We start from the raw sequence: 134,965 nt of genomic DNA on the forward strand, positions 1-134,965 counted from the left end.
CTGCTTTTTAGTGTGCTGTCTAGATTTGCCATGGCTTTCCTCCCCAGGAGCAAGCGTCTTTTAATTTCTTGGCTACAGTCCCCGTCTGCAGTGATCTTGGAGCCCAGGAAAATAAAATCTGTCACTACCTCCATTTCTTCCCCATCTATTTGCCAGGAATTGAGAGGGCCAGATGCCATGATCTTGGTTTTCTTAATGTTAAGTTTCAACCCAAGTTTTGCACTCTCCTTCTTCACCTGCAACAAGAGGCTCTTTAGTTCTTCTTCACTTTCTGCCATTAGAGTGGTATCATCTGCGTATCTTAGGTTGTTGATATTTCTTCCGGCAATCTTAATTCCAACTTTTGATTCATCTAGCCCTGCCTTTCTCATGATGTGCTCTGCATTTAAGTTAAATAGGCAGGGCGACAGTATACAGCCTTGCCGGACTCCTTTCCCAATTTTGAACCAATCAGTGGTTCCGTGTCCAGTTCTCACTGTTGCTTCTTGACCCGCATATAGGTTTCTCAAGAGACAAATAAGATGGTCTGGTACTCCCATCTCTTTAAGAACTTGCCACAGTTTGTTGTGATCCACACAATCAAAGGCTTTAGCATAGTCAATGAAGCAGAAGTAGATGTTTTTCTGGAACTCCCTAGCTTTCTCCATGATCCAGCGTATGTTGGCAATTTGATCTCTAGTTCCTCTGCCTCTTCGAAATCCTGCCTGTACTTCTGGTAGTTCTCGATCCACATACTGCTGAAGTCTAGCTTGTAGGATTTTAAGCATGACTTTACTAGCATGAGAAATGAGTGCAACGGTGCGATAGTTTGAACATTCTTTGGCACTGCCTTTCTTTGGAATTGGAATGTAAACTGATCTTTTCCAATCCTGTGGCCACTGTTGAGTTTTCCAAATTTGCTGGCAAATTGAGTGTAGCACTTTTACTGCATTGTCTTTTAAGATTTTGAATAGCTCAGCTGGAATACTGTCACTTCCACTAGCTTTGTTGTTGCTCAGTTTTTCTAAGGCCCACTTCACTTCACATTCTAGGATGTCTGGCTCGAGGTCAGTGACCACCTCATTGTGATTATCAGGGACGTTAAGCTCATTCTTGTATAGTTCTTCTGTGTAATTTTGCCACCTCTTCTTAATCTCTTCTGCCTCTGTTAGGTCCCTGCCATTTTGGTCCTTTATCATGCCCATTTTTGCATTAAACGTTCCCTTCATTTCTCCAATTTTCTTGAAAAGATCTCTGGTCCTCCCTATTCTATTGTTTTCTTCTATTTCTTTGCACTGTTCATTTAAGAAGGCATTCTTATCTCTTCTAGCTATTCTCTGGAATTCTGCATTCAATTGGGCGTATCTTTCTTTTTCTCCCTTGCCTTTCGCTTCCCTCCTTTCCTCAGCTATTTGCAAAGCTTCCTCAGACAGCCATTTTGCTTTCTTGCATTTCTTTTTCTTTGGGATGGTTTTGGTTGCTACCTCTTGTACAATGTCGCGAACCTCTGTCCATAGTTCTTCAGGCACTCTGTCTATCAGATCTAATTCCTTAAATCTATTTGTCACCTCTACTGTATATTCAACAGGGATATGATTTAATTCATACCTGAGTGGCCTAGTGCTTTTCCCTACTTTCTTCAGTTTAAGCCTAAACTTTGCAAGGAGAAGCTCATGGTCTGAGCCACAGTCAGCTCCTGGTCTTGTTTTTACTGACTGTATAGAGCTTCTCCATCTTTGGCTGCAGAGCATATAGTCAATCTGATTTCTGTGTTGACCATCTGGTGATGTCCATGTGTAGAGCCGTCTCTTGGGTTGTTGGAAAAGAGTGTTTGCTATGACCATCGCATTCTCTTGACAGAATTCTATCAGCCTGTGCCCTGCTTCATTTTGCACTCCAAGGCCAAACTTGCCTGTTATTCCAGTTATCTTTTGGCTTCCTACTTTAGCATTCCAATCCCCCATGATGATAAGAACATCATTTTTTGGTGTTAGTTCTATAAGGTGCTGTAGTGCTTCATAGAACTGGTCAATTTCATCCTCTTCAGCACTGGTGGTTGGGGCATAGACTTGGACTACTGTGATATTGAATGGTTTGCCTTGGATTCGAACTGAGATCATTCTGTCATTTTGAGGATTGTATCCCAGTATTGCTTTTCCTACTCTTTTATTGACTATGAAGGCTACTCCATTTCTTCCGAAGGATTCTTGCCCACAGTAGTATACCTGATGGTCATCTGAATTAAATTCACCCATTCCTGTTCATTTTAGTTCGCTGATACCTAAGATGTCAATGTTCAGTCTTGTCATCTCTTGTTTGACCACGTCCAGCTTTCCTTGATTCATGGATCTTACATTCCAGGTTCCTATGGAGAAAAAATCTTTACAGCATTGGACTTTCCTTTCACCACCAGACACATCCACAGCTGAGCGTCCTTTCGGCTTTGGCCCAGTCGCTTCATTCTTTCTGGCGCTACTAGTACTAGCCCTCTGCTCTTCCCCAGTAGCATATTGGACGCCTTCCGACCTGAGGGGCTCATCTTCCAGCGTCATATCGTTTTGCCTTTTGGTACTGTCCATAGGGTTTTCATGGCAAAGATACTGGAGTGGGTTGCCATTTCCTTCTCCAGTGGATCACGTTTTGTCAGAACTCTCTGCTATGACCTGTCCGTCTTGGGTGGCCCTGCACGGCATAGCTCATAGCTTCATTGAATTATGCAAGCCCCTTCGCCACGACAAGGCAGTAATCCATGAAGGGGAGTAATCCATGATCTTCATAGAGAAGATTAATGTTGGCCTCATGAGGTAAACTAGGTAAGAATCACAATTACATGAACTAATTATACTTTATTATAAAGCTACATTGACAGAAGATTGATATTGGCCTTGATAGGAATCATATAAACTAATTCTACGTTACTGTAAAGCTACATTAACAGAATCTTGCAAGTATGAAAGTACAGTGCCCCCCCCCCCGCCAACTCCTTTAAAGCCTGAGAAAGTAGGGAGGGATTCTTCTGAGTCTCTTGCTTTTCCCATTATGCAGCCAAGGACTATATTGTCTCTTATCTGCCCGTTCCTTGGCAGCATCCCTTCACACAGTCTCCCAACTATTTTCCACATACTATTACATCCTATGAATAATTCTGCAGTTCTGTGTTAATGGCACTTTCACAAAATGGCTATCATGGTTCTTCTGGCAAAACATTCTCTTACTAGAAGGCAATCCGATGAGATTACTCAATGTTACTCCCTCTAATGCAGGGGTCTCCAACCCCTGGTCTGTGGATTGGTACCAGGCCACATGCCAACAACCGGTCCACACAAACAGCAAAGTCCTACCTGTGGGATGCAGGCAGCACACAAAATCATGCACTCTCTGATCTGTGGAAAAAACTTTCTCCACGAAACTGGTCCCTGGTGCCCAAAAGATTGGGGACCTCTGCTCTAATCTACTAGGCCACTCCATAAAAACTCAGACTTTAGCTGTGATATTAGATTATTGTGGGCTACTGTATTAATTTGGTGTGTTGTATTTTGTAGTGTGTCTGGCTACAGGCTTCAGTGACTACTATTACCTTATTACTTATATTACTTATATTCAGTGACTACTATTACCTTGTTTTTAACTAGAATAAGTGGGCATACTTCCAGACAAGATATGAATTGAAATTACTATTTTATTTTGTAAGAATGCTTCTGGATATTTTTGGAATACATATTATGACAGAGAGTGGTGCTGTTCTCAGAAGCAGGTAAATACACAAGCATGGAAATAAACCTGTTAAGTTACAATTGTTTTAATTTATGAATTGTATATATGAAAATAGAGTATGCCTATAAAATAGAAAATAGGTATCTACACATGCATATTGTAAGCAACCTTACTGATTATAACTGAGGCTGAAATCCTCTGCTTACTAGAGTATATGGCTCTGATCCCAGTAGTACTATCATATGTATAGAGAAAATGAATGTATAGAACATTTGGAGAACCAGGAAGCTATTGTAGCCCCTCTGTTCCTACCAAACTTCCATAATAAATAGGGACAGAATACAGTAAAGATTTTAGTGGTTATAAATACTATTGAATAGACTGATATTGTTTCATATCAATAAAATTACTTTTAGAACTTTATGACCCCAAATTACATAAAAATAGGATCTGTACCACTTTACTAGAATTTATATTTTATTAAACTTAATTAAAATTTGCATTCAAATAAGGAAAAAACCTCTACCTTTAAACATAAGACTTTCATTATTGCAGTGCAAGAAATTCCTATCACTGGTTGCTGAAAAATTCTAGAAAATGCAAGCACCTCTTTCTTTGAATCAGAATGGAAAATTGTTCTTCCCAAAACGTTTTGGCAAAAGATTAATGTAATAGTAAAGGACCTATTTTTAAAAGTTTTTTTAAAAATATGGGACATAAATAATTACCTATACAAATGTGGATATAAACATGGAATATATAAAATGCTTATACTCTTAAGATCACACTTGTATGAATACAAGCATAAATATGCATATTCCCAAGTTTTTCTTGATTTGCTTTTTTTATTTTGATATTTTGTATACTGTATCTTACACAAACACACACAGACTAAATCTACATTCTAGTTTTGACAAATTGTTTTTTATCTGAATAAAAAATATGAGGAATACATCTGAGTAATTCCATGCAGATGAGTGTATAATTAACTAGTAACTTTAGCACCTGCTGTTTGTATTTCCGTTGCAGGAGTATTAAATTTTCCAGAAGCTACACTGTTGCTTTTCAACTGATTGAAAGAAAAAACATACATTCTCAGTGGGCCAAATCTCCTTTTTTGGTCAAACATTTTATTCATAGTTGCCACATTTTATTATGCTGCTTTGTTAATCGTATGGCTGTTTTCTTTACCAGAACGAAATCAAATGCAACGCCACCCTTCCAAAATGTCCGTGACCTTTTCCATCTCCATCACTAAGGCTTTCGTTGTCGCCTGCACCATCCTGTCACCAATCACACAGTATTGTTCTCTGGAACAGTTGCAGCTATTGCTAAAGAACACTGAAGCAGCACATCGAGATGGGGGGAAAAAGCCTTCCCGATTTAAATATAAACAAATATATTTTACGCCGGCAGGTTGATCGCGTCATTTTTCCCTTTTAAATTTGCATTTATAATCAATCGTCTAGCCCAGGGGTCGGCAACCTTGGCTCTTTTATGACTCGCGGACTTCAACTCCCAGAATTCCCGAGCCAGCTGGCTCGGGAATTCTGGGAGTTGAAGTCCGCGAGTCATAAAAGAGCCAAGGTTGCCGACCCCTGGGCTAGCCGTATTGTCTTGGCAGCCTCCAAAAAGCTCTCTTGATTGGGGCCATCAGATCTGGTGATCTGTGCCCGTAATTTTCCTTTGTTGTAGCGGCGGCTCCTGACCGGCTGAGAGATGCGGCGAAGAGGGAAGCGGCAGGCGAAGCCGAAGTGGGCACCTCTGAAGGCTCCAGGCGTTGCAGAAGGAGTGCGTCAGACACGGAGGTTCAGAGAACGGAGAGGGAGGACAGGAGGGGAGGGACGGCGGTGATCAGATCAGGCGCCCGCCTGGCAGAAGCCGCGAGGGGCAAGCCGGAGGAGGCCAGCCTAGGTGGACGTTAAACCGGGGCAGCCCCTTTCCAGTCAAGGGCTCCAATTTCTTTGCAGCTCGAGAGGGAAGCGGCTTGGCCAAAGTGAGTGGTTAGCGCACCAGGGGCGTTGGAGAAGCCATCTCGCTTTGGGCCGATGATGATAACCTGCCGGTGCGCTTAGCTGAGGCGTAGCAGTCTCCTCCTCCTCCTCCTCCTCCCCCCTCCCATTCTGGGCTGACTTCGAGGCTGGCGGGCATTGGCGCACGGGGAGGAGGAACAGCCCGTGGTAGAAATCCCCGACTCGGGATTGTGGAGTAATGAGAGTTTCGGTCTCCTCTCTTGCAGGGAGGCGGCTGCGCCAGTCCTCAGACAAGCCAGGTGGCGGGCGGGAGAGCGGGTGCTGAGGCGACGGCTCGTTTGCTTGTGTGCTTCGCCCCCCTTTTTTTACGCGCGCTTACGCCCGCCTCTCCGCAGCCTCTAGGCCAGTCCGCTTCGGGCAGGTAGGCTACGAGCACTGGAGGTGCGCGCCTACGTTGGAGTGCTGGTCTCCCGTATCGCCCCCCCCCCTCCAATAAGACTCCACAGGGCGCACCTCCGACCTTTCCAGGAAAGGGCCAAAGTGCCCTTTCACGCGCCTATTTCCCTGACCTTTTTTTTTTTTTTGCACGTCCACCTCTCCGATCCGCGGGGGGGGGGACGTGGGGGCGGAGGGCAGCGGTAGGACGCGGCGCGCACTGGGGAGGTTTTGACGTCGGCCTCAGCTGTGGAGAATGAATTAAAGCGGCTTTCCAGGAGCGGCGGCGGCGGGGCGCGTCTCAGGTTACGGTGCGCCTTACTGACTGAATGAAAGGTAACGGCTCTTCCACCCAATTCGAGGCGAGGCATCGTCGGTGCAGTCCCGGGAAATTCCGTTTCCCCCCCCCCTTTTCCCCAGGTTGCTGTTGGATGAGCCCTCCCCCTCTGTTTCCTTTCTAGCGCGATCCTATCCGGTAGGCCGGTGGATGTAGTAAAGGGCGGGCGGCGCTTGTAGTCCGATAGTACGCCTTTTAAGGCTCTGGGTGGGAGAGGGGAAATATGTACGCTACTCCATTTGCAGACATCTGTTCAGGATGTGCAATGCTTCATGTTGGAGGATGGTAGAAGGGTTTGCCAGTAATTTCCTAGCAACCTTTTTCAGGCTGCTGATGCCTTCCACTCCTCTAATTGACAATGCCATATTGGCTGGGAATTCTGGGATTTGAAATCCAACACATGGGGAAGGGGATCCAGTCTGAGAAGGCTTATTTGATATGAGAATGCTGTTTAATTCTTACCATATTAATTACATTTGCTTAATGAATTAAAGGGGGGGTTGATCCACACAACTGTATTGTTGTCCAAATCTAAGCATGTTATGTAATAGATTAGATGTATGTATGTATTAGATTCTTGCACATATCAGGAATGAAGGACAAGCTTTTTTGCATAACGCCTGTTATGTTGCAAACCAAAAAATTAGGCCTAATAATAAGGATTGTAACTTCTATTACCTTTTTGGATATTCATATTTGGCTCATGAGACTTTAACATACTGAGTCTGATTTCTACATGGGGCTTGATGGTTTTGTGAATTATTGCAATAGAAAGAGGTCCTGTACTTTACCAAGATTAATAATTTTTAGTTTTATTGTACAATGGCAGCTGCTAACACTTATCTTTCAAGAATGTAACTAGTGTTAGACCATCTCCTTAAAACTACTGTGCTGTTCACTTTCCTTATTTATTTTGCTTTTAAAAATCAAAATATCTGAAGGTTCTACTGTGCAGTGTTGAGAGCTACTGAAAATCCGAATTTTCATTTAACTGAGTACCTCCAACTTATTTGAGTTCTTTCAGTCTGCTTTCTTAAATCCTTTCTGCTGAAAATGTAGAACAATGCTTTCTGGAAATGTATGTTGATGGAAGAACCAATGTTACTGTTTAGCATCTATTGCTTGAAAAACTCTAACCATAGTGATTTGTTTGTTTTGAAATACTTGTAATTTGTGAATAATGTTGAGCATGTCCTAAGCTGCATTCCGTATTTATGTGGGCAACTGGAGAAGTGTATTATAACTATGTAAATGTTCTGTGAGGCATGAAGTTCTGGATAAAGCCTGAAAAAAATCAAGTGTATAGTGATTCTGTTCTTGTCTTCTAGAAATATGACTGAGACTCAAATTACTGAAAATGCTCTGGAATAAGCAACAGTGCATTATTCCAGTGGAGATTAGATAGAAACAAGGAACTCGTGACCTTGATTACTTAGAACAAGGTTTGGATGTTGGAAGGAACTTCTCTTGATGTTGTAAGTCTATTTTGAGAGCCACAAATAGAGATAAATAAAAGGGAATTTGCATAGAATTTGCATAGATATGAAGAGACTATTGTCTGATATTCAGTGGGAAACCATTGTAAAAACACTTACAATTCATTATACATAATATATTGAATTTCTCCAAATTATACGTAAAAACAAAGGTACACCTCAAATTAAAAAAAAATCTGGAAATTTTATATCTTTATTTAGATAACACCTTGAAACCCAGTTTTCATGGTTTTTATACCTGAGGCTAAATATGTTCTTGGACCAGATTCTTACCTTTTTGATCATGACTTTATAGTACTATATAGTACTGTCATTGCTTCCATTCATATTTGAAGCTGTAAGTCAAAACTATAACCTTTGGCCAACTATCCTTCATATGAACTACAGTTGAAATAATTTTCAGTCCTTGTGAGCACTGATTTTTTTGAAATTCTGGAAAAATCTTACGCCTTGAGGTGAGATTGGCTCCTACCCTCCTGATGTTTCAACTGAGCCTTAAGACCTGGCTCTGCCTGATGACTGGAGACTCAGTGGGGAAGGTTCGTACTGGATGACGTTGACTAATTAAAATTCACTCCCCCCCCATGTATCTGGCTCTCTGCCATTTTTCTCCTTAATTTTATTTGTTAATGTTGTATTTGCTGTGTTTTTGGCAATTGATGATTTTAATGTTTTTCATTGTTTTTAATGTTGTTAGCTGCCCAGAGTCATTGGATACGAGATTGGTGACAAATAAATTTTTAGAGATAGATACTTAGATAAGTGTTTTCATATCTCTGAAGGACTGATACTTGTGTTTCCCCAAAAATAAGACTGGGTCTTATATTAATTTTTGCTCCAAAAGTCACTTTAGGGCTTATTTACTGGTTAGATCTTATTTTCAGGGAAATATGGTACGAAATGTGCCATCTGGCTGATGATCTTAATTGGGGCTTATTTTGGGGGTAGGGCTTATATTACGATCATCCTGGAAAAATCATACTACGGCTTATTTTCCGGTTAGGTCTTATTTTGGGGGAAACAGTGTATGTAGGAGAACTTGTTCATTGTTGTTCAGAAGACAGAACAAGAAGTAGTGGGATTAAATTACAAGATATCAAATATCAGAAACAACAGTAAGAACTGTTCAACAATGGAACAGTCTGCCTTGGAAGAGGGAAGATGGTGGATGGCCCTCTAATAGTGGATTCCTATTGGATAGGAATAATGCACAAAATCTCATGAAAGCTACCTAAGTAAACTATTTAGTTGTCAAGTTATCTAATTTTAAGATCCTCTAGAGCAGGCATGTCAAACTCCCGGCCCATGGGCCGGATGTGTCATGACAAAACCGCACCTACCCCATTGGTGGCAATGGGGAAAAAGTTGCAATACGTCGTGTGACATGACATGATGTCACGAGTTTGACATGCCTGCTCTAGAGATAATCTTAAGAGTTACAGATGAGGAGAGGTTACTTCTTCTATATATTTCTGTATATAGGTTTAGGTTTCTGGGTGTTACCATAAAGGAGGACCTGACCAGGAGTGCTCATGTTATAGCATTGGTTAAGAAGGCCCAGCAGAGATTATATTTCATGAGACTTCTCAGGAAACAACAACTGAATGAAAGTCACTGCTGGTGACCTTCTACTGTTGCTCCATAGAGAGCATTCTGAACTATTGCATTTGTGTGTGGTTTGCCAGCTGTATAGTAGCAGATAGGAAAGTGCTCCAGAGGGTCATTACGCTTGCCCAGAGGATTATTGGCTGCCCTCAACTCCACCCCCACCCCAGACGAACTGTACAGTTCCTGTTGTCTTAGGAAAGCTCAAAACATTCTTAAAGACTCATCTCATCCCAGACATTCTTTTTTTGAACTATTGCCATCTGGCAGACGGAACAGGATAATAAAAACAAAGACAAATAGGCTGAAAAATAGTTTTATCCCAGAGCTGTAACCATATTAAATACCAGAGTATAGTGCAACATTGAAGTGCAATATTAGGGGCAGTGCAATGGTAAATAGAATGTGAAGGATGTTTGTATATAATGTATGTTTTTATTTGTGGTTTTTACCTGTATGCAGTGTGCACTGTGGGCAGGAGTTAATTTCATTATGAGTTACACAATGACAATAAAGATTTATTCTGTTCTGTTCTGTTCTGTTCTATTCTTGATGGATATATGCAAGATATGTTGGCAGGGCAATGGGAGATAACTTATTTCAAGCCCACAATAGACAGATAATATTTAGAAGTGACACCTTCCTAATTTACTGAGCAATAAGCAGAGGGTATAGCACAATCAGACTTGCAAAATTCTGTTATGGACAATTTCAATGAAAGTAGCTTTAGCCTTTCCATTTTCTGGTTTCATCCACGTAGTGGGCTGACAAATTGTTAACTTACACCCAGACAGTGGGTTTTGCGGTAGAAATGCATATGACATTTATAAATGAGTATAAAAATCAAATGAGATACACACTAGAAATATGGAGAAAAGATTGGTAGCGCTCAGGCAATTGGTATGTCTTATGTGTTTGGGGAAAAAACATGTTTACTCTGCAGTTTTTGGAACGTGCTTCAAAGTCTTCCAGTATTTTTTTTTGGTCCTTATTAAAATAATGCATGTGTAAATTCATTGAAAGAAAACACTTGTCAAGTTTTCCTGTATATGATTTGAATAGAATGGGACTACTTGCTGATAGTTGTAATCAGGGCTTTTTTTTCTCATAGAACGCTCAGAACGGCGTTCCAGAACCTTTTTTTTGCAAAAAAAAAAAACCCTAAAAAACCCAGCTCCCTTATTGGTTTTCCTAAGCCTATTGCAGGGCTAGCAATCTTGGCTCGTTTTTATGACTCATGGACTTCAACTCCCAGAAATCCTGAGCCAGCCATGCTGAGGGGAAAGGGAGAGGTTTCCAAGCTGAGCCATGCTGGCTCAGGAATTCTGGGAGTTGAAGTCCACGAGTCATAAAAGAGCCTGCACTAGAGGAGGACATTAAAATTATTTACAGGATTACTTCTTTAGGAACTAAACTTTTAAAATCTAAAACATTTAATTCAGAAAAGCCAACAGGAAAGAACCTCACATTTTTCATCTGCTTCTGTCTTTTGGAAGGTAAAATTAGATAACAAAATAATCTATTTCTTATGTTAACATCTCTGCAATGAAATCAAAGGTAACAGGAAAGAAATGAGAAACATTTTTCTCAATGTAATATGTCTAATTTAGCTGATTCTAGAAAAAAAATAGTATCTTTTGTACACTCTTGAAAACTATTTTGAATCTAAACAATTCTTAAGAATGAAATATTCTTAATTTGGCCTTTACTTTTACTGTTTGGACTGTTGTGTGTTTTGAAAAATAGATTATTTAGAATCTAGTTATGTTGCATTTCAGTCTTTAAATAATTAACCTAGTATATACATAACAATATATGATGTTTTCCCTGGTGAGCTTAACATCAATAACAACATTTATTAAAAAGGCTAAAATAATTTCTGGGGGTATTATCTGTATAGTAAAATTTTGGACAAGCAGTGATCATGTTACATATGTGCATAAGTGTAGTCAGTAGCATATGCCTTTTTAAAAATATCAAACATGCAAAGAAACAAAAATAAGTCCAAAATATCTGTATTACATCCAGAAATGCCAACTTTGCAACCAATATTTCTCATCCATAACTATGGCACCCTAAGGATACCTGCATACATGCAAATGTTTCTCTGGGATCAGTAACGCAACAGGGATTGCTTTTTCTTTCCAGTAACATATACCTAAAATCAGTTTATTGCATTTGGCAATTGTACTAAAAAAATCTCATTTAATTTGAAATCAAGTGAAAAATTGATTTAAATTATTTTATTAAAACAAATTAATGGCAATTCTTTTATAAAAAGTTGACTCAAACAAAATGAGTTTGACATGCCTGCTCTAGATAGTTGAATGCTCCAAAATAAATTCTAGACCAGGCCTGTACATGCAGCCTACCAAGCACCCTTGGACAGAGCACAGACTTTTTTTTTAAGTAATAAAATCACCACCACTGCCCTGAAAGTCATGTTGCCTAGTGCCTCCATAGCTTACCATGACCACAAGCTCCAACACAGTAGATGCTCACCAAATCACTGATTAGCCCACCAGCATTCCTTTGCAGACCACAAAGATTTTTAATTTATCAGTGTGGGCCTTTCCTTTCTACAAGTTGTTTAATAATAATAATAATAATAATAATAATAATAATAATAATAATAATAATAATAATAATAATAATAATAATAATAATATAATATAATAATAATAATAGTAATAATAATAGTAATAATAAGTAGTAGTAGTAGTTGGAAGGGACCTTGGAGGTCATCTAGTCCAACGCCCTGCTCAGGCAGGAAACCCTATACCATTTCAGACAAATAGCTGGCCAGTCTCTTCTTAAAAACTTCCAGTGTTGGAGCATTCACCACTTCTGGAGGCAGGTTGTTCCACTGGTTAGTTGTTCTGTCAGGAAATTTCTCCTTAGTACTAGGTTGCTTCTCTCCTTGACTAGTTTCCATCCGTTGCTTCTTGTCCTGCTTTCAGGTGCTTTGGAGAATAGCTTGACTCCCTCTTCTTTGTGGCAGCTCCTGAGATATTGGAACACTGCTATCATGTCACCCCTCACCCTTCTCTTCATTAAACTACACATACCCAATTCCAGCAACCGTTCCCTATGTTTTAGCCTCCAGTCCCCCAATCATCTTTGTTGCTCTTCTCTGTACTCTTTCTAGAGTCTCGACATCTTTTTTACATCGTGGTGACCAAAACTGGATGCAATATTCCAGGTGTGGCCTTACCAAGGCATTGTAAAGTGGTATTAGTACTTCATGTGATCTTGATTCTATCCTTCTGTTAATGAAGCCTAGCACTGTGTTGGCTTTTTTGGCAGCTGCAGCACACTGCTGGCTCATATTAAAGTGATTGTCCACTAGGACTACGAGATCTCTCTTCACAGTTACTACTATTGAGCAAGGTACCACCTATACTATACCTGTGCATTTGATTTTTCCTGCCTAAATGTAGAACCTTACTTTTTTCACAATTGAATTTCATTTTGTTAGATAGTGCCCAGTGTTTGAGTCTGTCCGGATCCACCTGTATCTTAAGCCTATCTTCTGGAGTATTGCCTATTCCTGCCAGCTTGGTGTTGTTTGCAAATTTGATGAGTTCCCCATCTATCCTCTCATCCAAATCGTTGATGAAGATGTTGAAGAGCTACACAGACCTCTTCTAGATTTTCCTCTTGCCTTTCCGAGTTAACTCCCTGGTCTGTCATTGAGCAAGAATTGACTTTGTAGAGAAGCATACTATCATTTGATGTATATTTAACATATGTTCTACCTTTATTTACCAATTATATAATATTTGTATGCAATCCACATGGCGAGGTTTGGGGAAATTTACAATAGAAAAAATATATTTTTAAAATCATAAGATTAAAACATCGCCTGGCCCGCACCGCCTCCGCTGCCCGCATTGTGCAGCCCCGCCATATAGAGTGGGCTCTGCTGCTCCCACAGCACCAGCCATGCTGGCTCCGGCCTCAGGGAGGGGAGCCCGCCGCCAACACCCTTCGCACCTGTGACTGCAGCAGCACCCCCCAACCCCTCCCCCCCCCGCCTCCTGCGCCTGCCAAGATGAGAGTTCCGGCACCTTTTTTTTTTTTAGAAAAAAAGCATTGGTTGTAATTGATGATGCAGTGAAAAACACAAATGATCCAATATGGGGTATGAGAGAATGGCCATAAGGACAGTTTTTTTTTAAGATAACTGGTATTAGCAATATGTATCAGCTGGAGTAAATAATAGTTTTGAACAAATGTTCTTCAGAGATTATCTAGCAATTTTAGGTTTAGCTGTCTCTGACATTTCTTGAAGATTTAGTAATTTCTTGTAACAAATGGTTTTCAAAGGGAGTTATATAACTGGACACTTTTTAAAAAGTTTATAAAATGCATATGCCTAAATTTGGCACCAGCTGAAGAATCATAGGCAAGAACCACTAAATGATTTAAAGCTCTTAAGGTAAAAGTCACTTTAATCAGGAATGTGTGGCAGGAATACAGTACAGAAAGAAGTCATACTAAAACATCCATGCAAATGCTTGGAGGGGAAGGGATCAAATCCCATCCCCTCTCTTTCTTTTTTTTCTGTTTTCTTTGTGGGAGGGCAAGTTGTAAATACCTATGATAATAATCATCAGTAACTGCAGTGGACATTAACTAGAACTGTCATTTACCTGGGAGAGTTTTGGGACATTGCATGAATAAGGTAGAGAGTTTAGATTGGAACAGAACAAAATGATTCATCTGTGAAAGAGCCTTATTGTTATTCCCCATACTTTTTCCTATGGATTTTAATTGGGAGTTTGACCTTGGTTCTTTAAAAAAAAATCAATTTAGCTGGCTTGAAAGCTCTATTTGGTATTTAGTTCTGAAGTAACCAATTTATATAGTTAATTAATATGGCTTGATTGAACTGCTATAGTTGAAAAAAATATTTTTACTGAATTCTTTATTTTCAAATGCTAAAGAAAACATAATTATTCAGTTGCTTTTGACTCTTCATGACCTGATAGACATTTTCCCAGGATTATCTCTCAGTAGCTACTGTTTGAGTTCCTGTAAGCTCAAATCTTGTCCATTAACTTTTGCAACTTTGCATTATGTGTCCACAGTATCTTAGTTTTATTTACAGAATTACTGCATTGGGTGAGCAGCCTGGTTTTATTTCAGTTATTGAATTATTTGTTATTTATGAGGGCTACAGTACATTAAAGGTTTTCTCTAGCACCACTGTTCAAAGACCTTGATTTTTCTCTATTCATTGTTTCTGATCATCCAGCTGTCATGATCATATACTACAGCTGAAAAAACTTGGCAGTGACAGTATATTTTGTTTATTTATTTGTCCAGTTTAAATAGCTGTGCATTTCACCAAATAAGCGGCTTTGGGTAGCATACAATAAAGCTAAAGCAATCAATAAATACCTAAATCCATTAACATTAATGATTATTTAAAAAAACATTAAAAACTAGAAAAATAAAAAAAAATCTGTAATCTAATAGATACCTTTGTTATTGCTAAAATGTCTGTTTCTACTCTAATCTCTTCTGGAATAAAAGTGATACCAGCATATTTAATATCCTAGTGTTTCTTTGAGCAATTGTAATTCTAATATCCATTTCCAGCAGTACTTATTATATATTTTGCGTAGAAGTTAAATAATGGGACATTATTCCTAATGTACTCTTTTCCTAATGCTTAACCGTTTAGTTTCTCTATATCACACAAATTATTCAATGACCTCATGAGATGACCTCATGCACTCACATTTTTAAGGAGTATCCGTGAAACCCACACATACATCTCACTGTTTTTATTCCATGTGTTGCTGAAGAATGGCAAAATCTTAAGTGCTATCTTGTTAGCATTTGAAATAAGTGCAACTGCTTAGTAGTTTGAGTATTCCTTAGCATTGCCATTTTACTTGGAATTGTCTACTGCTATGTTTTCTATACCTGTTTACGAGCCACTAACTGTACTGTATGTATTTAACCTTAATTGTAAAAACCTTTCTGAGTACTATGAATGTGCCAGGATTGTATAATTTCCCAGTAAGCACACATGGTCATGGAAGTAAATTTTTTTAAAATGTCATTTTGGCAATAATTTAAAATGTTAGAACTACTGACCACAGAGAGAAAAAAACAATGACGGCTGCCTGGCAACTATTCTTCGCATTCAGATTGAAAGCTATGAATTGTGTCTCTTGCTAATCTATAAAAGCATAAGCTTCTTCTGGAAGATTACAAAAAATATAGCAAGTATGTTAATCTGAGCTGCTTGGTAGATGCTTACAACCTATTTTTATACCAAATGAACAAAATTTTGCTCTCATTGTAACATTTACCTGACTACATTAAGGACCAGAAAATACCTTAAATAACTTCTGTTCTTCTGAACATCTACAGAAAATTGCTGGGTAAAAAATCTTTTTCTAACAATTTAAGAATTAATAGCACTCTCTCAATTTGGTACTTTCCAAATACAGTATGTTAGATTATAATTCTTAGCCTAAACAGTGGTTGACCATGCTAAGTGGCAAGTTTGAAAATTATAGGAAAATATGCATGGAAGACATTCAGTTGTATAATGATAGGTAATAGTCTGTTTTTGTTTTCAATCTAAAAAGCTGTTTTAGGAAAAGATGTGCTCCCCCGGGAAATGTGTAGTTCTACAGCTACTGTTGAATCCACATTCCCGTTAGGCCGACTTAGCTAAGTTGGTGATAGGATTTGATGAAAATTGTCTTCAGCTTTATTATTCTTTTGTAAATATTCTGAGTTGTTCCTAGGAATGCCTGATATTCATATTCAGTCTTTGATGCCCAAGTTAAGTTAAATTCCTATACTAATTCTGGAGTTAGAGAATCATATAAGCAGCACTGCCCAAACTTTACAATTTGGCAGGCCAGCCAGGGTGGTTGGTTCTGTCCGAGTGATGGACATGCACGTGCAAGCTCCATTTGTGCAAATGGTGGGTGCACGTACCCATCACTTGCACAAATGCAGCCTCACACACGAGTGTGAGTGCTTGCTGCTCATGCAAGTGGAACTGAGCACGTGTTCTCACCCACTACTTGGCACAGCCCAGTTCTGCTGGACTGCTGATATAAGAATCTCCCTTTCATGATAAATACTTATATTATCATAACTATTCCACCTTTGGAAGACCAGGTTATGGAAATATTGTTATGGGATAAATAGAGTAAGAATCTTTTTTGGCACATAATAGGCCAGCCTGTTTGTACTGAACTACTCCTTCCTTTTTGCCAAGATCCCCATGGATTTCAAGGCAAAATATAAAGTGTTGGCTATCATCTAAAACCTTAAATGGGCTAGGCCTAGGTGATGCATTGGATTCCACTATGTCATTTGGTGGCAATAGGACCAATTGTCAGTCCTAGGTTGTGGATGGTGTCACTGACAAGTATTACATCTACAGGAGAAGAGAATATGTAATATGGAAGGCTAGCTCAGGGTCGAACCAGTTCTTCCCTGTGAGGTAACTCAGTTCTGGGGTAAATCATGCCTGGGGATGAACAGTGGTTGGAAAACTAGGTCTCTATGATGCTGCCATCATCCCTTAACTATAAACTAGTTTTTCTCTTCAAACCAGCCCTCTGGGTAACCAGAGTGGATTAAAGGAGCAATCCTCACCCCTTGGGATCTGGCAGTTACAGAAAGGAAAACCAGTCAAAACTCCAAGGAGTCAATAGCTCAGTCAAGCTGAGGCATGTGCCAGAAGGCGGCCAGTCAACTTCAAGTTTTAAACAAAAATCAAAATTATTAAAGTTGCCAGAAGATAAGTTTCCACACAAAACGCGTAGTTAAAAAAGAGCTAAAACACCAAAAAACATTCACTGCATTGGATGGCTTATAAATTCAAATAAGTAGATAAATAATAAAAATAATAAACAATTAAACTCATTTAATTGTTATAAAAGGTTTTAAAATGACTTTTATGTTGATTTTATTCAGTTATTTTGTTTTAATGGAAAGTACCCTGAGGGAAGTATAGAAATGAAATTCATAACACTGTGGAATCCTTGATCTTGGTTGTTGCTGACAGACATTTTATTATTCAAATAGCTAACATCAGTGGTAGCAAATTTGGGGTTTGCTCCCTGTTTATGTACTGTAACTTTTTCTCGTTTTCTCCTTGGTAGTTCCCTGATTAGGGTATTGTTTTTTGATTATTTGTCTGTTGGCTGCTGGAGAAGATGTGTTCTTGTCTTTTTGTTTCCTTCTTAGTTTTTTATTGTCTTTTTTGAATGGCCTGTAAATGTACTTTATCTCTGTTTACCTATGGATGGATGATTTTGGTGAATGCTAAACTCCCAGGAATTCCCTAGGAATTTTGGATTTAGCTTGGTCTAGGATGCTCACAGTCTGCCAGTTAAAATTGTGGTTAAATCTTTCTTATGTGTTGTGAGATCAAGGATTTTTTTTTCTTGTGTCTTCTGACTGCTAGTTGGTGTTCACGGAAGCACTTTGCTAATCGTCTGCATGTGCCACATTGTGGTTGTTACAGTCCTTACATTTCATGTTGTAAATGACTTTGTTTTTCTTCTTCTTGGGCTATTTGGTCTTTTGGTTTATGTAACATACTTTGAAGGAATTAAGTTGATTTGTGTGCTACAGTGAGGCCATGTATTTGTAATAGTCTGTTGGTTGTTTCTGTGATGCTTTGATGTATGGCCATGTTGTCCCTTTCATAGCTTGTGTTGAGTGATCAGGGATTTTTTGATAAAAGTTGTGTTGCTATCCATTTTGTTAGATTATGTTATGTTAGACAGTTTGTTTCCTGCATAATAACACTATAATGCATGAAAACATCTTGGAAACAACCAACAGGCTATTACAATCACATGGCATCGCTGTAGCACGTGTACATAACTAGAAGATATAGTTTTTATTATCAATTGTACTGACATCTAAACTAATCAAAGCGCATTTCAGTTCTGTATTGGAACAGACAACAATAGCATATTCAGTGACTATTGGATGTGCTTTTGGCAGCATAGGCAATTTGGATAGTTGTAGAGAGGATGGAAAATTCAGTTGCTGTTACAGAGGGAAGCAGCCATGTCCTCTGAATCTTAGTACAAAGGAACTATTATATAACCTTCTGTTTTGTACTCTCCCCCCCCCACCCGCCATTATGATTAACTGAGAATGCAGTCTTGCTTCAGTGACAATTATAATGTGTTTACTAATTTAAATGGATTTTTAAAAAATCTTTCCCCATTTTCCTACTTGCCTTCTTTTGTTTTCTGTTTTGTGTAAGTAGCCACAATAACAGTGGTAGGATGCTTAACGCTACATTGCATTATTCAGTCAGCCAGAATAGTAACTGAATAGTCAGATCTTATAAACAGTGCACAAGCCAGAGTGTGATATGATGAAGATTTGACTTGACAGTTTATCAGGCAATATGCGGAAGCTTAAAAGGAAAATAAGAAAGATGCTTGTGTCTTCTGCTTTGGAAGAGGAACCAAGGAAGAAACCTTGTTGCTGGATTCTTCCATTGCAAAGCTTCCATTGCAAAGCTTTGAATACACAAGGAGTATACCACATAAATAGCTGTTCGGGTCTTGAGAGTTGCACAGTTTTTAAAGAGAAGTGAAAGAATAGTTGATTTACCGGTAGGTCTATCTAGGCTGATATGGGTTAAATGCTAGATATCTTTGAATTCAGGGGAACCACCCAAATTCTTACCACCACTCTAAAATATTTCTTCTAGTTGAGGTGGCCTGCATCGATCTATTATATCATGCTTTAATAACTTACTGGAAATAGCATCCTAACCATTTAGTTCATTATCTTGAGAATTTGTCCCCACAAACCCAGGATGAACATACCAAAAATATTACCATAAAGAAGATACAGGGATCTGAACCAAACGAAGCATCCATTGAAACTTGTTTGGTTTAGGGAATACATTTTAACACCTCCTCTAGCCTCCTGTTCAGGCTTTATTAGTGTCCAGCCAAAGATGTTTCTATCAGCTCCTTACTGATTGTCTTACTTCCTCTGTCAGCTTCTAAACAGCCTAGGCAAAGTCTTCCAGTTTATATTTATTATATCAGATACCTTGTGCAGAAAATAAAATGTAATAACCCAGGAAAATTTAATTTCCTCTTTATTTAAGCAAGTAAGCAGGCAAGTTATACTCAAGATGAATTGCTTATTAGTTCAATAAAATTGACTATAAAAATTTCCCAAGTATTACAAATTTAAACTGAATATCCCAATCAACTAAAGATTCAAATGAATATAGTAGAGGGGCAGACAGTCACAAGAAGTGGTTCATCTCTTTGGAAACCAATGATGTAGACCTGCTGAACTTAGCCCCAAATTCTAGGCTGCCATACTCAAAAGACTCCAGATTGCCAAAATGGTGTTTTCTGATTGGCTCCTTTATAAAATCTTACAGACATTCCTGGGTCCCAGTCAGTCCTTCTCAGGTGACGTGGAAAGTCTTAGAACATTTTACCATTTCCAACATATGTTTCTTAATTGCTGTTCCTCTTGATGTGTTTTTGACTGCTTTTTCAAGGTGGTTCCAGTCATCTCCATCCTCTTCTACACCCTGTTTGTCAAAGCTTGTGCTTCTATTTAAAGCCTGAACTAACGTATCTGCTTTATATTAGGCAAGAAAAGCCTTTTTTGCTTTTCAAAATGACTTCTCATAAGTATGTAGTACCATTCTTTAAGCAGATTACAAAAGTAATTTAGCCTGAATATGTAACAGACACTTTAAACCAGAGTGATGATATTATCTGGAGCAAAGTGCAATCCATTACTGATCTGTTTTGTGTGTGTGTGTGTGTGTGTGTGTGTGTGTGTGTGTGTTCCATTGGCTTGGCTCGAATTACTGTCAGCAGTTCTTTGCCACTTTCATTTTTCCTTTCTTTTCTTCCCCTTTTCTTTCTTTTTTATTCTTCCTAGCAGGATCATCCCTGCCATGGCTACCAAGTGAATTTTCCTGGAATATGTCAGATTGCATCTGGATAATCTTCTGGATAATCCAGAAGACTGATTTTGAGTGGCATGCTAACACACCTTTCTGCCTTCCGATCATTTTTCCCCTTCTGTTCAATTGTGTCCGATTCTTGGAAACTGCCTGATTAAGACGGGGAAGTTTTCTTGGCAAGGTTTTTAAAACTGGTTTGCCATTGTCTCCTTCCTAGGGCTGAGAGAATGCAACTAGCTCAAGGTCATCCAGCTGGCATTCTACCTAAGATGGGACTAATACTCACAGTCTCCTGGTGCTCAACCTGATACTTTAACCACTGCACCAAACTGGTTCTCTTTTCCATCCTACCCAACCAATAAGTCTGTGAATGCTTCTGCATTACTGCAGTGGCCAGACAAAGGAGTAGCAGTCTCCCAATTTCTTCACTTGGCTCCTCTTGAGTAATCTTCTTTTCTGAACCCGCTCCCCCTCAAGTCTTCTATTCCCCGGGGAAGACTATTTTAAACTAAATTGGATTCTGACTTCCTCAGATCAAGCCTGCATAGTCACCACCCACCCCATGGTGAGTTTCAAGTCCAAGTTTTTTTTAAAATAAAGGCTTACCTAGTGAAAAAATATGAAGGAGAAAAGAGTGAGAACGCCATATTGAGGGTATGTGTGTGTGTAAATGCGGTTGCTTCCTGTTTTCCCTGTTCTCATTATTATCTAAGGCAGGGGTGTCAAACTCAATTTCATTGAGGGCCGCATCAGCATTGCGGTTGCCCTCAGGGGGCTGGGTGGGTATGGCCAGGGTGGGCATGGCCTACTGGGTGGGTGTGGCTAGAGTGCGTATGACCTACTGGGTGGGCGTGGCCAGCTCTACATCGTTCGCATCAAGGGTGCCTATGGGGGCCTGGGCAGGAGTGGGACAGATCTGAGGGTCTCTGGCAGAAGGAGGGTCTATGGGCCAGGGCCAGGGCCAAGGCAGAGGGGGCCATTCCCTCACTGTTTCCAGGATGGCTTCGCGGGCCACATGAAACCACTTCGCGGGCCAGATCTGGCCCCTGGGCCTTGTGTTTGACATGTCTGATCTAAGGTCTCTTCCAGACTTTAATCACACAGTCTAAAATGCAAAGTGCTTATAAAAAAAGGTAGAGCCAGGTCCCCAAATGAGGAAGACACATCCACCCAAATTCTTTATATTTCCTTCTCTAGATTATCTCAATCCACTCCACTCTTCCCTTCTTCTCTCTGCAGTGAAGGGCACCATTTCCTTCAGGGACCATAGATAATAAGGACAAGGAAGAAATGCCTCAATTCTAGCTTTTCTTCCCTCACTTGATCTGTTTTAACAGTTCTGCTGTACTGTGGACCAAATGTTTAACTGAGTCCCTCCTTCCAGAATAAAGAGAGTTAGCCCAGATGATTTCATGGCAAATACTAAGCTGGATAATGCTCAATTATCAGCCAAACGCAGGGTGGCTGGTATGGATACCACGGGGCAGTCATACTTCAAGAATTGAATATAAATCCTAAATCCAAATCTGGCAAACTGTAAGGAAAGTGCCTAGATGAGATCTTCTTTCTTTTTTTATTTTTTAAAAAAGCCTATCTCTTACAGCAGCAGCAGCAGCAAAGGCTGCAGAAACATTAGGCTATCTCTCTCATTTCAGTCCTTCCGCCGTGACCTGAAGACCTGGTTGTTCCAGCAAGCGGGCCTGGACTGACTACAATTTTTAATTAGGCTTTTACTGGGTTAAATTGTTTTGTAATTTTGAATTTATTGTTTAATTCTCTTGTAATTTTTTTACTCTATGTTTTTTAATTTTTATTGTTGTGAGCCGCCCTGAGTCCTCAAGGAGAAGGGCGGCATATAAATTTAATGAAATGAAATTAAATGAAATGAAATTTCCAACTGCATACAAAGTAGATTATGTGACCCAGGAGCACAGATTGTCCTGAGAAGAAGCAAAGACCTATCTCATATTCATCTGAAGGTCAGTCCAGAAAAACCTACTAACTGTCATGGCACATCATTTCCAGAGAGTCTACAAGGTGTCATACTAGTTCCACAACTGGAACATCAACCCCAGGTGTGTTTGAGCAAATTACATGGACATTTGGAGGACCAGCAATTTCCCGACCAATAACAAGGGTTAATCTCATGCATCAGAACTCTTGAGCACTGGCACAACTGATCTAGACCTATTACATGCTTTTCCACTGGTTCCTGAAGTAGAGCCTGAACCTGAGTCTTATAGCATTCAGTTGGTCCAGGAGATCTTGTCCTTCTATCCTGGAATCATCAGACCTGCAGGGATAGGGAAAATTAAACCATCGGTATTCCAAATGATTATAAATATATGTCTGGAGACTGAGTGGGGCTATTTTGTCAGCCAAGGGTGCTATAGCAAAAGCATACAGACCATCATAACTTCCCCAAGACTCCACACTTCAGATAATAAGAATTCACATGGACTAAGAGGAAGAAACCCTCAACAATGTGAGTTTCTGCAGATCGGCCAAGGAAAAGAAATTTCACATCAGTTTCTACCACCATAGAAAAAGCCTCAGCAAGGGACGCCAACCAAGCACCCTCAAAAGACAAGTCTCGGCCCTCTCCTAGATTTCAGTAGTGAGAATCAAAGAAGTTATCTCTTGTCAAGACATTCCTGATTCCTGATCTCCCTATTAGATGACTCACTATCTACTGGTATCTGTTATGGGATCTTCAGCTACTACATCAAACCCTAACTTAAGACTTGTTTGAAACATTAGACAGGTTAGTCTTAGAGGAGCTGACTTAGAAAGTACTGTTACTAGTAGCCAGAATCCTGTCAAGTGTATGTTAGAAATTATGGGCATTCTCAGCAAAGAAAGTGCTGAGCATCATTCAGCTGGTCACCATCATTCTGTGTTAGACTCAACCATCATAACTAAAGTGAAGTTGTTTTTCATTAGGGATCCATGTTTCTGCCTTCTGATATCCCTACTTAGGCTTCAAAGCCTTACCAATCATAATGTGCAGATAGATCAGGGTTTTCATCAAACTAACATTTGAGACTCCAAATAAGTCTATCCCATGAAGACCTGTGGTGCTTTTGACTAGATCTAGGACACCACATGAGCTGTCCCCCACTTAAATGGCTTTGGCAGACAGCAACTAGTCCTCCATAGGCTCCTTTATAAAGCATATAAACTTAACTTTCATAACTTGGCTGCAGGTTCCATTCAACCAGGGAGAGTATTACAGAAAATAATTCCCAGGGGGGATTAGGGGCCTTATGGTTGTAAGATTCCACCCTTAGGAATAGCTTTGGTATTTCCCACTATAGAATTTCCTGGCTCTACTGTATAAAAACAGCACATTTTTCTAGTTTTGCCTCCAGGGCTAGTAGGAGGGAAAGACCCATTGTAGGATGCCCTGTCTCTTGTGTAGACAAAGAACCCATTGCAGTAAATCCAATAGATAATTTTGTTTTCTGAAACCTTCAGTACTTTTGTCTTTTTTGAGTGGGTGGTCCATGAAAGAAACAGCAAAGAGGAAGAACTTTAAATTGAGCTCCTGGAATGCAGATGAGTAACTTTCACTTTGTTTCTTCTTCCTGAATTGAAAATGATTGTAATTCTGTCTGTCTGTCTGTCTGTCTGTCTGTCTGTCTGTCTGTCTGTCTGTCTATCATGTTCTGGATTGTTTTCTGTTCTTAAAATAATAAGAATTACCTAGAAGCTTTATGTAGAGTGACAAATGATTGCCCTTTTTTGAGGCAGTCAAAAATCACGATAAAAATGTCAGCTGTGATGTTCTGCTCCCCCCCTTTTTTTGTTAAAATGCTACTTTTTTATTTCTTGTATTTTAATCATTTTGCGTAAACATGTTTTATCTTTAAATTGATTTTTGTTCCTTAATTTGTTAACTATTTTAGGAAATTTTAATTAATAGAGAATACCTTTAAAAATATATGATGGCTAGATGAAAAGCTACTTGTGAATTGTATTTTAGCTGCTGTAAGCTGTTTGCGAGAAAAGCCAAGTGTATGTGTGTACATTTGTATATGTGTGTGTGTATAACTTCAGCCAGTCCCCAATTTTCTCTTTAATCCTAGCTTAGAAACCTTTTTAGAAATGAAGTGCATATTATCTGGAACATCTATGGCACATTTTGTTTGTTATTTTTGTTATGGCAAAAAGTCCCATTGCATTTTCTATCTCTAGATTAACTGGTTCTTTTCTGGAGAGGCTCTCCTGGTATGTGTGAACCCAGCCTTTTATATCTCTAGATCAGGGGTCTTCAAACTTGGCCCTTTTATGACTTCAGCTCCCAGAATTCCTCAGCCACAAGTCATAAAAGGGCCAAGTTTGAAGACCCCTGATCTTGATGAAGTCTGGTGGTGTTACTACTATGTTCCAAGGCTGAGACAGTTAATCTAACTGATGGGCCTTCTCCATTATAGTGGCCTTTCTAGAACTCTGATTTAGGAGGTCCCTATCTTAGCTTGCATTTCTTAATTTTTTAGGGCTCACCCTTTATCCAGGCATTTTTATCTTTTGTATGTTTGATGCTGACTGTCGTGTAGCTGTTTTTACACATTGTATTGTTTTTGTTTTGTTATTTCATTTTATTTCTAAGAAAACATAGTACATAAAATAAGTATAATATATTTCAAATAATGATGAAGAACAAGAGTATTGATGTTGCTTCTTCATGTGAAACAATGTTGTTATTCTGTTGTAACATACACAATAAGTGTCAGGATGAATTTAGTAACTTAGTAATTTTTCTCTTGCTGTAATTTAGAAAAATGTAATTACTTTGCTAGCAAATTTGAGCCTTAACCCATTTTTTGTTAAATTATTAAAGTTCAGGAAATTATTCTAAGCAATTATCTAAATGGCAGGTTGCATTAAAAATAGGGGTGGTGTTACTTTGATTTCTCATGGATACCACCCCCAACCTCCATAAGGTATATAGATTCTTATAATCAAATTTATATATAGAATAATCCAATGTGGTTCAGTAATTAAAATGTTGTAGTTATTATGCAACTTTGTACAGGTAGTCCTTACTTATGATCACAATTGAGGCCAAAATTTCTATTGTTCAGTGAGATATTTCTTAAGTGAGTTTCCCCCTATTTTATGACCTTTCTTGCCACAGTTGTTAAATGAATCATTGCAGTTGTTAAGTTAGTAACATAGTTGTTAAGTAAATCTGGCTTACCCACTGACTTTGCTTGTCAGAAGGTTGCAGAAGCTGATCCCATGACCCTGGGGCACTGCAACCATCATAAATATAAGCCAGTTGCCAAGCTTCTGAATTTTGATCATGTGATCAAGGGGTTGCTGCAATGGTTGTAAGTGTGAAAAATGGTTGTAAATCACTTTTTCCAGTGCCATTGTAACTTTGAACAGTCACTAAATGAACTGTTGTAAGTTGAGAACTACTTGTATAATGTCTTTAACTCTATGTTTGCATTTTGCATTGGCTTCAGTTGGTAATTTTGGTCTCCCTGTTGGTTGAAAATTGGGTTGGGTGGTGTGAGGTAAATGCTTTTTCTGCTTGATCATCATTCTGTCCTTGCAGAAGGAGAATTAAAGAGTTGAGAATTTTTTAATTGTTTTCCCATTTCATGTGCAGGTTAAATGAAGAATGGAGTTAATATGGTACAGATGGAATATGTGGTTCAGAATAGTAGAATCAAGCATAGGGGCTACTGATGCAGTTCATGATTTAGTCTCTATCAATGTACAATTCTGCCTGCTTCCTTGGCATAGGTAGTCCTCAGCTTATGTCCATTTGTTCAGTGACTGTTCGAACATACAGTAGTATTGAACAAGTGGACATGACTGGTCCTTGGAGTTCAGGCTGTCACAGCATCCCCGTGGTTGTATGTTTGCAATTTCTGACATTCCCTGCTGGCTTTCCACAGTTAAAGTCAACGGGGAAGCTGGCAGGAAGTGATATGTTGGTCCTGTGAGGTCCTCACTTAATAACATGCATGGTCCTCAATTATAGTAACCAGTACTGCTGAAATTCCTGTCACTAAGTGGTATGGTAACATGGTGTGCTTTATGATCCTGTTGCTTAGCAATGGCCATTCCAGTCCCAATTGCTTTTGTAAACCAAGGACTACATGTATATCCTCTTGGAATTCTGAGCTGCTGCATGTATACTTTAGATAACATGTTCTAAGTGGGTGCAAAAAAATAGGAGTGGGATGGTATGCAGTTTTTTTTAATTTATAAGTAATTTTCTCCAATTTCTCACCTTGAGGATGTGTTAGAGCTAAGTTTCAAAACCTTAGCCTGTAATTGCTTAATGTGTTCAGTTCCTAGACATCTGGAGACTATCAGTTTGGGGAAGGCTACTCTGATGTACATATAATTTTTAAAAAAATCCATTTGGATTCCTAAAATGTAATGACTACAGCAATAATCCTGTATGTGTTTGTGAACTTCCCCAAAGGGATGGACTTCCCTGTGGATCTCCTGGATAACTACAGTCATGAAGATCTGGAGAGATCTGGAGAAGATTGTCTATCTGAACTTAGATGTGGAGATCCAGAAAATCCAGAATATTTCTCTCTTGATAATCTCAAGGTAAGATTGGAGTCATTGCTAGTTCATTTTAATGTGTATAGATATTCTTTATTTGTATAATTTTAGATGATTTTAAAAAATTCCCTTCCAGATTACTAATGTTGTCAGATAGGTAATGTGCACTGTCTGCAGGCTCGCTAGTCACCATCTGTTCACCGCCCTGACTCCTTCAGGAGAAGGGCGGTATACAAATTAAATAAATAAATAAATAAATAAAATAAATAATCTGGACTTGGAAGAAAATACTCAACAAATAATCTCCAGTAGAAGAGAATATATGTAACACAGAACTGAACTGTAAAATCCTTGGTGCTCTCTGAGCTTGTCTGCAGACATTTAATCACTTCACCTGATAAAATCATCAGTGCTATTGAATATGTTTCTTGCTCCCTGTTTATATGCAGTAGCTTGCCCTACTACTGTTGGAATTAAGCCATTTTTACATGCCATTCAAAAGTGATAGTAAGAAAATTAAAAAAGAAATAAGAAGACTAGAACACATCCTCTCCAGCAGCCAACACCCTGATAAGCAGGGATCAACTCCAGGCAAAAAAAGGAAAACAATACAATAACAACAACAACAACAATAATAGACCTTGGAGGTCTTCTAGTCCAACCTTCTGTTCAGGCAGGAAATCCTATACCATTTCAGACAAATGGTTGTCTAGTCTCTTCTTAAAAACTTCCAGTGTTGGAGCATCCACAGCTTCTGGAGGCAGGTTGTTCCACTGATTAATTGTTCTAATTGTCAGGAAGTTTCTCCTTAGTTCTGGGTTGCTTCTCTCCTTGACTAGTTTCCATCCGTTGCTTCTTGTCCTGCCTTCAGGTGCTTTGGAGAATAGCTTGACTTCCTGTTCTTTGTGGCAGCCCCTGAGATATTGGAACACTGCTATCATGTCACCCCTCACTCTTCTCTTCATTAAACTACACATACCCAATTCCAGCTACCGTTCCCTATATGTTTTAGCCTCCAGTCCCCCAATCATCTTTGTTGCTCTTCTCTGTACTCTTTCTAGAGTCTCGACATCTTTTTTACATTGTGGTGACCAAAACTGGATGCACTATTTCAGGTGTGGGCCTACCAAGGCTTTATAAAATGGTATTAACACTTCATGTGATCTTGATTCTATTCCTCTGTTAATGCAGCCTAGCACTGTGTTGGTTTTTTTGACAGCTGCAGCCCATTGCTGGCTCATATTTAAGTGATTGTCCACTAGGACTCCGAGGTCCCTTTCACAGTTCCTACTATTGAGCAAGGTACCACGTATACTGTACCTGTGTATTTGGTTTTTCTTGCCTAAATGTAGAATCTTGATTTTTTTACCATTGAATTTCATTTTGTTAGATAGTGCCCAATGTTCAAGTCGGTCAAAATCCTTCTATATCTTAAGTCTGTCTAATTCTACTCTACTCTAATTAATTTACTAATCTAATTAATTTATTCTAATTAAGAAAGTATTGAGTAATTTCTTGAACTACTTGTAGTGAAACTACCCATACCAACAGTAGAAGGGCAAGCAACTGAATATAAATAGGGAGCAACTATACACCTTATAGCACTGATGAAGTTACCTGGCTGGGTAATGAAATGTCTGCAAACAAACAACCACACTCAGAGCGCATCAAGGATTCCACAGTCTTCTGTTATTGCTGGACTTTTATTTTTAGTTTACAGCCTTGAGTCTTAGTAATTGATTCAGCAAAACAATTGGAGGCCAGTGCTTACTATTTTGTGTTCTGCCATTTTATCTTAACCTTTAAAGGCTGGAAGGTTGGGGCAAATTAATTTATTATTGTTTCTATTATATGTCTGAATGATTTGTTTTATTTATTTATTCAATTAATTTAGTTCAATGCATTCAATATTTAATAATTTGTATGCCACCCATCCTTACAACTTGAGGAAACTTACAATAAATATGAAATAAATACTGTTTATAAATTATTGTAGTATTAGGCATATTTTCATCACTTAATGGACTGATTCCACCATTTTGTGAAAAGCCATCAGAATGGGGGTACGTCTGATATCAGCAGGCAAACTGTTCCCCACAAAGGGGCTACTGCTCAGTGTGTCATTCTTAGCTCCCAGCCCCCCAGTCCTTTGAGGGTGGGTAACTAAAGCATTCTTTCCCTGTTAAGTGTCATGGTTCCAACAGATAAGAGACGAATAAAGCAGAACTCTGAGGCTTGCAAATTTCTCAAAGAACATGTTTATTAGTTACAAAGTATCGACACGTCAAAAGTGAAACCAAGTCTGGATACACAAGCAACAATTCCCCAATACAAAGTTAAATGTCCCACCCACAAAAGCTATGTAAGCAACTACGTTCCCCAATATAATTATTTGGTGGGCTTTTCATGAACCACCCAGTCTCTAGTCTTGGGAGCACCCGAAGACCTTGGTTCCCATGGTCATTCTCCCATTCTATGTGGCAATCTCAAATGAGAAGGAAAATGGCTGCAACCATGCTCATTTGTAAAGTTGACCGTTAAGATTGTATAGGGTGGGCATTTTGTTGCTCCTAAAGGCAACAAAGCTGTAAGCCATAATGGATCATACATACGATGACCAGCATCTTGAATTCAGCATAGAAGCCTGGTGGCAGCCAGAGTAGGTAATATTCTGCTAATTTGACTAATACCAGTCCGAAAGCAAGCTACTGTATTATGTGCCAGCTACCACTTCCTTTTAAGGACAACTCGACATAAAGAGAATTTCATTAGTTTGATAACCAGGGCATGAGTCTTTCGTCTTTAGTGTTTCTTCATTCAAGAATGTACTCTGTCAACAGTTCACAGATCCAAATGAATAAAAGTAAAAATGTCGAACTTCTTTTCTCCCTCTTAGGTTCCGATTTGTTTGTCAACCGTAGGCTTCATTCCCCTTTATGGTGGAGAAGAAAGACACAAAGTTCTTGCTTTATTTGCACCTGAGGACTCACTTGCAGGTTTCTCTTATATTTTGAATTGTAACACTGTAGCATTCTGATCTGAATTATTCCTTTTTTTGGGTTCCTGTGTGATTTGTTGCTTTCAGTATGAAGTGTTTAGAAATACTGTAGAAATCATGATAAAATGGGGGTGCAATTGAAACTGGGCAAAAAGACGTTTGGTGTGAATAGCTTCTTCCTTCCAGTTTTATAATGTTTGAAGGATTCGATTCAATCATTGATTGAATCGTTCAATCATTGAATCATTTCAATCAGACTTGATTCAATCATTTTCCCATGCTTTGATTAAACAGGTAATTTCAGTGAAAATCAGCCTGGAATTGAAGATTCAGGGTTCTCTTGAAGATTCTCCTCTTACATGAAACCATTTGTGAACCCAAGGTTAATTGTAATTTGTTCTTACAAGAGCAGACTCATTTGTTGCCCTTTTGTTGCTATCATAGTACTGCAAAGATTTGTAATTTTTCTTTTCTCTAATTTTAGTTAGGGACTCATAGCTGATTAGGGCTTCCTTTGATTCAAGTAAGCAGTAAGTAGTTATTTCTTCAAATAAGTAGTTTCTTTAAATTTGGTAATTTAGAAGTTGAGGTGGAACCAAAATGTTTTGGCTGCCATTCTGTTCAGACGGTGTCTCCTGCATGTAGAACTCATAGATCTTTGGAAAATGAACCTATGATGGGATTACCCAGCTGAGAAGTGATGGCTTTTAAAACGGAACCGATCCCTGCTTTCTAAGAAATGCATGTACTGAACATGCATTTAGTGCTATAATTAAGAATAAAACTAATGTGAAATATATACCTCTATAACTAGGGATAATTAGAATTGAAAGACTGAACACATTCTTACTTTATATTCTTTTCCTCTTTGAGCTGTTGCCTTGTTTCTGGCTGATCAGTGGTGGACTATTGATGATATTTTGAGAACATCATCTCCTTCTAGAGAAGGACTTCTACGGGTAAATAAAGTTGTACCTCTAGTAAAGTGTTTGATAATGAAATCTAAAGCTTAGCACAAATAAAAGAAATGTCTTGCTTATTCAAGTGTGCAGTTCTGATTTACTTAGAATAGAATTGCCTGTGTTAAGCTGTGTCAAGAATTCTGAATTGTAGTAATGAGCTGTTTATGCGCTTATAATATGGACAATGCCTGGGATAAGGATTTATCATTGCAATTGTTTTATATTTTTAGCGTCTCTCATAATTGGTCATGCTGGCTAAGGCTGCTGGGATTTGCAGTTCAGCTGTGGGTTTCTTATTCTTGTACTGTATAAGCCAAGATAACTTCCCTCAGATCATTTTATTTGAATGAATTCTGGGCTCTGAAGAATTAGCAATTATATTCCAACATTATAGTTCTTAAAACTCTTCAGAAACTGTAATGTATTAATTGTATTCATATCTTTTTTCCTAGTCACTGTATCCTCACTTTTGAGCTATTTTAAACCAAGTTCATAATGTAGAATTGCCCTACTAGGGTTTTTTCCATACCTCATTTTTATTTTATTAACTAGATATGTATATCTACTTTTGTCCTAAATTGTTTGAGGTGCTTTAGAAATGTAAGCAAATTAACTAATAGCTAAAACCATAATCAAAAATAAAATCCCATTCTGCTTTCATTCTTTTGGAAGTATAAATGTGGATTTTAACTATATGAGACTTTTGGCTATGTTTTCTAATTCATATGTTGTTTTTTTAGGTAAAATCAATTGGGGAAAGAGTGGTTCTTTATGTGCTCAACAAAATAATTTATCGTAAACAAGAAATTGAGAAAAATGAGATCCCATTCCTTTGCCACGGTAGCCATGATTATGCAAAAATTCTATGGAAAAAAGGAATGGCTATTGGTTTTTATTCTATCAAACTGCCAGGTAAGACTATTCTTTAAAATGGAAAAAGTAATTTAATACAAGGCAAAAGAAAACAAGTCCATCTTTTAACTTCATTTGCAAAGAACTAGTACAGACATGTCAAACACAAGGCCCGGGGGCTGGATCCGGCCCGCAAAGTGGTTTCATGTGGCCCGCGAAGCCATCCTGGAAACAGTGAGGGAACGGCCCCCACTGCCTTGGCCCTGGCCCAGAGACCCTCCTTCTGCCAGAGACCCTCAGACCCCACTGCCTTGGTCCAGGCCCCCATAGGCACCCTTGATGCAAACGATGTAGAGCTAGCCACGCCTACCCAGTAGGCCATATGCACTCTAGCCACGCCCACCCAGTAGGCCACGCCCACTCTGGCCATACCTACCCGGCCTCTTGAGGGCAACCGCAATGCTGATGCCCTCAATGAAATTGAGTTTGACACCCCTGAACTAGTATATACAACTCCATTATATACAACTGCATTTTTATTTTGGAAATGGGAAAGGAGCACTTTTACCTATCTAATAGGATACAGAAAGGAATGATTCCTTAGGAGCTGGTGGTGGTGATAGGAATGAAGATGGTGATGATTGTTGTTGGTGAAACTGCTTATGAACCCAACTACTGTCACTGACTTCTATCACTGAAGGTACCATATACTTGTAAATTTGTCTTTATAGAAATCACATAGTTCTAGGAACCTAGCAAACAGCTTTATAACAAAATAAATATGTAGAAAGGTGATCCTTCAAGTTTTTTAGCTTAGAAAAAAAAGTTTACACATTCCTTGATGAGTTTTATTTTATTGGCCTCAACCCAAGCTTTTACTGCAACTGTGCATTGATATAGTATTTGTCATTAAATCCGACAGAAGTTCGTGCAAGGTTTTGGGCTTCCATTCATGATTCTAGATCTTCAGAGCAGTCTCTGTATGGATGTTAAGCTTCTCAATACTGTGTTATTAATCATGTTAGTTCAAACAGATATGCTGGTAGCATTATGCACATTATGAGAATGTAAGTTTATTTCAGTTGTCAATGCTAAATATGGACACTAAGTTGGAAATCAATGAAAAAAGGAAATTAGAGAAGGAAATTAAATTTCTACAGATTAAGCCAGTGTTATTTCCTCAAATCTACTTACCCAGATTTAAATGCAGTTGTGTGAGATTGATGTCACCAAATTCTTTTGCTAATTCTTGACATCTTAAATCTTATTTAAAGTTATAGACTCATTTGCCTCACTTTACAGACTGCTAACAGATAGGACAGATCATCAGTGTCTTTGTTCATTTATTGCTATTCTCAAATGGACTTTATTTTAATTGAGGGCCTGAATGCGAACTTCCCTTTCTTTTTTCTTAATTGTAAGCAGAAAACAATCCTCTTTTGTTCAGTTTAAAATTGCAATAGTTTTTAAAAAGCCATGTAATGAATGTCTAAATAACCTTGGTGGATTAGTAATTATTGATTGTTCCCTTCCTCCCTCCCTCCCTGTCTTAACTTCCAAGGAAATCTGTTGCCAACTGCAACAAATTATATGGCCTTGACAGGTCTTAGAAACTTGATATTTGGCCAGATGGCCCTCCTTCTGCTGTGACTTGCCAAACCTTGCGGGAGGGTAAAAAGCAGATGGCAAGGGATTCTTTTGTTTTGGTTGCTGATATTTGGACCTTCTTGAATAATTTTGTGCAGAGTTTTTAGATAGGGTTAGGGTTAGGTAAAGGTAAAGGTAAAGGTTCCCCCGCACATGCGTGATAGTCGTTTCCGACTCTAGGGGCCGGTGCTCATCTCCATTTCAAAGCCGAAGAGCCAGCGCTTGTCCGAGGACATCTCCGTGGTCATGTGGCCGGCATGACTAGACGCCAAAGGCGCATGGAGCGCTGTTACCTTCCCACCGTAGTGGTCCCTATTTTTCTACTTGCATTTTTACGTGCTTTCGAACTGCTAGGTTGGCAGAAGCTGGGACGAGTAACAGGCACTCACTCTGTTACGCGGCACTTGGGATTTGACCCGCCAAACTGCCGACCTTCTGATCGACAAGCTCAGCGTCCTAACCCACTGAGCCACCGCGTCCCTAGGGTTAGGGTTAGAGTTTGCCTATTTTTGGAATACTACATTCCTATTAGTGGAGAGCAGTTTTGCTTAACCTGCTCCTTTGTTACTTGCAGTCTGGAGCAGTGAGGATCAAATTCCATAGTAGGTTGCTTTCATACTATTTGCTCCTAGTTTGCCAACCCTGATTGCATCTAGGGTTGTTACCTGTATTCATGCTATCAGTTTGATAATGCCTGGTCTGGAGTAGCTATGGTAGATGTAGGGAACTTATTGCAGGCTGCAGAAGCGCAGCTGAAACAATTGTTTTTCAGTCTCCTGAAGATGAGACGTAATGAAACCACCTGTTCAGCACAAGGTCAATCAGTTAATTGTTAGCTATTAAAATGCAGCTGACATAACCAAGCCAGGGGAATATCATGCAGGCTCAGAGCCAATGGGAAAGTAGAATTTTTTGTTATACATGAGCTCAATCCAATGAGTGAATTTCCTTGTAAATAAAAGGGAGCTTTGGACATTGCTCTGGGCTCTCATCCCGAGGCAGGAAAGACTCTGTCTTATTTTCATGAGAGACCACCACAGTAGCAATAAGATTAAAAAAAATGATTCTTGGCAAAGTTAAGGGAAGACTAATATTTTTTTGGTTCCTCAGTATAAAAGGAGATTTTTTTTTTAAAAAACAGACTGTACGATTTCATAATGCATATCCTGACCTTTCAGCTTATTCTAATTTGAAGAATGTGAAGAACCAGTTATTGCAATTAGACTGCTCATTATGCCTACAAACCATTATTTGGATTTTGCTTGAGTTACATGCGCAACAATCAGGACAGGATCAGTGGAAAGGACAAAAGATCCCCTTATAATCTAAGAGAATGTGATGGACTTTACAGCAGGGTGATGGATTGCATGGCCAATATTATGGAGCCAACTATTGTTATTAAAGTTCAAAAACATATTTTAATCAGTCTTTTTAGAGTTTAAAGCTTTTATGGCTTTTAGGTATTTTATTATTGTTGCCCAGAGCCCTTGGTATGTATATTTGAAAACTTATTTTAGAGAAATAAAATACCTCAGGTATGCAAAGATGACTCCTTCTGAAAGGCTAATTAGAGTTGGCTGTTGTGTTTGCAGGGAGCATATGTAGTGCCTTTCTTACTCAGAGCTACCAGCTTCCTGTTCTGGACACAATGTTTGTGAGGAAGAAGCATAAGGGTAAAGATTTTGGGCTTCTGATGCTGGAGGATTTCGTGGATTCTTTCACAGAGGATGCCCTTGGTTTGCGTTTCCCTCTGACATCTTTCATGCATACTGGTAAGACCTGGAAGATACTTCAGAATGTTCATAGTCTCAGTTTAGGAGTAGAGCATGACATTCTGAATGGATATTGCATATCTCATTTGTCAGAACACATTCTTTGCATTCCCCGCTACTACAGGTATTACTTATTTTAGCCTCAAGTCCATCCTTATGCACACAAGAGACAAATATCTAAGAAATTTTTGGTAAGGTCTGTAGTCTTTTAAGAACAGCTTTTAAGGATTCCCTGGGGTTTTAACATCTGAAGTATTGAACTGTTTATATTCTGCATTGCTTTCATTGGTATATTATGAAAGGTGAACATTTAGCAGTCAAAAAGCCATCTATGGCTTTTAAAGCAGTTGTAAGCAATGAAGATAGATGTATGTACCTATTCTGTACAAACTACAGGATGCTCTTGTGCTTCTGTTTGTGACACAATTATGTTTCTAATGCTCCCTTAAAAGCAGATGTTAAAAATAGTGTTGCCATATTTTGAGGAAGAAAGTGGGAAGCTTGTAAAATAAAATAAAAACAAATCTGTGTTATAGATGTTTTACTGAATGAGTTCTATTTATCTTGCTCAGCTTGCCAGAAGTACTTTGAAAGGTATCCAGGGGATCGTGAACTTCTGTGGGAAGTTGAAGGCATAGGCCACTGGCACCAGCGAACACCTATAGCCAGCGTTTTGCAGAGAGAAAGTTTAAAACTCAAAGGTAGGAGGGTATTGACGAATAATGCAGTTAGACAAAAATAGAGACTGAGAATTTTTACTAGTCGGTGGGTGTTTTCCTGAGGTTCTAGAAAGATTTCTATTTTTTAAGAACAGCAAGAAACTTGCTTGCAAGCCAAGTTATGGAACTGAAGATAGATTGCGTGGGGTAAGGGAACCAGGGTAGATTTATAGATGGAAGATTATTGTGCTGCCGTAAAAGGAAAAGTCCCAGCTTCCAGGTCTTGGACAACCTGCTGTGGCCAACTCACTGTGAGACAACTTGCCAGGGGAACCCGCGGTGAGTTATCCTGCAGTGAGTTGTCCTGTAGCGAGTTTTCCCATGGCGAAATGGCTGCAGTGAGTTCTCCCATTCCGGCCCTCCAGATGGGTCCAGAGTTCTGTGCCTATAAGGACTATTGTGCGCCTTTCTAAAAGGTAAAGATTCCCCCGCACATGCGTGCTAGTCGTTTCCAACTCTAGGGGCCGGTGCTCATCTCCGTTTCAAAGCCGAAGAGCCAGCACTTGTCCAAGGACGTCTCCGTGGTCATGTGGCCGGCATGACTAGACGCCAAAGGCAAACGGAATGCTGTTACCTTCCCACCGTAGTGGTCCCTGTTTTTCTACTTGCATTTTTACGTGCTTTAGAACTGCTAGGTTGGCAGAAGCTGGGACAAGTAACAGGTGCTCACTCTGTTACGCGGCACTTGGGATTCGACCCACCAAACTGTTGACCTTCTGATTGACAAGCTCAGCGTCCTAACCCACTGAGCCACCGCGTCCCTTTCTAGAGTTGACCAAATGGGGGTTCAGTACTGGCTCTAGTGGAAAACAAAATAGAGCCTGCTCTTTTAGTTAGCTGTGGTCTGCCAACAGAAATAGGCAGAAAAGAAATTTTATTATTAACAGATACTATGAGATAATATTTTGAAATGGTTGCATTTTTAATTTTTTTCCCCTATGAACAAGAAGCCTTGCAAATAGAAGCTAGCACTTCCCAGAATGAGGAACAGCTTCTGTATCCTTCCACAGATAACAGCCCATCGCATGAACAGGCAGTTGACCCCCATGAAACACACTTGAGTGTAGGTATAAAATAGCTTGCTTTGAATTATTTAGAATTTGCTCTGCGTTTTATATGTGTGCATGATTTTATTAATTTTTGCCTTTTCAAAATCCTTAATGTTTTTATTGAAGTGGAAAAATGGGAAACTTCTTATAATATCCAATTTAACTTGCCTTGCTTTGCCCACGCTCCAGAGTTTATAATATTCTTGTGTAATTAAAGTATATATTTGGAATTAAGCTCGAAGCAGTCATGTTTAGTGCTGCTTCTGTTTACAGGCTGCAAAGATAGCCTCAGATTGTGAAGTGCTGTGGTAAGCAGGCAGAAAAAGGCAGAAGACAACTGCATGTACATCCTGACTTTAGTCCGATTTCAGCAGTGTGTGATGTTTGTCCAAATTCCACTGTCATAGATCATCGGCAAATTGCAATTTTATAGGTGTGATTTTTCCAATTTTTAGCGGTAAAAATGGGATCAAAGTCTTTAATTCTCCCCACCACTCTATAAAAATCATAGAGGAAAAAAAGATTGAACCTCATTTAGCTATATGTTTTCCTTAAAGATTATCTTGGTTTATGCAGATGAGAGTTCTGGTGGAGTATAATTTTAACATTTTTTTATTTCTCCTTCAGATCTCTCATCTGTGTTGAATTTCCATGCCCTTTTTTTAATCTTTTATCTTTAAATTCTGCATTTATTTTAAATTTTTATATTGATGTTTTGTTTAATAAAGTAAACATCAGCATGGATATATAATTGAATGAATGAAAGAAATCTATTAGCAATGATTTACTTTAAATAATTTTTGTTTTATGTTATGGATTAATAAATGTAAGTCTTCCTGATTTTAGGTTGATTTCCATAAAAACAAAGCTGGCTTTGGTGTATATGAAGGTACATCTGAAGGTAAAAAATGCAGTATGCATCTTTTTTGTAAAATATTTTTTTATATTATTCACTTTGTTCATGAATACATATGATCAGAGAAGGAAACTTATTAATAGGAGCCCTCAATTTTGTGAGTTTTTGTTTTATAAAATATTCTTTTATCTTCTCCCTACTCCCAAACTCCATGGGAGCTGTCTTAGCCAAAAGATAATCCCTCTCGCTCTCTCTCTCTCTCTCTCTCTCTCTCTCTCTCTCTCTCTCTCTCTCTCTCTCTCTCTCTCTCTCTCTCTCTCTCTCTCTCACACACACACACACACACACACACACACAGTCACACACACAGACACACACACACTTTATTTTGATACTACAACTGCAGAAAGCTTCAGTATATGGATGGAAAAATTCAAACCAATATTAAGGTTCATGTCATAGTTGTAAGGCTGGAGATAGCTGGACTGCATCGCTGCTGCCCAGAGTTCTCTGACACTTCCTTCACAGTGTGATACTGTTGATGGTACTTTGATTGCCCTCACATCTCCTTGGGAGATTCTGTTATCTGGTTCCTCCCTTCCTTCCAGCCCTTTATAGGTAGCGATAGGATTTTTATAACCTGCATCTTGACTTCTGCACAATATTGGTGATGATGGTGATGACAAGTCTGCAGTTCTGCCTTTTGGCCCTTATACCTTTGAAGCGTGTTCAGAGAAAACAATATTCCCCCTCTTTTGGATGGGTTGGAAGAAAAACAATGTAATAGACCTGGATGATCTTCAAGAGCAGCCCCATGTAAAGTGCATTGCAATAATCAAGTTGTTAGATGACTAGAATGTGAGTGACTGTTTCCAGAGTCTTTCTCTCTCAGAGAAAGGGTGCACAATTTGTACTTGGGCAAAGATCTTCTTGGCCACAGCTGCCACTTGTTTTTTAGCAAATCTGGAAGGACTCCAAAGTTGTGTACCAGTCTTGAATGGGATCCCATTCAAGACCAAGGATGCTCAACTCAAAATTGAGTTTTGACACTGAGGGCCAAACAGCCACATCAACTCAGTTTTGAATCTGTTAAATCATAATCTGCTCCACTCCATCCAGATCCAAACAGCCTCGAGACATCAGATTGAAATTCTTCAAAATTGACACATATACCATTGTCCTTGTCTCTTCTGAATTCAGTCTCTCCATTTTCGGATGAAATTGCTCTCCTGGAAACTTTTCCAGCCCAGATACCAAGACTGTTGTCTCCTCTCCTGAAGAACTACTCTACAAGAAACCATGGCAGTGGAGGTTTTCATTTTGGGCATGACATTCCCCAATAAATTTACTGTTGTAAATTACTGTGTGTTAGAAATGAAGCCGGTTTATTTTATTTAAACTGAAATTGTGATATATTAGGCCCAGCTGAAAGTATGCTTAGATTTCCTAGAGATAAGATCAGATGTTTAAGAGCTCACAAATTGCGGTAAAAATACCTCCTAGACATTATTAACACATTGTTAAAGCAGTTATATAGTTTGAATTTTTCATACATCTTGGTATTATTTGTACACAATGTTAAGTTTTGAGGTGGTTTTTCATTCTTCAGAACTTACTGCTTTACCAATTCCTACTCGATCACGAAGCAATCATCTGAAACATCCAAAGTTGGGGAAAAGAATTCAAGAACCTGGAATTTCTGAAACTGAAGATGTAAATTCTTCTCAATCATCGGGAAACAGGTACAGTATGTGATTCAATAAAATTACAAATGAAAAATTTTTAAATATGCCTTGCACACATTTGTACAGAAAGTATGTCATTTCACACTGAATAACATATATTTATTACTGTTAAACTCTGAAATTCAGGAAATGAATGTAAAACTGCATTAAACTTAGCATCAGTAACAGGACAATACCTTTTACCAAGTTCAATCAAAATAGTAAAAAGCAGTCTTGCAGGTTTTAAAGTTCTCCAGAACTCTTCACCAGGAAAGATGTTACAAAAAGCTCAAGATTGAGAAGAAACAAAGAGTTTAAATATTAGACTAGATATTTCACCTGTGATGACTGTAGGTCATAACCCATCCCAAGTCGATAGGTAGTTATTGTCAGCCTCATGTTATAAATGGTATTCTTGGATTACCTGATATCCAGATAATTTGTTCCCAGTATTTTTCCTGCATGCCTGAATAACCCAACAGATCTGAAAGTGCCAACCATTGTTCTTTGCTTGTAAATAATGTATATAACTTAATACAGTCCTAAAAATTAAGTCATGTGCATTTCAGTGTCACTGTTGTTTCTCCTGTTGCATAGATTGGATGCTATTATTCATGTATCTGAACATTCAGAAGAATTGATAGATGAGATGGAAGAAAAAATAATGGACAGTGAGCAGAAAAAGCTAGTGGAGAATTCAAAACAATCAGTCCAAGAAACAGTCCAGCAGTGTATTCCATCAGAGAAGCAAGATGATAAAGAGGTATGATGATATCTTTAAAAATACAATTATTTGTTACTAGTATTTTTTAATTCTGCCTTTGTGACAGCTGTCTTCCATAAGACATTCTTTGCCATTCTTTGCAACTAGGAGTATAAAGATACAGGATGGAGAGAGAGGGAGAAAAGGAGAGGACTGACCAACAAAGAAAGTTGAAAGAAAGATATAAATAAAATAAATAATAATACTCAGTTTTGCCAAGTGTGATCTTTCTTGGTTGACATCCTTTTTGAACAGCGATTAAAGATCAAGCAACTACACAGATACACCAATCAGCAGGAGAGTCTCTCTTAAAAATATTTTCGGTTTCTGAGTCAGTTGGGCACACAGGAAAGAGCCTTTGCCTGGATTGTTGTCCAGCCAAAAGATATATTCCATCAGAAGTTGTGTGTTCATTCCCCCCCATTCCAAATTTAGAAAAGGAATCAAGCCATTTTTCTTTACTCATGTCTTTTCACTTGAAGTAAATTATTTTCACTAATTATGTTTTGTTTCTTCTTATTTAATTTCTTCAGTGCTCTAGGAGCAAAAATGTAGGAATTCAGTTAAAATGAGTGATATTTAGGATCAAGTCAACAAACTGTTGGGGAAACTGATAATTCTTCCTGGCAGAGAAAATAGGTCATATACTGTACTCTTTCTTTAGCTTATGGTTAACTCCCTTTTACCTGGATGATGTTCCTAATGGTCACAGAATATAGTCTTTCTTTGACTCACGGCAGAAGCCAGATTGATTGGTAAACCTCTTTCTATCCATTGTTACAAATAAAGTATAATGATAGCTTTTATTTAAAATTGGCCTTGGCTGCCTATACAAAAAGTAATGGTTGAGAAGACTTTACGAAAATCTTAACATTCAAAAAGGTACAGCGCTGCAGTCATCTCTGAAATTGTTCGCACCCCTCTCATTTTGGATATAGTGGAAATAAGAGTGCATTCAGGAAGTGATTATTCAGAGAGGTCTTCAGTACTACAGTGTGAGTGTCTTGTTGTGTATGAATTTTTCTGAATGATTCTATATGGACGCACCACTTTGATGTGCTCATGTGATTTTTTTTTAGGAAACAGATATAGAGCCAATCAATGGAGAGATAATGGAAAATGCTATCAAGGTATCAATAGTGACTGAAGGATCAACAACAAATGAAGTTCTGGATGGAGAGTCGAAGTTACAACCAGACAGTTCAGAAGAAACAACTTTAACTTTACTTGTACCATTAATCCTTGATTCTTCAGGAAAATCCACTGAAGATAGTGATGACAATGTTTCAGATAAGGTGAGGGAATGTTTTCAGACTATTTTACACTTGGCCCCTAATTTAATAACTTTTTTATACAAGTTTTATTGATTTTTTAATATTTACATATACATGTATTTATGAAGCAATACGGTGGTTGGGTAGTCAAAATAACAAATGACAAGTTGTAAGTAGTTCAGGTTGCATCAACAAGGATTCCCTCTCTGATTCCATTAATTATCAGATAGTTAAAATAGTCAAATTAATATATTTCTAGTTGTAACCTAGTCAATTAACAAAATTTTCAATATATTTTCACTAATATATATCAATATCCTGTTTTTAAATTTTATCTAATTGCAATAGAATATTCTAGAATAGCCTATAATATAAAAAAGAAAGCTTAATTTTGGGGTGACCCACAATTCCCTATTTCAATAAAGAATAATTCTCTTGTCTACAAAACTTACATTGTTCATTACAAAACATTCTTATGTTTTACCATTAAAATCTCGTTTTCATCTTAACAAATCACTATTAGGAAGATACTTTTTGTCTTAACCAACAATTATTAAAATACTATCTTACAGCATCTTAACCATACATCAATTGTTAAAATACTATCTTTTGATATATCATTCCAAATTCTATAATATATTTCAGAATTATATTCTAAGAACTTACTTTTGTCTTCCCTTACAAATCTAAGACCTAAACGTAAAATCAGTTATATTTTTTTAAAGATTCCCCTTAATCCATTGAAAGGTATTTTTATACTCTATCTTTAGGAATCCCAAAACAGAAACAAGTTCAGTTTTTTAAAATCTAACTCTTGCCTTCCTTTTGTGCCAATCAGGCTTTCCTTTTAGCGTCTTTAAATTCTCAAATATATCTCCCTTTCTTCCTAAACCCCTTATTTGAATCCAGGGAGAGCATCCAAATGTCAGTTTGGAAAGAAAATGTCCCCTTTGTAACGATTGAAGTTTTGCTTTAATAGTTCAGTTTTTGATGATTGATGTAATATAGTTGTCATTAAATCAGGCACATCTTTTCCTTCTTCCAGTTCCATCTGGATTAGGTAGAGAGTAGTAGCTGGTGTGATGGTTGTCATTTGACTAGTTGCATTCTCACTAAGGTACTATATATTTGAAGGCCTTTAGTGTCTTCACTCTTAATATTGCTTTCTTCAGGTGCTATTGCTTTTTGAGTTGTAAGTTTTGTAATTGACGTTGAAATTTGGACTTTTAAGATTCTCTGTAGATGGCATTTGTTGTTCTTTGAAATCTCCTGTTTTAGTGTTAGTTTCCACTTCTATTTGTTCTTGGATTATTATTTCCTCATTTAAGGTCAGAATTTGATTTGGTGGCTTTAAGTTGTCAGATTTTTCTCGTAGTTTGGCTTTAATTTGCTCTGTCATTGCCAAAATCTTGTCCAATATCAGTTTATAATGAAGTGGTGGGATATATTCATCCATTTCATTGTTGTTTGCAGCTAAATCTTCCATGGAGGCTATTTTAATAATAGTCAAAGATTATTCACCTCCAAGAGTTGTTTTCAGTGCCAGGTGTTCCCACACTTATCTTTAAAAGTCATGTCAAGGACAGTTCTGTTTTTCAGTCAGTTCTCACAACAGGAGAAAAAAATAACTTGCTGCACCAAGTTTTGCCAGAAGATGTCGTCAATAGCATATACAATGCAATGTAGAAATTATCTTTTTCCCCCCAAATTAATATAAAACTTTTGTAGCATTAGTCCAATTTTTTTTCTTTAATTCACAGCTTAGAGAGGAAATAGGGTAGTAGATCCCCACCAAAAAATAGAAGCTTTTTAGTAAATACAGATAAAATTACTCAGTTCCTTTGCTGAATTACTTGATTTTCTTTAAGGCTTTAAGATTTGTTCCCAAAGTAAATATTCACCATTTTCTCAAAAAGTGGGGAAAGAAATTTTCAAGAAAAGTCCCACAGGAAAATACTTAAGGGAGTAAAAAAGGTAGAGTCTCACCCAGGTCCTCCAGATTGCTTCTTTGTGCTAGGTAGTGCTTTTGGCTTTCGGCAGGAAGCGGCTTAATGATCAGCCATCTTTATGGCCGGTCTCTTCTTCTTCGGGCCAAAGGAGTTGTCCCGGATTCAAGCGAAGGGCTGCTGCCCTTCTGCAATCACAGAGAAGGCCTCCTCACGGTACTTGCCCCTCCAGGGCAATTTTCGACCCTTTTCAGGGTCCTCTGAAAGAGAAAGAACGGACGGCAGGAAGCGGACTGTTTCTGCACGTCCGGAAGCTCCACTTGTGCAAACCAGAAGCCTATTTAATAACTTTCAATACCAGGCAGTGGATTTTTTTTGTTCTTCCAATACTTTCAATTTTAAGTTCTTATTTAGGTTGCGGTATGATCTCCCAGTTATCTTTATCACTATTTTCCTTGTCTGTCTTCACTTTTCTTTTTGTAGTTATTTAATTTGTTTTTCTTATGTACTTATTTTAAATATTGCAGTATGTTGAATGTAAGTTCACTTGGGAAATGTTCTGCTTTAACAAATGAAAGTGCTTACATTTCCATTTACCCAACATTTAATAATTCCATTTGAACAATTCCATCTCTGGCTTCCGGTTTGCGCGCAAGGCGCTTTCGGACACGCAGAGGAGAGCTCCCTCCCTGCTGTCCGATCCTTCTTCATTGGAGGACCCTGAAAAGGGTCGAAAGTTGCCCTGGAGGGGTGACCACCGCAAGGAGAGCCTCCTGTGATCGTGGAAAGGCAGCAGCCGTCTGCTTGAATCCGGAGCAGCTCCTTTTGGCCTGATGAAGAAGAGACCAGCCATCAACATGGCCAATCACTAAGCCGCTCCCTGCCAAAAGCCAAAAGCACCATCTAGCACAATGAAGCAATCTGGAGGACCTGGTTGAGACCTTTCCTTTTCTATCCCCCTAACTGCCTGCCTGTGGGACTTTTTTGAAAATTTTCTCCCCCCCTTTTTTTTGAGAAAACTGCTTCTTTATACCGCGGGGATCAACATTTTAAGCCTTAAAGCATTGAAAGGGAAAAAAAACAGCTGATTAAACAAAGAAATTAAATAATCTCATTACTACTTACTAAAAAGCTCCTATTTCTGTGGGGATCTACTACCCTATTTTCTGTTTAAGATGTGAACTAAGGAAAAAAGAATGGACTAACTATATAAAAGCTTTATGATAATTTGGAAAAAAAAGAACTTTACAACTTATTCTATATGCTACTGATGACATCCTGTGGCTAAACATGGAATTGCAAGTAAACCTTTTGCTTATTTTGAGAGCGGACAGCTGTCCTTGATATTATCTTTAAAGACAAGTGTGGGAACACCTGGCACTGAAAACAACTTTTAGAAACATTGGAGGTGGAAAATTACTGACTCTTATTAAAATAGCCTCCATGGAAGACTTAGGTGTAAACACTAACGAAATGGATGATTATATCCCACCACTTAACTACAAATTGATTTTGGATACAATTTTGGCTATAACTGAACAAATTAAAGCCAAATTGCATGATAAACCTGACAACTCAAAGCCACCAAACTAAACTTTGACCTTAAATGATGAACTGACAAGAACAAAAAAAACAGATGTTTTGGGTCAAAAATTCCTGATGCCCAAAAACAAGCAGAAGTGGAACTCAATACTAAAATAGGAGACTTCAAAGAGCAACAAATGCAGCCTACAGAGAACTTCGAAGTCCAAACTCCAACTTTAACTACAAAACTTACAACTCAAAAAGCAACAATACCCAAAGAAAGCAACATTAAGAGCGAAGATATCAAAGGCCTCCAAAAACAGTATGTTGAGGATTTAGCTAATCAAATGATAACATTAGCTACTACTTACTACCTAACCCAGATGGAAATGGAACAAGATAAAGACCAGACTGAATTAATGACAATCACATCACAGCAAACATCAAAAACTGAGCTATAAAGGGGACATTAGCTTGGCAAAACTTGTCATTTGGATGGTCTCCGTGGATTCAAATAAGAGGTGGAGAAGGCAAGAGTTAGATTTAAAGACCTAGATTTTTCTCTCTTGTTTGGGATTTGTAAAGACAGAACTTTAAAAAATGTCTTTTGATGGACTAAGGGGAATCTTAAAAAAATAAACTGATTCTCGATTTTTAAAGGAAAACAAAATTAAGCTTTTAGAATAAAACTTTGAATTATACAATAGAATTTAGAATTTTACATCCCTCCTTTTTTCCTTTTTTCTTCTTCTTTTTTGTCTCTCTCCTCTTTTCTCTTTCTACTTTTTTACTTATTAATTAAGAAATATAAAAGCATGAGAGGGCTTATTTGGGAAAAACAGAATTAAATCCACCAATGTAAATATAGTTAACTGTTGAAAAGAATGTCACTTGTAAGAATATTTAGAATTTGGGGGGAGAAATAAGTTGAAATAAACACGGTAACAGGATTTATGATAAGGCAACTAAAATGACAAATAGGATTATTGAAACTATATACTTAATTGTTAATTAAAATAATGAGAATTGTCTTAATCTAATGTTTTGCAAAGAAAGATACTTTGGGGAAAGGGGAAATCAAGTGAAATTAACATATGGAATATAGATTATAGAAATTGTTAAGGATTGTCTTATAAATGTTACCCAGACAACATACTGTTTACAAATTACTGAATGATTTATGTTATGTTAAAAAATTCTAACAAAATATATATACAAAAAAAAGAATTTAGAATTTTATAATAGAAGATAGTATTTTATTAAGTGTTGAATGGTTAAGACAATTTTTTTAAAAATAAATTGGTGATGTGTTAGATGAAAATTAGATTTTACTGTTAAATCATAAGAATGGTACCGTATTTTCCGGCGTATAAGACGACTGGGCGTATAAGATGACCCCCAACTTTTGAGATGATTTTCATGGGTTAAAGTCTTATACGCCGGAAAATACGGGTAAGTAGGAAGTCAGGGCTTCTTCTCAATTAGGTGAAGGTGTCGCGGCCCACGGGCGCGACATTCAGCGGGGCCCCTCTTCGCAGCACGGCGCACGGGCCTCGCCCGTCTCCCCACGGACGCGCCTTCCTCGCTAGGGGAGCCACCCCTGCCATCCCCGCACGCCACTGACGCAGGCCCACCTCGACTTGTCGTGAGCCAGCCTTCTCCCGCGCGTCGGCTGCATCTCCCGACCGTCCGATGCCACCTTAGAGATTGCCCGGCAGCTGGCCAGCGCGTGCATGCCTCTGCCGGGACTCACCCGATGCCGGCGGGCTCCGCGGCATCCTTGCCCGGGCCCGGGCCCGTCCGGGTTGCAGCGAGCCTGGACGCAACGTGGGAGGGGTCATTTGGCGGCGACAGTCTGGCTGAGCGGCGGCTTCAGAATGCGGTGATAGAGGCTGCGCCCATTACACCTACTAGCCTGGCTGGGAATGCGTCGTCGTCAGAGCCCGTGAAGGCTGAAGAGGGGTCCATGGACTGGAGCTGGGAGGGGGCCATGCACGGGTGGGTGATGGGCGTGGTGGGAGGAATGGCGGGCCGCGAGGAGGTGGTCCCGGGGTACAATGGAAGTTTACCTGGTGAGCGGAAGACGCCGGGAGGCAGGGGTGAGGCAGGAGGCATTGTCAGGGAAGGGTGGGGTGGAAAAAGGGAGTGGGCGGGTGTAGGCGTGTATGGGTGGGGTGGGCGGTTTATGAGGAGGCCGTCTTTCGCCATTCTCGAGTGCTGGATTTGTCCGTTTCCACTAACGTCTCTGCTCCCGAGGATTTACTATTTTCCGGCGTATAAGGCGACTGGGCATATAAGATGACCCCCAACTTTTGAGAAGATTTTCATGCTTTAAAAAGTCATCTTATACGCCGGAAAATACGGTATGTAATGAACAATGTAAGTTTTGTAGACAAGAGAATTATTCTTTACTGAAATAGGGAAATGTAGGTTATCCAAAAAGTAAGCTCTTTTTTGCATATTATATGCTACCTTAGAGTATTTTTATTGCAATTAGGTAAAACTTAAAAACAGGATTTTGATATGTATTAGTCTGTCTATATTGACAACTTTGTTAATTGACTAGCTCATAACTAGAACTGTATTAACTTAATTACTTTTACTATGTGAAAATTAAGGGAATCAGAGAGGGAATTTTTATTGATGTAACCTGAACTATCTACAAACAACTTGTTATTTGCTACTTTGGACTACCCAACCACCATATTGCTTCACAAATATATGTATATACCCCTACCCCTTAACCTTTCCTCTACCCTATTCCAAGTCCCCTTTTCCCTACCTTCTTTGTTAACCCTATAAAACTAATAAAACTTTTTTTCAAAAAACAACAACAAAAAAAAACACAATTCAATCTCTGCTTCTTCATCCATGCTGGTTTTTATAAGTAGACTTCAGACTTGCATCATCTTTACTTTTGACCGGATTTTTTTCTGGTTGAGCCTTAAAGTGAACCTTTTAGATAACATATTTTAGTTTCAAGGTAATATACCTAATAGAAATCTATGGCAGAAGCATTGTGAAAATGAATGAAGTAAAGAAGCACTCTTGGGATTAAAAGCAACATCTATGATATTGCATATCTTAAGAGTTTTGTAGTGTTTTACATATATTTGACTTACAGTAGTGCTTGCTTTCTTCCTTAGGTTGAGAATTTGGCAGATTCTGAGATGGCAATAGAAGAGGAGCATGTTTCACAAAGGAAAAGAGCAAATACTGACCCTGTTTCAGCAGCAGAAAAAGAATCTTCTAATAATGGTATTTCAAACTCGGTAGCAGGTGAAGCTCCAGAAGATGCCATTTCTGAAAATGTCTCTCCCAACACAACGTCTTCCTTGGAAGAGCAAAGCGAAGAGGGTGGCTCTGACTCACCAGAAGCCCCCATTTCTCTGGGTCAGGGGGCGCTGATGATGGTTGAATTGGAGGACATCTCTTACCAGCAACATTCCGAAGGACAAAAGAACCAAATGGATGAACAGTCTGAAGAGTCAGCTGAGCCCGTGTCTGAGAGAGCTGCTGACAGCAGTTCAGAAGAGGCAGAAATTGAGGTGCCCGTAGTAGACAGGCGGACCTTACGAAGAAAGGCTAAAGGATACAAAGGCCCACCTAAGAAAAAAGGAAAACTAATTTGAACAGAATTGTAGTCAACCTAAATGGGAATGATTCCCATTTTCATTGTTTCTTTCTTCACAGAAAAAAGCCGTAAAATTACATACCACGGTAGGATACCCATGTATTTAAATACTGGAATCATTCCCAGTTTTTTTAATAGTCTGTTACTTATTTTGTTGTTTAACCACTACATAAAAGGAACTGAATTAAGTATGGAAGTAAATCTCTACTTTTGCTAAAGAATAATCATAAAGACACAAGTAGTTAAAGTGGAGACAGTAACTATAAACCAATTATTTTGGAGATGTTGAAGGTCCAGATGCCACTTTAACCATTGTATTGTTAAGCTGCCTCAAGTAGTTATTTGTAAGCCCTTGTGTACAATAACACATAATTTGTGAAGTGTCAGGCATTTTCTTCATCCCTAAATGATTAATTGCACACCTTGATGCTTTTTCAAGCTTAGCAGGGATAGGCATTTATAATTATAGGGTTCTTTTTTTCAAACCCTGTTACTGTTATTTTGTAGTAAATTTAAAGTCTTGTTTTAAACAGAAATATAGAATACTTGATATTATTTGTGCTTAGTTCAAAATACCTTTCAACTTTTATATGGATACTATATACCCACATTCAAAAAAGCCAAGATTATATGATCCTAACTAAACCTGAATCTTCAGTCTGTGTTGGAGTACTCCGATTATTTTGCCAGTGAATAAAGCTCCTAATATATACATAGTAAAGTGAACTACTTCAGAGTAATTGTAGATTAGACCGTCATAAGAATTTATGATTATCATTTTCTAAGTATTAGCAGTTGGACAGATTCAGTCATTGGTTTGAGGCATATTCAGTCTTGAGTTTGAGTATATATATGCAGTTAAAAATATTCATTTGAAAATATGTGTGTGTTCACTTTACTCTTTTTAGAATTGGTGTTTTGGCTCCTGGCTGTATAAGCTCACAGTCTTCTCAGTAATAGCTCAGTTGATTGCTTTTTTGAAACAACTCATCTTGACATAGAGATGCAGGTTTCTTTTTTTTTTAAAGCAGATCATGAGAAGTTTTGGCTTTGAGCTTGATCAGAGTTGCCAAGTTGTTTGAATTTTCAGCATGATACACATTTTTCTACCAGTGTACATTTTGTATATCATGTATTAGAATTTGTGCAGAAATATTGGTTCTAATATAAACACTTTCTATAAAGCACCTAAAACAGCTTGTATCTTGTACTCCCCTCTTTTGGTAAAATAAGACATTTTGACAATTTTAAGATCGGAGCAGTTTTTTTGCTAGTGTTGAAGTTTTTGAGATGGACAAGGTTAAATTACAGTTTTTGAAAGGAACCATAGTTATGAACGTTAGATGTATTGAGCTAGATAAACATCCCAAGGGGCTTGATAATTCTTATTCTGTAAAACAAAACAATATTTTGTGAAGTGGTTAAGTGTGTATTTCTATTATGGCTTCTGGATTGGTAGTGATTTAATACTATACTAAATGTGTTTTAAATCAGTGTTTTCCCAAAATAAATTTGACTTGTACATTTAAATAAAAAAACATTTATTCTCAGTCTGTATTTAAATTGGTCTATGTAACATTTAATTGCAAACTTACTCCTTACATGAGAGCTGAGTTTCTTAACCTTTTTAGGATAGTTAGTTATAAAATCTTAAAAGTTAATTTTGATATCTGTGGTCACTCCAGAAAACATTTTCACTGTTTTATCTATAAACCAGAAGGATATTTTTTCTTGTATGCACAAGTAAGAAAAACTCTTTTCCGCAGAAAGCAACCTAGTAGCTGAAATTATTCAAAAATCTCTCTTGGACTACATATTGTTTATAAAAATGTATGATGCCTTTAGCGAAGTCTGGAAGAATTAAGTTCAATACTGATTTGTTACAATAGCAAATATTTGTATGTATTATGTAACTAAAACTTGGGGGGGGGTGTCCCTCGCTGGAATTAGGTAACCTTGCTTCAGTAATGTTATTGGTGTTTATCAGCTATTATCTTTTTTACACTGCAGCAGTTATTGAAGTAATGCCCTTAAATTATGTTGAGAAATTAGTTAAAAACAAATTTGTAAAGCCAAAAGGATTATTATATTGTTTAGCTTAAATAGGTGAAATTATCGGGTCTGCAAAGAACAAAATTCTTGATAAAAGTTCATAGCAGAAGTGTAAAAGATACTGTACAAAACAAAATTGGAAAGCAGTATTATCATTTATCTGTTTTTAGTTTAAAAATAATATTTAAAGAAAGTACCATGTGAACTCAACTTTGTTTTTAATTATATAGTTTTCTAGGATCTCATTTCTTATTCAGGTTTTACTGCTTCCAGTGTCAAGGTGTCTTTTACATTTCATGCATGTTACCATTTTCAAGTATGATTTCATGAACTGTTTTACTGTACCTATTGCATGAAGTATGTAGAATCTCTTCTACATAAATTTAATAAAATGTTTACCTTTTAGCTCAATAGAAATGTTGTGGTTTATTTTTGTTTATGCACATCCCTTAGTCATGAACTTGTAATACAGTGTAGTTAAGTTGCAGCACAACATTCATTTTTCATCATCATTGCAGCATTTGCTTTTAAGGAAATTATCTGCAGAGTTGTTGATAAAATATTTTAATATGCTGTCTTATAGTAATACCGTGTTTTTCCCTTATGGTGTGCACTGTTTCTAATTGGTTAAACGTAACATATTTTAATTTTCTTATAATTCTTACTAGCTTAAAAAATTCCTTTCTTCTTAGTCAAGATGGGTGAGCATTTATCCAGACACCCATGGCCCAATATAACCTAACTAGACATAGTAGGCCAATAGAACAAGGGACCAGTGATAAGATTTTTTACATTGTAGCTGGGAAATTCGATCCACTTAGGTTCAATGGGAATTTTGCTCTACTAAGTCTTGAATGACTAGGATATTATATGCAGCAGAAATCTTCCCATAGTCACTGGGAATAAAAAGTTTGAATCCTGTTTCTATAAACCATCAGAAAAGCAAACCCTAATCTCTTGATCACAAAATGAAATTAATACAATGTAACATGTTGTGGTTATACATAAAAGGTAAAGGTAAAGGTTCCCCCGCACATGCGTGCTAGTCGTTTCCGACTCTAGGGGCCGGTGCTCATCTCCGTTTCATAGCCGAAGAGCCAGCGCTTGTCCGAGGACGTCTCCGTGGTCATGTGGCCGGCATGACTAGACGCCAAAGGCGCACGGAACGCTGTTACCTTCCCACCGGAGTGGTCCCTATTTTTCTACTTGCATTTTTACGTGCTTTCGAACTGCTAGGTGGGCAGAAGCTGGGACGAGTAACAGGCGCTCACTCTGCTACGCGGCACTCGGGATTCGACCCGCCAAACTGCCGACCTTCCGATCGACAAGTTCAGCGTCCTAACCCACTGAGCCACCGCGTCCCATGTGGTTATACATACTGCACACAAAAAAGAATGTTAAGATAGGTTGCAGTAACATTACTGGTAGACATAGTTCAATAATTGGTCTACTAATCTATATTATTAAAATTATAGGCTTTTGATCCTACATATAGTATCCAACCTTGGATAGATCAACCCACCTTGTATTCTGAAGTTTGGGGAAATAGGATAGATAGGATTGACACTAATCCCAGATTACAGAGGAAAGGGTAAGCTTCTAACCACACTTCCTCTTGGAGGGAGTTATGATTATACACTGAAAGCAGCAAACATATTAACTTAAGAGTTTCACTAACATTTCACTATATACAAAGAAAAAGAAACCACTTCAGGAAATGTTTTAACATATGTAAAACAAGATTACAGTTCAGTCACCCACACATTCCTAGGTTAAGAATATTTTGTATACTTAGAAAATTTCCCCTGGAACTAATGACCTGCAATATACTATGAATATGCTTTCTCACTACCAAGATGCTACCAGATATCCACCAAGTTGGAATATTTTTATACTTCAACTTGTGTCCCACATGTGTGAAATTTGGTGCAGAAAGTTAGTTTCAGCTATTACTTATCCACACGTACCTACTTTCTTAATACTGAAAAAAATGACGGTAAAGGATGTTACTGTGTGCAAGAAACAAGGACTACAGATATTCTGTTTAAATCTATTTACCATTCTAATCAAGAATTTTTTTATTTTTGATAACATTTGGAGAAAAGCCAGCTCTTCAGCAGTCCTCTGTCTTATGAGATGGCTCTTCGGAAATACATTCTTTTATCTGAAGTCTGCAGAAGTACTTGTCTGTGTGTGAAAAGCTTGCACACCCATAGCTGCAGTGTCACTATACAAGTAGAACTGCATTAATGCATCCATCATTTTCTGGATTATTGGTTACTTGTGCATATTTTCCTGAAAAGAAAACAAGTTTTACTGAAAATGAATATTTATAAATGGCAGATTCTTAATAATTCAGTCTACTAGTGCAATATAATTCTTAAAAAAAGCATCCCTCCATAGCTGGCATTTGAATACATTGTGTTAAAACTCTACTTAAGAGGAAGGAGTCGGGGAAAAGAGAATAATGGGCCTTTATTTTTACCAACTGAAAAGTTACTTCTGTGAGACTGGACAAACCAACATTAAAATTTGTTACAATTAAGTTGCATAATGTAACTTGAATGAACTGCATAATTTCCTCTAACTGCTGAGTGATTGCTACATAAGACATATTAAAAATACATATGGATTTTGACTAGGAGTCAAAGAAATGTACTACCATCTCTGGGAGGATCATCTGAGTTGGCTCGGGAGTTCATGGCTTCCATGACGGCCATGGACCTGACGCAAGTAATTTCGGGACCGACTCATGAGGGAGGCCACACCCTTGACCTAGTTTTCTTATCTGGACGGTGGTTAGATGATCTTGGTGGGGGCTCCCCAATTGTTATGCCCCTGTCATGGACCGATCATCATCTCCTGCGGCTGGTCTTCCGCTTTGCCACCCCCCGCCGTGGGTGTGTGGAACCTATCAAATGGTACCGCCCCAGACGCTTAATGGATCCCCAGAGGTTCCAGGCGGCGCTGGGGTCCCCACCTGCCTCCCTTGCTCACAGCTCGGCAGATGCCTTAGTGGAAGCCTGGGAAAGGGCAGCCACTGAGGCTCTTGACCGAGTTGTACCCCTGCGGCCCCTGACCCGGTGCAGATCCCGTCGAGCTCCATGGTTCTCCGCGGAGCTCCGGGAGATGAAGCATCGGAGACGGGGCCTAGAGAGCGGTTGGAGATCCAGCCGATCCGAATCCGACCGATTGCGACTAAGAACCTATACTAGGTCTTATCTCGCTGCGATAAGGGAGGCGAGGTCTAACCACTTCGCCACCCTTATCGCGTCCGCAGATAATCGCCCGGCCGCCCTGTTTAGGGTGACTCGCTCCCTCCTGAATCAGGAGGTGAGGGAGGAACCCTTGCAGGGTCGTGCCGAGGAGTTTAACCAGCATCTGTCGGACAAAATCGCTCGGATTCGGACCGGTCTGGACTCTGACTGGGCAGAGTCTGTCGAGCAGGACACGGGTGGTCTTGTCGATATCACCTGGGAGGAGTTTGATTCTGTGACTCCGGAGGAAGTGGACAGGATCATGGGGAGGCTGAGCACCACCACATGTTTATTGGACCCGTGCCCTTCCTGGCTGGTCTATGCAGCCCGGGAGAGGACACGCAGCTGGTTCCAGGCAGTTATATCGGCTTCTTTGAGTGAGGGCAGCTTCCCCGCCGTCTTGAAAGAGGCGGTGGTGAGGCCTCTCCTCAAGAAGCCTGCCTTGGACCCAGCTGTATTGAACAACTTTCGTCCTGTCTCCAACCTTCGCTTTCTTGCGAAGGTTGTTGAGAGTGTGGTGGCACATCAGCTCCCTCTGGTCCTGGATGAAGCGGATTATCTAGACCCGTACCAATCGGGTTTCAGGCCCGGGTACAGCACGGAGACGGCATTGGTCGCGCTGGTGAATGATCTCTGGAGGGCTCGGGACAGGGGGCATTCCTCTGTTCTGGTCCTATTAGACCTCTCAGCGGCTTTCGATACCATCGACCATGGTATCTTGCTGCGGCGTCTCAGGGGATTGGGAGTGGGAGGCACGGTTTTACAGTGGTTCTCCTCCTATCTCCAGGGACGCTCGCAGTCGGTGTTGGCAGGGGGGCAGAGGTCGACCGCGAGGTCTCTCATTTGTGGAGTTCCTCAGGGGTCGGTCCTCTCGCCTCTCCTGTTCAACATCTATATGAAACCGCTGGGTGAGATCATTCGTGGTTTTGGAGTTGGGTATCATCAGTATGCTGATGATACCCAGCTTTTCTTTTCGACCCCAAACCACCCCAGTGATGCCCTCACCGTGATGTCCCGTTGCCTGGAGGCGGTTCGGGTCTGGATGGGGAGGAACAGACTTCAACTCAACCCCGACAAGACCGAGTGGCTTTGCATACCTTCATCCCAGGTTTATTCAGACATTCCACCTCTTGCTATGGGGGGCGAATTATTACCCCCCGTAGATAGGGCTCGCAACTTGGGAGTCCTCCTAGATTCACGGCTCACTCTGGAAGACCACATAGGAGCTGTGACTAGGGGGGCTTTCGCCCAGGTTCGCCTGGTGAGCCAGTTGCGGCCCTATCTAAGCCGGGATGATCTATGCACGGTCACTCACGCGCTCGTGACCTCTCGACTAGACTACTGCAACGCTCTCTACATGGGGCTGCCCTTGAGGACCACCCGGAAGCTCCAACTGGCACAGAATGCAGCCGCGAGAGTTGTGTTGGGAGTTTCCCGATACTCCCATGTCACACCTCTGCTCCGTGAGCTGCATTGGTTGCCAGTTGTCTTCCGGGTGAGATTCAAGGTACTAGTAATGGTGTTTAAAGCCCTACATGGCAGGGGTCCGGAGTACCTTAGGGAACACCTGCTGCCGGCGTCAACTTCCCTCCGCCCTGTACGTTCCCACAGAGAGGGACTCCTCAGGGTGCCACCGGTCAGAGAATGTAGATTGGTGGCCCCCAGGGGGAGATCTTTCTCTGTGGGCGCCCCGGAGCTATGGAACCAGTTACCGGTTGAGCTCCGGACGGCACCCGATCTTCGCTCCTTTCGCCGCGATCTGAAAACATACCTGTTCGAACAAGCCGGCCTGGCCTGAGGGGGGATTGGTGGGGTTTTTTATTATCATTTTATTGGGGTTTTTATTAATGTACCAACTGTTTTTATGGGTATGTATTTAATTATCTTTTAATTTTTGTAACTCTGTGTTTTATTCTTGCCCTGTACACCGCCCTGAGTCCTTCGGGAGAAGGGCGGTATAGAAATATTAATAAATTAAATTAAATTAAAATTACTGGAGCAGGGAAGAAGCAGCTGAAATTGATGAATAAAATCTTATTTTTTTTCTTTTCATAAGATACACTTGAACTGCTGCTGGGCAAATTTAGACAAAAGTAATTATCAAGATCCAAGCAAATTGTGATTTTTTTTTATCTTGCTAAGCAAGAAATACTTCTTTACTTATTAGGTTTATGTGGTGCCTATCTCATTTAGAGATGACTAGACATCCTGTAGTTTTCATCCTGAAAACCTGCAATTTCATACAATTCTCACATAATATCTAATTGCTTAAATATTTCTTTCATTAGCATTATTAGGCGCCTTGGTGGCACAATGGTTAGAATGCAGTACTGCAAGCTAACTCTGCCCACAGCAAGGAGTTCAATTTAGACCAGCTCAAGGTTGACTCAGCCTTTCATCCTTATGAGGTCAGTAAAACTAGGACCCCAGATAGTTGGGGGCAATATGCAAATAAGGTTTACATTGTAAATTGCCCAGAGTATGCCGTAAAACACTATGGTGTGGTATACAAGCCTAAATACTATTACTATTAATTCTTATTACTTAAAAGTAGTATTCGGTTACTTACCCCAGATAACTTTGCCTCCTTGGGTGACGAGACCAAGCTCACTCACGTTCACCTCGATTACTGTACCTCTTGTGATTACTCCCAAAGAAGTATAGAGAGGAGAAGATGGATTCTTTTTTACACCAAGAATAGGTAGGCAAAACGTGGCTTTAAGTTCTGGATGTGTTACATGGGCCTTCTTAAATCGCAAACCCTGTTATTCAACAAAATAAATAAAATTCTATGGTAAGTAACCATAGAAAAAAAGAGAATTCAAACTAACACATGCATTTATTCTTAATCCCAATCCCACATAAATGGGCTTAGTTTTAAACTCAGAAAGGTTAACAGCTGTTTATGAGCATTCATGACTCTGATTTCCACTAGGTTGATGGACTACAATTGTGACCAGTTCCAGGTAGCTTCTCCTCTTTTTCACGATCGCTAAATGTACCATTTTGTCTTCCTAATTTTGTTTATTTACTTATTAAATTTATTGGCTGCCCGTTTTACCACAGCGTGACTTTGGGTGGCTTACAATATTAAAAAGATAAAACTGCAGAAAATTTATAGACAATATAAATTAAATATTATAAAAATACAAATACTCAGCTCTAACTAAAAGATAGGGAGGGAAGGAGAAAGATAAGCAGGATGGGAGACGGGATTTATTATTCATCTATCAATCACCCCACTGTAGAGCCCCTCCATTGGAGGTCTAAGCCAATTGGCAAAGCCAGGTCTTTAAGCTCTTGTGGAACATGGGGAGTGGCAAGATGTTCCAAAGGGTAGGTGTAATGGTAGAGAAGGCTCTACTCTCTGCCAGCCAGAATACTTTGGTTGATGGGACCTACAGCATGCCTCCTCTGCTGACATGGGTGGGGCATCTTTACTGAAGATTGAACATGAAAAAGCAAATTAGCTATTAACCTACTACAAGTAATATTTACCATTGGTCGAATGAAGCGCTCGTATTTTGGAGGTTTTCTGGTAAAGCCGTCCCCTACAAAACACACTTTGGTAACCATTCTTTTCCAAGCCTTCTTCTTTCGTTTTCCAGTGCGAATCACTTTGAGCACTTCTGTTTCTCCCTGGGCCCGGACTTTGGGCACAGGAACCTCCCATTTCCCCTAAAAATAAGTAATTTGTAACATTAGATGGGAACACATACAATATACTGCTTCATTAATTTTGCAACATACTAGTTTGTCTAACACAGGCATGTCAAACTCGTGACGTCACATGATGTCGCGCAACGTATCGGAACTTTTTCTCATTGCCGAAAATGGGATGGGCGCGGTTTCTCCGTGATGCTCTGGCCCGTGGGCCGGCAGTTTGACACCCCTGGTCTAACACAATAACAGAATGATTGTATCTGCATCACAAGCCACAGTGCCCCAACCATTGAAGTTATTGCTAATGGTTCGTTTGATTGTCAACTCTATGTCCGTTTCAGGCTTAGATGTTTAACATACCTACTTGAAAGAACAGCTCACTGGGACTTGAATAACAGATTGTCCTATTTCCTCCTGGGCTATAACATATACATTGTGAGCAGAAATACTAAGCTTATAGTCTAGATCCGTGGTGGCGAACCTAGGTGGCACACAGAGCCATCTCTCTGTGGCCATGTGTGCCATCGCCCCAGTCCTAGGCCTTCAGCTGGGTTTTATAAAACCTTTTCGCTTTAGGCCTCCATCGCCATGTGCCCAAAAAAAAAAAAGGTTCAATCAATGAATCAATTTCATCTCACAGGGAAAAAAAGATCTTGCAAAGTTGGAATTGATTGATTGAACTTTTTAGCCCAACTTACTCTGCCGTTACCACCGCAGCCATGCCCACCCAATGGGCCACACCCACCCAATGGGCCACACCCACCCAATGGGCCATGCCCACCCGGCACCCGACGATACATAAGTGGGTTTTGGGTTGCAGTTTGGGCACTCGGTCTTTAAAAGGTTCGCCATCACTGGTCTAGATAGTCCAGCTAAGAACCATATTGAACAGATTGGGGTATCATGAAAAGGTGATGTATTTATCTGATTTGTTGCATTTACCACATATTTTATTACTGTATTTTCTTTTCTTTTATTTATTTTTCTTTTATTTTAATCTTATTTATATCCTGCCCTTCTCCGAAGACTCAGGGCGGCTTACAATTTAAGCACAAATCAATGTGCTTAGCAATAGCCTTCATTCTATGTATATGCCTGCTTAATAGGGCTTTCGCCCCCCCCCCAGCGGCATTTTTACAAAGTCAGCTTATTGCCCCCAACAATCTGGGTCCTCATTTTACCTACCTCGGAAGGATGGAAGGCTGAGTCAACCTTGATGTTTTATCTATTTTACTTTGGAATTAGAACCTGTACTTTATTTTTATTTTCTTTGATAGGGTTATTAATAATTACTACTACTACAGTTAGGGACGCTGTAGCTCAGTGGATTAGGACGCTGAGCTTGTCGATCAGAAGGTTGGCAGTTTGGCGGGTCGAATCCCGAGTGCCACGTAACAGAGTGAGTGCCTGTTACTCGTCCCAGCTTCTGCCAACCTAGCAGTTCGAAAGCACGTAAAAATGCAAGTAGAAAAATAGGGACCACTACGGTGGGAAGGTAACAGCGTTCCGTGCACCTTTGGCGTCTACTCATGCCGGCCACATGACCACAGAGACGTCCTCGGACAAACGCTGGCTCTTCGGCTTTGAAACAGAAATGAACACCGGCCCCTAGAGTTGGAAACGACTAGCACGCATGTGCGGGGGAACCTTTACCTTTACTACTACAGTTGGATTGTATCAGTGTGGGAAATCTGTAAAGTCTGGTTTGATTACACAGACAACTCTTATTGTTCTTCCTATCAAGAGAACATTGCTATACAGGAAAACTATATCAAAATAAGCTTTGCAACAGGCAGAGGAAATCTTCCAATATTCAGGAGGACATAAAATTCCTCTCATTTATAATGGAGAGTGGAGCAATAGGAATTTATATTAAATATTGCCCTCCACTTTTGAAAAAGCCAGAAACGGCTGTATCTTCCCACGAAGAAAAATACAGAAAATATACAGGTATTTCTTCCCAGCAAAGTGTTTTAAGGCCAAGTCTTTGTTTTTTAGCAATTCCCTGTACACCAATTTAATTTCGCTTTATACAAGTAATCAGATGTTTTAAAAAGCTATACTTATATTCCAAAGTGGGAGATATAAAAGTACAAAGCAAATTAAAACACTTATGTAGATTTTTGGACAAATCTAGTAAAACTCATCATAAATGCAAATTAATATCCTACCTAGAACAGAACACTGGAATAAGCATTCAATATTTTGAATAAATACTAGTCATTATTTTGCAAATCAGTATTTTAAAGCAACAGTAAATAACCTTGCAAATTATATCAACTTAAGCATCTGTATGACTTACAGCTTTTTCTTTTCGTTTTTGTTTGATCATGTTGGAAAGAACTTTTGCTCGAGACTGGCTCTCCCTATCCAACAGGTATGCTGGCACAGCGCCTTCTGGGGTCTTGTCATCATTCTTCTGCTTGCTATTTCTCTTTTCATGCATCTTAATGCTAGAGGGATAGATACAACAAGCTGCTTTTCAGATGTTTCCAAATTAATTTAGCACTAAATCAGCAACACTGCCCCATGAAAACTTTTAGAAATAGAGATCTTAAATGGATTCCAAAGCTTAGAGAGAACCATACTACTTATAGGCAAAATATGCAAGATTAACACCAACTAGTAACATGAAGCACTTTTCCTAAGACAAGTGCCTCAAGAAAACTATACTAATGTCATTGTATCTAAACTCTTGAGTAATGGATATACACAAAAATAATCAGCATACATTCTAATAAGACTAGATCAGCAGTACAATTTATTGTATGAGTCCTTAAGTTTATAATAAAAATTGTCTCACGTCTTTTTCATTTGTATTTTTTCCGCGTGGCGCTGTTTATGGTACAGTTTAGCTTTTAATCCTATCATTTTCTTAGCTTTCTTTGACCGCTCATGAGCCTCACGACCTTCTTTCTTCCTTTTCTTCTCATGGTAATCCAAGCGGTAGCCATATCGCTTCCGATGTAACTCTATATACTCGTTTTGGGGCTGTGAATTAGAGAACAAAATAGAAATTAAACTGTTAAAATTATACCCATCATTTTTTCAGTGTCTGTATTTACATAAATATTATTTTTGTGGTGTTCATTTCAGCATATTTCTATCTGAAACTGACATACTGCCATACTTATTTAGTCTCCAAGTAATTACACATGAATCTGTCACTAAGGAATAAATCTAAATATATAAAAAAGCCACTTAAAAATAAAATATCCACAGCCACGCATCCATTTTATTTCCACGGTTTTCACCTTAGCCATTTTAACCAAACAGCCACAATACTTCAAAGTGAAACTCTAGCAAGAAACATTTGATTAAAAATTTATCAAAAAATCAATTTCTATCAATTTTACTTGATACATGAAAATGTTTTATGCTATTGCAAGCATTAATCAGTTTATTAATAGCAGCTGTCTATTAGGCTGATTCTTAACAAATCTGACTACAGTATGGTTTTGTATCTCATATCTTTTTCCATTTTGTAATGCTTTATGCAATTAATGACACAAACTTTAATACATAAAAGCATACAATTTCTGCACAAACATAAAACATAGCCCAGGAGAGAAACACGCAAAAAAACAAAGAATAGATTATTTCTAGTCACAAATGTAGAATCTGCTATCTACTAGATCCATGGTGGCGAACCTATGGCACGTGTGAAACAGGTGGCACACAGCGCCCTCTCTGTTGGCACTTGTGCTGTCGCCCCAGTCCTAGGCCTTCAGCTCGGTTTTATAAAACCTTTGCGCTTTAGGCCTCCGCCACCGTGTGCAAAAATAAATAAATAAAAAATGGGGATGTCCATTTGGTCCTATGAGTTCATTCATTCATTCATTCATTCATTCATTCATTTATTTATTTATTTATTTGGATTTGTATACCGCCCTTTCCCGAAGGACTCAGGGCGGTTTACAGGGAATTAAAACAAGAAATACAAAAATTAAAAACAATTAAAAAGATTATAATTGTCCCTGAGAGAATAAAAACCCCAATTAAAATTAAAATTAAAATTCTCAGCCTGGGCCAGAGAGCTCGAAGAGCCAGGTCTTCAGGTCCCGGTGGAATGAACGGAGGTCGGGGGCAGTCCTCAACTCCACGGGCAGCTGGTTCCAGAGGGCAGGCGTACCCACTGAGAAGGCCCTCCCCCTGGGCGTTACCCGCCGGCAATCTTTTACTGGCGGCACCCTGAGAAGACCCTCCCTGTGGGAGCGCACTGGACGAAGGGAACTTGATGCCGGCAGCAGGTGTTCCCTCAGATATCCCGGACCCAAGCCATTTAGGGCTTTATAGGTCATTACCAGCACCTTGAATCTCACCCGGAGGGCAACCGGAAGCCAATGCAGCTCGCGGAGTAGAGGTGTTACATGGTGACCTAACCCTAACCCTAAGTGGAATTTTCCTCCAATGGGATTTTCCAATGTATTTTACCAGGAAACATAGATAGGGCAGCCTATAAAAATAAGTGCCCTCCTAACCATACCCAAACACTCTGAGTTTGTTAGCGATGTCCATTTTGGTTTATGAGTTCATGGTGACCTAACCCTAAGTGGAAAATTCCTCCAATGGGATTTTCCCATGTATTTTACCAGGAAACATATAGGGCAGCCTAGAAAAGTAATTGCTCTCCTTAACCATACCCAAGTATTCCGAGTTTGTTGGTGACGTCCATTTTGCTGAGTTCATGGTGACCTAACCCTAACCCTAGGTCCATGGTGATGAACCTATGTCACACGTGCCGCAGGTGGCACGCAGAGCCCTCTCTGTGGGCACACGCACTGTCGCCCCAGTCCTACGGTTTCAGCTAGCTATTATAAAACCTTTTTGCTTTAGGCCTCCGCTGGCATGTGCAAAAAAAAATAGTTTCAATCAATTTCAACTTCTCGTGGGGAAAAAAAAGATCTCGCAAAGTTGGAATTAACTGATTGAACTTTTTAGTCCCACCCAGTCTGCCTTTACGACTGCAGCCAAATCCATGTGGCCCACGAAGCCATCCTGGAAACAGTGAGGGAACGGCCCCTGCTGCCTTGGCCCTGGCCCAGGCCATCCGGGATCCAATGTACAATTTCGTGGTGGTCATCTATGCTGAAATACATTCAGTCCACAAGGCCATCTGGAAACATCAAGGGACAAGCTTCTGCTACGTCGGCACTGCTCCCTGGGCATACGCTGGGGAGGTATCACCCTTTGTGAGGAATGAAGAAATGCACCATTGCCTGGAAGTGGCCAGCACATGGTCCTGCCTACTTTGGGCAGGCTAGGGGCTAGGCAGATTTGTGCCACCCGGCTCAGCCTCTTGGCACTGTGAGGAGAGCGTCCTTCTGCCTGCCAAAACTGGGCGGGCTGGGGGCTGGGCAACATTGCGCAGGTAACATCGACTCTCACGCTGCTCATGGTATCCCCTACCCCAGAGCCCACCAAGCCGGATATGTGAAGTAGGTGAGGGCCATGTGCTGGACACTTCCAGGCGATGGTGCATTTCTTCATTCCTCAGTTGCGTTTCTTGCCTGTTTTTCTTCCTCCCTCATCTCAAATATTTTCCCACCACTCTGTTCTTAGGAAGGAAGGAAGGAAGGAAGGAAGGAAGGAAGGAAGGAAGGAAGGAAGGAGAGGGAGGGTCTGAGGGAAGTCCTGCCTTAGTCCTGCCCTGCTGCCTTTTCACCATCCCCTTGCCCCCTCCTCCTGGCCTATCCTGTGGGGTCTCCCATCCTATTGCTAAGAAAGCTTTAGATACAAAGCCAGGTCTCACATGGAGAGGGAGTGGGCCTCCCTCTTGACTTTGCCCTCATACCCATCATGAGCAACCTGGCTAAAGAGAACAAGCATAGCAGCAGCAGCCTTGAGGAGGAGGTAAGTGCAGCTGGGCACCCCCTTGGGGAAGTGGGGTTGGGCTTAGTGCCGCAGGCTGGGCATTTGACCTCCGCGCCACCGTCCAGCCGCCCTCCCATGACCTGAGAGGAACAGTGAGGCTCCTCCAGTGGACCATGCCTTGGCACTTGCCTCAGTCCCATCTCCTTCTGCCAGAGACCCTCAGATCTGTTCCACTCCTGCCTAGGCCCCCACAGGCACTCTTGACGCAAACGATGTAGAGCTGGCCATGCCCACCCAGTAGGCCACACGCCCTCCAGCCACGCCCACCCAGTAGACCGCGCCCCTCCAGGGCAACCACAATGCTGATGTGGCCCTCAATGAAATTGAGTCTGAGACCCCTGTACTAGATGATACTGAACACCTCCCATTATCCTTCACCATACCCCATTACTGGCAGCCGGGGTTACAGGAAACGCTAGTTCATCAACAGCTGAAAAGTCACTTAACTGCCTAGTTCCGCATTAGTTTCTTTCTGCTCTTGAATTAGCCAGCCAGTAAGCAACTCGTGCTATAAAAATGACGTTTGTTGATGTAACATTGAACTACAATCCAATACAAAATGCAAGCCTACTCAGATGCAAATCCTTGGGAGATCAATATAGATCAGTTGCAGCCTCAGCGAGGCGTATAATTAGACCAGGGGTAGGCAACCTTGGCTCTTTTATGACTCGTGGACTTCAACTCCCAGAATTCCTGAGCCAGCACAACTGGCTCAGGAATTCTGGGAGTTGAAGTCCACGAGTCATAAAAGTGCCAAGGTTGTTTACCCCCGAATTAGACTGAAGTCTGACCTACCAGCCCGACTCCGAGTACCGCCTTCTCTTTCTCTTTGCCTTCCACAAAGCAGCTCCCTGGTCCCTAGAAAGCCTCCCCTCATCCCATTCCGTTCAAAAAGTCCACGGTCCGCCAATCCACTCACCATTGCAACTCAGTGCCCGAAGCCCGAGCAGACCCTTCTTTCGAGCCAGAAAGAAAAAAGGAAGAGCGACAGTCAAACAAGTCCGGGTAATATCCAGTTCCACTTTCGCCCGTTCCGCCGACTAGCGAAGGAGCTCAGATATCTGGCGATTCCTCCTCCCTCCCGCCGCCCCGGACCGTCTGAAGTGTAGGGTGAAACGAAGGGGGGGCGAGTAGGGAAAAGCAAAACTAAAGAATTGCGCTCAGGCTTTTCTTTGGATGCTTCCCGGAACTTGTGGAGAGAGCGGAAGAAAAGTAGCAGGCCCGCTGCGAAGGAACTGATGCCTTCCACGTGGGGAGTAAACCGAAAGCTTCCGGACAAACCCACTCGGGTTTGCCTTTGGCTCTCGGAGCGTCCAAGGAGTGGAGGACGTTTGCTTCTCAGAGGGTATCTTGTTAACGATCAATGGTAGTGGCGTTATCGTATGGGTTTGATTTGATGCTTCGATTTCCGTAGCATTAAGTGCTTTCTGCTAAAACCTGTCGTGCCTTTTCGGGTAGCAGCGATTTACACGATTAGGCTGGTCGGTGAACATGCTACGCCACACGAGACAAATGATCGTGCCCTCACTCCAAGGGGTAAGTTTACACGGCGTGATTTTTGAGTATGCGTGTGAAAATGAAAAAAAAAAGATTGGAACAATATTAGCAATTCATACTGCATGGATAAAATAAGGGTTCATGATACTGGGGTATTTTTTTATTTTTATTTATTTTAATTCCATTTATATCCTGCCCTTCTCCGAAGACTCAGGGCGGCTTACAAGCTTAGCAGTAGCCTTCATTCTATGTATATGCCTGCTTATTAGGGCTTTCACACACACACCCCCAAGCGGCATTATTACAAAGTCAGCTTATTTGCCCTCAACAATCTGGGTCCTCATTTTACCTACCTGGGAAGGATGGAAGGCTGAGTCAACCTTGAGCCTGGTGGGATGCGAACCTGCACTAATTGCAGGCAGCTGGTGTTACTTAAGGAGGCATTAGCCCACTGCTCCACCATGTGCATTAATGTGTCTCAAAAGACCCACCATATAATCTGGAATAAATTAGCATTTTCTTTAGTGCAATATGCTGTTAACACGTTAAAAAAGAGATTTCAAAGTAATGACTATTTTGATGGGTATTTTTTTCTTCAAAGTGTAGACTTTGCAGAAAAGCAAGAATTATTACTATAAAATGCTTCAAAGGCTTTTTGAATCTTCAAAGAAATTACAGTCATCCAGCAGGTAATTTCTTGAAAAAGGTAATTCTAAATCTGTATTGCTTTTGATTCTCTAATACACTGCTATAAAGATAAAGAAATAGAAGTACCAGTTTGAATATTGCCTTCATTTCAGTATTGCATGGTTAGAGCTTTCTGTTACAGTGAAATTATGCAACCAAAAGAAGATAAAAAGTTCCTAATTAGTTCCTAATTTTTCAGGTTAATTCCTGATTATTCTGTGAAATACTTTTAAAAATATTTAACATGATCCTGTAAAAAATGCTTTTTTATCCAGAATGCATGCTGCACAATATATTTACACATGCATTGTTGATAGGGAATAAATCCTCTGTGAGCCCCAATCATGTATGAATTTGTAGTATAAATAGCTAAGTGGATTATCAAATCTACAGGTGAAACTCAAAAAATTAGAATATCGTGCAAAAGTTCATTTATTTCAGGAATGCAACTTAAAAGGGGAAACTAATATATGAGATAGAGCAAGATAGTTCAAGCCGTGATTTGTCATAATTGTGATGATTATGGCGTACAGCCATAATCCACAATTTCAGAAAATTAGAATATTACATGCAATCAATAAAACAAGGAGTGTACATAGAACAATATCGGACCTCTGAAAAGTATAAGCATGCATATGTACTCAGTACTTGGTTTGGGCCCCTTTTGCAGCAATTACTGCCTCAATGCGGCATGGCATGGAAGCTATCAGCCTGTGGCACTGCTGAGGTGTTATGGAAGACCAGGATGCTTCAATAGCAGCCTTCAGCTCTTCTGCATTGTTCGGTCTCATGTCTCTCATCTTTCTCTTGGCAATGCCCCATAGATTCTCTATGGGGTTCAGGTCAGGCGAGTTTGCCGGCCAATCAAGCACAGTAATCCCACGGTCATTGCTGGCAAATGAAGTCAGCATCCCCATAAAGCTCGTCTGCGGAAGGAAGCATGAAGTGCTCCAAAATCTCCTGGTAGACAGCTGCGTTGACCCTGGACTTAATGAAGCACAGTGGACCAACACCAGCAGATGACATGGCTCCCCAAATCAACACAGACTGGAAACTTCACACTGGACACTTTTGAATGGCCTTTTCCTAACAATCTTCTCCAGGCTGCGGTCATCCCTGCTGCTTGTGCACCTTTTTCTTCCACACTTTTCCCTTCCACATAACTTTCTATTAATGTGCTTTGATACAGCACTTTGGGAACATCCAACTTCTTTTGCAATTACCTTTTGAGGCTTTCCCTCCTTATAGAGGGTGTCAATGATGGTTTTCTGCACAACTGTCAGGTCAGCAGTCTTCCCCATGATTGTGATTCCTACTGAACCAGACAGACCATTTAAAGCCTCAGGAACCCTTTGCAGGTGTTATGGCTTAATTAGCTGATTAGAGTGGGACAGTTTGAGCCTAGAATATTGCACCTTTTCACAATATTCTAATTTTCTGAGATTGTGGATTTGGGGTTTTCATGAGCTGTACACCATAATCATCACAATTATGACAAATCACGGCTTGAACTATCTTGCTTTGCATGTAATGAGTCTATCTAATATATTAGTTTCCCCTTTTAAGTTGCATTCCTGAAATAAATGAACTTTTGCACGATATTCTAATTTTTTGAGTTTCACCTGTAATTGCTGGTAATCTTTCGTGATAATTTGAAGTTAGACATTCCTTTCCATATTGCAGATTAAATTGTTAGCATTTTTGAAATAGGCGGTGTTGTTTATTTTTTGAAATGGAAAAAGAGGACCTTCCTCCAATAGCAGAGTATCTCTGGTTGGAGCCTGCATTATGTTTTCTATTCATTAAGATAATTACGAATGTAAATTTCAACAATTTTTCTATTTCACAGGTGAAGTAAAATCTTTACGTTCTGTTTTATCTCCACCAATATCTAAGTAAGTAATAAGCCTTTTTTCTTAGCAAGACTTCCTTGGTTATAAGACTGGAAAATTCATTTGGCAACAAATGTTTAAGTTACATTAGAATTTTTTTGTTTTTATGTGAAATGCAAAATGATTCACGATCTAAGCCAACAATTTTTTGAAAGAAAAATTTGGCAGAATTTGTCTTCCACCAGACGCCTGGTGTTTTATTTAATTAACAATTAATTAAGGTTCCTCACCATTTCCTGCTTCTTTGCAAGGTCTTCCATGGTCTTATAGAAAGTATCATTCATACCTTTTAAACCATAGTGGGCACTAACAAAATTATTTTAAATGTTTTAATTCATTCTTCTATTTTTAATCCAAATGTTCTCTACAGTCATTCATCAGAGTTTATATATATAAAGTCTTTCACTTTGGTTTTAATATTGACATTAAATAGACAATTTAACTTTCAAGATCTTGGATTGGAGTTAAGTTGTTTATCAAGAAATAAACCTTGCATATTGGTTTTAATCTTACTGATTTTTTTTAAAATATAAACTTTGCATTTTAAAGGAAGGGAGAGAGGAAGCTTTCATCAAGAATATTTCTTTTTTCCATATATTTTATTGATTTTTTAAACATAAATCACTTAATAGTTGGTAAACAGTGTGTTTGCTGGGTTTACATTTGTAAAGAATAATCATTAACAGTTGGTTTCTATAATCCATAATCCATATAGTACATTTAGTTGATTTCCCCTTTTCCACAAAATATCTTCTTTGCAAACCTTGAAATAATACAGTTCTTATTATTTTGATAAATAAAAGTTACATATATGATTTTTCCCCCAGTATAATGATCACGTCAATATAATATTTCTTTTCTATCTAATCATTTTGGTTGCCTCATCTTATATCCTGTTACAGTCCTTATTTAGATTTGTTTCCCCCATAAAGTTCGAAGTATTCTTGCTGGTTAAAATTTTCTCAACAGTTAATTACATTTGAAGATTTAAATTCATTTTTCCCATATAAACCATCTCAACACTTTTACATTTCTTTAAAGAATAGGTAAAAACAGTAAAGAAAAGGAAAAGAGAGCAAGAGTAAAGACACATAAAAAGTAAAATACTACTTAAAATATATATTCCTCCTAAGCTAATATATATTCATTCCCAAAATTTCTTACTCATTTTAACCATGATTAAAAATATATTTAATCTTTAAATATTCCATTTAATGTGACTAGTCATCTAATCCTTTAACTCTTATTCAAAACATTTTTTTCTTTTTTATATATTATAATTTCCCTAAATTCAGACACATTTAATTATCTAAACATTTCCTTCATCTAGGCCATTTCAGCAGTATTATATTACTTATATCAAGAAATAAAATAAGGGGAAAAAGCATACAGTATTATTTAAGGAATTCATCTCTCTTAGAATGACATATGTATTGAGAATCTTTTCTATTTCTTTAACCATATTCAAACAAATGTTTCTTTTTTTAAATATTCTCTTTGGTAGATCCCATCATCTATTTTTTTAATTTTCACTTTGATTTTTTCCTTTGACCAGTATTTTTCTTGATCAATGTGTTTTGCTGAATAAAAAAGTTTTTCCATATATTCATAACTGTTGCTGTAGGTATAAGAAGTAAATTGAATAATTTATGTGAGGCTTTTGCCTTTCCGTGTTTCTTGAAAATGTTTTTCTCCTTCTTTGCTTCTCTTATCACTTCCTTTTTCTCTGATGTTTTCAACATCTCCACATTCCATTTTATCCAATCTGTTTTTTTGTCCTCAGATTTATTTTGTAGTCTTAAGGGATGAGTTGTTTTTTCCATTGCTTGTAAATTTTTCCCCACTAGGATTAAATCATGTTTTCTTACTTTGTTAAGTTCCATCTTTGAATTTTAATTTTATTTTCAGTTTTATGTCCACTTAATTGTTTTGTCTGCTCCTTCTCTGTTGTTGTTTCCTGGAAGTTTTTTCTGTTGTAAAGTTAACAGAGATTGATTTGTGTTTTCAGTTATTTTGGATTTCTTTGTGATTTGAACTCAGTGTTATTTGAATTAATTGCAGTATATATCTCCTCCTGAGAGGTATTTATGTTTTCTTGGTGTGTTCTGTCTACGTGTCTCTGATCCATGATGCCCAAAAGTTGGAGTTTTCCTTCTTATATACAAAAAGCTTTAGCGTCCCAGTTAAATAGATATTTGTAGTCCAAAGAGTTCAAAAAAGATTTTTTTTCTAAAGTTTAGAGTCTCGGTTAAATAGATATTTGTAATCCAAAGTGTTCAAAAAAGATTTTTTTTCTAAATAATTCTCTTTGTCTTGCAGCCCAGATTGTTGTCTTTTTTTGTCATAGCTGTTCTTTATTATTAAAGCTTTGAAGGTCACAAACACAGATTAGCTTTTCCCAGGTTTTGGCAAGTTCTCTATGGAAATCATAACTGTCATAATCTTCATTCACCACTAGGTGTCAGCATCTATTTAGTTTTCAATATGAACAATGGTCTTTAAAATGAATCTTAACCATTCAACAATCTTAAACTTCTCCAAAGTTAAATTTTAGCTTTCAAGTTTATAAATTTATTTCACTACCATATATTTTGATCCTCCATAGAAATGTTAATTCTCCGCTTCCCTTAGTATAAGGAGGGGGCGGAAGTCCCGCTCCTTCACTTTCAGAGGTATTTTGCTTCTTCCATGTATCATAAATTATTTCCATCGTTCACTTATACATCTATTATTTATTTGTTAATTAAATTTCTATGCTGTCCAAATCACTGGTACAGCAATTCTGGGTGGCTTACAATATAATAAAAGATTAGAAAATTAGAAAAATTGAATGTTGTTAGCTGCGAAGTCGTGTCTAACCCATCGCGACCCCCATAGACAACGTTGCTCCAGGCCTTCCTGTCCTCTACCATCTTCTGGAGTCCATTTAAGCTCACGCCTACTGCTTCAGTGACTCCATCCAGCCACCTCATTCTCTGTTGTCCCGTTCTTCTATTGCCCTCAATGTTTCCCAGCATTAGGCTCTTCTCCAGTGAGTCCTTCCTTCTCATTAGGTGGTCAAAGTATTTGAGTTTCAACTTTAAGATCTGGCCTTCTAAAGAGCAGTCAGGGTTGATCTCCTCTAGGACTGTCTGGTTTGATCACCTTGCAGTCCAAGGGACTCACAGGACTCTTCTCCAGCACCATAGTTCAAAGGCCTCAATTCTTTGGTGCTCAGCCTTTCTTATGGTCCAACTTTCACTGCCATACATTGCAACTGGGAAGACCATAGTCTTGACTATACGCACTTTGGTTGACAGGGTGATGTCTCTGCTTTTTAGTGTGCTGTCTAGATTTGCCATTGCTTTCCTCCCCAGGAGCAAGCGTCTTAATTTCTTGGCTACAGTCCCCATCTGCAGTGATCTTGGGAGCCCAGGAAAATAAAAAAATGAATAGAAAAGATTAAATAGACAAGATAAAAACCATGATGATGGGTGGCCTGGGAAGGGCAGTTCTTTTCTATCCAGTCAGTCACCCCCGACATAGCAGGCCTCTGTTGAAGCCCCCAGGCCTGTGTTGGGGCCCCAGGCCAACTGGAAAAGTCAGTTATTTAGGTTGTTCCAGAAGGCTAGGAGTGTAGTGGTGGACCTTGCCTCTGGGAGGAGAATATTCCGGGGTGGGGGGAACAGAAAAGGCTTTTCTATTGGATCCCAGCCAAAAATTTTACATAGTTTGTGACATAACATTTCAACATGATATACTATAACTAAAATGGGTTTAATTGTTATTTTATTTATTTTATTTCTCTGTAAGAATTACGAATAATGAGATGCACTTGGATTGTGATGAAAACAGTTGCTTTCTTTGTACATTGTGTGCAAAATTGTAATAATTTTACATTTAATAATGATAACTTGATGCTAAATGAAAAAACTTTTTTTCTTCAGGATCCGCAACATAGGTATAATGGCCCACATAGATGCAGGAAAAACAACAACTACAGAGAGAATGTTGTATTATTCTGGTTACACAAGAAACCTTGGAGGTTAGTGGTGTGAGAGAGAAGAAAAAAATTAAGTGCAGTAATTATTTTTCGTATCAGTTAAAATTATTTTATTTTCTTCACGTTTAAACTTTAAGTCATTGGCATCCTTCAGTCTCGAGAGACTATTTATTTATTTATTTAATTGATTTTATATACCGCCCTATTCCTGAAGGACTCAGGGCGGTTTACAGGGCGAATTAAAACAATACAAATAAATACAATTAAAATAGAATTAAATTAAAACTAGCCCTATGGTATCGTGCTCTGGGAAGGGGTCCTAAAGTAGCACCTGGTGTGGCTAAAAAGGCCAATTTGAGAGTGGCAGTCCCTTCCTCACTGAGGGCAGATACAATCTGTCCCCTGTCCGGCCCCCAGATTCTGCTGGTTCCGGGACTGCCTCTTTGCCTCAGCCTGCCGCACAAGTGTCTCTTCGAATTGGAGAAGGCCATACTGTGTCTTTAGCCTCCAAGCTGAACGATTAGAGATCAAGGTTTCCCAGCTGTTGATGTCCATTCCCAAGGCCTTTAGATCCCTCTTGCAGATATCCTTATATCGCAGCTCTGGTCTCCTTCTGGGGCGCTTTCCCTGCACTAGTTCTTCATACAGGAGATCTTTCGGAATCCGACCATCAGCCATTCTCACGACATGCCCAAGCCAGCATAGATGTCGCTGTTTCAATAGTGTATACATGCTAGAAATTCCAGCACATTCCAGGACTGCGCTATTTGGAACTTTGTCATGCCAGGCGATGCGAAGAATACGTCGGAGACAGCGCATATGAAAGGTGTTCAACTTTCTCACTGCAGTACAAGAGTGTGCTCAAGACGCATGCTCTATAGACCTGGATCTTTGTATGTTCAAAATCCTGTATCTCAGATAAACTAGGTATAACTGCAGAAAAATTATTGCCATCTTTGCTATCCCTTTCAAGAGTTCGGTTGGCCAGCTCCCCTTCCTACAAACTTAGAGATGAAGTTTTCTTTAAAGTGTGGAGTCAGCTATCAACACCCAAGACAAGGTGCTATCTCTGTGAACTTGCAAAGCTCCCTTCATAGGCTCTGAAATCTATGAGACAGAGAAAGCTCGAATGAAAACTTTCTTGCAGATTTGCTAAGACCAGTATCTGACCTGAGCAAATTGCATTATGCTTTAGCATGACCTGTGACAATTAAAATTTAATCTGCTTTTCTGTTTCTTTTCTCTGTCTTCTTCCCCTCGGGGTTGCATTTTTTTTAGCTTGCAGTCTTCATGCTTTTAAAACATGGGATGTTGACAAACATTGCAGCTGTATTGATTTTTCTCTTTTCATCCCCCCAGCTCCCCCTAATCCCTCAGCAATTAAAAATGAGTTTTCAGTATTTATTTATCCTCGGGCAACTGATCACACTACATTTCTTGCACTAGTCTAAGAGATAGGTAGTGGTGAAGCTGATGCCATTGTTTTGTAAATCAAAACCATATAGGTTTCCAATCCAGCTAAGTAATCAGTTGGATCATCAGGTGTTTATAACATTTATTATATTACCAAGAGCTCAAGTTATTTGATTAAAAATGTGCTCTTTCTATTAAACAGATGTTGATGATGGTGATACAGTAACAGATTTCATGGCACAGGAACGGGAACGTGGCATTACCATTCAATCTGCTGCTGTCACGTTTGACTGGAAAGGCCATCGAATCAACCTGATAGATACACCAGGTACCACGTCTTAATGCTAAGAGCATGGCAAGCCTTAAGAAAATAATGGCAAAGTGATTTCACTTTTTCAGTTATTTTATTGAGGATTATATTATGGAAGTAAAATTTATGCAGCTACAAAAAGAGATATATTAAAAAAGTAAAAGATGCTGAAAAGGAAAAAAAATGCTCCCCCCCCCAAACAAAAAACAATGCTGTGAGAAGAGTAATGCTGAGAAGAGGGTTTTTTTTTTCAGTTTGGACTCCAAACCTTCCTGTGCACACAGCTCCATTTCGGTAGTACATCAGACCTGCAGCTGAATGCGGCTGCAAACTTTGCAGTCTACTTGATGGGCAAGGATTTGAATGGAACTCGAAACAAGCCTTTTTAGTTTCAAGAAAAGGTGGCATCCCACCCCATTGCTTCCCAAAGCTGCCCTTATTTTCAGAGCAAGATTCCTTCAAACCTTAAGCAATGTGGCTTTGAAAAAACCTTGCATGGCAGCGGGGGCTTCCCATTTGACACCCCTCCGCCACTAGCTTTGCATCCGGTGCAGCACTGCCCGTTGCTGCCTCCCCTCTGATAACTCACTTGCTCGCCCATCTTCCTGGTTCTCCATCCAGTGCCCGCAGCAAGTTATCCCTGCAGCAAATTATCCCTGAGATTTCCTGCAAAAAAAATGACGGCAGCAAGGACTCAGCGGTGGTGAGAAGGCTGCCCCCTGCTGGTTGCATCAAGCCAGGGGCATCAAGTCCTCCTATTCTGACCAGCTGATGCTAATAAAGTTCAGTAGTTCAAAAGCCTCCTGTCTCCATGAGTCAAATGTTTCTTTTAAAGTAGCCATCCGGTGCCCTCTAATGTCTAATATTCCAAAGTCTTTTTATCAGTATAAGCAGGTTTATTTCATGAGAGAGAATACCATCAATAAATATCAGAATCTTAAATCAAGTCCATATGAGTCCTTAATCTACTTAAAACTTTCCAAAGGCAACAATAGTCATCTATTTGATATATATTCCAAAAAATACAAATCATTATAAAACTTTTTTTTAAAGAATCAAAGGTCATTCACCTAAGTGAGTTCAATAAAACTTGCCAGTCTGAAATTCTCAACCTTTAAAGAAAGCCAAAGAGAAAAATAATAAAGTCCAAAATGATTAAGAGATTAGCCAGGCAAACGTAGTGTCCATATGGGCAACATTAGTGGCTATAAGAACGATGGAATCCCATATCTCCCAGTTGACAGCTGACCGCAAAAACAAAGTTCCTGCTTTTCACAAAAAAAAGCAGCTGTAGGAAGCACAAATGGGTGATTTGACAATTTGTTTTTGCCTTCAGAGAGATTTTAGCCACCCGATTCCTGTAGTTGGGCTCTTTCTCAGCCGCCATGCGTTTCTCTTTTTTAGAGGAATGTCAGTTTGGTATTGGCCTCACTGGAAGTGTCATGCCAAAGTGATTCCAGATGACAATGAACAGTATAGCTGATTCTTCAGGAAGAGATCAGTCAGCTCAGCACACTATTTTTCTTGGCTTAGCCACCTCCAGAGGCTATGTACATCCTTAAAAACATGCTTTTTAAAAAACAACACCTTTTTATTAAAGAGTTTTAAAGTACTAAAAGATAATACTAAGAAACAAAATACTACAAAACAAAACACTTTACCTTTCCATGTGGACTAAACTTTAGGTCATGTGGACTTTACTGTGGAGGTGGAACGTTCCTTGCGAGTGTTGGATGGGGCAGTGGCTGTTTTTGATGCTTCAGCTGGTGTGGAGGTAAAAATTACTCTTTGGTGGCTTTGCTTCATGTCTTGGATGTGGTTAAGGACAAGAACGTAAGGCAAGAGAAAGCAAGAACTTAAGACTTCCTTCCACTAGCTAATGGCTTCCTTCACTTGCATCTTTGCAAAATATAGGCTGGAGGGAAAAATGATGTGGCCAAAATCTGTCTTGCCTAAAACAACCATATCACGCTGAAGATACAACATAAAGTTATTAAGCATGTAAACAATAAACAATGTATATTCGTGCAAAGCATTGGCACGTAGCTTAGCAGCCCTGCGTAAAAGCAGACCTTATATACCTTTTGTTTATTACATTTCAAGACAAGACAAAGAAAAAGGTAAACGCAATGTAAACTACAGCATAATGAATTGTTTTTGATGAACCCATCTGGACTGCCTTATTATTTATACCTTCTTAGGTCAGCATGGCAGCTATACTTTCTCTCGACATAGGGTCAGTGAATATAAACAATTTGATATACTGGATTCTGGTTCCTACCTGATTCCTCCCCCTGTGATCCTAAATGTCATACACAAAAATACAGGGAATAATACATCCGAATGGCTGAATATGTGCTGTGGGCAGAACCTGTGTCCAAAAATTCACACTGAATAACAAAAAGGAAATATAGTTCAAGGGTTGGAAGAAGCACAGCATGTAATTGGTGGAGGATGGTGAAATCGACAGCTTTGATTATTTTATTAAAGATAAGACTGACCAATTTTTTTCTGCCTGGAAGCTACTTTTGTACTTTTTGAGAAAAACTGAAAGAACTGAAATCTTGATTTGAGATCTTGATAATTAGAATTATAATAATAATGTAAACTATTCTTAACTTTAAACTAAGAGTTAGATGTATTTTTATATCTACTGGAGAAAGTCTGAGGCCATTCTGTTTTTCTTTACTTTGACTTTTAATGTAACTCTTATCTTGCTTTCAGTTTGACTTTTCTTTCTTTTTAGTTCCTTCTTTTTTGCTTGTTTACTTTTTATTCATATTTTTTGAAATTTAATAAAAATACGTTAAAAAACAAGGAAGAGGTACAGTGTGACCAGACCTGTTGAATTTCAAGCATCCTAAGCATTCCCATTCTACAGAGAGATTCAGCTTTCACAGGGACAAACTCGTGTTACTTTTAACTTTTTTTCTCTCCAGTTCAAAACAGGTGTTCAGCCTGGGTTTTTCTTTTCTTTTTATGGGGGAGGTGATGCACATGTATACAAGCACAAAGGTCATGCAGCTGAGAGTTAGGTGAAACAACTTACACATCACCCATTTCCCTCTACAAGTACTTACAAACCTTTCCCCTGTACAGAACAGTATCTTTTAGGAACTCTTATGAGGCATAATCAGCCAGTTCCAATTTTTGCAGACCGTTGTGCTGCAAATCCTACAGAATGGACTATTTATACCCAGATCTAAGAGGGCATTATCTATGTGGCAGCAGAAGAAATGTTTTCCTGGATTTAATCACAGCCTTTTAACCCCAGTAATAGCTACCAATAAGACACCTCTTGGAATTTGCCAGCAGGACATAACCTATCTTTGTGTCTTTCCACAGTAATTGGAAAGTATACATCTCTTGAGTGTTGTATTTAGATAAGCAATGCTACTGATAAGACATGGCTTTTTAAAAAAGTGATCAAAAATTTCTGTTCTTTAGCACTACCAAGGCCATGATTTATTACAATTAATCTTTGCTGATTTAATTTCTAATATGACATAAAATATTCCCTCTTTTCATCTCATTTATCCTTAGGTTTTGTATTGTATTGCCCGCTTCCTCTCTCAAATTTTTCAACCTTTTCTCAAAGTTGGGATTCTTTAACCCTGCAGTTATTCATTTTTAATTCTTTGCATCTACTTGTCTCCTGCAGTCTGCATACACTTCCTACTTTCCTTATGTTAGTCTCTAGGTCTGTGGTGGCGAACCTATGGCACGCGTGCCACAGGTGGCACGCAGAGCCCTCTCCGTGGGCACGCGTGCTGTTGCCCCAGTCCTGGGCCTTCAGTTGGGTTTTATAAAACCTTTTCGCTTTAGGCCTCCACCGCTGTGTGCAAAAAAAAAAAGGTTCAATCAATCATTTCCAACTTCTCGCGGGAAAAAAAAGATCTCACAAAGTTGGAATTGATTGATTGAACTTTTTAGTCCCACCCAGTCTGCCGTTACCACCACAGCCACGCCCACCCAATGGGCCATGCCCACCCAATTGACCACACCCACCCAATGGGCCACACCCACCCGGCACCCGACAATACATAAGTGGGTTTTGGGTTGCAGTTTGGGCACTCGGTCTCTAATAGGTTCGCCATCACTGCCCTAGGTTTTCCAGTAAATTCCATCTTATTGCCAATTTCATGAGTAGAAGCACAGAATTTTTTTCTTTGTATATCATGGAAATAAATATTTGAATGTTTGTAAGGGACAGAAAACTGCCACTGAACAGAAGTGATTAATGCTGTATATATTTTTGCTTAGGCACAGTCTCTGACAGTCTGGAGACAAGCAGACAAACATCATATACCTAGAATTTGCTTTTTAAACAAGATGGACAAACATGGAGCAAGGTACTAAAAATAACTATTATTTTTCAGGGCAGAGAAGCAAAGGACTGTAACAGTGTGGAATGATAGGCTATTACGGAATCTTATAGCTTAATAACTAATCAATCTTATAATCAATAACTAAAGAGCCATGGTAGTACAGTGGTTAGAATGTAGTATTTCAGGGTAACTTTGCCCACAGGCTAGAGTTCGATCTTGACAGGTTCAAGGTTGACTCAGCCTTCCATTGTTCCAACGTTGGTAAAATGAGGAGCCAAATGGTTGCGGCAGTATGCCAATATTGTAAACCACTCAGAGAGTGCACTAAAGCACTATGGAGCAGTATATAAGTTTAAGTGATATTGCTACTTAGAGTTACAATTTTGTAACTCTGTACACTATATACTTTATAGACATACATACATACACAAACACATACTTGTATATATACACATAACCAACAAATATGTCATCGAGGTCCCACCAAAGAAGCTTACTAATGAAAGCCTACTCAATTACTTTTTGTTTGGACAAATTATCTTCTGTAGGGTTATCATCTGTATACATTCCGATAGACTTAACTGTTGAAACTGTTGAAACCATTAGCATGGTTTTCATTAAACATAATATTTCATACTATAAAGGTTCATTTGTTTCTTATAGTTAATTTTAAAAAATGACAGTTCAATGGATAGAGTTAACTGGTGAATGAATTATTTCAAATCTTGTGTAAATGTCTATGTTAATCATCCAGGTCATGGTTGTCCCAAATAAAAATAAGAAACTATTATTTGGACATAATGCTTGCACAAGATTTTCCCCAAAGGTGCTTTTTCCAAAAGACAATTGTTTTTTCTTGTTTTTTCCTGTTGAAAATATTTCGCTTCTGAACTGTAGAAGCTTCTTTAATGAGCAGCGAAATATTTTCAAAGGGAAAAACAGCAAATTCCAATTTTTCCAGTTTTTTTGGAAAAAGCACCTTTGGGGAAAATCTTGTGTAAACATTATAGCCAAATAACCATTTCTTATTTTTATTTTTGTAGCTGTTGTATCACCTTGGAATTTGGAGAAGAGAGTTACTGGTTAAAGAAATGTAATTGTTCTCTCTAAAACAGTAATCTTTTGTCTTTAGTTTCATCCATTCAGTTGAGAGTATCGAGCAAAAGTTGAAAGTGAAGCCTTTACTTCTACAGGTAATTTTAGGAAGAGATTAATATTTATAAATTATATATAGGTAGCCCTAGTTTAGCAACTGCCTTGTTTAATGACTGTTTGCAGTTACACAGTGATGGAAAAGTAACTTCACAACATCCTTATGTTTATGACCTTTGGAGGTTGATAAAGCAAAGGAAAGCTGAATAAAATCATAAGTACAGTCATGGTTTCATTTAGAGACCATTTCACTTAAGTGAGTTGCCAATCCCAATTGTAATGCTAAATGAGGTTTACTTATTACTACTTTATAGTTTGCATTATGGCTGGATTATAAAATTTGCGGCATAATACTCAATTATACATCTCAACATTATGCTAAACTAAGTGATGCCATAAATATACTATCCAAATGTCTAGAGATTCTCTGGGTCTGCATGGGGAGGGCAGACTCAGGTTCTGCCAAGATTGAGTGTCTGTGGAGTTTGGGGCCCCTTAGATGTGGGAATTCTATGTGACATTTGGATGGGGTTGTACTTCTCCATTTAGAATTGATATGCGCTGTCGGTGTTGTCTTGGATTGACAGCTCCTGCTCAAAGAATAGATAGTATCAGTGGCCAACAGGCTTTTGCATAACTCCATCAGTTGTGTCTGCCCACCTCGATTGACAGGCACTTCAGACAATCAAGTTCTAGTCACCCCAGAGTTCTGTTATTGCTATGCTGTTTACATGGGACCTACTCAGAAGCTACAGTTGGTTCAGAATGTAGTGGCATGATTGTGTGGACATGCCTCTGTATTTGAGGGACCATTTGTCTTCCATAGTTTCTGCCCGTCTGAAGATCAGGCAATTGAGGTGTTTTGGGTCGCTTCAGTTGAACCATGCCATCCTTAGGCTCAGGAAGCATGCTTTCCCTGTTGCTGTGCCTGCCTTTGGGAATGGTGTTTCTGCAGAGAACCACGTACCTCTTTAAAAATGTAATTGATGGAGTATGTGGAGGCCTAATAGTATTTTTTAATGGGATATGGTTGTTTCTTGAGTTCAGATTCTTAATAAATAATATTTGATGTTACTTTGCTGCTACTGTGCTTTACCTCACTGACACTGGCAGTTTTTAATATGTTTTTTGTACAGTTGCCGATTGGAGAGGCAAAGTCTTTTAGAGGAATAATTGATGTGGTGAACAAGGACCAAGTGATGTGGAATGCTGTGACTGGATTGGATGATGGAAAGACTTTTCAGCAGAAAGCCTTGGCAGAAGCTGGCGATCTTAACTTATTAAGAAATGCCAATGATGCAAGACATACCTTAATAGAACAAGTAAAGTTCTAAAGTAAATACGTAAAAAATACATGAAAATTTAATTTAAAAGTATTGGACACCCTTCAAATGTGTGGACTTTAGCTCCCAGAATTCTCAACAAAAGCCTTCTTGATTAGAGAATTTGGGAAATCAGTGCACACACACTTGGAGAATAAATAAATCGGGGAAAAGCTGATCTGGAAATAATGAAACACTAGCCAGAGAGGATGGGCTGCGTTTAATTGAGCTTGCTGTACAGTGTCAGATGTACAGCTACTTGAGAAAATAAATTTGGGTAGTTAGTGATTAGAAGCGGCACATTGAGAACAATATATATTTGCTATAATCAAATAATGAAAATAGTGCTGTGTTCTCATTTGTGATTAGAGAGTTCTGGGGTGTGTATTGTTAAAATCTTAATTGCTCCTATGATGGTGGCAAGCATTTGCAATACCCTTAATGCAAATTATCATTTAATTAGCTTAAGTTGCTCTGAGTGGCATAAAATATATCATCCTTTTCAGCCTCATTCAACTACTTAATGATTGAACAGATTTCAATCCCAATTCCTCTAGTCCTAGTCTTGTAGCTAGTCTTAATTCTTGTACCATATTGACTCTCCAGCATTATTTTAATATAAATTGATTGTTGTGAGTTGCCCAACAACACTGACAGTTGCTTATAATATAATAGACAATAATATACATGTTTCATTCATTATTATCCAGTGTAAACATTACATGCTAATTTAGTAGCCCTTGATATGATTGTAGTGTGCCTGCCCTTTATGGTTGCAAGTTGTGATGCTGGTTAAGCGAGGCAGCCATGTAATTGCCTTACTTAACAATCCCCATCTCTGCTCTGCCAAATGTGGTCATGAAGGGGAGCATGGGGTGCCTCAGGAGTTGGGAGGCCCTGAGAGGCCTAGTGCAGACTTGGGCCTTCTGCCCTGGGCCTCCCAAGCCTTCTCTGCCTCCAGAAACTTCTCACCCCTCAGGGTCCCTGAAGATGTTGGACTTTCTTTCCTACTCTATTGGGTCCTCGCAGGCCTTGGGCCTCATTTCCCACCCCACTGGCTCTCCAGAGGACTTGGGGCTGTTTCCTACCCCCCTGGGCTCTACATCCTCCTGTTCATCCCCTTATCACCACTCACTCACCTTCTGCAGACGTTTTAGAAGCTCTGGAGATTGCGTTGGGGAAGAAGAGCAGACTGCTTCAACCCCTGACATTCCCAGGTCTCATGGCTTTGTCCTGGAAGCCCGTACCATTTTTGAAAGGCCGCAATGAATCCCACCTTTTTCGTTTTCATCCGTTTTAGCTCACATCAAACTAAGACAATGATGCTGTTTGGTGATGTCTCCACTGAAAAATTCCCCCTGCCCCCTTGTGAAATATCCTAAGATACGTTACTATTTTGGTCATTTTATTTATTTTATTTGAATCAATTTTGGGTGCTATGGGCACCTTTGAGGCATATAATATATCCCATGTCTCTTTAGGTGCCATGATGCTGACCTCTTGGTGTAAGAGATTTGTAACTGTAAGCTTAAGTAAGGAAGATACTTTTAGGCTAGCAGTTATGGGAATTCATATTTTCACATTGTTAAATTACATGACCTTTATTTCTTAATTTCATTAACAAGCAAGCAGATCTAAGATAAATAATGTGAAATGTTAATCATTTGGAAATGCATTATCTTTTAAAGGTTGCAGACCTGGATGATGAATTTGCTGAATTGGTCCTTGGAAAATTCAGTGAGAGTTTTGATTCATTACCAGCTGATGAGGTCTGTGCCTTGACTCATTCATCATGTAAACTGGATTTTATATATGAAAATATCCGTGTTGAAAAAAAAAAGCCACTAGAGTTTGGTCAATAGAGTTGGTCATTGCTCACAGTTAATAACCTGAGGGTAGACAAAATAAAATGCTTTCTTTGCATAAAAATGCTCAAGTTTGTGGTAACCAAATGTAGTCATAATGATTAGTGAGAAATAATAGGGAATTGAACCAGATTGGATTGCAGGATGTGCTCCGTGAGCTGCACTGGCTTCTGGTTGCCTTCCGAGTGAAATTCAAGGTGCTAACAATGACATACAAAGCCCTACATGGCATGGGTCCGGACTACCTACGGGAGCACCTTCTGCCAACGTCAACACCCCTCCGTCCTGTGCGCTCCCACAGAGAGGGCCTCCTCAGGGTGCCACCGCTCAAAGAATGTCGGCTGGTGGCCCCCAGGGGGAGGGCATTCTCAGTGGGTGCGCCAACCCTCTGGAACTGCTTGCCTACCGAAATCCGGATGGCCCCCGACCTCCGCACCTTCCGGCGCGAATTAAAAACTTACCTGTTCCAGCAGTCCGGCCTGGCCTGATTGCTCTTGGGGTCTCAGTTGTTATTACTACTGTTTTTGACTATTGTTCAACTGTATACCTACCTTACTCTGTACACCGCCCCGAGTCCCTCGGGAGAAGGGCGGTATATAAAAACAAACAAATAAATAAATAAATAAATAAATAAAAGGAAATCTAAGTTGGATTTTCAGTGTCAATTAACTGCTTAAGCCACCTTTCTGGATCAAATCCTCTGAAGTGGGTATTAAGCTAGCTGAGGAATGAAATGTTAATATTTGAGAATTATTACAAAAGATAAAATATACTACCCACTCTGCTTTCAAATTGACAAGTTATTGTCAGTATTTCAGTCTTGTTAAAAAATCAGATTGAAACAACACAAAATGGTTCACAGAAAGTTTGGATTTGCAATATGTCAAAGAGCCCATGACGTTTGAACATAAGGAGAGATTTGCAAGTGGTTTGAGTGCTTGTTGGAGGAGTGGTGCAAAGCTTAACTACTGGTCAATTATTTCAAGGCATGCAAACATCCTTAAAGCAGCAAGTTAGAAGTATAATAGTGTAAAGCAGGGGTCCCCAACCCCAGGTCTGTGGACCAGTAACGGGCTGCGGCATGCAAGCAACCTGTCCGCACAAACAAAGCCCCATCGGCAGGATGCAGGCAGCACACAAAACCATGCACTCTCCAGTCTGTGGAAAAACCTCTCTCCAAGGAACTGGTCCCTGGTGCCCAAAAGTTTGGCGACCTCTGGTGTAAAGTGTGTGTGACATTAGATATACAGCACTTCTAGCTGAATTCATTAAAAAAGAGGTTTTTTTCCTTCAACTTGAATAATTATGTGGTGGCCTTCGTTGTAAAATGTATTTGCTGTTATCCTCCTGGGTTATTTTTCACATTTCATGAACTGATGGATGGTTTGCTTCTTCATGCACAAGGGGGAGATTTGGAAGGAGAGGTGCAGTGACTCCACATATCTGAATGTGGAAGAGGATATTTGTGAGTTTAATGTCACTTTCCACACAAGTTAGTTCTGAATATCTGAATAAAGAAGCCAATTTTGTAATTTTGTTGCTGACTTGTTTAAAAATGATCAGAGTCACTTTTAAATCGTCATCTTCACTTCTTACGTAACAAACAACCCACCAGAGAAGAGAGGACTGCATTGTGCTACTGGTTTTTGGCTCAGATTTGTTCATGTTGTCTCAGTGGCTAGCAAACTGAGCCATTCATTTCCTAGTAGCTGATACTACAATCCAGCTGATAGCTTGAGAAGAAATTAGTCTAGGACAGGGGTAGGCAACCTCGGCTCTTTTATGACTCATGGACTTCAACTCCCAGAATTCCTGAGTCAGCTGTGCTGACTCAGGAATTCTGGGAGTTGTAGTCCATGAGTCATAAAAGAGCCGAGGTTGCCTACCCCTGGTCTAGGAGAAGTGTTCAGTGACTAATAAATACCATATAATTATATCAATCTGTTTTAAGTGCCCATGAACATAACAGATATAAAACTGAAATAATAACAAACAATAATGCCAAGCAATAACCAATTAGTATAACTAAGAAGTGGAATAGGCAGATACCCACCTGCAATTGCACCTACTTTGATTTGTTGTTAATTTTTTTGAGTCCGTCAGTGTAGCCAGCCATATATTTTTCATATTGTGTTGAATTTTAAGTATGCATTTGTTTTAAAAAAAACCTTTTTTGTGTTTTCTGTAGCTACAGGCTGCAATACGAAGAGTAACCCTGGCTCAAAAAGCAGTGCCTGTGTTTTGCGGAAGTGCATTGAAAAATAAGGGTGTTCAGCCCTTGTTGGATGCGATCACCAAGTATTTGCCTGCACCAGATGAACGCAGCTATGATTTCTTGTGAGTATGAAGACGTAATGTCATTTGATCAAAAATAAGCAAAATTGGTATGGCAAAGAAATTTAATATTTTAATGGAGGGGGCAACTAAACTGAATTTTTGAGAATCAGGAATATGGAAGATGTGCACAGGTGAGATGCTACAAACGCAGTGTATTGTTATTCTGTTAGAGGCAGCACACAGCTAAGGATTCCAGGAAGCCCAATCTATAGAAAGATAAATCATGTCTTTAGGCCCTCCCTCCACTTAGCATTTCAGTGTGATTAGGGAAATACAAATAATATGTCTTCAATTCCTGTAAAACCTTGAAAGCACCATAATTACTGATAATTGAGGGGTTTTACAGGAATTGAAAATCATGACCTGAAAAAATTACTTAGCATTTAGCAACAGATCCTAGGATGATTAGGTGGGCTGGCTGGTTTATTTATTGACTTACTTGATTTATTTATTTTCCAGGCCATGGTATAAAGATGATCTATGTGCTCTGGCATTTAAAGTTCTTCATGACAAACAGCGTGGACCATTGGTTTTTTTGCGCATTTACTCTGGCACAATGAAGCCTCAATCAGCAGTTTATAATATTAACAAAAATTGCACGTGAGTTAAAAGAATGGGTTGGTGGTGAGAAAAGGCAGATGAGCTTAAATAAGTGGGTATCTCTGGGTGACTAAAGCCTAACCAGAGCCAACCATTGCAGAGAGAGAATGAGTCGCCTGCTCCTGCCTTTTGCTGATCAGCAAATAGAAATCACTTCTCTATCCGCTGGCAACATTGCCCTGACTGTGGGGTTGAAACAGGTAAAAAAAAACAACCTATGATCTTTCAAACTTGGTATTTTGTCAAAAGGAAAAAGCTACATCAGGATTAGTTTATGGAATCAAAACCATTTTGCTGATTTAATGAATAAACTTGTCTACTCAAAAATTTCCTGAATGTGGTGCCCTTCAAATGCATAGAGACTGTAGCTCCCAAATTCTCAGCCATAGGCATTTAATGGCTTATGTGCTTTCAGGCTATGGAAAATGTCTACTCATACATGGAATAGCATTTGACATTTTTCTAGAGCAAAATAATATGTGGAAATCTTCACAAAAGTTTTGTTCCATTTTTAAAAAGTGCTGCTGGCAGTGCAAATCAAAGGATTAGATGGCCTTGTCTTTTAGCTGGGAAAAACAAATGTTGGATAGGCAGTTAACATTCAGTGCTTTTTAATGAGAAACACACCAATGATGTGCTGGCAATTCACTATGCATTGTTGTTTGGCTTGCATTAGAGCGCCACTGGTGACACCGTTGTTTCTTCAAAAGCATCTGCAGTGGCTGCAGCACGTCGAGCTGGAAGAAATGTGGCATCGGTGCATGGTCAAGCTAAAGAAGTACAGAACCTCCTGTTAGCTGGCATTGAGGTTCCAGAGCCAGTCTTCTTTTGTACAATAGAGCCACCTTCCATGGCCAAACAACCAGGTGCAACTCAGATTCTGAAATATGAGAGCTATGCTTGTAATCTTTGCATGGCCCTAAAGAAATGGGATTATGTGTTGTTTATTAGTAGGCGCAGAAATATATTACAGATGAACAGTATTCTTATCTAGACCATGTCTCCAGTTGTTAGATGATTTGAGAGTGTATGCAATCCTGTTATAGTTCTCTAGTAGAGAAGGTAAAGTCATTAATTCAGATTACTTGAAGTGATCATAGTCAGCAACTGAATGCTGGTTGAAAGACTTTGGAACGAGGAAGATTTGCTGCAGCTTTTGAAGATCAGAAGTGCAAGAGTCCCTTATTTTTTTACTGATGAACAAGAAAAGGGGTCAAGGAGAAAAAAAATCTTACATGCTGTTTTATAAGTGATGATTGACAGAACAGCTTTATGGTCTTTAAAAAGAGAAGAAAAAGGGAAAAAAGAATGGAAGAGATAAACCTAATGTAGCTTTTTCTCCCTGACTTGCTTTTCAGTCTCCTAAATTTCGAAACATTGTCTTTCCTTCCATGAAGATTTTGGCCTGCAGTTTGGAAATCAGAATATTTTAAAATTATAGAATTAAGATTATTAATTATTGGTTTGGCAAGGAAGCCCCAGTCTAGTATGCTGCTACATTAACTTTGGAAGAGTTGAATAACGTATTGGTAATATCACATCTTTTCTCGAGAGCTGTCTCTTCTTACTGCTGTTATTCTCCGCGAGGGTACAAGAGTCAATTTCACTACAGCACTGTAGAACTGCATGCCAGGATTCCCCACCAGGGACTCTTGTTGAGTCCCTGGGCAACTGTGGTACAGAAGAAGAAAAGGACCACAGTTGTGTTCTCTGTACCTATTATAATCAATTATTTGCTCCAGATCTGGATCAAGCATTGATTTGTCTGCAGCGTGAGGATCCAAGTCTGAAAGTTAAGATCGATGCTAATACGGGACAGGTAAGCTTTACAAAGTTTATTATTATTATTATTATTAAACTTTGGTGCTCTTAAGATGATGAAGGATGAACCCCATGTAGGCCCCCCTCTCCTTTTTTATGGTCCTCCTCCTCCTTTCAGATGACATTGCTGAAATCAATGGAATAACTTGGAAAGTTTTGCTAAATACAAAGCATCTTTTCTATTGTATGCTGCCCAGAGTCATTTAGGTGAGATGGACAATGTAGAAGTGTGATTGATTGATTGATTGATTGATTGATTGAACAAACCAGTACGATCACTTTCTGCTCTTTTTCTGTATCTATTTTATACCCCACCCATCATCATCCCAAAATAGAGCCTAGAGCCTCTAGTGACATCACCACGTAACATTTACATTTCCTGTAGCCTTTGGAGGGAGCAAAAGTTTCAACTATAGCTGCAGTTTGCCTGCCTATTCTAACATTTATGATTCATTGTTTATGCTGATATCCATATTGGCATATGCAACTGGATTGGAAGAAGGAGGTTGGTTCCCAGCTTGCCTTACCATTGCAGCTGTAATTATTCCCAGCAAATCTGTATGCAAGAAAGAACTCTTTGAAAATGGGTAGAGACTGTTTTGCTCAAAATCACTGCCAAAGCATTTTGCTGTCTGTATTACACTCCTCTCTTGTCTGCCTGGCTTTAAAATCACTTTGAAAAATGAACAGCATGCTCCAGGCTTTGCTGATACTATTTTTATAAATATTTTTGCTAGACAATTCTTTGTGGCATGGGAGAACTACACATTGACATCATTCATGACCGAATCAAACGTGAATACAAACTGGAGACTTACCTTGGACCTCTTCAGGTTGCTTATCGAGAAACAATCCAAAACTCAGTTGAAGCTGCAGGTACATTAAATGTCATAGACCTGGAAAGGAAAGACTTATTAAATCTGATGGCTAATTAATGTTATGCTAAATTGATTATTTGAACTTTGTGTTTTATATATTACTCGATTTTATTACAGATACACTGGACAGAACAGTAGGAGAAAAGCGACATCAAGTGACGGTTGAGTTGAGAATAAAGCCATGGGAGGGAGAGATGCCAGCAATAGCACCAGTCATTGAGTATGCTGAAAGTATCAGTGACTTACTTCATCCTGACCTTCGTGAAGCTGTAGAAAATGGAATTTCAACCTCCTACCTTCAAGGTAAGAGTTATTTCAGCAAATGTTTTGAAGGTACTATATTTGAATTGTTTGAAGAAATTGAGATTTTGTTGTTGTTAAGTGTGCCTATAAAGAGCAAGGCTGTCAGACAGAAATTTGCACCTGTCCTCTGTTCCCTTTTTTAACTGAAGATGCAAATAAATGAAACTGCTAGAGAGAACAGTTGCAGCTTTTCTCTGTTTTTATTAGTAAAGTGGCCCTGAGGTGTTTAGTCTGCAGTCTGCAAAATATCTTTTGAAAAGAAACATGATGATGCCATCTGAACAGGTTAAATTGTCATCTGCATGGTTGATTCAATGTAAAATTTTAATGTGTTACTGATATTTCATGTTGTAGGACCACTTCTGGGATACCCAGTTCAAGATGTAGCAGTCACTGTCCGGTCAGTAGCTACAAGTGCTGATACATCACTAACTATGGTTTCTGCATGTGCTTCTCGTTGCCTGCAAAAGGTATGAATCAAATAATCTTATCCAGACCAAGTAGTAAATTTTTTGACCTTCTGAAGTTCTCTTTGAATTGGCATCATAACAAAGCTGTTGATGATATTTGTTTTCCTATATTCAGAAATGGTGAGACTGGGATCATGATGATGAAGATGCATATTTTCTGTTTGAAGTTGCTGCTTTAAATCAAAATATTTTGTAAGCTGCATTGGGAATACTTCCTTTAGAAAATGGCATTTCATTAATAATGTTTTTACTTCTGTTATCGTTCATAATTTGTTGATATGAAATATTATTTTATGTATAGCCTTCATTTCAGGCTGATTTTCTGATGCAAATTGGTACAGCATTAAGCAGATTGATGTTGAAGATTTGTCTTAGGAAAATTGTAATTTTATTTCTTAGGCTTTAAAGAACGCTGATAAACAAGTCCTGGAGCCTGTCATGAACTTGGAAGTGACCGTGCCTGGAAACTATGTTGGTGTAGTACTTGCAGATCTTGCACAGAGGAGAGGCAACATAAAAGACATTCAAGGTCGCCTAGACAACCAAGTTGTGATTGCAGCTGTCCCCCTAGCAGAAATGATGGTATGTGTGAAAGTGGCAGGAAACTAAGGTTGCATTTTGTGGATTGTGAACACTGGGGAGTACAGGTAGTCCTTGACTTACGGCCACCATTGATCCCAAAACTTATGTTGCTGAGTGAGTTTGCTCCATTTTATGATCTTTCTTGCCATAGTTGTTAAATGAATCATTGCAGTTCTTAAATTAGTAACACAGTTGTAAAGTGAATCTGGCTTCAGAAGGTTACAAAAGGTGATCATCACATGATCCTGGGGCACTGCAGTGGTCATAAATATGAACCAGTTGCCAAGCATCTGAATTTTGATCATGGGGGTGTTGCAATGAATAAGTGAAAAACTGTCATAAGTCACTTCTTTCAGTGCCATTGTAAGTTTGAGCAGTCACTGAACTGCTGTAAGTTGAGGACTACCTGTACTTTATAGCAGGGGTCCCCAACCTCTGGTCTGTGGACCAGAGGTTCGCGGCATACCAGAAACCGGTCTGTGGAAACAAGTGAAGCCCCATCCACAGGATGCAGGCAGCATGCAAAACCACGACCTCTCCAGTCTGCGAAAAAACTTCTCTCCTCGGAACCAGTCCCTGGTTCCCTAAAGGTTGGGGACCTTTGCTTTACAACTGAGTACAGATGGCAACATGTCTTGGTGCCTGGAGGTTGTGGGGGTTTGGATGATGACAAGAGGCTTCAGCTCCGCTCAACCAGGGCAAGACTGAGTGGCTTTGGGTTGGGGGCTACTGGATCTGTGAATTTACTACCTTTAGTTCTGGATAGGCTGGCACTGTCCCAGACTGACCTGGTGTGCAGTCTGGGGGTCTTTCTAGGGGGTCATGACTGCTGCTCGATGAGCAGGGGGTGGTCATGTCTTGGAGGATCTTTGCACAACTTTGAATTGTGTGCCAGTTGCACCTGTTCCTAGATCAGAAGGCCCTGTGCTCAATTACTCAATTATCCTGACCATCTCCTGTATGGATTACTATAACACACTGTGTCTGGGACTGCCCTTGAAGAGCATCCAGAAACTTCAGCTGGTACAAAATGTGGTGGTGTAGGGAGTTATTTGCACAACTAGATTAGGACCTGTTACATTTCTGCTCTGTGAGTTGCATAGGTTAACAGTTTGCTTCTGGGTTCACTTTAAAGGGCTAGTAAGGTTTCATAAAGCCCTACACAGCATGGGGCCAGATTATTTGAGGGACTGTCTTTCCCAATTACATTTACCTGTCCCACATATTTCTAATGTGATTTTTGTTGTTTTTGGTTATTTTGCTGGATTCTTTCATGTTTTTAACTATGTATGCCGCTCAGAGATACATGAAACGAGTGGCTATATAATTAGATATCATTTTGGGTTCGAAGAATACATGCTGTTGTGCAGTTCATCTGTGAACATGGAGGGGGCTCTGCAGACCCAGTCTAGAAATGCAGAGTCTAGCACAATGGGGGGGGGTATTGGAAGTTTATTGTTACAGTATCTGTCAGTATTGATCTGTGATGCCATTCACTGTTTTTCTTAAGTTTTTTTGGCAGTGCCTATCTTCAAAACTAGTGTAGGCTTTGTAGCACAGGGCTTGCCAGCAGATTCTGGCAGCACCACAGCCTCTAGTTTCCTTGGCTGGATGTCACAGTTGCGTAAATACAGCAGTATTCCCTTTGCAGCCTCTTTTTAGTGCTTGTGTAGATGCCCTCAAGGTCTCTTTCCCATTTTCATTTCACCATGGAGCAACTGGCGAGGTATGTGGTGGTCATACATTCTGATATATAAATTTACCAAGTAAATAAGAATATTTTTATTTTGAAATAGTAAATGCTAGATCCCAAAGTCAGAACAAAGCACTCTTCTTTTGCTCCAGCCTCAAAACAGAACTTGGCTGTTTTGAGCATCATCATTCCAGTCTTAAGAAACCACCACAGGTCAGGCCATTTCAGCTTCAAAGGAAGCTTTTTATTTAAGTCCTTTATAGGAATGAAATTTTAAGCTCATTCCATGTATTTATATAGGGACGCGGTGGCTCAGTGGGTTAGGACGCTGAGCTTGTCTATCAGAAGGTCGGCAGTTTGGCGGGTCGAATCCCGAGTGCCGCGTAACAGAGTGAGCGCCTGTTACTCGTCCCAGCTTCTGCCAACCTAGCAGTTCGAAAGCACGTAAAAATGCAAGTAGAAAAATAGGGACTGCTACAGTGGGAAGGTAACAGCGTTCCATGCGCCTTTGGCGTCTAGTCATGCCAGCCACATGACCACGGAGACATCCTCGGACAAGCACTGGCTCTTCGGCTTTGAAACAGAGATGAGCACCGGCCCCTAGAGTCGGAAACGACTAGCACGCATGTGCAGGGGAACCTTTACCTTTACCTTATGTATTTATTATCTGAACATTTTGAGGAGCTGGTGGAAGCTTCTCTACCGTAAATGTTTAAAAGAGCGGTTCTACTTTATAGTGATTCCTGAATGGAAAGATAAATGTCAGCAGGGTTTTTTAATGGAAGAACTTTACCTAGAACAGTTTGTCTCAGATTAAATTCATCTAGGCAGGCATCCTTCTTGGGCTTTATAGCTCACTTACTAGAGCATTATACAATCTGGCCCATCTTCTGTGCTTTCATATCAAATAGTTCAGTCACCACTGTCTTCTCTCTAGTTGGCTAACAATATTGAGTCTGATAAAAATCTCCAAGAAAATATAATTAAATCGCACATCCCTTAGTATATAAAGCAGCCTCATTTCATACCAATTTCAATTGCAGAAGCATTTTGTGAAAAAAATTGTAGCCTCACAATTAACAAATTGAAACTTGAAATTGCATACAAAATATACTGTATTGTGCTACTGAATCACAGCTTTTCTAGCAATAAAGTATTTCAATTGTATGTAAAATTTATTCTTCTGTCTTTGAAATAGTTTCATTTTTTTCCAGGGTTACTCAACAGTTTTACGTTCTTTGACATCTGGGACTGCTACATTTACGCTGGAATTGGCAAATTACCGCCCAATGAGCCTGTATGAGCAAAATGCTTTGCTTAATAAAAGGACTGGTTTGGCATGATGTCATGGAGGGCCATGGATTTGTTTTAATCCTTTGTTAGGAAGCAGTTTATGTTGGATTTACAATGATCAAAGTATATATTGCTGCTGCAGCAGCCTATTTATACATCAGTAGAAACTATAACATAAACTATAATTCATCTTCGGAAAAATTGATGTTTTGTGACTACAATCAGTTATTCCACTGAAAAACTACAACTGCCTTTTCCCGAACTGTTATTTTATTAAATACAAAATATGCACTAGTATAGTTCTGATCCGAGTGGTTATGTAGTAGGATTTGTAGAATTTTGCTGTTGTACATCTCTCTTTTCCTATATAATTCACACTGATACATATGTCTCACATTAAAATAAAGAATAGGCACTTTTGCTACGATCCCTGATCAGAAGAAGTCATGACTGCAGTGTCCAACAAACAAAGGCTGTGCTGCAATTCCACGCCTGTGGAGAAGAGAGAAAGGGTTTCTGAAGATTAATCTGGCCAATAAGTACTGTAAAAGGGAAGTTTATGTTCTTGTACAACCATTTAAAGAGCTAAGAAAGCAATTGTTCCCAGACTAAAATCTGTCTTTTAACATTAAAAAAAAGAAGTCTTTTATCATTTATGTAACTTCAATTTCATGGCAGGATCTAATATTACTTTTTTGTTTTAAAAAAAGGGAACTTAGCTGACAAGGACAAGTAAAAAAGAAGTGCATAGATGTGCTTGCATTATTTTATACCAAACACTTCTGAGCCATTCATGATTAAGTTAAAAAGCATGAAATATTGGACAAATTCTTCAAATGATGAAATCACGATTAAAATAAAATAAATTTTTCCAGCATTAAGAAAAAAAATTACATGGTCAGAAAAATATAATTCAGTTTCTATCCTACCTTTCTGCTTAAACACTTAAAGTAGCATATCTCAATTAATACAAAATATAAAATATGTAAAATACAAACAAATTAGAAGCTTGGTGAAAGTTAATTTGCTTATGCCCTTTTCCTATATAGTGGGAGAATATTAATCTTACATATATGTCTGTTGTGAAGTTGTGAAATTTATCCGCTCATTTAATTACACTCTTGTACTTCCACAGATCTAACTAATGCAAAGAATGAAAATATGCATTTAAAGCTCCATAGATTATTTTCTCAGGAAAATGTAAATATCAAGTTACACCTGTCTGAACCTGGCATTTAAAAGATATTTAAGCCAAAGGCGTGTGTGCGACCATAGCAAATCCTGAATTTGGCTGAATTAAATTTAACATAGTGTAACAATTAAATGTAAGTGACATGATTACTTCATGTACATTTATACGTTCCCATATCCTTGCAAATCTTGTGAAGATTTATGGAGCCATATCCAGCCTTCAAGCTACCTACATTATGCTAAAATCTTTTTCCTCATATAAAGCTCATATAAAGAAGAGAGACTGCTTCAGTACACTCATTTAGTAACAGAAGAGAAACAATAAATTTATAAGGAGCTCTGATGACACTCTACTTCTTTATTAAACTATAAATATCTGTATCTTACCTAAGCATGCGACAACGATGTTGAGTAAGTCTTTTAGAAGCATCTGAAATATCGGTTACATTTTCACTGCTCCAAAGTCTCTCACCAACAGCACTTGCCCGTGGCCTGGAATTATAAAGCCGATGCAATTTTATTTAAATAATTTTTTAAAATCAAATGGTTAGTATTGATTTAAAAATAATAGGACTGTACCTGCAACATTAAAAAGCTTTTTACCCACTCGTTCTCAAAATGGAACTTGTATCTTTCGTTTAGCCATACTGAATTACAGGATTTCAGCATTATAAAAAATGTCACACTGGCTTATGGGTTCAATGTTACTTTTTCAAAATATAGTCAGACTAGCACGGATATTTCTGCATATGAATGGAAATGTGCCTTAAACATGCCTTTTATACAAGTCAGATTTAAATTAGGAAAGTATGCATTGGTAGAAAAAAAGTTTTAGATTCTGCATATAGATTGTATTACGAGTGTGCAAAACATAGAAAACATTTAAATCAAATCGGGCTTAAATGTTCCCCAGTGATAGAATGGTACCATGAAGCTGACTGAATATTGTGGAACCTGGTTGATGCTAGAGAATACTAGATTCAGCAAGCAATGCATAAACTGCCCATAACTATATGTCTTTTTGTATAAAAGAAGTTACGCATATTTGCCTCTGATTCTGTAAATGTCTCCCATCTGTAAAGGCAGTTTCTTATATTGAGCTCATTAGTGCTTCCTGTAAGGGTAAATACAGGTAATCCTTGACTTATGACCAGAATTTATGTTGCTAAACAAGACAGTTGTTACGATCTTTTTTGTCTGCAGTGTGAGGATTCAAGTCTGGAAGTTAAGATTCATTCCAAAACAGAGCAAGTAAGGTTTATGTCTTTTTTTGCCACAGTTAAGAGAATCACTGCAGTTGTTAAAAGAGTCACACAGTCTTTGAGTGAGTTGGCTTCCCCTATTGACTTTGTTGGAAGCTTGCAAATGTGATCAATGTGACAATGATGTTGAGAAAGTGTTTTATAAGCATCTGAAACGGGTTACATTTTCACTGCTCCAAACTCCAACAGCACTTGCCTATAGCCTGGAATTATGCTGCGACTGTCATAAATATATGCTGGTTGCCAAGCAGCTGAATTTTGAACACATGTCCATGGGGATGCTACAAGAGTAGCAACTGTGAGGAGAGACTGTTCAAAGTTATGTCACTGAAATAAGTGCCTTATGACTGTTTTTCACGCTTATGACCACTGCAGCATCCCCATGTTCACATGATCAAAATTTAGATGCTTGGCAACTGGTTCATATTTATGATGGGGTTATGTGATCCCCTTTTGCGACCTGACAAGCAAAGTCAACGGGGAAGCTAGGTTCAAACTTTTTCCCAGTGCAAATGTAACTGAATGGTTGAGAAATGAATGGTTGTAAGTTGAGAACCACCTGTATGTTAATGAGGAGAAGGAAAGTATACACACATTTTTAATCACCATTTTAAAGCAGAAACAAAAAGATTAGATGCTTAAATTTATGGAAGGAGAAGCAAGCCAGATAAGTGATGAGGTGTACCAGAGTCTTGGTGTAAGATTAGTTGCATCCACATATTCTCCCCAAAGACAAGCCTCTCCACCCAGCACCAGCTCCTTCTGCGATTTACTTCCTGTGTTTAAAGGGATAAAAAAAGCATTTGTTCATTTCCTATTTGCCATTGAAAAGAGTGCTTAAAAGGCAATCTTAAGGTAAATTAACCAGTGTTGGTAATTATTTAAACTGAAGAGTATGATTATACAAACCATGGAATGTGATGGGTTCGTACACAGGTAGTCTTCAACTTACAACAGTGACTGTTCAAAGTTACGTCACTGGAAAAAATGACTTATGACTGTTTTTCATACTTTTGAACATTGCAGCATCCCCAGGTTCACAAGATCATAATTTGGATGCTTGGCAACTGATTCATATTTATACCAGTTGCATGTCCTGGGGACATATGCCTTTGGTGACCTGACAAGCAAAGTCAATGAGGAAGCCAGATTCATTTAACAACCATGTTACTAACTTAACAACTGCAGTGATTCACTTAACTGTGGCAAGAAAGGTCATAAGATGGGGCAAAATTCACTTAACTATCTCAGCAACAGAAATTTTGGGCTCAGTTGTGGTCATAAGTCAAGGACTACCCGTACACAGTATTTTTTCTTAGGCTACATAAATTATAACTTTCACACAAACTATGAAAAGGAGACTCTATCATAAGAAAATACATGAATTTGAGCACAACTAGTTTATTTAAATGGGAATATGCCACTCATGCACAAAGTTATTAAAAATGCTCAACCCCCACAGAAAAAAACCAAATGCAAGATATTGACAAACCAATAAAGTCCAGTGGTTCAACACTGTAGTAGTTCTTCCAGTCCTCGCCATAACTGATGAGGTCTAGGTACCAAGGTGCAGCAAGGATTGCCTGATGCCCTTTCTTTGTTATTCTTGCTAGTTCAAGTTGATACAAAAAATTTTTCCACACTTCAACTATTGTGTCTGGCCGCAGCTGAAAATACAGAAAATTATAGGGGAGGTTTTTTTGTGGGTTTTTTTTTTTGGAACAGTATGCATATGATTCATTCCTGCATGGCATGGTGTTTGAGCAATTCTAAAAAATTCAGGACGGTCTACTGTATTTGTAGTCCATTTTTTCCTCAGAACCCATAACAATTACCCTTATTTTACAATATTTTTATCTGGCTGAGAGAATGGCAACCTCAGAGTTGCCCAATGAGTTTGCAAGAGGGATCTCAATGTTGGTCTTACCAGTCTGAATCTGTCAGTCTAGCTCAAGGGTAGGCAACCTCGGCTCTTTTATGACTCATGGACTTCAACTCCCAGAATTCCTGAGTCATCTGGCTCAGGAATTCTGGGAGTTGAAGTCCATGAGTCATAAAAGAGCCGAGGTTGCCTACCCCTGGTCTAGCTACTCTGCTGTGATGGTTTGCCTTTCTGAACTTTTCTAAATACATGCATAAAAATATCGCATCAAAACAGCCAAAGATAGAGGCTATCTTTATGTCCCATATCGCACCAATCTTACCTGTTCTATATCATTTTCTAACATTCAAAAATGCTTGTCATACAGAAAGGATGTTGAAAGACGGAAATTTTCCAAGGGATATTTTTGAGCTGAAACCAGGGCACATTTACACTGAAGCACAAGCTGGTTTGTGGAGAATACTGTAGGGCTGAAGAGGAGAGTTATACTCCCTATTTATAAACTTAGGCAAATAAGGAGCAAAGGGTTTCATTTAATCAGGTACTAGTGAGGCAAGTAATGGGGAAAGACTACAAAGTTCTGAAAAAAGGCAATATCCTATAAATAGAGTAGTTTCAACATTCTGTAAAAACTTTTTTTTCCCCAAAGGGAGTTTCTTTTATTTTTCTAGCTCTCTGCTTGCTCCTCGGAATATTTTTTCCAGCTTATCATCAATTTTTGGTCTTTTAAATTGGGTCTCCAACCTTGGCAACATTAAGACTTCAATTCCCAGAATTCACCAAGGACCCCAAGGTGCACTTAGGAAAGTACTGTCCCATCAAAGACCAAACATGAAAAATCCAAATTCATCCAGAATAGCCACAATCACTGAGTCTTGGCAGGACTAAGCCTGAGTTAGTTTCTCCCTGTCCAGACCTGATCAGCATCCAGATATTGGTTCAGGGCACTGAGAGCATCACTTGGGCAGTCGGGTCCAGATGTACAACTGAGTTTGAAGTACTAAAACCAGGCCCCAAACCAATGGATGAACTCACTGAACAATTTTTATAGATACCGAACAGGAGGGCAAGAGCATTAAAGTCTGGATGTACTGTGCCATTATTGCACACTAAGTGTGATTCTGTTTAAATTATGAAATGTCTAGACCAGGGGTAGGCAACCTCGGCTCTTTTATGACTCATGGACTTCAACTCCCAGAATTCCTGAGCCAGCACCTGGCTCAGGAATTCTGGGAGTTGAAGTCCATGAGTCATAAAAGAGCCGAGGTTGCCTACCCCTGGCCTAGACTAAATAAAGTTCAGAACTCTTTAACTGGAAAGCAACCTGCTTGTTCAGACTATAGCACCATCGAGACTAGAAGAGAAGCAACAGCAAAAACAGAAAATGGGGAAAACCAACCAAGGAAGACAGGATGTCGGGAACCAAAAATACAGAAAGAAAAAACAAAGAGAGAACAAAGAGGACATCAGGAAAAAATAAATGGCCTGGGAGTTAGAGCAAGGAAAGATATAGAAAGAGCTAAGGGCAAGAGGCTGTCGATTATATTCTTTTCTTATCTTTTTTTTAGCTGGATCGCACTCTGTAAAAAACCATGCACCTTCTTTCAGGTCATGCTTCATTTCTGGAGTGAGATCACACTGCAAAGTTACATGTAGACCTGGGGTTATGGATTATATACTTGGCAGAGATGCACAAAGAAAAGGCCATCCTTGCAGCTTCCTGCAGCCTACGCAGATATGCATCTAATCTTGCAACCCTCCTAACAAACCTCTGAGCTCCTGAAATATATTTTATCATTTATCATTTATTATATTTGTATACCGCCCTTCTCCCGAAGGACTCAGGGCGGTGAACAGGGCACATAAAAAATACAGAATACAAAAATTAAAAAATAATTAAATAAGAGCCCGAGCTAAAAACAGTAGAATAATATAAAAATCCCCAATAAAAACCCCAGCACATCCCCCATCAGGCCAGGCCGGCTTGTTCAAATAGGTAGATCCTCAGACCGCGTCAGAAGGAGTGAAGGTCAGGTGCCATCCGGAGCTCAACCGGCAGCTGATTCCATAAAGCCGGGGCGCCCACAGAGAAGGCCCTCCCCCTGGGGGCCACCAGCCGACATTCTCTGACCGGTGGCACCTTGAGGAGGCCCTCTTTGTGGGAACGCACAGGGCGGAGGGAAGTTGACGCCGGCAGCAGGTGATCCCCGAGGTACTCCGGACCCATGCCATGTAGGGCCTTGAAAACCATTACCAAAACCTTGAACCTCATTTCATTTTGGAGGCAGAAGTACAGAAAGCTTTCCTTGCTGTATGGCTCATGCCCATGCTTCAACTAGTTCTTTTCTGGCTCACTTTGCTCTGTTCATCTACCCTCTGCCTCCTTTGAAATCCTTTGAAAGCCTCCCCATTCAAGACTTGACAAGTGGCCGGGAATTATTCAGTCTGCCTTTTTTCTCTGTGGTTTCTATTTTAGTTCCTTTGAAGCTTTAATAAATGTTAAGTTGCAGTCTTCATCATCATGACATGCACTATGATGTCCAGAATGGCTATTCAATAATTCAGGATTTGTAGTCCTAATGCATTTGGAGGATACCAGATTGGAAGTCTGGATTATAATATTTTGAAGGCTGGTTTTTCTGAACCTTGGACAGAAGCAGCAGCTCCTCTGTTCTTACTCATGTTTACACTTGTCAAACTTTTCTTGATTTTATAAATGAATAAGAAAGATAGTCAGTTCTACAGACATTTTCTGATATATTTATGCAGATGAGAACTACTCTCAAAATTATGATGGAACAGTTCATACAATTTCTCAGACCTTACCTTTGCTCCATCATCAAATACTTCCTGCCAGATTATGGATTTCTTGTTAAGAAAAGTCACTATGTCCAGTATTCTAGGTGCAAAACAGAACACTCATGTATTTGACACACATTCAATTGTATGTTCCCCTCTCAAACATACCAATTTCAGTCAAGAACCGACCATCCAGCAACTTGCAATAACTGAATATAAATGTAGCCTGTAAAATTACTTTTGAATTTTCCAAATATTTATGGACACTTAACTTAAGGTAATAACCAAGATGGGATTTAGATTATGAGCTAAAAGAAAATGAAGTACATTCTGGTATATTTGAAAATAAACACTATTCCTGTGTGGTTGTTTTAATGTTGCTATGTCCTTCTGAGTATGACAAAGTGACCTTTTCTCATTTAGGTTTTATTGAGGGCTCTTCCTGGTAAAAGATTATTAAGTGCTAAAAAGCACTGCTTTTCTGCTGCAAAGTTTGAATGAAATTGACATATTATATTAAGATTTTATATTTTAAGAAGCAGACGGTGTGGTGTAGTGTTTAAGGCACTAGGCTAGAAACCTAGTGGCATGAGTTCTAGTCCCATTTTGGGCACAAAGTCAGCTTGGTGATCTTGGGACAATCACTTTCTCTCAGCCCTAGGAAGGAGGCAATGGCAAACCACGTCTGAAAAACCTTGCTAAAAAAACTTCAGGAACTTATCCAGGCAGTGTCTGAGAATCAAACATGTTTGAACAGAAGATTTTTTTTTAAAGAAATATACCCCGTTTGGCCATATGGCGAGAGTTAGCTAATCTTGGCTGTTTTTCATAGAGTTAAATAGTATTATTTGAGAGGGAATTACTTGCATGCCAGATCTTTAGTAATCCAACTCTGGGGATTTGAAGAAAAAAAATAATAGAAGAAGGCAATGGCAAGAAGGCTACTTTTCCATCATTGTCAAGAAAAAGATATAAATGTGAAAGTTACTAGGAACTGAGCTTGATTTGCTACTTAACGTGTTTTAAATATGTGCATCTCGTTATGTTTTATCCTCACAGCAAAAAAGTAAGCTGAGTTGAAAGAGATATCCACTCTCTGCTCCATCATTTTAAAGCAGACATTGTTCCTTCCTTCCTTCTTTTTTCTGCTTCAGTTTCAAACCTACTGCCCCAAAGTCCCAATGGCTCCCCCTTTAAAATTATATCTTCTCAGAACAAATGCAATAAAGTATCATGTGCTTCCAATGGTTACTTTAATCTAGTTTTCCACTACTCTAGATGTAATTTTAACTATTATGTTTTAGGTGCCTGAAATGCAAAATGAGATTGTTGCAACAAAGCTTACTTTTAAACTTTCATTTAAGTTACATTGATTGGAAATACATTTTTTTTCTAATACCTAGTCAATTTTGTAATCTCTCCTAGATAGTTTCATGTTTATGGTAGAAAACTTCCCTGTTTTATTTTCCCTCTCAAATTAATCATATGAAACTTTCATTGTTTTTAACTGCCAAATAAACCCAACAACACATGAAATCTGAGATGAGCTGGGTCAATTGTGGATAAGTTGGTGTGAGTGTAACCTTTTCTTCCTATCCAATTTCATTCAGGAACATTTAATTCCAAAGGACAGTAGGTGCTGTTGACTGAGTCTTTATAGAAAACCTCAGCCCTCCTCTCCCAGTTCAAAGTAAAAAGCATGTTTAAAAATTCAATTTTGTTAGAAAAAGGGTGTATTTTAAAAAGCCCAAACCAAGAAAGGATATGGCAAGAATGAGTGATATATAAAAAAATCATTATTTCAGATGACTTCTATTTGTTTCAATAGTACACTTTTGTTTTATCATCTTTTAAAACAAACCAAAAGACAAACCATTTGTGTAACTATTCCAGTCTGTCAGTTCTTCAAGTTACACCAGGCCAGGAAGCAAAAACTCCAATACTAGAACTCAGTTTGTTGAAATAGGCTATAAGAACAGAAGCTTGAAAACCTGAGAATGGTTTCTCTTATCTTGCCTCTCTCTTATACCAAAGAGTGTTAAGGCAGGGTGACTTTAAGTTTCTTTCTTTCTTGTTTTCCCAGGCTCAGCTCATGTTCTTTGGTAATCATTTCCACATATCTTCTCCAAGGCCATATTTATGCTCCTCTACACAATCCTGCTCTTAAATGATTTTTTTTATGCTGATAAAATATGAGGAAGGTCATGAGGTACATGGCATCACCTGAATTGAGCTTACCGTAGTTATTCCACAGCAAATGGCTGGTTTGAAAACACTCCTGGTCTACCTATTGAATTTTCTAGTCAGAAAAAGCAACTGTTGAGATTGCAATTAACACAGCATCTTTAGAAAAAAAATTATGAACACAACTACACCGGGTTAATGAATAAGACAGATTTTGCCTCAAAACTTCTGAAAATACCCAATTATTTAACTAATTCAAATGGACTAGATATAGAACTGAGCCAAATGTTCTACTCTATCTTCTTTGTCTTCTGCAAACTCCAACCCCATCTTCTCCATCTCTTCCAGGATAGAAAATGGACAACAAAAATGCAAGGAGAATAAAAAAAAATAAAGTTCCAGGCCACAGCCAATAATGTAAGGGGCAATCACAGATCATATTGCTAATATTAGGTAGGAAAACTGCTCGTTTTCAATAGCGTGTTTTTCTCTTTTGCTAAGTTACAAAGGTACCCTTTCAGGCTCTCACTTATACCCACTCTAGTGACATTGTTCTGTCATTCATTCCAATCCCTACAGTCCTCAGCTGCAAGAAGCCAGCCTGTCACTTGCCTTTAGGAAGTTTTGCTAGCAGGAAAACCCAAAAGCAGTTACTGCCGAAACCGCATCCACCCCATTGCTGGCAATAGAAAAAAAGTCGCGACACATCGTGACAAATCACATCACGTTGCAAGTTTGACACCCCTGATTTAGGGGATTAAAGCAAGCAATAAATGTAGCTGCAAATACATGAAGTAATCTTTCTGAAAAAGAAACAGACTCACTTTTCAACATAATAGAATTCCAGTTTAGAATACCAGAACCCAAATCCTTTCTTTTTCATGAACTCAGTTATATCAGGATTGGAATTCCTAAGAAAGAAAAACAATAGCAACAAATTACATTTCTTATAATACAGTACTAACGTAGTAATAGAATAGAATAGATTTTGCACTCTAATTTTTCTTTTTAATAACACATGAGTGGGGATCTAAACAAATTAATGCTGATATGAAGAATGTCTTCTCTGACTTGTGATAATAAGCTAGCTTGGGCCACTGTTTAGTAAGAATAAAGCATTTGCAAGTCCCATTAATTTTTTGGCATGGCAATCTTAAGATCAGGATATTCAGTGCATATACAATTGTCCTATACAATACAATAATCATGTTATTTTAAGTTTCTTTTTATTTTCCAAATGATTTCAGTTTGTTTTTCAATTGAATTATATAGCTTATACGTTATAGTAAAAGTGTAAAATAATCTGATGTTATTTATCTTGGTCTGATTTTTTTTACATCTCAAACCTGGCATTTCAACTGGGGTATGTAGACTTTCTATATCACATATATTTTGGAAATGTAAACTTGTACATTTTACTAGGAGAAATACTTTGAAATATTCTGTATTCAGGAAAGCATCTCCACTTCAATAAAGCCACTGCCTCTTTCTAGGATCATATGGCTGCAGTTGAAGCCTTCCTTCAATGGCTCTGTAATCCTGGATATTAACAGGGCTACATTAATGAGATGCAGATAGATGCTGCATTTATACTACTGGACTTTCTAAAATATCTCTTCCTAATCAAGTCTTGCTAATTGTATAATGCTACTATCTTTTTAGTTTTGGTGTTACACCATACCAACAACTGAAGTCCACTTCATCTCCTCCTAAGTGGATATAATCATCAGGAAATACAGTGCCAACTTCTTCAAATAATTTCATCATAAAATCATAAGTTGTATTCAAAATGGGGTTTATAGGTCCATAAGAGCCAGTTGGATGTTTTCCACTGTAGCAGGGTGTGAGGATATCTTTTTCCCAGTATATAAAACAAAGACAAAAATAAAGCAAAAGATGTCTGCTATTTTATTCTATATGAATTTATTACATTGATTTTAAAAGTGTTTCTGAGAACTTAAATGCTTCTTTCTTTGTAATCACCCAGAATATAATCCTTTCAAGTGGAATATGACTACTGGCTAGGTATCAGATTTAGAAAATAATGAGTCATAAAACCTATGTAGCTATTTATTCAGTACTTTTGTCCTGAATTCAATTTGTTTCCATTTTCTGAATCTCTTAATGATAATCACTGACATTGGCAGAAACGTGTACCTTATTAACCCTCTAGAATGGGTAATCTTTTTTGGATGGTTGTAATATGTTTTGGAGGATAGGGCAAAGGCAACAGTGAATCAGGGTACAGATTTAACTAGAGGGACTTATACCAACAAGGCTAGATGTTTAATGTTCTTATTGGGTAAGGGGGAATGATTAGGAATATTTATTTTTAAAACTATGTTAATTTTATTTAATGGCTCATGCTACAGTTTATGTGTGTTCTTTCTTCAAAATGACAGGGAAGCAATACACGGTAACAGTTTTCAGAAATGATCAGAGTGTTGAATTGGGTTTCCTGCCAGGACCACAGGTCAACTATCCTGATCTACCTTAATACTGCAGTGCCAAATCCAGTCTAAACATCTGGCTGACTGTGCAATCATAATTTATTAAATTTGTTTGCTGCCCGAATGTCAATTACAATAAAATCAATAAAACATAGAAGATAAATAAAAGTAGTTGAAACCCTACCTATTCTCTTTATTAGAAGATATTTAAAATATGAACACAACTAAATTATAGTCAGGCAAGACTTAAATTATGTAACAACTTAAATTAAATTTGAATAATATTTCATAATAAATTTGTATCTGTATTTAGCTACCAATCTTCCTTTTTTCTTTTTTGATTCCTATTGTAAGCATATAGTATTTTCAGTTTGCCTTTTAGAATGATACACATTTTACCTTTTCTCCAAGACTGAGTATGTCCTGGCGTATCAAATTCTGGAATAACTCTAATCCCTCGTAAGCGAGCATATTCTATGACATTATGAACATCAGTGGGTGTATAAACATGTTTGGGAGTATAAGCACCCTGTGGAAATAAACAAGAGGTTGCATTTCCCCCCCAATACTGCAGGAAAATGTCAACAAGTGAGAAGAGTGGTTAAATCTAGGAGCAACATCATATTACAACAGTCAAGCACTAGGATATAATCCAGATACAAGTTATTTTTTGAATGAAATTAAGCACAAAACATTTGTACCTTTTACTGATGATCAGTACCTTGAGTAATACTAAGACAAAGTGATCTATCCAAGGTCATTCTCTGGGAAATCCTAGGAGAAATTAATCTTGTCTTCCTATGTATTATTTTTCTGAGGGACTATGCATCTGTTGAGGAGCTGGCAAATGACTTTTATGGATAAAAAACTGAACATGGTTGCAGTATCTCTAAAGATCTAGCCCGTGAAACTTGAGGTTGGTAATTCAAAAAGGCAGGTAAGAAGATGTCTTTGTGTTATTTTTATGCTTGATAGGATATCATTGTGTCAATAGGAATAAACATGCTGCTCTGTCATTGACACAACCCATGTCAAATAAAAAACTGTTACAACCAAAGACCAGCACCAAAACAAACAAGCAGACAAATACAAAAAGAAAGACAAGCAATAAATATAGGAGTAATTGAGTCTTCAGAAAGCATCATATGCCAATTCACAGAATTTGGTGACATTGTAAGTCACCAGGAAGTCCTTGTCAGCTAATTGCTAATAGGAACACTGAACACTACATAGTAATCTTTTGACTTCCTTGGCATTATTACTAAAAAGAAGAAATTAAATGTTGGTTTAAGGCCAAATAAAATCTACAGTGCAAAATCACATTGTAATAAGGAGCCAGGTGGTAGGTTATAGGAGTTTTGTGATACCTGTCTTAGCAGGGCATGGAGAAGAACATTGCAACAACAATTAGACATAACACTCAACAAACATCTTCAACAGACATTTCATTCCGGGTTCTCTCTCAAACAGTCAATGAACATGCCAAACCAATAAACATGTGCAATATTCAGTGAACTATGTTTTTTTGGTGGTTAAGATGGGGGGGGGGAGAAAAAGAACCCCCCCCCCATATTTACTAAGGAGTCAAACAATTCTTCCTCTTGTTCAGGAGGAGTTTTAGCAACACAGGAGAATTTTAGCAACACAAGGCTTGAATTAAGGTGATAATATATAATATTGTACAGATAATTCTCATTGAACAACCACTTGTTCAGCAACAGTTCAAAGTTATGACAGTGTTCAGTGAGAGGGATTTATGATCGGTCCTGGTAAGTGTAGTATTCTTGTGATCATGAGATCATGATTTGGGTGCTGACAACTAGCTCACAATTATGATGGTCACAAATGTCTCATGGTGACATGATCACCATTTGTGACCTTCACAGCCAGCTTCTGACAAGCAAAGTCAATGGGCAAGTTGGAAGAGGTTGCAAATGGCAATCACGTACCTGCCAGGCACTGCGACCATGCAGGATTTGGGATTGCTGCAACTGCTGTTGTAAATTGTTGTGGCCAAGTGACATTGTGCTTAATAATCATGTAGTGATGGAGTTGCTGATCTCAATTGCCATTGTTAACTCATTACATTTTATTATTGTTTTTCACTGAAAGCTTAGTGGCTAGCACAAATATTCAAAATGGTGTACCTGAACTAAGAAAGTTTAACTGTGCTGACTGCAATTGTTTTATATTATTCTTTATCTGTATCTTACTTTTAGGATGTTTTATGTTATCTGATGCTGGTCAAGCATCAAAATAATGTAATTTCATTTCACTTCAATAAATTACAAATCTTCTACTCTGTTGCTGCATTACCCTGAATTACTATTTCAGATTTCACAGGTTGAAAGTGTCCAGATATGTTGGCCCATCACTCACAGTCAATATGGTGGCCCTAATATATCTGAAGTATGTATGAAATAGGTCTCTGAATTCTATTTTTTAAATACTTCCCACAAGATTTCATATGTTCTTACTTACCTGGGCACTCAATTCTGGAAAAGTGGTACTTTCATAAGGAAAGGAAGGGTCATCTACAATGTGCCAGTGCAGGACGTTGAACTTGTTAAAGGCCATGGCATCCTGTGATATGAAAGACAAGATGATGTTTAGTGACACATATTATATTCAAAAATTAATTTATATATGTGGGAATTTAAAATCTGATTTCTAGCATGCCCTCAATGAGAACAATCTCATCATTGCTTCTATAACTACTAAATTATTTCTAGGCCTGAGAGAACTCAATGGAGAACAGCTTTACATACAGATACTTATAGTGTCAAGGTTCTGATAGACAAGACCAAATAAATCAGAACTCCGAGGCTTGAGCTTTCCTCAAAGAACATGTTTATTGGTTACATAGTATTGGCATGGTCAAAAGTGAAACCAAGTCTGAAATTCCTTTCAAAGAGAGACAATATTACAAAGTTGAACTTTCTACCCCAATGCTATGCAATAAGCTACTGTACGTTCCCCAATAGAACAGTTTGGTGGGCTTTCAAACCAAATGCTCACCCCCTCGCATCTAACAGACAGAAATGACTTTGTTTCCCATGGGACAGTAAAATGTTTATACTACTAGAAATCCTCCACACCCCCATTCTTTTTTTATTATAAGTTTTATTAATTTTATACTATTTACATTCAAATATTTGTGAAGCAATACGGTGGTTGGGTAATAACAGGTTATTTGTATATAGCTCAGGTTACATAAACAAAAATTCCCTCTCTGCTTCCCTTAGTTATAACATAGTCAACTTAATCAAATTAATACATTTCTAATTGTGACCTAGTCATTTAAAAGAGTTTTCAATATATTTTCATTAATACATATCAATATCCTGTTTTTAGGTTGCAATGAAATAATCTAAAGTAGCCTAAAATAAATGAAAGAAAGCTTACTTTTGGGTGACCCACATTTCTCTCTTTCAATAAAAAGTAATTATCCTGTCTACAAAACTTACATTATTCATTTCAAAACATTCTTATTTTTACCAATATCATCTATTTATTCTCTTAACAATTCACCACTTATATCAAAATATCTTATATCTTTCCAAATTCTATATTTATCGATTCTAATAACTTTCTTTTAAAAATTAATACAAGATAAGTTTCTATCTATATCATTACAACAAATATATTCTATAAGTCATCTTAACCGTAAATCAATTCTTAAAATACTATCTTTTGATATATCATTCCAAATTCTATAATATAGTTCAGAATTTTATTTATTTATTTATTTATTTATTTATTTATTTATTTATTTATTGGGACTTATATGCCGCCCTATCTCCCGAAGGACTCAGGGCGGCTAACAACAGTAAAATACAAGTAAAAATACAAATATTAAAAATTAAATTATATCTATAGCCCCAACTACAACCCATAAAACCTTAAAACCATATTAAAAAATCCCTTATCATCAGTCCAGGTCGGCCTGTTGGAAAAGAAATGTCTTAAGGTCACGATGAAAGGACCGGAGGTCTGGGCTCATCCGGAGCTCCAGGGAAAGCTGATTCCACAGGGCAGGTGCCCCCACAGAGAAGGCCCTCCCCCTGGGGGTCGCCAGCCGACATTATCTGGCCGACGGCACCCTAACGAGGCCCTCTGTGTGTGAGCACACAGGGCGATGGGAAGTCGTTCCTGGCAGCAGATGGTCCTGCAGGTATCCTGGGCCTAAGCCATGTAGGGCTTTATAGGTAAGAACCAGCACCTTAAATCTCACCCGGAGGGCAACCGGTAACCAATGCAGCTCACGCAGGAGGGATGTAATATGGGAATATCAGGATGCTCCCATCACAACCCACGTGGCCGCATTCTGCACCAGCTGAAGCCTCCGGGTGGTCTTCAAGGGCAGCCCCATGTAGAGAGCATTGCAGTAATCAACACAGGAGGTAACAAGCGCCTGAGTGACCGTACGTAAAGCATCTCAGTCCAGATGGGGTGCAACTGGCGCACCAGGCGAACCTGGGCAAATGCCCCCCTGGCCACGACTCCTATATGATCTTCTAAACTGAGTCGTGCATCCAGGAGGACGCCTAAGTTGCGCACCCTATCAATGGGAGGTAACACCTCTCCCCCCATAACCACCTTCGCCACCTCCATTGCCACAAGGTATGATCTGGTAAAAGATCTTAACTGTGTTCGGTCAGATTCGGACCGACTGGATCTCCAAATGCTCTCTAGGCCCCTCCTCCGGCGCTTCATCTCCCGTAGGTCCACGGAAAACCAAGGGGCCAACCGGGACCTGCGCCGGGTCAGAGGCTGCAAAGGCACAACATGGTCAAGAGCTTCAGAAGCAGTCCGTTGCCAGGCGTCAACCAAGGTCTCAACTGGGCTGTGGGAAAGGGAGGCAGGGATTAATCCAAGCGCCATCTGAAACCTTTCCGGATCCATCAGGCGCCTGGGGCGGAACCACCTGGTCGGTTCCGCCTCCCAGCAGCGGGAGGTGGCGTAACATGGGGCTGCCCTTGAAGAGCACCCAGCCATCTTAGACATGCGCAGAAGATTTTAATTTAATAAGTTTAATTCTTTTTTATTTATTTTTTTACTTTGTTTTTTAATTTTTATGGTTGTGAGCCGCCCTGAGTCCTCAGGGAGAAGGGTGGCATATAAATTTAATCAAATCAAATCAAATCAAACTGACCCAATTAAATGATGACTGGGAAGAGGTAATCTAGGTCATCAGGTTCACCCTGAGCAGTGCAGAAATCTAACTTAATATATTCTTGACACGCAGCTGTCTAGATTACACTTAAATGTACAGCAAGAGGAGCTCACCAGTTCCTCAGTAATTAGGCCTACTGATTCTTATCTTTATGACATTTTTCCTAAAAGTCTAAAGAAACTGCCTTCTGTAACTTAACACTTTCTGTACTCTGATTGAAATAGAATAGATCTTCTGCTATTTCCTAACCCCATTCCCCTTTTCTCATAGGCAGTTTCTTGTGTTTTATTCTTCTGCCAAATCCATTCCAGTATGGAGCCAACTGTTTCATGCCATGGCCTCATTTTACTGGCCTTTTTTCTTTGCTAAAATCTAATAGCCATTCACTCTTCAGTTTTCTAGGTCATCCTTTCACTGAATGAAAACACGTCTATGGATCTTGGATTTTGCCTTAGGACCATTATGTGCAAAATGGTTTTACTGATACATCTTGTTCAAGTTACCCAGAATTTTAGACTTCCTTATTAGTATTCTAAAAGAGTGACATTAGCATTTTTAACATGGAAGTTGAAGCCTCTTCTCTAACATTAAGAAAGCATGTTTTTCTCTTCTCGGCCAAGTCCATTTCATTTGGTCTGTGAGAACTTGCTTTTTTTAGCAACTATACCATTCTGCATTCTGGAAGTCCTGGGATACACAAGCAAGTATTAAGAATCAAACTCAACTGGGGAAGGAAATTTATGTAACCCATAAATTTGAGGCTCGAACAATAGAAAACAATGATTCTACATAACATTTCACAAGTGGAAAATTTACGGGTTACGTAGTCAAGTTTGAGTCCTGAGTTTTGCCTGAATTTTGAGGCAACACCCGTAACGTTATAATTTTTTCAAATGGATGGCATTTACATTAAGGTCTGTAGAGAAGCCCCTCTCAAAGATAATTTGTTATCTAAATCTGTTATTAAACATGTAGGGTAGAGTGTCTCTGTTATTCCAAGCTATGGAATCTGCTCCCTTTGAAGCTGTACACAGCCTCCAATCTTTCTGCTTTCTTTAATTAATCAATATGTTTTAATTTGATTTGAATTATGGATAGTTCTTCACTTACAATCCCAGTTGGGACCAGAATTTCCATCGCTAAATGAGGCAGTTGTAAAGGGAGATGATACATGACCACATAGTAACCCAAGTCCCACGTTTTCTGGTTGCCATCATAACTCTAGATGTGTGGTTTGTTAAGCAGAGGGAATCTCACCTAAGGAGCTCAGGGGTAGGGAAGAGCCTGGGAGTCTTAGTGCAGGCCATATGCAAATGGGGACGGTGCTGCAGTGTGGTATGAATACAGAGAGGCCGAGAACAAATAGGCTGTGGCTCAGGGGATTCTTGGTGTGCCATGGCTCTAGAGCTGCAACAAGTCCCCGAGCTGCAGTGCAATTCAAAGCTGCAGTCATCTTGGAAAATCTCAGCTGCCCCAGCCTGGCCCAGCAGAGCGACACAAAGCTGCCATGCTGTGGGAAGCCTCAGCCACCACAGCCCATCCCTGCATAATAGTGCAGCTTTCCTCAGCCCAGGCGCCCTGCATTCCATAGGCTCTGCCATGCCCTGCTAACCTTTACCACTTTCCTCCTGCTGTTCGTGAGGCACACCCAGCCTGGCCCTATTGTAAGCGAGGAAGCTGTTGACCATGCTAGGACTTTTCCACGAATCAACTTATGTGCCACATTATCATGATCCTTTGGAAAATTTGTGAGGTTTTCTGAAGCATCATGAGAAAGGGCCATCTGCCATTCTCTAAATAGTGCATATGTTCCCACAAGACCTGGTGAAGACCTCAGAAGCTTTCTGAAGGCTCTTTGAAGCATTGCAAGAATGGGGCAGAATACATGGAAAGATGTGCCCGATTTGAAGAATTGAGAAGGAGTTCACCAGCCACAGATTCACCTGGGCTGCCAAGTGCCTAAATTTTGATCAAATGATCACAGGGGTGCTGCAACAGCTGTAACTTCATTCAGTGCTGTGGTAACTTTGAATGGCCACTGAACAAATGGTCATAAATTGAAGACTACATGTCCTTAAGTTTTTCTAAAATTATAAGCTGCACTAAATGCCCTGTGAGAAGGTAGGCAAGATATAAATTGAATAAGGAATAACAGTGATAACAACAGTAAATATCATAATGGAATTTTAAAGTAAAAACTCACCCACAACATGCAGAGATTAATACACATACCTTATTCATCTACAGGCATTCATTTTAAATGTCTACTAAGGCCTTCTCAACCTGGATGGCAACTACAGCTTTACATACCAAGCTGACTCAGAAGTGTATAAGCAGGATCACTTACCAAATTAGTTAGAATAACTCTCAGTGGCAGGAAATGTCGTGATGTATCAAGCAAGATTCCTCGATACGCAAATCTTGGAAAGTCACTTATGTAAGACTCATTAACAAAATACTGTTGAAACAAACAAAAGAGCCATATCCATGCAAAAAATATAACAGATAATCAAATTTGACTTTTGTGGTAAGATACATTTACTTCAGGTGTTAAACGTGATTTCCTAGCATATATAAGGTACCAAATAGATTGCAATGCATTTTACTCATAGACTTCAAAAATTATGTATTTATATAAATAAAATTACTGCTCTTCCTACTGTTTGGAAACTTTATTACCTGCAAACTAATTAATAAATTAATATATGTTATATTCAAATATAAACACTGTTTAGTGTAAACATCATCATAACTGTCACTGCCTATGAAATGGGGAGAGTTGTCCAAACAACCAGCCAAATATAGGACTCCCAGTTTAGTCCTACCAGAGCTAATAAATAAAACACCAATGAAGGAGAATATTTGTAACTCAAGGTTGAAATGCTATATTACAGATAAATACATTAAAAACAAGTTAATGAACAGTTAATAGAGTTTCAGCAAAACTATAAGAAGCTAGTGCAGATTCTGCAGTGTTGCTTTATTGTAGTAAAAATATTTCTTTTAATAAATAAATGTATGTTATAATATTACCTCTCCAAATAACCTCAAATCCTAGAACAGCAACATATGGAAATGCTAATGCCAAACTTGAAGAAAATAATGTATTATCTGGAATACTCACACTTCCACAATCATCCTCATATAATAACTGGCTGAAAGTTTCCAGACCTGGAGAGGGAGAGGGAGAGGGAGAGGGAGAGGGAGAGGGAGAGAGAGAGAGGGGGGGGGAAACTTTAATTCTGAACTGGCAAAGAAATATTGTTTTGAAGCAAGAATCACTTCAGATATTCCAAAGAGGTTTAAATAAACAGTGGGTCTTGTGGAAAGACATGGAGTTCAATGGGACTTATTTGTGGCACAACCTGTATCTTAATTGCAGAGGACCCCTTCTTTTGAAAAAAAAAAAGAGAAATGAGAGAGGAAGAAGCACAAATCACTTTTATCTCCTGTCTCATCTTTTCCTCTGAATATCTGCAGTAACAGCAAAGCCAACCCAGTACTGGATGGGCTATTAATGTTTTGCAATCTAACTTAGATTTGCAAGTTTCCAAATTCATTACAGTATGGACCCCATCGCAGATGGGTTATAATAGTCTATACTCAGCTTTTAACATGATCCATATTAAAAAAAATCAGCTCACTGTTTGGGAGAAAAGTCAATATAATAAAAGTTTAAAGTAATATAAGAGTTGGGACTATATGCAAAACTGGAATTTGGGTCACCTAATAAAGTTAATTTACAATAGATTTAGGAAAGATAAATTTTTTTTAATGCAATGCATAGTTTGCAAAGCCATTGCCATAGACTATGCTGACACTGTCAGTAGATGGTTTTCAAAACAGTAAACATTTGTAAGGGCATAAATGTATATCAGTATTAACCATGATTGCTAATGCAGGAAGATGATTTTTCAAAGTGATGCTTGGACCATCATAATAATAATTGATAATTAATCATTATGAGCTGGCAGCAACCGGTGTCAACCATCAGCATCCGTCAATTTGAATGTTCAGTTGACTGAGGTTCATGTTTAATGAACAAAATAATAACAACAACAACATGCTGGGTGAGTAGGAAATAGTTTCATCCTCTGTTATTTAAGACTCACCTCTTAATACTCCCCAAACTTTGTCAGCCTTCAGCACAGACGTGGGCTTTGATACTTGGAGATGATCTTAAAAGGGAAAAATATTTAACATGGAATTATTATTCAGTAAAACAAATCATTAAACAACCAATTACAAAATTAGCACTTTGTTGTACACTGACTGCTTATATGTGCAAACAAAACGTGGAAGTAGTTGTTCTACAGGTCTAATGATAGGAAACTAAGTCCATACAGGGCAGGTCAATTTCCCACAACAAGCAGCCTCTAAGGTATACCAATTTCTTGATATCAGGTTTATGTTACTTGTTATTTCCCAAAGCGAATGAAGTTGCTCAGGAAACAGATTTGTGAACCTGATTCACCCCTCATTTGTTTTTGCAGTGGAACGGGGGAAATCAGCAAAAATTTCTAAGAAGCTCACAGTACTGTATATGGGTACAATAGTTTTCTCCATGGATGGGATGAATAGGTGTTGTAGAACTCTAATGCCTTTCATATATACTAAGGCATTACTAGCTACTAAGGTTTCTAGCTAAAGTGCAAAGACCAAACACAAGCAGAAATGTGTGCAGTATTTCCCTATTTATGTCCATTTGCAGATACATTACTCTGAAAAGGAACTGAAATTTCCTCCAGCTTAGAAAATGTTCAAGGCCATTCATTCATAGATACCCACATCCCTGAATAGATTAAGAAAAAAAAGCAACGTTAACAGGATGACAATCAAGCTGCATTCCTTCTACTGAAATTCAGAATCCTTATAAATTCATTATCCTCACTTCACAGGGAAACTTTAGTATTTTATTTAAAATAAAGCCTTTAATGAGATGGAAACAATTCCAAAATCAGTGCATTGACTCCTGAGCATGTGGAATACTAGTGAATTGTATGAGGAAGGAGATGAAAAAAGATTTATAATGAGGAAATGAATAACATATCTTTGAGAAGGAACCATCTGATAGAATACTGAATTTTATTGCCAGTCCCATTTGCATTCATCAAATATTTCAAGTATCAAAATATATACATCTAATTTGTGCAGTATATTGTTTACTTCATCTCCATCCATCTTTATAACTAGATAAGCTATGAGTAATGGGTTGTGAAAATAACCTTGGGAGTCAGCAGGAAGAGGCACAGCCTAGTTTTTTTTTATTACATTTATATCCCGCGCTTCTCCGAAGACTCAGGGCGGCTTACAAGCTTAGCAGTAGCCTTCATTCTATGTATATGCCTGCTTGTTAGGGCTTTCACACACACCCCAAGCGGCATTATTACAAAGTCAGCTTATTGCCCCCAACAATCTGGGTCATCATTTTACCTACCTCGGAAGGATGGAAGGCTGAGTCAACCTTGAGCCTGGTGGGATGCGAACCTGCACTAATTGAAGGCAGCTGGTGTTACTTAAGGAGGCATTAGCCCACTGCTCCACCAAGGCTCTAGTTAGTGGTCGGAGAAAAGATGTCAGGCTACAAAGAATGGGAATGTGGGAAATGTCTCAGAAGGGATCCTCCCTAATTCTCTGGAAAGTAAAGCAGAAGTGCTTTCAGACATGCAAGATTGTGTTATTGTAACCTGGTGAAGCTCATGATTTTGGTTTCTTATGAGAATTACCTCAAGGGGGTGACATTGTATAACTGTATCATAAATAAATATATTAGTCACAATGAGTCTTATTAAAGACATTTTGACCTGCAATATCATAATATTTTATTCAATTACTCACCAGATAAAACTATTAGATAAGAAAGTGGTTATTGAAAAATAGAAAAATAATTTTTCAATAACCACTTATCTTATCTATTAGGTATAATACCAGAAAAGATTAATAAGCAAAATTCATATTTGGTTCTACATATTACAACGGCAGCAAGAATAATCTTCATGCAATACTGGAAAAATGAAGGAATACCATCAGAGGAAGAAGTAATTAAAAAAATACTGGAATGCGCTGAGATGGACAGTCTAACTATGAGGCTGAATGATAAAGAAGAAACAGAATACTACCAAAGCTGGAAATTATTCTACAAATGGCTAGAGGAGAGAACCAAAGAGTAGGACTTGATTATGTATTAGCGTTTTTTGAACCCAGACCACATGCTGGTTGAAAAATTAACTTATGTCTGTAGAGGAAAAAAATAATAAAAAGCTTACACACACACAAAAAAAATAAATTTGCTTATTCACAACTAAAAAGAAAGAAAGAAAGTGGTTATTACAGATGATTAAAATATCATCCAATAACAAACCCATAAGATGCAAGAAAATAAGGAAGACAGAAGAAAGGCACAATTTTGTATACATTTATATTGTCAAATACTCACAGGCTTCATCTGATGTAATACTAGGGAATTTATCACATTCAGAATCCTTTGACGTGATAATCACCTGAAGCAAGGACAATTCTGTTTCACATAGGGATTTTTTCTCATTTTGATTCTGCCATTTGGGATAACCAAACATATATTCATAATACCTGGAAGTAAATTCAATGGCACAAAAAAAATGTTATTCAAAATTTGCTTTCTAGCAAGATTGTCAGAAACCAAAATCTAATAATTAAAAAAAGTCAAGCTACTGTTATTTTTTCACAATAGAAAGACAATATCGTGTTAAAAATTGGGGTCATTTTAACAAGTTTTCAAGTTATTTCTGGTCAGAAATAATTTCCTTGAACCAATGATTTCATTACATTGAACCATGGCTTGTTTTAACTAACTGTTTTAACTATAATGACTGAATTCAAACATTGAACTAAACTGAAAGTCAACAAGAAATAGGTTAGCATAACTGTATAACTCCCAATTACTGAAACAGAACTGTCAAGTAGATCTGAACACACCAATTCTGTGTTAGTGTGGATTTTGAAATTCAGCAAAATTTGATTATTTTTAAGATCCTCTCCTTTTATCACTCAACACCCACCCACAATTTCCAGCCAACATGGGAACTAGTTGCAGCAACAGCCTTTATGTTGATAATTCATAATATTGTAACATTACTCACAAAGGATGTGATTTCTGTAATCTGGTCACCTTATGACATTAATATCTCATTTGTGTGATTATTTATTTATTAAATTTACATGTCACCTGACTCCCAGTGACTCTGAATAGTTATTGTGTTTATGATGTTACTGGTTTTCAACTGCAGATACTTTATGTTGCCAATGATAAATTTTGAAGGTACCAACTTGGGAAAGATTGTTCTAAGTTGAAAGGAAGTTGTCTCAGAGATCATTTCAATGTAATTATCCCACCCATAATGGAAGGGAGCATTAACCATGCATTTCCTGCGCTCTGTTGCCTCACTGAAGTATGCTGAGAATCTCCACCATCAATATTTAAAATTAATCTGTAAAAATGCATATTTTTATGCACTTGGACACTAGATGTTAAATAATAGTCACTGCATTCTTTTATTGGTAATAGACCTACAACTATCGAACGTTAGTAACAGACAGACAACAGTCACGCACTTTTAAAAATAATGAAAACAGAGGCTTCCGGTCTTTTCATGGCTGATTAAATAACGAACAAAGACCTCTGTGTAGAATAAAAGACCAGTTAGTAAACTACACTAAAACACTTTTGTCTCCTATGGGTTTGAGAGCTAAGTAAGAGTCAAGAGAGATGACGTCTTTGTTCCCCACGCTCAAGGTAGTTTCTTTGGCTAAGGCTTCATTAGGAGAAAAATCATAGTGCAGTTCTGCAAACATCATTCCGGAGTTCTTTCTTCTATGCCAGGGGTCGGCAACCTTGGCTCTTTTATGACTCGCGGACTTCAACTCCCAGAATTCCCGAGCCAGCTATGCTGGCTCGGGAATTCTGGGAGTTGAAGTCCGCGAGTCATAAAAGAGCCAAGGTTGCCGACCCCTGTTCTATGCCAAGAACATAGAACTTTTTACCACAAACATGCTTTCCCGCTCCTATTATTCCGCTCGAACACGTCCAAAAGACAAAGGAAACCACTCACCTGCCGAAAGCGTCCTGCAACAACGAGCAATTCGGCTCCGCGGAGGATCCCGGGACGTAGACAATCTGGAACTGATCTGGCACCAGCCGGAACCTCTTTGGGGAGACGCGGAGCGACTGAGGCAGCGGCCAAAGCGAGCCGAAAGGCGACGAAGTCGGCGTCGTCCCGGGACTCAAGAACAGCTGCTCCTGATGCCCCGTTTTGTCGGCCGCCGCCGCCCACCTTGGATAGCGAGATGAGGCCGCCAGGACCCCGGAAACGGCCAGGAACAGTCCGATCAGTTCCAGGCTCCCCATCACCCGCCCGTCAACTCGGCTGCTGAGACCGACAACCGCACCCTCCGCGTCGCGGTCCCCGACTTCTCAGAGGCTGGTCCACCCGGCAAATCTCAGCCCCGCCTTCTTCCTTCCTCCCGCGATGGGGGCAAAGCTGCTGCCGCCGCCCGCCAACGAAACGCCCCTCCAGGGAAAACTCCGAGCTGCTGCACGCTGGACGAAGAGCCCGACTCAATCGGGCGACAGCAACAACGGAGAGTCCGTCTGCTTGGCCGCTCAGGCCGAGAAGAGCGGCGACAAAGCAGCGCAATGGACCCTTCGCCCTCTCGTTGGCCTTTTGCTCTGCGTTGCGGCTCCTACGGCTTCGTTTCTCTTGGTTTTCTGCGACGTTTGGAGACGGTCAAATGCAACACAAGGAAAATAGCTGAAACAAACAGCGTAGACCAGGGGTGTCAAACTCAATTTCATTGAGGGCCGCATCAGCATTGCGGTTGCCCTCAGGGGGCCCGGGTGGGAATGGCCAGGGTGGGCGTGGCTAAAGTGCATATGGCCTACTGGGTGGGCGTGGTCAGCTCTACATCGTTCGCATCAAGGGTGCCTATGCGGGCCTGGGCAGGAGTGGGACAGATCTGAGGGTCTCTGGCAGAAGGAGGGTCTCTGGGCCAGAGCCGAGGCAGTGGGGGCCGTTCCCTCACTGTTTCCAGGATGACTTCGTGGGCCTCATGAAACCATTTCACGGGCCGGATCTGGCCCCCGGGCCTTGTGTTTGACATGTCTGGCGTAGACTCTTCACTATTCACCATCCTATTTTTGGAAATCAATCTATATTTCTCACTGCTATTGTTGATGGTTACAGTCACCCAACTGTTCAGCTCGTCGACTATTTCATGAAGCTCCATACCGTTCATCCAGGCACAAACGTTATTATATAAAAATAATTTAAGAAATACCTCTTTAACCAATAGTACTACAAACAACAATAGCGGGTAGTCCTATTGAGACTTGGGGTTGATAGTGACCATTTTGGGGACTCTGGCTAGCTAGACTCTAGAACATGCACACTCTTTGCAATGGAAGTATGTCTGCAGAATTGTATGAGAGACCCATACTTAAGGTAAAGGTAAAGGTTCCCCCACACATCTCCGTTTCAAAGCCGAAGAGCCAGCGCTTGTCCAAGGATGTCTCTGTGGTCATGTGGCCGGCATGACTAGACGCCAAAGGTGCACGGAAGGCTGTTACCTTCCTACCATAGTGGTCCCTATTTTTCTACTTGCATTTTTACGTGCTTTTGAACTGCTAGGTTGGCAGAAGCTGGGACAAGTAACAGGCGCTCACTTTGCTATGCGGCACTTGGGATTCGACCCGCCAAACTGCCGACCTTCTGATTGACAAGCTCAGCATCCTAACCCACTGAGCCACCGCATCCCTGACCCATACTTACTCCATCTTTAAATTCAGTGCTACTTTTTACCACAAATAAACAAAACAGCTGTTGGCTTATTGGTGGGTCTGTGCATTGGTATTTCTAGTAGTCTGTGCAGGAAGCATGCTAAGAAAGCAGAATTTCTGTATGCAATTGCAATGTTAATCAAGATTTTTTTTCCTTACCAGCATATGGTATCTTGATTAATGTCCATTTTAATTCTGCTTATTAAAACAAAGGCAAGACAGCTTTTGAAATGGCATGAAGCAAGAAATCCATTTTATAAATGTCTACCCATTCCATCATATTAATCATATTGTTTCTTTTTATGTTGATTTTATAGTACTGTACTAAATAACATAAAATGTACATACAATAGGTTGTGCTCTACAAATAACAAGCAATACTTGAGTTGTTTGCTTTTATTCTTGTAGTGCCATTCAGTTGACAGGACAATCTGTCCCCAACCTGGTCCTTTATGTCATCCAAGGGGTACCCATCACCACTGTACATCCTGAATACCATAGCTAACAGGTTTCTGATTTTTATTTTATTTTCATATTGTGATTAAATAATCACCTCTATCTTCTTTACAATGTATGTTTCATAACCATAGCAGACCTATTCTTTTAATAAGTATATCACAGCAGATTATAGTAGAATATATTACATTTTTTTAGATATTATCCAATTCTGCCCAGTTCTATTATTGCACCCATGCCCAAATATATCATCTACCACAACACTGATATATATTGTTGGCATTCTTAATTTATAAACCTTTCCATTCCATGGAAAGAAAACTTATCAAGTCCTTCTTGGGATATAGAATGGGGTACAGAGTTAGAATGCAGGCAGTTGAGATGCTGGCACCTCCTGAGTACTACAGGTTGATTGCATTTTTGTACAGAGATATGGAATGATCTCTAAAGACACTAAAGGTTGGTTCAGAAAATAAAATGCCAATTCCTTCTGGACAGAATGCACAAAAAAGATGTTTTTAAAAAGGCAAGATACAAACAACATGGATGTATTTATTTATATTTAAATAATTTAAATGGCTGCCCATCTAAGGAATATGGAATGTTAATGTTATGAAAAAATATCGATAGGATGCAATGAAATACAGCGTTGCTTCAGGTGAAAGAGTCCAAGCATTTCCATCAGAATGGTATATACAGTTTAACTTCCCTATATACCACTCTGGTAAGTTCTAAATATTTCTTCCTGCAAGACTGCTGAGTACCAGGACTTAAAAATAATGTACATTCTATAGTCATCAAAAATAATACAGTCCTTGAGTTCAATTCCCAACAGAGGATTCTCTGTAGGAAAACTCTAACAATGTATGTATGAGAATTCCTGGTAAGCATGGAAGTTACTATGTATTCCCATCTGGTGGTTAATATAACTAGTGCTTGTGCGAGTTTTGGTACTCTCTGAGCTTGGTTGTTTCTTTGCAGACATTTCATTTCCCAAGTAGGTAACATCATCAATGGTAGAAGGGAGTAGGGTTTGCTCTCTGTCTATATACAAATGGTTAGCCCTGTCAGTGTAGATGGGAATGTTCTTGGTGGTTCCTTGATTAAGCTACTGTTGTGTAACACTGGGTAATGAAATGTCTACAACAGGGGTGTCAAACTCAATTTCATTGAGGGCCACATCAGCATTGAAGTTGCCCTCAGGGGGCCGGGTGGGTGTGGCCAGGGTGGGCGTGGCCTACTGGGTGGGCGTGGTCATCTCTACATCGTTCGCATCAAGGTTGCCTATGGGGGCCTGGGCAGGAGTGGGACAGATCTGAGGGTCTCTGGCAGAAGGAGGGTCTCTGGGCCAGGGCCAAGGCAGTGGAGGCCATTCCCTCACTGTTTCCAGGATGGCTTCGCGGGCCACATGGAACCACTTCGCGGGCCGGATCCGGCCCCCGGGCCTTGTGTTTGACATGCCTGGTCTACAAGAAAACAACCAAGCTCATAAAGTACCAAGTTCAAACCTGAGCTACAAAAATTCTCTTCTCTTGGTAACTAGTGTTTCTAGTTACCAATGCTGACCCTGAAGCAAGATTAAAAACTGATCTCTGTATATTGAGTAGGTACATTTTCTTTTCCATCCCTTCAGCCGCTTTCTTCTTTTACTTGCTGAAGTTAGCAGAACATTGCTCTGTTTCTAACAGGGAGACTGGAGAAAAGGGTAAGTTTTTAGGTTTCCTCATCAGAGAGTCATCAGAGACTAGCTGAAGCTTTGGAACGCTCCTCAAGGGCAGCTCCATGCACAACATGTTACTGTAATTCAGATAAGATGTGACTAAGACAGGGGTAGGCAACCTCAGGAATTCTGGGAGTTGAAGTCCATGAGTCATAAAAGAGCCAGGGTTGCCCATCCCTGGACTAAGACATGAGAGTCTGTGGCAAGTCATGCCTGAAATAAGTTTAACATGATGCCAGGTTGTAATCTGGTGCAATTTCCAAAGCCATCACATTTGGAGAAGCACAGGCAAGAAGCACTATTACATTTTGGCTGCAAACATTTTTTTAAAACAAAAAAAAGATTGCTTCAGGAAATCTCAAATAATCCTATAAGCAAAGCCAACAGGGAAGCTTCCAGGGTAGGTTGCAAGTTACTCCTGTAAGCTGTTCCCACTCTAGCCACTTTCACATGTGCCTTCCTGCCTTCCGTAGTGTTGTGTATGTAGGATGCTTGACTGGCACAGCCAACCTAACATCATTGACATCACCCAGGTGATGTGATAGGTAATCCTGTCTGGCGGGAAATATATGACACCGGGTTGGGTGTTACCTGACTGGGGGGAAAATAGAGTAACCAGGTTGGTCAGCTGGTGGGGCATCAGTAGTATATAGGGGGTTGTTGTGGGAAGGACCGGGGCTTCCATTATGTAATCAATAAAGGAACAGACATTGTACCAAGTCTCTTCATTGTGTCCATGCTGCGGCTACAACATAACACGTAGCATTCATGGCACCACCTGGCTATGATCCCAAAGGGTTGCAGCAACCATCATCATATTCAGCCACATTTGTGCAGTTCTGCAGCAGCCGTGTGCCCTTCCTCCATCTGGAGCATCTATCCTGCAACTGGCCAGACATGCACTTGTACTCGTGCTTGTGTTCATACCATACCAGTCACCTATATCCACCTGCCAGTCTGCTTACTACTCCCCAGTACATGCAACTTCTTGCCAATTGACTTTGCTTGTTGGAATACGGTAGGAAGTCCTGAGGAGGTTCCTACTTAATGACGATGGCAAAAGAGACTGCTGCGATTGCTATCACAAGGTGATGAGGTCATGTGCCATCATGTTTCATGTCCGCATCACTCAGCAATGGAAATAGTACCAAGTGCTGTAACTAGGAGTAGCTTTATTCCATCAGAACCTTAGTTGCCCAGTGATTTGTATGTATTTGTAATTATTTCCTATTGATCAAGGTTGTGCGTCATACAGTCTAGCTGCACCTATCTGGAAAACCTTGACAGAAATAAACATATGTGCAAGATTCAGGAGGTCTGACAGACTGCAGTATTAGCCAAATCCGTGTGCATGTAATACTATCCTTCTGACAAGGTTGTCCAGATGGGTGTGGGTGGAACAAATTTACAGTAAGTGATCATCTCCAAAGTGATGTTGGTGATTTCCTGCTTAACCCCATGATACATGTTCCCCAAAATTTACCTGGAACTGCTGTGTGAGATCCTACAGAGGTGTAGGATAAAATCTCAGTATCACCAATATGCTAAGGTCTTTTCAGTGGTTCCAGGTGTGGCAATGAGATTGAAGAATGCACACCTGGCTAGCCAGTTTGATACAGTTTGTAAGATGTGGCTGTTAAACTGTTGGATATTACTGCTGAACCAAAACACCTATTTTTCCTAATGTGCTGTGCCACATTAACTTATGTAGGCAAAGGAGGAGAGAAAATGCAGACCATGTCTGCAAGTTCAGATTCCATATGCACAAAGTAGAGCCCTGACAAGATTGTGTTCTGGGCTTTTTTGAACGGCCAACTTGTCTATCCAGAGTGGGAAAAATGTGACTACAATTATTTATTTATTTATTTATTTATATTTTTATTACATTTATAACCCGCCCTTCTCCGAAGACTCAGGGCGGCTTACAAGCTTAGCAGTAGCCTTCATTCTATGTATATGCCTGCTTATTAGGGCTTTCGCCCCCCCCAAGTGGCATTATTACAAAGTCAGCTTATTGCCCCCAACAATCTGGGTCCTCATTTTACCTACCTCGGAAGGATGGAAGCCTGAGTCAACCTTGAGCCTGGTGGGACTCGAACCTGCACTAATTGCAGGCAGCTGGTGTTACTTAAGGAGGCATCAGCCCAGTGCTCCACCAAGGCTCTTTTAAATTAATTCTAACTATAGTGAAAAGATTGGGATTTAAGCACGTAATGAATTTAATTTCTATTGAGTCCTTTTTAGCAGTCATACACATGATTGTGATTTATGGATGTTTAGTTCAATAAAAGTCTGAGCACAAAATTATTTTATATTGACCCATTTCTAAGCAGAAGTTGGATGTGGGATTACAGGTGATGCCTTTTAAGAAGTAAGGCCTTTAAAATTGCTTACCGGTAATTATTTGTGCACAATGTCCCTGGAAAGCAAAATGATGAAACTGTGTATCACTTACTTGGGCCATGTTATGCGGGGGAATTCATTGGAGAAAGCAATTATGTTTGGAAGATGTAGTGGTAAAAGGAAACCAGGCTGCCAAAGAACACAATGGCTGGGCACCATCAAAGCTGACACCAGCCAGAGCATAGAAAAAGAAGCAGTGCAAGATTGGAAGACACAGAGAGACTGGTCCATAGAATCGCCAAGTATCGGACTTGACTGAATGGATAACATTGTCGTCATCATTCATGCTTTCATCATCTAGGACAGGGGTGTCAAACTCAATTTCATTGAGGGCCACATAAGCATTGCGGTTGCCCTCAGGGGGCCGGGTGGGCGTGGCCTACTGGGTGGGCGTGGCCTACTGGGTGGGCATGGCTAAAGTGCGTATGGCCTACTGGGTGGGCATGGCCAGCTCTACATCGTTCGCATCAAGGGTGCCTATGGGGGCCTGGGCAGGAGTGGGACAGATCTGAGGGTCTCTGGCAGGAGGAGGGTCTCTGGGCCAGGGCCAAGGCACTGGGGGCCATTCCCTCACTGTTTCCAGGATGGCTTCGCGGGCCGGATGAAACCACTTTGCGAGACGGATCTGGCCCCCGGGCCTTGTGTTTGACATGTCTGATCTAGGAATATCAAACTATTTCTCCTTCTGTCTTCAGTTCTCTGAGTAAAGCATCCAGGATCAATGCTTCGATTATCAAAAAGTGCCATCTAAAGGGAATTTTTATGCTGACAGGCTTGCATTCCAAAACCACTGCAAATTTCAAAGGTTTCAATGTAATTTTAGTTAAACTGTATTGTTTAACTAAACGGATTCCTCAATTTATCCTATTAAAGTGATTTCTATTTGAAATATTAGTGTTCCGTCACAGCATTTTGAAAAGATAACATGGTAATTTATTGTTTGAACTGGGTTGTTGCCTTGATAACATTCCGATTCTGGCTGCAGGATTGGGCTTGTTAAAGGCCAACAAAATGAAGTCTGATCCAAATTTGATGTTAGTAGATGGTTTATCTGCCCAGACATATAAGATTCGGGCTGTTCTGGATGTAGTTGAAGTTCTCCCAAAGGATTAAAGTCATAGCTTTGGGATCTGTTTTTGACATTATAGGCAATAGAAGCATTTGGAGCATGAAACAGCTTTCACTGGTTAAGGCTGCTGGTGCCAGTTATGGTCCTGTTCTCACAGTGAGAAACTATGCATTGGTAATTGGATAGGGCGCGCAACCTGGGAGTCCTCCTGGATTCGCGGCTTACCTTAGAAGATCATATAGTAGCCGTGACTAGGGGGGCTTTCGCTCAGGTTCGCCTGGTGCGTCAGTTGCGGCCCTATCTAGACCGGGAGGCCTTGTGTACGGTCACTCATGCGCTCGTGACCTCTCGTCTTGACTACTGCAATGCTCTCTACATGGGGCTTCCCTTGAAGACCACTCGGAGGCTCCAACTGGTACAGAATGCGGCCGCGAGAGTTGTCTTGGGAGTTTCCCGGTACTCCCATGTTACACCTTTGCTCCGCGAGCTGCATTGGTTACCAGTTGTCTTCCGGGTGAGGTTCAAGGTCTTAGTGATGGTTTTTAAGTCCTTACATGGCATGGGTCCGGAATACCTCGGGGACCACCTGCTGCCGGCGTCAACTCCCCTCTGCCCTGTGCGTTCCCACAGAGAGGGCCTCCTCAGGGTGCCTCCGGTCAGAGAATGCCGGCTGGTGGCCCCCAGGGGGAGGGCCTTCTCTGTGGGCGCCCCGGCTCTGTGGAATCAACTGCCGGTTGAGCTCCGGATGGCACCGGATCTCCGCTCCTTCCGGCGCGGGTTAAAGACCCACCTATTCGAACAAGCTGGCCTGGCCTGATGGGGAGTTAATTTAGGGTTTTAAATATTTGTATATTTTATTGTTTTATCTTGGGCATTAATTTAATTCTATTTTAACTTTTGTATTTTTGTATTTTTATTATATGCCCTGTTCACCGCCCTGAGTCCTTCGGGAGAAGGGCGGTATAAAAATTTAATAAAATAAATAAATAAATAAATAAATAAATAAATAATTTCTGGTTTAGATTACTGCAATGTGCTGTAAATAATTCTGCCTTTGCATGGAGCAATATGAGCATATCACACCCATTCCTTGTGATCTTCACTGGTTCCCAGATTGTTTCTAGTCACAATTCAAAGTGTTGGTTTGAATTTATAATAGAACCCTTAGTGGTTTGGACCACAGCTTCTGAAGGAAAGCCTCTTCTCATATGTTCCTAGGTATAACTTAAGGTCATCTTCAGAAGATTTACTCAAGATGCCATCTCATGTTAAGGCACAGATGATGGTTACTCAGGAGCAGGGATATTCAATAGTTGTGTTTCTGAGTTTGGAATGCCCTTCCCAGTGAGATATGTCTGGCATCATGCTTTTCTTAGCTTTTGATTAGTGGAAAAGTATATTTTGTTTTCTTACCGGTAGGCCTTTTAACAATAAAGCTGCTGTACTTTAACTTGTTTGCGCTGTTTTGGGATATGGTTTTGTTATTTTTTTCATATTTTATATTTTCTGCATCTTTTATATGGTAAAGTATGTGATAATTGTAAATTATTGTTTTATTGCTAAGTTTTATTTGAATTTTTGTAATATTTTTAAATAAACAGCTGTATTCAAATATTTAATTTAGTATAATTAATTTAAATATAATTATATTAATATAGTTTAGATATAATCATGCAATTTTTCTATAAAAATAAAAGAAAGATATTTAGCTACTTGGTTTAAATTCTGAATATTGAGTTGCAATAAATCTGGATTTTAAATCTAAATCTTGGCAGGCACACATAGGCAGACACACACAGAGACATACACATACAATTTGTTGATAGCAATATAGTTCATTTTGAAAGATGAACAAGTAATAATTAAAAGTCATCTCCAGGTAGAAAGGATTAGAAATATATAATAATAATAATAATAATAATAATAATAATAATAATAATAATAATAATAATAATAATAATAATAATAATAATAATAATAATAATAATAATAATAAGTTGGAAGGGACCTTGGAGGTCATCTAGGCCAACCCCCTGCTCAGGCAGGAAACCTTATACCATTTCAGGCAAATGGCTGTCCAGTCTCTTCTTAAAAACCTCCAGTGTTGGAGCATTCACCACCTCTGGAGGCAGGTTGTTCCACTGGTTAATTGTTCTAACTGTCAGGAAGTTTCTCCTTAGTTCTAGGTTGCTTCTCTCCTTGACTAGTTTCCATCCGTTGCTTCTTGTCCTGCTTTCAGGTGCTTTGGAGAATAGCTTGACTCCCTCTTCTTTGTGGTAGCCCCTGAGATATTGGAACACTGCTATCATGTCACCCCTCACCCTTCTCTTCATTAAACTACACATACCCCATTCCAGCAACCGTTCCCTATATGTTTTAACCTCCAGTCCCCTAATCATCTTTGTTGCTCTTCTCTGTACCCTTTCTAGAGTCTCGACATCTTTTTTACATCGTGGTGACCAAAACTGGATGCAGTATTCCAGGTGTGGCCTTACCAAAGTGTTACATGTTTTGTGCCAGCCATGGCAGTTCCCCAAATAGGTCATCAGATGGAGCAAAGAGGTTTCTTTGCTCCCCTGCAGCAGCCCCATTGGCGAGAGAGTTTTATGGCTAGGGAGGGGCCGAGACCCCCCATAAATACCTCTGCTCAGGGGCTGCTTCTTTGTTCTGTTTCTCATTTCTACTTCCTCTCCTGCATGCATTCTCTATCATACAAGCATGGATGCTTCCATGCCATATAGCTCTTTTTATATAACCTATCGATGAATAAAGCTTCATAATGACTGCATCTCTGCATCCTGCCTCTTTTACTTGGAAGCACCTTAACGACCCATCGATCTCTCGTCAGAACTGCTTCAACAACTTGGTAGCAGAGAGGATGGTTTAAGATAAAGCTTCCAAGCTTGCAGACAGCAGTGAGATGCCTAGATTTGAAACTGAAATGGATGGCCGGAGATCCCAGATTGTGACCAGGAGTCTTCAATCAAAATCAACAGCCCTAGCCCCTGAAGCAAGCTCTGCTCCAGGTGAGAGTACAGATGGCTTCCTTCTGCACGCCACAGAGGGAAGCTTGGAAGTTTTACAGTCCGCCCAAGACTGTCCAGATGCAGCAGAAGCGCTCCGGGCCCAACACAGGCACCGCGTGGACCAAATGACTACACAGGAATGCAAGGAGCTGCTCCTAAAATTCCTTGCAGTACAGGAGACCCCACAAGCCTCTCCACAGGGGACATCAGTGCAGAAGGACTCTGGATGCCGGGTAAGCCCCCCCTCAGCGACCACGAGGCCCCTTAATATGGCGCCCGCCACCCTGAGTAACCCTGGGACCCCAGGGCTTTCGGCGTGAAATCCCCTGCCTAACTGTGACCTCCAGCTTCCTGGGGCAACAGGAAACAAGATGGCTGCGCCCAGGGAGACTGCATGGCCCGGCACAGGAAGCAAGATGGCAGCCCCCTGTGCGCCCACATTTTCTAACAAAGAAAGGCCTCAATTAAGCTTGGGGCCCCAGCAATCCCTGGCATCCAGCCGTAGCAACATGCAAACCCCTGGGCTCTCTCCACCAGAATCCCTCAAGACCTATGATGGCGATAAGGACTGTTCAGCCGAGGCTGGTACAAATACAGCTGCCATTAAGACTGCCATCCAGGTCCTAACTGCGGCCCTTGAAGCCAAAGAGACTGCAGCTCAAACATCGAGAGTAGCCAGCCTCCCTCATTACCCTCCAAGGCCCCCGACCCTCTCTCCAGGGCCTCCAATTTTCCTTTCGCCCCCGCCCAAGCGCTCTCCTTACTTGGCCTTCGGGGGGGGTTGGCCCCCTCCTCCAGCATCGGCTTTAGCCATCCCCAAGGTTTTCAGGACCAGCGATGGGCTTCTCATGAAAATCCAGGGCCGGGGGGGCTCCAGGAAAGATTTCCAGAGTCTTTTCAGATCCAAATGCCGGCCGTTTCTCCCTGCGTCCCCGTTACCAAACAACTTTGAAAAACTGAAAATTGGGGGGGAGAACTACCACAGTTGGAATAGAAATGTGCAGGTATGTCTATTAAAGGATGGGACTCTTGAAATGGTTCTGAACCCCCCACCTTTCCCATGGGGATCACGAGAAGAGTGGCTCCACAGACAGTCTTTTTCTACTCTGATGGGTTCAATGGATGATAACTTGTTCCCAAGCATTCCAGATGGACTCACAGCTTGCGCAGTTTGGCGGTTATTATACAATTTATTCAACAGCAAGAGCATTGGTTCCCTCACCAGACTCACAACTGAGTTTTACAACACAAGACTCAGGTTTGGGGCCAGCATGGCAGAACATCTCAGAAAATTAAAATCCCTCAGGGCACAACTGATGTCCAAAAATTACCGTGTACCTGAAGAAAACTTGGTCGCAGTCATCGTGGATTCCCTGGACAAAAGTTGGAACAATTTTATTATTTCCCTGGAAGGGGGCAGGGATGAAGCCATGCCTCTGTCCTATCTCGAGGGCAGACTCATTGACGAAGATAGAAGATGAAGAGATGCTGGAGAATACACTAGAGTCACCAGCCAGCCAGCCAGCAGACGACACCGCAACTCAGAGCAGGTTAATGCTCTACTCAAGTGTTTCACCTGTGGCTCTGAGGGGCACCTCAAGAAGGACTGCCCCCATTTTCAACAAGGCCCCAAGCGTGGTCCCAATCAAGGTAGGGGCAAGGGACAAGGAAGGGGCCGTGGCGGGGCCAAAAGTACTAACAATTTTGTGTCTACTTGTGCTCCCACCACAAAGGCTGATAGCCCCACTGACTTATGGTTACTGGACTCTGGAGCTTCTTCTCACATTACCAATATGAGTCAAGGGTTTAAAAGGTTAAAGAAAATTAACTCATCTGTCAAAGTGGCAAATGGTGATAAAGCTTTAGTTATTGGGGAGGGCACGGTTTCTGTACCCGTGCTTGGAAAAGTTGAAGGGGTTTTACATGCTCCCTCCATTGCCAACAACCTATTAAGCATTATCAAATTATGTGACGATGACAGGGTGGAAGTTCTATTTCGCAAAGGGGGAGGTCATGTCACCCGGGACCAGAGGGTCATCGGAAATATTGCCATCATAAATGATTTGCCATATTTTTCCCCACAACCAGCCCCAAGGCTGCTTAACCAGCGCAAGGCCGAAGCGGTTGCATCCAAGCCCCCACAGCAAGGCAGTGCGGATAAGAAATCTGAACCTCAGCTGTCACCTGAAGCACCGCTCAAGGCAACCAATGCCAAGAGGGTGTCAGTGGGGAAGCCACTCCACGATAAGTGTGCCCACCTCTTACACCGAAGATTAGGTCATGCAAGCTTCCCTGTAGTTAAAAAGATGGGAGAGTTTGCTGAGGGAGTCCAGATCAAAGATTGTGAGGTATTCCTGGACTGTGCAATCTGTAAGAGGTCAAAGAGGAAGGCTGCGCCCATTCCAAAAACGTCACTGCGTAAGACCCAATACCCGTACCAACTAGTACATGTTGATTTGGTCGGGCCTTTCACACCATCCCTAGGGAAAAGTCAGTATTTTCTCACTGCCGTTGATGATTTTTCACGGTACGGCCACGTGTATATACTCACAGAAAAATCTGAAGCCTTTGACGCCATAAAATCACTCTACAACTTTGTAGAGACCCAGTATAAAACCAAGATCGCACAACTGCAGAGCGACCGCGGGGCTGAGTTCATGTCCCGAAAATTCCAGGACTGGGTAAAGCGTAAGGGCATCCGCCATTTTCTTACCGCGCCTTTCACTCCCGCTCAAAATGGCCTGGCAGAGAAAAGAAATGGAGTCCTACAGAAATGGAGTCCTACAGACTATGATGCGTAGTCTGATTGCAGACGCAGGGGTCGCAGAATCATACTGGGCAGAAGCGGTAAAATACGCCAATTACACCTTAAACCGCACCTGGAGCAGTGTTGTGAACCAGACCCCATATTTCCTAGTTCATGGTAGGAAATCAAATCTGGGACATTTACGTGTGTTTGGGTCCTACGCATGGGTTCACATCCCCAAGCAGCTGCGGAAGAAGGGGAGATCTGTCTCCCAGAGACTGAGGTTCTTGGGCTACGCTCCTGGTTCCAAGGCCTACCGTTTCCTGGGAGAAGGGGGCAGGATTGTGACTTCTCAATCTGCCTCCTTCGAAGAGGACTCCAATTGGGCCCAGATACACTCCAATGATCTGAGCCCATATATCAACCGTCCCAGCAAGGGCACACTGACTACGACATCACCTGAGACGTCCACATACCCTGCCACCGACGAAAGTGTGGAACAAGACGAAGATGTCATCCCACCTGGTTCAGATGGGGAGGATGAGCCGTCCAGTTCCCCAGCAACGCCTCAGAAACCCGCGGAAGAAAAAGGCGGTGAGTGGCAGAAAGTAAGGAGGTCAAAGTGGTCCAACAAAGGCATCCCGCCAAAGAGAATTGACATTGGGCACATCGCGTCTGTTAACAGCGTTGTGGTCACCCCAAAATCTTCTCTGACATCCAGGAGCTGCCCATCGAAGAACAGGAGAAATGGCAGCTCGCGATGGAGAAGGAAATGCAGAGCTTAAAACAACTCAAGGTCTTCACCCCCCAGCAACCTCCAAAGGAGAGGAAAGTCATTGGCACAAGGTGGGTTTACAAGGCAAAACCACTTGCCAATGGCCTCTACCTGTATAAGGCCCGTTTGGTAGCTCAGGGATTCGCCCAACGCTACATGGAAGACTATGGGGAGACATACTCTCCAACTGTCCGGGCAGAGAGCGTCAAGACCGCCCTCGTGACTGCAGCCGCTCTGGGGGAGGAAGTCTTCCAATTCGACATCCAGACGGCTTACCTCCACGCCAACTTGGACCGGCAGATCTACGTGAAGGCCCCTCCTGGCTACCAGCAAGAAGGGGAAAATACATGGTTACTCCACAAAGGGTTATATGGTCTCAAGCAGTCAGGGAAACTATGGTATGACTGCCTTAGAAAAAGTTTAGAACGAGTTGGTTTCACTGCATCCCGAGCAGATGAATGTGTTTTCACACGCAACTCAAAGGGTACCACAGAAAGGGTGTTAGTTTATGTGGACGACCTACTATATGTAGGACCTGACAAGGAAGGGTGTGATGAATTTGCCAAGGCCCTGGAAGAAAAGTTCACTTTCAAATCTTTGGGGCGGGTTGATAAGTACTTGGGTGTGCATATTTTGGCCACTAAGGGGGGGTTCGCTCTATCTCAAAAAGAAAAGATAGAGGAGTTATTGGCCAAATGCAAAATGGCAGAATCTAATCCTATGCATAGCCCAATGCAAAGCGACTTTTACAACCACACTCATAAGGACGGTCCTGAGTTCACAGATAATACGCTTTATAGATCTGTGATTGGCTCTTTGCTATATATCAGCAATTGGAGCAGGCCTGACATAGCTTTAGCTGTAAATCTATTGTCCAGGCATGTGGAACTCCCAAAGGAATTCCACTGGAATGCTGTTAAGAGGGTACTTAGGTATCTCAGGGGCACGACCGATGCTCTCCTTGTGCTGGAACCAGAGAAGGGGGAGACGGCCCAGCTCTCTGCTTACTCAGACGCAGACTGGGCTGGCGACACCAAAAGTAGACGGAGCACCTCTGGTTTCCTCATATTGCTAAATGGCTGCCCAATACATTGGCATGTTAGGCAGCAAAAATTTGTTTCTTGCTCCACGGCCGAGGCTGAATATGCCAGCCTGTCAGACACGGCCAATGATTTGATTTGGTTCAATGATCTGATAACAAGCATCTGGGCATCTCCTCCTCTGCCCATCCAAATTCTAGAGGACAACACAGCCGCAATTGCAATCTCGGAGGCTTATGCAGTAGGCTCTAGATCTCGCCACATAGATATACGCTATAAAAATGTCAGGCAGCTTGCCAAAGAGGGTTTTATACGTGTAGAGCATTGTAATACAGCTGACCAGATAGCTGATCTGTTCACCAAACCTGTCCCCATTGACCGGCACAACCTTCTGTGTAAGCGTTTGTGTTTGGTCTTCTGAACGTTTTTATACATGTCTATGACACCTGCTCGCCCCCTCACACACATTCACTGGTCCCTGTCATTGGCTGGCAAGAAGGGGAATTGTTACATGTTTTGTGCCAGCCATGGCAGTTCCCCAAATAGGTCATCAGATGGAGCAAAGAGGTTTCTTTGCTCCCCTGCAGCAGCCCCATTGGCGAGAGAGTTTTATGGCTAGGGAGGGGCCGAGACCCCCCATAAATACCTCTGCTCAGGGGCTGCTTCTTTGTTCTGCTTCTCATTTCTACTTCCTCTCCTGCATTCATTCTCTATCATACAAGCATGGATGCTTCCATGCCATATAGCTCTTTTTATATAACCTATCGATGAATAAAGCTTCATAATGACTGCATCTCTGCATCCTGCCTCTTTTACTTGGAAGCACCTTAACGACCCATCGATCTCTCGTCAGAACTGCTTCAACACAAAGCATTGTAAAGTGGTATTAGTACTTCACTTGATCTTGATTCTATCCCTCTGTTAATGCAGCCTAGCACTGTGTTGGCTTTTTTGGCAGCTGCAGCACACTACTGGCTCATATTGAAGTGATTGTCTACTAAGACTCCGATATCCCTTTCACAGTTATTACTATTGAGCAAGGTACCACCTATACTATACCTATGCATAGTGTATGAATGTTGCACTGAACTAAGATGTATAGGAAAAGATTTTAACAAGGTTCAGTTATAAGCCCAAGTAATGATCCTAAAACTTACTATCCTTAAATGTAGATTATTACAGGTACAAGACTTACATTTTTTCTGCATAGCAAGCAATTTGGAATTATTATCTGCAATCAATAGTCTGAATTTATAAACAATTAATATAAACAATTAATTAATGCGTGAAAGAGGTGGTCTCAAAATGCTGAATTTTAAATTATATTATGAGGCTGCTGCTTTGTCAGCGATAAGTGACTGGTTTAATTTAACACAAGGGAGATTATTAAATCTTGAGGGTCATGATTTGTTATTTGGTTGGCATGCATATTTATTGTATGATAAGAAGGTGGATAATGTGTTTAAGATACATATTTTAAGGTATGCTCTGTTGCGAGTCTGGAAAAAGTATAGATGTAAGTTAAACTACAAGATACCCATTTGGGCAATACCTAAACACGCAATAGAAAATATAACTGTGAGATTCAAACATGATGAGACTACATATAAGGAAATCTTAAGTTTAGAAAGGAATGTATGGCAATTAAAGCCATATAATATTTTAAAAGAAGAAAAGATTGTACAAACTTGGTTTCAGTATGGGCAATTACAGGCTAGATGGAAAGAGGATCAGAAAACTGGTTTTTCGATGACTGATGAAAACTTGGTAAAGCAAATTAGAGATCAAGGTCAAGCACATATAAAAAAGATATATAATGCATTGATAGAAATTGATTCAGAGACGGAACTTGTTAAAGACTGTATGATAAAGTGGGCTCAGAATTTTCAAGAAGTTATAACAATGGATACTTAGGAGAAGATTTGGGTTAGAAATGTTAAATTCACACAGGCCCAAAATTTAAGAGAAAATTTTTATAAAATGCTTTATAGGTGGCACTTAGACCCTAAAAAATTAGCAAGTATGTATCCGAACTGCCAGCCTAAATGTTGGAGGTGTGGTTGTGAGGATGCAACGTATTTTCATATATGGTGGACTTGTAAAAAGGTTAAAGCTTTTTGGATTAAAATTTGGTGGAATATGCAAAAGATATTTAAGAAAAGGATAAAGTTTTCGCCACAATTGTTTTTATTGGGTATTATTACAGATACTGCTGCTATAGATATTAAGTTGATGTTGAATTTAATTACGGCAGCGAGACTTTTAGTAGCGCAATATTGGAAGAAGGAAGAACTGCCGACTATAGAAGAGTGGACTTTAAAAGTTTCTAACTTGGCAGAAATGGCGAAGATTTCAGCGTATTTGAAAGACCAATCGCAACAGAGATATATTGTGGAATGGAGGAGATGGATTGATTATATCCAGAACAAATATGGGACTAAAAAGTTTCATTTAGCATTTGAATAAGTAGTGGATCTACATGATGTATAATTAGTTTGTAGTTATTTTATTATTATTTTGACGATGGAGAGTTAAAGTGCGATAGAATTTAATGTTTTATTGTTGTTAGCGTATTTTAGATTATGTCTATTTGTATTTTTATACCCTGTATTTAGCTCTGGGAAGTCGGGGAGGGGGAGGGGAGGGGAGGGAGGGGTTGGGGAGAGGGGGGGAGGAGGGGGTTTTTTGTATTCAAAAATGTATTTTAAAACTTTTCAATTAAAAAATAATAATATAATGTCAGTAAATTAAATGAGTGTCCCCATCATACAATAGTTAACTATTCCTTGTAGCATAAATTTATCCTTCATTTCTTCAAACTTTAATAAATTGTTCAGCCACAAGCAATAAAATATCTGTAAAACTAGATTAAATGGAAAAAATAGTACTCTGTTAGGGGTGTCTGGCATCAATACAAATGCTCTCTAATGCACATTTTTATATGCCAGATG

The 134,965-nt window shown here is 39.6% G+C and overlaps 4 protein-coding genes across 8 annotated transcripts; 2 read left to right on the top strand and 2 right to left on the bottom strand.

Annotated features, from left to right (window-relative positions):
- The first annotated feature begins 6,250 nt into the window (after nucleotides 1–6,250).
- On the top strand, nucleotides 6,251–51,205 carry FAM169A (family with sequence similarity 169 member A). 2 transcript variants are annotated; one of them, XM_081317118.1, is made up of 13 exons: nucleotides 6,251–6,437; nucleotides 26,945–27,078; nucleotides 29,930–30,029; nucleotides 30,905–30,990; nucleotides 31,734–31,905; nucleotides 35,085–35,264; nucleotides 35,837–35,965; nucleotides 36,931–37,046; nucleotides 37,879–37,933; nucleotides 39,498–39,630; nucleotides 40,210–40,375; nucleotides 41,455–41,670; nucleotides 48,266–51,205. In XM_081317118.1, the coding sequence occupies exons 1-13, from the start codon at nucleotides 6,431–6,433 to the stop codon at nucleotides 48,749–48,751; spliced, it is 1,980 nt and encodes a 659-aa protein (XP_081173244.1). In that variant the 5' UTR covers nucleotides 6,251–6,430; the 3' UTR covers nucleotides 48,752–51,205. The 2 variants fall into 2 exon arrangements, with proteins under 2 accessions (XP_081173244.1, XP_081173245.1); XM_081317119.1 differs by having other exon boundaries at nucleotides 36,934–37,046.
- A 1,649-nt stretch (nucleotides 51,206–52,854) lies between these two features.
- Nucleotides 52,855–64,717, bottom strand: NSA2 (NSA2 ribosome biogenesis factor). The gene is made up of 6 exons (XM_081318738.1): nucleotides 64,519–64,717; nucleotides 60,529–60,716; nucleotides 60,028–60,178; nucleotides 57,561–57,740; nucleotides 56,632–56,824; nucleotides 52,855–53,100 (listed from the first exon to the last, which is right to left on the bottom strand). Exons 1-6 carry the CDS (start codon nucleotides 64,519–64,521, stop codon nucleotides 53,033–53,035), a joined length of 783 nt encoding a protein of 260 aa, XP_081174864.1. The 5' UTR covers nucleotides 64,522–64,717; the 3' UTR covers nucleotides 52,855–53,032.
- A 117-nt stretch (nucleotides 64,718–64,834) lies between these two features.
- GFM2 (GTP dependent ribosome recycling factor mitochondrial 2) lies at nucleotides 64,835–92,319 on the top strand. Of its 4 annotated transcripts, none has more exons than XM_081318733.1 (20): nucleotides 64,835–65,135; nucleotides 65,698–65,785; nucleotides 67,633–67,678; nucleotides 71,602–71,699; nucleotides 73,273–73,398; nucleotides 75,066–75,154; nucleotides 77,644–77,732; nucleotides 78,841–78,901; nucleotides 79,997–80,182; nucleotides 81,871–81,951; nucleotides 84,236–84,384; nucleotides 84,844–84,984; nucleotides 85,085–85,184; nucleotides 85,661–85,850; nucleotides 86,727–86,803; nucleotides 87,543–87,681; nucleotides 87,801–87,986; nucleotides 88,341–88,456; nucleotides 88,856–89,038; nucleotides 91,946–92,319. In XM_081318733.1, exons 1-20 carry the CDS (start codon nucleotides 65,091–65,093, stop codon nucleotides 92,072–92,074), a joined length of 2,319 nt encoding a protein of 772 aa, XP_081174859.1. In that variant the 5' UTR covers nucleotides 64,835–65,090; the 3' UTR covers nucleotides 92,075–92,319. The 4 variants fall into 4 exon arrangements, with proteins under 4 accessions (XP_081174859.1, XP_081174860.1, XP_081174861.1 ...); XM_081318735.1 differs by having other exon boundaries at nucleotides 65,115–65,135; nucleotides 65,703–65,785; XM_081318734.1 differs by lacking the exon at nucleotides 79,997–80,182.
- On the bottom strand, nucleotides 92,294–117,432 carry HEXB (hexosaminidase subunit beta). Its single transcript, XM_081318737.1, has 14 exons — nucleotides 117,056–117,432; nucleotides 115,405–115,556; nucleotides 113,081–113,146; nucleotides 112,093–112,139; nucleotides 111,316–111,426; nucleotides 106,274–106,375; nucleotides 104,192–104,321; nucleotides 103,024–103,195; nucleotides 102,167–102,253; nucleotides 99,186–99,258; nucleotides 95,970–96,144; nucleotides 95,163–95,253; nucleotides 93,603–93,707; nucleotides 92,294–92,516 (listed from the first exon to the last, which is right to left on the bottom strand). The coding sequence occupies exons 1-14, from the start codon at nucleotides 117,349–117,351 to the stop codon at nucleotides 92,459–92,461; spliced, it is 1,665 nt and encodes a 554-aa protein (XP_081174863.1). The 5' UTR covers nucleotides 117,352–117,432; the 3' UTR covers nucleotides 92,294–92,458.
- Between the last annotated feature and the right edge of the window lie 17,533 nt (nucleotides 117,433–134,965).

The sequence above is a fragment of the Vipera berus genome (assembly GCF_964194415.1).
Source record: "Vipera berus genome assembly, chromosome: 2".
Classification (NCBI taxonomy): Eukaryota; Metazoa; Chordata; class Lepidosauria; order Squamata; family Viperidae; genus Vipera; species Vipera berus.

Excerpts from the sequence above, each read along its gene's own strand:
- FAM169A (XM_081317118.1), top strand. Across the intron at positions 30,030-30,904 it reads ACCTGAGGACTCACTTGCAG|CTGTTGCCTTGTTTCTGGCT; the intron begins GTTTCTCTTATA and ends TTCCTCTTTGAG. Across the intron at positions 35,966-36,930 it reads AGAAAGTTTAAAACTCAAAG|AAGCCTTGCAAATAGAAGCT; the intron begins GTAGGAGGGTAT and ends CCTATGAACAAG.
- NSA2 (XM_081318738.1), bottom strand. Across the intron at positions 60,179-60,528 it reads AAAATACAAATGAAAAAGAC|CATTAAGATGCATGAAAAGA; the intron begins GTGAGACAATTT and ends CTATCCCTCTAG. Across the intron at positions 57,741-60,027 it reads AAAAACGAAAAGAAAAAGCT|GGGAAATGGGAGGTTCCTGT; the intron begins GTAAGTCATACA and ends ACTTATTTTTAG.
- GFM2 (XM_081318733.1), top strand. The coding sequence starts at position 65,091 with ATGCTACGCCACACGAGACAAATGATCGTGCCCTCACTCCAAGGG. Across the intron at positions 71,700-73,272 it reads TTACACAAGAAACCTTGGAG|ATGTTGATGATGGTGATACA; the intron begins GTTAGTGGTGTG and ends TCTATTAAACAG. Across the intron at positions 86,804-87,542 it reads TCGATGCTAATACGGGACAG|ACAATTCTTTGTGGCATGGG; the intron begins GTAAGCTTTACA and ends TATTTTTGCTAG.
- HEXB (XM_081318737.1), bottom strand. The coding sequence starts at position 117,351 with ATGGGGAGCCTGGAACTGATCGGACTGTTCCTGGCCGTTTCCGGGGTC. Across the intron at positions 115,557-117,055 it reads TTGCAGGACGCTTTCGGCAG|GTATTATGAATATATGTTTG; the intron begins GTGAGTGGTTTC and ends ATTTACTTCCAG. Across the intron at positions 102,254-103,023 it reads GAAGTGGACTTCAGTTGTTG|GAATTCCAATCCTGATATAA; the intron begins GTATGGTGTAAC and ends TTTCTTTCTTAG.